The sequence below is a fragment of the Ochotona curzoniae genome, unplaced genomic scaffold (genome assembly GCF_017591425.1).
Source record: "Ochotona curzoniae isolate NIBS_2020 unplaced genomic scaffold, NIBS_Ocur_1.0 contig_1, whole genome shotgun sequence".
Taxonomy (NCBI): Eukaryota; Metazoa; Chordata; class Mammalia; order Lagomorpha; family Ochotonidae; genus Ochotona; species Ochotona curzoniae.
Window position 1 is genome coordinate 1,350,966 of NW_024464918.1, and position 111,708 is coordinate 1,462,673.

Consider the following 111,708-nt stretch of genomic DNA (forward strand, 5'->3'; position numbering starts at 1 on the left):
TGAACCCAGATTGTCAAAAATATAATTTTAAGAAATGAAAAAAAGAATTGCCTTCCTTTGCTTTTGAATCATTAATATTTTTTCATTGACATACAAAATTGCGTGTATTATTCATGAGCAACAAATTATTTTGAAGTATATATACACTGTATAATAACTAAATGTGGCTAATGAGTATATGCACTACTTCACATGGTTATCCTTTCATGGCAAGAACAGTTAATATCCACTCAGCAGTTTTCAAAAGTGCAAAATATTGCAACAGCCATCTTTAAGGAGCACCAGCTTAAGCCACTGCTTATGACACTGATTTCCCATGGTGAAGTGCTGATTGGAGTCTTGGCTACTTTGTTTGCTTCCCTTTTCATCCTCTTCTGGTTCAAAGCGTTCAACACAGAGCTGTACTTTGGGGCATCATTATCTGATAGCCCCAAGATTACAAGGCAAATTGTTTTAACCGTGTTCTGCCATGTTTATAAAAGTAGAATAAAATATTTAACTTTTATATTAAAATTTAAATTATTTCATTTGCTTACTTTTAAATCAAATATTGAAATGTTTCTAAGATTGTTCTGCTAAAAATTTTGTTATGATTTCCAACCAACTTTTTTTCCAACTAACTTCTTTCAGAAAATAATGCTCTAACTAGAATAATGACAGCCTGTCCTAATTTGTTGTTTCTATTATTTTTCCAAACTTTAAGTAGTCATGGAGCTTTAATATTGGTGATATTTATTACCAGAGCCATTTTGTAAATACATTAATATCTAGGATTCCTTCTCATATGAAGATACACCTATTAAGCCTAACAAATCTGTCTGTTTTTAGAGGCAGGTGGAGGTCACACCCATAGTTTTACTTTTTTTTTTTCTACTGGTTTAGCATACTATTCTTACATTGCGTCCTTCCATGAATTTGAGGTTTCTCATTTATTGTGACAGCAACACAACACATTGGGGGAACAAAGTCTTTCTTAGGCAGGTGAGTTCATAGCAGCTGCTTTTAATCTGCCACCTGTTGCTTTGAATGACAAAATCTCTAATTGTGCAGCACGTGCATATGCGTGTAATGTTTCCTCCTTCCACAGTAACATAAGAAGCTATGAGATAAAGCACTAGCACTTACAGGTCAGCTTTATATTACACTCTGATTTTTAGCAGGTGGCATTCACCACCTGCTCATGTTTGTTTTACAGGCTCAGTGTTTTTCTGCAAAATTTGAAATGTTCAAAACTTTCCAATTTAAATGGAGATTAGAGTGATAATTCTTCCCTTTATTAAACTCGGATCTATTTCCTCATCTCATAATTGCTAATTTCATTAAAAACTCCAAATCCAGGAACTAAACTTTCATTTAAATTATTTTTTCTTAACACGAATTGCCTTAAATCATAAAACAAGAATGACAAGTTATTTTCTGTGTTACCATCTATAGAAGAGTAACAGAAAATGTAAGTATACAAATAATGAACTGAGTTGACTGACAAATAAAGCCAGTGTACCTCCTGGATAGATCTAGTTCTGTTCTGAGAGATGTAAATTTGTTTGAAAATGAAAGATTAATTTTGCTGTCAAGTTTCTAGGATTGTTTTCTCATTGTGTCCCCATACACACGAGCACATTGTAAGATTCTGGCTATATACCCCTGTTTCAAAAGCTAGAAACAGGGGTACTAAGCTACTGGGAAAGCAGATGTTGGCAAGGAAGACACATAAGTTAAATGATCAGGTGCAATCCTGACTTGATTCCCTCTAAAAATATATACTCAGCTGTCCATGGCATTTAATTAAAATGGCATTTATATGAGGCATGCTATTACCTCTTATTGTTTTTAAAACTCATTAGTTAGTCTCTACCTACAAAGCAGCTTGAGGATTCCTTACCTGAAGTTGGTTATGCATATTTCACAGCGCTTAATCGTCACTGCGTAAAATAGAGCAAAAACACATAGACCAAATGTATGCCTTACCGTTTTTATATTTTAAATCTCCTGATAATTTATATTGCAGGCCTGAAAGAAAAGGAAAAGAAACTAGGCTTTTCTTCCAAGAATTCCTCTTATCTCTTACCATTTCCTAACTCTAATCATACTTCTTATCTTCTGAAAAGAACAGAGGAGTCTCTGAAAGAAGCTTCTTCCAGTGTGCTTAGCTAACAAGACAGAGTTCCCTTAACACTCCTTTTAGTAAAGCACTTTCTCTAAATGCTTAAAAAATATTCCTAAATGTCTACACTTATATATTTTTGAAATACCAGCTTGATCAGAAGATGGTTTTGAAGCCATGCATGAAGAAATCCAAGCATATTTGCAAACTATTTTCTTGAGGACTAGACAGATCTCTATCCCCATTATCCTGTACCTCTCTACTTATTTTGGGAATAGGCAAGTGTCCCCCAAAACCATCTTCTGAAGGTTAAAGTCCCAATTTGTGCTTTTTTTTTTCAATCTCAAATACTTTTTGAACTTGTTCAGCAGCATCTTCCTGATCCAACCACCAGGTGGCAGATGGAACCACCTCTCGGATGGCGACCCCAGTCCCGCCCTACCGGAAGTAGTCATGAACAGACGCTCTCTGGCCACGCCTAGACTTCAGCACCCGGGAGGCGGACAGCGGCACCGCCCCACTCAGTCCCATGACTCGCTGCAGATTCTCACCTGACAAAGAAACCGACCAATCCCAACTTGTCCAAGGGCTGTGTGACTGGCTCACCCGAAGTGCCAGAGATGGAGGGGGTGCAAGGAGGAGCCTTGTTTCAGACATGTAGAAGGACAGGGGAAGCAATAGATATTAAATAATACCCACTACTGTGAAGTCTTGGTGATTTTTTTGTTTTTTTGACTCACTGCTCACCAGGATCAAAATGCCTGGTAAACGCCGTTTTGTTGCGGAGCAAGCCTCTGATAATCCCATCTGCGTGTGTTGGTTTATTCCGACCAAATGCGTCAGAGAGAGGAGAGAGGCGGCCCTAACCCTGAATTATGGCAGCTGATACCTGTCAGTTTTCCTAAGAAACCGGCGTGGGAGACGGACGGCTTTTTTTCCCCTCATTTTCCATTTAATGAGTCTCCCAAACAAAAGCAGTAGCTGTCCTTTTGTTGGCATCTAATGGCTGTCTTACGCAAGGAGTCCGCCAGAGGTGGCGGTTTAGGTGTCAGGTTTCCCGTTGCCTAGCGACTGCCCGGACAAAAGACGCACATCTGGGGTGTGGAGGGGCGTTCCCTAGCCAATAATAATAATAATAAAAGAAAATGGATTGGGAATAGCCTAAAATAGGAGCGTGGTGCTTAAAATTCGAGCCTCTTAAAAGCTCAGCGCTAGATAAGTAGGTAGAGGTCGAGAGAAGCAAGCAACTATTTAGAATGGACAATAGGCTCCATAAGCTGAGTCTGTGTGCTAGGCATACGCGGGCCAGGGATGACTGGCTTGCTTTCCCACGGCAATGACAGAATTGAGGTCTTCATCCAGCAGAGGGCGAGGTGACTGCATGTTTCGTCTCAGACACTCCCTCTTCCTCCCTCCCTGTCCCTGGGAAATCAATTGAGCATAACCCAGAGCAACAAGGTCTGGTGCAAAGTGGGAACAGCGCTGGGAAATGAATTGAGCATAACACAGAGCAAGGTGTGGTGCAGAGTGCGAGCAGTGCCAAGGACTTAGCACAATGTCAGCCCTGCCAGGCACCTCTGACTTCCACCTCCTGGCTTGGGGCTGCTGGGCACACTGCAGAGGTGGCTGCAAGAAAAGAGGCAGGGGGAAAAAGCAGCCCACAACCCCACCCACCACCACACCCCCAGAAGCTATAGAGTCAGGGCTACCAGCTTAGAGAACTGTAAGATCCAGAGGTTACCCAGTGGGACAATGAGTGTGCATTTCACTTCTTGGGCCATTAATTCTGTGCAGGAATTATTAACCGCAACACCAATTGGACTGGGTTCTGGCTTTGCCAGTCAAGGAGCAAAAATCGGAGGGAGTGTGAAGGGTAACCAAGGAGATGAAAGCAAAGACTAAGAGGTCAGGCTGTGATTTGAGCAAGTCAGCTCAAAGAGAGAGACAATGAAAGAAAGCCTGCCAGGGCACAGGGCAGAGCAATAAAGCATGCCATACAGTTAATTTATTGATGGGCTCAGCCAGCCTTCCTCTAGATGAGCGTAGGACTTGCTCCAGGAAGTGGTCTGCTTTGCAGTGCAAAATTTTTTGCAAAATCTCTCCAGGGCAGGTGGCCAGAAATCCCATTAATTGAACATGCCCTTTATCCTCCACACATTTATGTCTTAAGATTCATTTAACATACTTTCAAATTAGGTAGGAAAATTAATTTTTCTGGATGCCATTAAAGTTTATTATAATGCAGCATTGCATTTCCCTCACTCCTACTTTAATCACTAAATTTTGGTTGAGTTTGTGTTTAAAGGACATCATTTCATTAAAAAAAAACTCAGTTCAAAAATTCATTGTTCAAAGTCATCATTGAGTAAGAGTACAATGTCTTAACCAGAGGGACACTTTTCAGAAAGTGCAAGCTGACTCCAGTTTCATTCATTGTACAGATAGATTGGACCTTTGATGCTGTTTCTGTATCATTGCTTCTGCCAAACAGCACCTGGAAACTCTGTCTGCCAAACTTCATTCATGTTGTACCAAGATCTAAATAAAATTAAAAATTTGCTAATAGTATCTCCTTACAGAAACTAGAAAAGAGTTATCTTTTTAAAAACTAAGCACAGGGTCTGATATGATGGCTCAGTGGCTAAACCCTCACCTTGCATGCACCAGGATCCCATATGGGCACCAGCTCATGTCCCCGCTGCTCACTTCCCACCTAGCTCCCTACTTATGGCCTGGGAAAGCAGTAGAGAATGACCCAAAGCCTTGGGACCCTGCACTACATGCAAGACCTGGAAGAAGATCCTGGATCCTGCTTTCAAATTGGCTCAGTTCTGGCTATTGTGGCCATTTGGGAATTTGGGAAGTGAATCAGTAGATAGAAGATCTTTTCACTCTGTCTCCCCTTAACTCTGTAAATCTGGCTTTCCAATGAAAATAAGATAAAATCATTCCAAAAAAGTCAAGCACAAAAGAGAAAACCGAAGTAGTCAATAAGCATGTGGATTTTCCAATATCCTTTCATGAATGGAAATTTAAGCCTCAATAAAATACCTTTACTCATCCAAGAGGATAACTTAGTTAATTAATTAATTATTAAACACCAACTTTTTTTCTTTTTTTTCTTCATACACCAACATTTTCAGTGTTGGAAAGGATGGAGCAATGCCGATAATCACATACTACTGGTGAAGTATAAGTTAGTATAACAATTCTGGAAAACTGAATTGATAGATCTACCTCAATAGAAATGTACTCACAGGGCCCAGCACGGTGGCCTAGCAGCTAGAGTCCTTGCTTTGAACACTCCGGGATACCATATGGGCACCGGTTCTAATCCCAGAATCCCCACTTCCCATCCAGCTCCCTGCTTGTGGCCTGGGAAAGCAGTCAAGGACGGCCCAAAGACTTGGGACCCTGCACCTGTGTGGGAGACCTGGAGGAGGTTCTTGGCTCCTGGCTTCGGACTGGCACAGCTCCAGCTGTTGTGGTTACCTGGTGAGTGAATCATCGGATGGAAGATCTTCCTCTCTGTCTCTCCTCCTCTCTTTATATCTGACTTTGCAATAAAAACAAATAAATCTTACAGAATTAGAAAATTAAGTGAAATCATGTCAGGGTGCATGATAATCACATTCTTGAACACTTCACAAATTATCAATTAATTTCTAGTTAAAATGTATCTCTACAAAGAAGGGCTTCCTTAAACAAGTGATCAGATTTAATGTCACCAACAGTGAGAAAACTAAACACATCACCCTCTGATAAGATACAAATGTATTCTTTTAAAAAATATTTATTTTTATTGGAAATGCAGACACACAGTGAAAAGGAGATATAAAGAGGAAGATCTACCTGCTGGCTCACTCCCCAAGTGGCTGCAACTGCTAGAGCTGAGCCAATCTGAAGCCAGGATCCAGGTGCTTCTTCCAGGTCTCCCACATGGGTGCTGGGTCTCAAGGCTTTGGGCTATTCTCGACTGCCTAACCAGGCCACTAGCAGGGAGCTAGATGGGAAGTGGAGCAGCTGGGACACGAACTGGTGCCCATATGGGATCCCAGCATATGCAAGGCGAAGATCTAACCACTTGGCCATTGCACTGGGCCCATAAATGGCATTCTTACAAAAATAAATTTAAACTCTCTATAATCATGAGGGGGAAGAATCAGATAAGTTCAGAACGTGTAGCAACCCTTAAGATAATTTACCAGGACTTCTCTTTTAAGTTCATGCTATGAGAAGTAAGGGAAAAAGACAACGCTGATGGGAAAGAAACTGAAGGACACTAATAGCTCAATGCAATGAAGGAAACAATTGGGTCAGGAATTCGAACAAAACTTTACATGTTGGAGACAACTGATGACATTTGAATATGGGCTACATATGAAATAGCAGTGTAGAAGTAACATTCATTTCCTTACTGTGAAAATATCATGGTTATGTAGGATAATGTCCTTATTCACAGGAGATGCATGCTGCTTCATTTAGCAGTGATGAGTCATGATCCACCGAATGATCCACCAAAAATCATGTTGAGAGAGAGGGAGTTAGGGAGCGAAGAAGGAAGGGCCAACGTTTACAGAGAGTCCTGGTCAAAGGATTATGTATGCTCATTTTTCTGTTCTATCTTCTACAGGCTTACATTTGAAAAAAAAATGTGAGCCATTCTAGCTATTTCTTCAGTCAAGGCACAAATTTCTGAAATTAATGCAACAGAGGTTTCAAATGAAGTCATTTGACCTTATGACAAAGTAGCTGCAAGGACCACTTGTTTAAATTATTTTTTAAAAAATTAAGAGAAAATAGGATAATTGTAAGTAGAGAGAACCCTTTCAAGATTTTTTTTTTAAAGAAGAAAAAAGCAGCATTAGCTAGCAGGAAAAATGAGGTCAACAGCTGGTTATTTTAAGATGCGAGAAATAACATGCTTGTATGCTGATGGGAAAAATTCAACAGAATGGAGAAAATCAATAATGCAGAAGTGGGAGAAAGTGATGTCCTTGTGGATAGGACATGCAGGGTATTTGAGCTCATAAAGCAAAATAGCCTTAACAGAGGTGCAGGCTAATCCTACACCTGCTGCGCTGCTGTCTATTTGGGCACCAGTTTGTATCCTAGCTGCTCCACTTTTGATCCAGCTCCACTTCTGATTCTGTTTGTAGACAGGGGAAGCCGCAGTGGAAGGCTGGAGCAGTTGGGCCCTTACACTCTCATGGGAGACCTGGAGGAAGCTCCTGGCTTCGGATCAGTTCAGGATTCAGTCTGGCCAAACCCCGCCCAGAGTGTTGGCCACTGGATGAGTGAATCAGCAAATGGAAGATCTCTGTCTCTACTGTCTATAAATCTCATTTAAAATAAAATAAATAAGAACTAAATAAAGCTGGGGCTGGGAGAAGTGGCTTTAGCAAAGAGCACAGACTTTTTTAAGATTTACTTATTTATTTGAAAGGCAAAGTTACAGACACAGAGGGAAAGAGACAGATCTTCCATTCATTGGTTTAATCTCCAAATGCCCACAATAGCCAGGGCCAGGGTTTGGCCACACTAAAGCCAGGAACCTGGGACTATATCCAGGTCTCCCATACTACTGGCAGGAACCCAAGCACTTGGGCTGACTTCTGCTGCTTTTCCAGGCCCATTAACAAGGATCTAGATGGAAAGTGAAGCAGCCAGGACCCCCACCAGTGACCATATGGAATGCTGGTGTTTGAGGCACCAGCTTAAGCTGCTACACCACAGTATTGACCCTAAGCACAGACTTCCAATAGCCACATAACACAAGGAAATGCATAAGCCATGTGTTAGAAGATCAACCTGGTTAGAACTTAGAGACACCCATATGCTCACTTCTCCCTGAATGAAAAACTAAGATGTTCTACTGATGGAGAGGATGGGGGTTGTGCTGAGGGTTCATAGTCGAGGTAGAATGAGTAGGGTGAAGGGGGAAAATGGGCCAGCAAATGCTGTATGGTCACCCAACAGCATTAACAACCATTTGAGATTTGTAATCAAAGAAAGCAGGAACAGTTTACAGTACAGTGGTGTTTTCTCCCACCGCATTAATCTATGTGAATATAATCCTGCTATAGGCTGTTTTAGGGTTTACGGAATTTTGGTTTATAAATCCAAAGTGTACAATTTATGAAGCTTTGAATTTTATAAGTATAATATAGTAATAAAGGGCCAAGAAGTTGAGGGTTTATTAAATGGAGTTAAGGGTGAATTAATGAGTAACCATGAACTTTTAGCTGGGTAAAGTAAGGACTGAGGACAGGAGAGATGAAAGGAAGGTGGTAGGTAAGGCAAATAGATTTTCTATATTGGAATGATTGAGATTATCTGATTTTTTAAAAAGATTTACTTCATTTTTATTTGAAAGGCAGAGTTACAGAGAGGAAAGACAGATCTTCCAATCTCTCGTCCATTCCTTAAATGGCCACAATAGCCAGAGCTGAGCCAATCCAGAGTCAGGGAACTGGAACTTCTTCTGGGTCTCCCACATGGGAGTAGGGGTCTGAGCATGTGGACCATCCTCTGGTGTCTTCCAAGGAAATTAGCAGGGAGTGACACCAGAAGTGGAGCCACTCGGACTCGAAACAGCATCCAAATGGAATACTGGTACTGCATGCAGAGGCTTAGCTTGCTATGCCACAGTGCTGGCCACAATTGATAGAAATTATTTTTGAAGTTAGGATCCTAGAGGAAATGAGTTGAAAAAATTGGCGGGAGTAGCCAGCTTGATGCTTGAAGCTGGTAACAGAAAAATACCACAGAAGCTCATCACCTGAAGTGTGTATCTGATTTTGGTTAGGAAGAGGTGGGTGAGCTTAGAAAAGCACTGGAAGCAACAAGGACAAGAAATGACCACACTAGACTATTAGAAGAAACACTTGTGTGGACAGCTGGAGAGGCTAATGAAGAGTTAGCAGTTAAAATTCTCAGGAAGTGAAAGCAGATGGCATATGGTCTGTGGATGGTTGCTACAAGGAGAGGCAGTGGGCACTGAAATTTGATGACAAAGGCAGTAAGCTGCATGTTGTTAGGTGGAAGAGACAGAGGGTCCCGGGAGTGGCAAAGAGGAACAAAAAAGAGAATTTAGTCCCAGGCCTAGTGATGATAAAGCATAAGGAGAAACTGCAGATATGTTGTGAGACAAATAAACAGGAGTACTCTCCTCAGGGAGAACCAGTTGTCTATAAACAAACAAATAAATAAATGTCAATGCTCACTAAAGAGACTGAGTGGACTGGCACTGTTGTGCTTGGGGACCAAGCCACCACCTGTGAGGCCAGCACCCCATACCAGAGTGCTGGTGTGAGTCCCAGCTACTCAGTTTCCAAAACAGCTCCCTGCTAATGCATCTGGAAAGGCAGCAAAAAATGGTCCAAGTGCTTGGGCCCTTGCCACTCACATGGGAAACTTGGATTGAATTCCTGGCTTCAGGCTGACCCTGCCCTGGCTGTTGAGACCTTTAGGTGGGTATAGACCAGCAGATGTAAGACTGTCTCCCTCTCTCTCTCTTTCTCTGTGTGTGTGTCACCCTGCCTTTTTTTTTTTTTTTTTAAGAAAAAAGGCTGAGGATATCGAGAATTTTACCAGTAATTGACTAGGCAGCATGGTGGAAAACTGTTAGGAATTGAGGAGGCATGGAAATGGTGCATGAATAATAAATGTACCAAGCAATAAGGGAGTCACTCTGAGTGGTGAGAGCCAACAAGGAAGGTTTGAGGTTTTGGAAACTGACGCAATGAGGCTCTCACTGTAGGCATTGGATGTGAGGCTGTGACTTGAGGATGAGGAACAAAGGTCTCGTCAGAAAGATTCAGAATTGTGGCATGCTCACTCACCTGAGCCAGTCAATGCCTTCCTCAACCGTCCTTTGGGTTGTGTGTCAGTGCCGACAGGTATCTAGGCCAGAGACAAGGAGCTGCTGCTGCCTGGCGTGAGTGTTGCTTTCCACCACCTTCAACAAATCATAGCAAGAGGGATTGAGGCGCTGCCTTCCTAGCCTGTCTGAATTCCAACCACTCCAGAGGCATATGAGACGATCATTGCAGCTGCTGGTTCATGCAATGGGTTCTCATCTGGGCTGTAGGGGAACCCAAGGGCCACGGGATGAGCAGAAGCATGTTAACACTTTCCTGCAGCAGACAAAGGTACTCTTGAAGCATGGAGAGTTCAGTTACAGCCTCCCAGCTGAATTTGTGTTTCACTTGAAAAGTTAGCTACTTTCTATCACCAAGATCAGACACCCAATGTCCTCATCTGTAGCTGTGGACATTTTGAAATATCCTAATATTCAAGAGGAAATTAAAAGTAAGTCTAGCTTGCTATCGATGTTCAAAATCACAAATAGACACGCACATTGTGAGTCACTGTAATAACTCTCCAGTTTTAATTCACTGAATCACTGGAGATTCAATTTGGCATCAAATAACGGCCATTCTTCTCTGCCACCATGGTCTCTGGGAGCTGATGAACAGACAGATAGCAGCTGGGCTGCAGAAAATCAGACAGAAGTTCCCTCAGGTGACACTGTGCTGGGGAGGCAGCCTGGAAATGTAGGCTGGCTCTGCTTTTCTGAGCAACACTAACCAAAACCGGGGACTCAATCTGATGTCTTCTCTTAAACCCGTGTAATTCATTAGGAGCTACAACGAATGCCTGTTTCATTACACCTCTAGCACTTATAAGTAACCAGCTTGTTCTTACCTGCAGTTTCTCCTATGCAAGTGAAACATAAAACTTCCTGAGAATGTCAAAGGGGGGTTCTGAGTCACCATTGCAGACTGGGAAATGCGCGCTTCAACCCCGACCCACCAAAGTGGGAGAGTGTGTTCACATCTTTTGTTTCAGGTGTTAGTAGATAGGCAAGCAAAGAAAACTTCTCCTCTCAAGGGAGACCTCACCTGTGTGAAGGTTGGTGCCCAAGACACCAAGATGCCAAGTTCAAGGTGGGATCCTGCAGATGATGTCTACAAAATGAATAAAGTTCTTTGAAGGAAAAGATATACCAGGAGGGATGAACGATGACCTTTTGTAAACAGCACAAGAAGCCTGTGATGAGGATTTAGTTCACCTAGATGCCAATTCACCTTAAGTCATTTCTCCTGATGCCAATTTACCTAATTAATTCATCTAAAATTAGTATTTTCTGGCTCATTGGTTCTCAGTCTTGAGGGGGACTTCACGGTTCTAAACTGGGTTTTTGTTTTATGGTGTTGTTTTGAGAAACTAAGAGACAGGAGACAAAGAGAGAAATAAACAGCTCCCAAGTGCTGGTTCACTCCTCTCCCTCCAACATCCACAAGGCAGGAACTGGGCAGGGATAAAGCATGAGCTGGGAACTCCAAATTACTTAAGCTATCACTGGCTGCCTCCCAGGATGTACATAAACAGGAAGATAGAATTAGGAGCCATACAGCAAAGCCAGGTTCTCTGCTATAGGACATGAGCGTCTTAACTGCTAGACCAAAGGCCTAACGAGAGAACCTTGATTCTTAATTAGTCACATTCTGCATTCAGTTATAACCATGTGACCATGTGACTTGGGGTAGTGCAGGGTGTAGGAAGAGGTAAACAGGAATGTCAAATGAGACACTTCTGAAAACCTGGAGAGGCTTCCCTAGATGTCTGCCTCCCATAGCTGAGCACGTGAATTAACTTTCCAGCTCTACCTCCCAACTCCTGCTTTCTCCGATGCAGAACCAGGAGGCAGTGGTGATGGCTCAGTTGGGTTCCTAGGAGACCTACATTGCGTTCTGGCTCAGTTTCACCCCTTCATTCCTCCAGGGCAATGGCATGTCCCCCACTGCAAGCATTTAGGGAGTGAGTCAGCAGAAAGAAGCTCTTCTCTTCTCTTACCTCTCCAAAAAAAAATTATATCTATCTAGCTACCTAGCTTTATTAAACTTCCCACCTTCCTTCCTGAAGTAGCTGGAAATCTAGCAGTAATTCTGCACTCTTGGAGACCTTGACAATGGGGAAGTCCCAAATTAAGGATGCCAGAACCAATCTGCCTTTAAGTCCCTAATGATAAGTCAAATTGCCTGGCCCACTTTGACATTCTACCACCAGACTTCTTTTTATGATCGGGAGCTAACTTCCACCATGTCTAAAACACTTGTATATTGAATCTTCCAAACTAATCCTAAATGATACATTAGATTTGTTCTATTATTCCTCTCTCTATGGACATGATGCATGTGACTGCGTCTTGAGTTTATTTTGATGTTTTTCATTTTCTATTGTAATAAAATATGCACGAAATTTTACATCTTAACTGTATTCATGTTTATAATGTTCAACAATCATCCATCTCTATGACTCTTACCATTGTGTAAAATTGAAACCCTCTGCCCAATAATAGTCCACCTCCCACCCAGACCGTGCCTGCTACCATGCTGTTTTCTTCTCAATGACTTGGACTACTCTAATCACTTCACTGAAGTGGAATCAGTGTTTCTAGCAGCTAACTCATTTGACTTTGTATATTGTCCTCAAGATTCATCTATATTGCAGCCTATGTCAAAAATTCTTACCTTTTTAAGGTCCAATATTCTGTCTGTACGTATACATGAATAATCTTCCATTTGCGTATCTAACGTTTCATCTGCATCTGGGGTAGGCCCTGGATTTTTCTTGCCTGTTCAACTGTTGATGAACACTTGGCTTGCTTCCACATCTGAGCTTCTGTGAACACCGTCACTATGAATGTGGCTATAAAAATATTTCTTCAGGTCCCTACTTTCTGTTGTTTTTTTTTTTTTTGAGGGGGTGGGGTGGAAACTAGGGCTGGAGTTGCAGAGTCATTATAAATTAGTTTTTGGAAGAATAGTCACTATTTTCCACATTCTCCCCAACAATGTCCAAGGATCCTGTTTTCTCAACGGCCTCACCCACATGTACTATTTTTTGTTTGTTCTCATATCACTCATCCTGATGGGTGTGAGGAGGCATCTCATTGCACTGTTGAGTTAAATCTCCATATGATTGAGTGATGGTGACCATCTTTACTTGTACTCACTGATCATTTTGAACATCTTCTCTGAAATGTCTACTCAAGACCATGGTTCATTTTTTAGTTGAGTATTTTAGATTTTTGATGTTGAATTTTAGGTGTTCTCTATATTCTGAACTCTAATGTAAAAAAATGTAAAATGCATAAAGTACATAATTATAGAGTATCAGGTTTGTCCCACTTTATGATAAATATTGACTTTCAGTATATTTCCTTCCAATATTTTTGTACTTGGCACTTACTTTATACAGTATGGTACTTGGCTCATAGTATGTGCTAAAATTATTACTTGGAAAAATATTATTAGTGATTGAGGTATGTATGCAGGTACTTCATGGAAACTAGAATGAAAATGTAAGTGTATTTGGGACTTAAATTGTTTTCATAACATATTTTTCAAGAATTTTGTAAAGACTCTTCATATACTCTTACTTCTTGATTTTTCCCTTCTAAAGACAACTTTGTCAGTGATTGCAATATGGGTTCAGTAGCCATTATTATAACATTAATAATAAATATGTAATGAAGATCTTAGTGCACAAAGCCTTGTCTAAATGTAGTTTCCAGAAATGGATAAAATTCTTTGAACTTCTTTAAAGCTTTGGGTACACTGTGATAAAAGGCTGGGTTTTGACAGGCCATAATAAATAGCAACTCTCTTTGTGGCTAATATCTAAAATAATGGAGCCATGAAATGAAGGCAGGTGGATATTGAAATTTCACCATTAGAGGCCAGCATTGTAGCATAGTGCATTAGGCCTCAACCTGCAATGCTAGCATCTCATAGAGGTGCCAGTTCAATTCCTGGCTGCTCCACTTCCCATCCTACTCCCCGCAAATATGCCTGAGAAAGCAGTAGAGGATGGGCCAAGACCTTGGGCCCCTGTCCCCATGTAGGAGACCCAGAAGAAGCTTCTGGTTCCTGGTTTCACATACCCAAGTTCTGGCTATGACAGTCATTTAAGCAGTGATGGGCAGATGGAAGAACTCTACTCTTTCCCTCCCAGAAAACTATGCCTTTCAAATAAGTCTTTTTATTTTTTGAAGATGGCTAACAAAATGGAATCTAATAATTTTTTTACTTTTGGTTACCAGTATGATTAGAGAGTGGAACCTTTCCCACTACACTTACAAATTCTCTGATGAATCATCTGCTCATATGTCAATTTGAATGATTTCTTTATAAAATAAAAATGCCCAGTTATTATATTTTTGTTAATACTTTTTTGGCTCATTTGTCTTTTAAGTTCAGGTTGCAACAGAAACTGTTGTAATCAGAAGTATTCAGCTTTTTGTGCTTTTACTTACTGACTCCAAGCTTCAAAAGCTCTCCCTTCTGCAGCAAGTTAAGCAGCTATCTGCAACTCAGGCATCTCTTTTGGGCACAGGTTTCTGTCCCAGCTGCTCCCTTGTCAATCCAGCTACCTGCTAATGAGCCTGGGAAGAAAGCAGAGGATGGCCTAAGTGCTCAGGTCCCTGCTACCTATATGGGAGAACTGGATGAAGTTCCAGGATACTAGCCCAGTCCCGGACATTTGCAATCATGTAGGGAGTGAACTTGCAGATGAAGATATCTCTCTCCCCCCTCTCTCTGTAACTCTGCTTTTCAAATAATCTTCTAAAGAAAAAAAAAGACTCATTTATTAAAAGACTCTGTGTCTGATCCTGTTTTAAGCCCTTTGCAGACACTAATTCCTTTAACTTAGTTTTATTACTTAATATGTAGTGAGATGTTAATGTCAAACTGACTTTGTTGGCACTGTGAATAAACATTACCAGGTCTTGCAATGAATCTAACATTTATAAGGTGCAGGCACCAATTCTGCTAACTTAGAGCGTTAACACTATATGAATGTACCCAGAGAACCAGCAGCATGATGTGTGGATTCCTGTGGAAAGGGGAAGAGTAGCCTTTGCATCATCTGCCACGGTCATTGTGAGTACTGAAAACTGGAGTTCCAGAGCCACAGCAGCCAACCACCAGTGTTTGATGTTTTCAAGCTCCTACCCCTGCAAGTCCCCTGGGACACAGGCCTAATGCACTGTGTTTCTTCTAGGCTATGTCAAGTCTGCAATTATTACAGAAATGATGCATCACACAAATATATGGTCTGAGCATTGATTCTGAAATCACACACTCATCCACTTAATACATTCACTGGGCCAAACAGCACCATCAATTTTTCACAGTGTTTCAAAGCCAAATTTGCTGCTGTAATATTTAAAAGCATCTTGTATTCTGGTGAGTAGTTGACACCCTAAGATAGATTTCACCCCATGAAATCATAATCTTCTGATAAAAAATAGATGGGAAAATGTGCAACTTTGTGATAACTAAGGGAAGGCAAACTAACCAAAATCCTTAGAGCGTTTTTAAAGATGAGAAAAGCTGATGATACCCAAAGTGAGCCAAACATGGGAATTGTTATAAACCATTGATGAGAGTGTATCACACTTCTAGGGGCCATTTTTTTAAACACATATCAAAAGCTGAATGTAGAATTTCCTTCTAATTATCCCACTTCTGGGGACTTGCCCTGAAGGCATAATATGTAAAACATGACTCGTGTTCACTATAGCACTGTGTATGGTGGGAGAAATTTGGAAAATCTTTAATATCTATTAATAAGCGACTGATTATAACATGTACATACTATGAAATACAATGCGAGTAAATTTAAAGATTTATATTTAGATAGAAAAAGGAGCAAGTTATGAAAAGTATGACTACTATGATCCTTTGAAAAACATACCTTTTTTTACAGAAAATTGCTTCTTCCTCCTGACGCTTCCTTCTGTGTAGAAAGTGCTTCATCTTTCATTCTCAGCTTTTCCCTATCTCATGGGGTCAACACAAGGTATCTGACTGGCAACTTGGGGGATAATCAACAGTTCATAGTTGCCTCCTCTTTGTATCTTTTCTTCCTGGCATTGAGCTGCCTGATGGGAATAAGAGTTCTTTTCTGCTCCTGCCTGCTGCCTTTCTTGACTCTGAGTAGGATGGCAAATCTGACTGATCGGAGAGTTCATTTCACACTAATTTATGTCCTATCATTCATCTTCATTATTAACAAGAGGAATAATTTCAATTCTTTTTTTGCCATCCTTTTATGGTGTTTATTAATTCAGTTTTATGAATAAAGTTGTCATATATTGACTCCTTTCAATGATACCTCTATCCAAAAGGAATGCAAAAATACAAACTCCAAATGCTTTCTGGTGCTTGTCTGTAGATATTTCCCTTGATTTCTAAATTCTGGACTTCTGTATATTTTATCTATATAAAATAAAAGCTGACATTGTGTTTACAACTAAAAATAGCCCAGCACTGTGGTAGAGCAAGTTAAGCTGATGCTTGCAACGCAGGCAGCCCACCTCTGAGTGGCAGGCTTTGGTGGAGTCAACTAGTGAATGGAAGACTCTCTCTCTCTCTCTTTTTGTTTTTCCCTCTGTATGTAACTCTGTCTTTCAAATAAAAAACTCCATAAAAAGACTCAATAGAGAAAGCAATATTGATATTTTAAACTGAACAAAAAGGAATTAAATATAACCATGAAAATACCACTCTACATAAACTTCATATGGCATTTCTAAATGATATTACTTACAGCTCTCGAGAACCTAATGAAATGGATATTTGCTTTGTCACCAACTGAGGGGGGGGGCACATAGAATGAGTCCTTCCCCTTCCTCTGAATCGCAATTTTCCCAGTTGTCAAGTAAGTTTCTCTTAGGTCTTAACTTTCAAAGACACTTCTCTCAAGTATCCTAACTTTAGCTAACTTAAGCTCAGCCTGTAGCAGACCTCCTCCCTGCCCTGTGAGTATCCCCGAGGGAACTCTAGCCACTACCTGTCCCAGCTGCTTCCAAACATGTGCATCACCCATCTGTGTGCTAGCACTAGCTTACCAGATAGCAGACATGTACTCCCCATCAGCTGTATCATTATAGAAGCTGTAAAAGGATGGCACTTCCAGATTCCAAGATCCTTGGATGACTCGTCCTGAGTTCGAATAGGACAAAGAGGAAAGTGATCTGGAAAAACCACTGTAGTGACAGAAATGTCCACTTTGTGTGACTATGTATGTCGTAGCCATGGTGCATGGAATGAACTTAAGGATGCACTTGGGAATGCAATTCTTTCTTGAGAGACTGGTTTAGAGAAAAAATATAACAATATAGTGAAGAACATTATATGGAATTTATAAATTTACTAGAGTTAGCCTATAGAAATTTTCATATTTATTATACATTTTAAAAGTCTGGGGTGTGGGGTGCGGCTTGATGGTGTATTACGCTAATCCTCTACCTGTTGTACAATATCCCATATGGGCTCTACTTCTGATCCAATTCCACTCTTAATGGCCTGGGAAAGCAGCAGTCTTGTCTGTGGGCCCCTATACCTACGTAGGAGAACTGGAAGAAGCTCCTGCTCCTGTCTTCAGATTGGCTCTGCTCCTGCCACTGCAGCCATTTGGTGAATTGAGCCGGCAGATGGAAGACCTTTCTCTGTCTCTCCTTCAGTCAATCTGCCCTTTAAATAAAAATAATCTTTAAAACAAAGAAGAAAAAATCTCCATTTCTCCCCCATACCACCCCATCACTCTGCCTTTCAAATAAGAAATAAATGTTTTTATAAAACATAAAATATAGGGGGAGAGGGAATCAGTGCAATGGCTAAGCCTCGGCCTGTGGTGGCCAGAATCCCAAGTGGGCACAAGTTCGTGTCCTACCTGTTTTACTTCCAATCCAGCTCCCTGTCTGTGGTCTGGGAAGGCACTGGAGAATGGCTCAAGTTCTTAGGCCCTTCACACACATGGGAGACATGAAGGAAGCTCCTGGCTCCTGGTTATTTCTAGTTCTAGCCATTGCAACCATCTGGGGAGTGAGCTGGCAGGTAGAAGATCTCTCTCTGTCTCTCCTTCTCTCTGTAAATCTTCATTTCAAATAAAATAAAAGGAATCTTATAAAACAAAGTATATAGGGAATCAGTCATATTGTTTTTGCCTTTTTTTTTTTTAGAATTCATTTATTTTTATCGGAAAGTCATATTTACAGACAGGAGGAAAGACAGAGAAGATCTTCTGTCCACTGGTTCACACCCCAAGTGGCTGCAGCAACTGGAGTTGAGCACCATGTGGGTGCCAGTTTGTGTCCCAGCCGCTCTACTTACCATTCAGATCCCTGCCTGTGGCCTGGGGAGGCAGTGGAGCATGGCCCAAGGCCTTGGAACTCTGAACCCATGTGGGAAACCTGGAGGAGGATCTGGCTCCTTGGGAAGGGAACCCGTGGACAGAAGCTATTTCTCTCTGTCACTCCTTCTCTCTATAAAATCTGACTTTCCAATATAAATAAGTAATCTTTTTTTTTAAAGTGTGTGCATAGAAAAAAACAGAAAAACAGATAAAATTGTTAACACTGGATATTACATGACAAAAATTTAAAACAGTCTGGTGAGATTAATAGTTTTCTTAACACATCTCTGGATTCTTCTATTTGAAATAACATAGGGATTACTTTAATAATAAAAATTCAATGTGATATAAAATTAGATAAAGTTCGAAATAACATCACAGCCTAAAATAAAAGATATTGAGTCAGTCCTATATGTTTATGTATCAATCATCAATATTTTTTATTGGAGAGAGAGAGAGTTAACATCCACTGGTTCCTTCCCCCAAATTCCTCCAATGGCCTAAATGAAGCTTAGAGATGGAAATTTAGTTCAGGTCTCCCACAAGTGTAGCTGGGACTCAACTATCTGAGCCATCACCTGCTACATCCCCTGGTGTAACCAAACAGGACACTGGAATCAGACTTCAGAGTCCAGTTACTCCAAAATGGGATGCAGGCATCTAACCCCTAGGCCAAATATCTGCCCCTCAGTTTCCAATGTTTTTAAATCTGTGCTCTAAGATCAGCTTCTGGCTGAGTGGTTGTCTGAACTGTTCATGTTATTTGTGGGTTGAAGATGCCCAAGTCTCATGGTAATTGTGTAACCTAACAGATTGTTGGCCTTTATGTTTTCCATGACCTCTTCAAAAAAATTTTTTAAAGATAAAAGCAGAAAGACAGAGAGAAGCAAAAAGACCTTCCAGATGCTGAGTCACTCCCCAAACACCAGCAACAGCTGGAGTTGAGATAAAGTGAAACCAAGAGTCAGGAATTCAGTGAGTCTCCCACGTGGATGACTGATTTCCAAGTGCTTGGGCCATCTTCCACTGCCTTTCTAGGCACATTAGCAGGGAGCTGCACTGGAAGCAGAGCAGTCAGGATTCAAACCAGGAAATACTGGCTCCTCTCATTCATATTTTGAATCAATTAGGAAAACAGGATTTAACAGTTTCGACTCTGCAAAGGGGGCAAATTGAAGGAAATGATGAATATTAGCAACTATTTAAAGAGCACTACAAAATGCTAGGCATTATTCTAAAACTTTTTGGGATTATCATGCCAAATTTCCACAAATCTAGAATGTCTGTGTCTGGAAAATGAGGCAATTGAGACTGAGAAACTAAAAGAAGTAGTAGCCAAAAAAGTAGTGGCTTAAGCAAGGTTCCTTGCCAACTCAATGACAGAGCTACACCAGCTCATTTACAAGTAGAGTCATAAATCCGAGCTAACCTGAGACAGTCCAAGTTTATACCTTGAATCTAGAAGTTACCATGAATGATGTTTGCTTTCTATTTCAAAAATAGACTAAAAAATTGCATAGTTTTTTTTTTTTCTCTCAATCTTAGGTATTACTGGCATCTGGGGCTGGAAAATTCTTGGCTGTGAGGTGCTTTCCTATGTACTGTAGGGCAGTCAGGAGCATCACCAGCCTTTTCCCATGAGATGCCAGCTGCACTTCTCATTCCAAGTAATGGGGGAAAAAATGTCTCCAAACACTGCCAAGTGTCCCTTGGAGGACAATTGCTCCAAAACCTATGCTCATAAAAATTTAGCCACAAAGGGATAATATAATCTATTTTTAGCGAACATGTACTATAAACTGAACCTACCCAGTAAAGTGGCTAGCATATAAATTTACTCAATACAAGTTAACCTCTTAGTGACATTATTTTGCTTCCCAACTGCAGAGAGTTACAAAGGCTAAACAAGTAATGAACAAGAAGTCTGGAGGGGTTCTAACGATTAAATTGGTTTGTTGCAATTTTTACTTGACAAAACTGAAATAGTCTAGCGGGAAGGGACCTGACAATCTCCTGAATACCCATATTGTAGTGTTTGATGTTTGATTCTGTTTGGATGCTTTGTGGAATAATGAACATAAAAGCCAAGGTGATATCCCAAAAGTGACAGAGCAAAATCCATAGTGCAGCAATCTTCTTTAGCCATAACAGCTCATGGTAATTAGTGTTCTATTTTATCCTATTCTTATACTTAGAAATGACCACCATTTCTTTCATACCACCATGTTCCATTTATTAGCAATAACAGAGGAAATACCAATAGCACCAATTAAAAATGAATCCACATGACTTGTTTTATACTTACAGCTGTAATAACTAGTAACTAACATGGATGGGAAAGCACTTTGCAAATTTAAAAAGTGCTGTACAGGTACATTATACTTATCATCATTCATAAATTAGCCCGATTCTCCTAGTTCAAAAGGCACGTAAGGTCAGATACATGGGCTTCGATGGGGCAAAATGATCACAACCTACAATGTAGCAATGGTTCACATGTGTTGCAAACAAGTTTACCCCATGCAATCCTGCAGAGCTGAAGTTACACACCCTTCAAAGTATGGGAGAATGAAGCTAAAAATAGACAAGACAGGTTTTTGAGACCTAATGCCTATTTTTAAATAACAGACTCCTACCTCCTGTCTATGAACTTTTTAATATATAATATAATCAAACATCTAAACTGTATATACCAAAATTAAAAAGTCTTACTTAAGGTGACTGCAAATTTTATTATTTTCTATGAACTAACATTCCAGATCACATTAAAATTTCAAAGCATTCTGCAACTTCAAAGAGGTCAGATTGGTAAAATTTGTGCTTGCATACCCTCCAGGAATATTCTCAGTATTCATTCCAAAATTGTTACTAGGAAAAAACAGCTTTATCCATTCCCTTGCCAGCAGGAGACTTGGCAAGACATGACTTTTGGCTGACCATAAATAAAATTCCTCGAATCACCAGTATCTTGATTTAAGAGAAATTTTACTGTGTCTTTCATACACAAAAGCTGATAAACAATGATTAAAAAAACACTACTTCACTTTTTTCACAGGTGTACAAAAGGAAATATAATGGAATTACATTCAACAATAAAGCTTAAAGTTCACTCTAGGTAATAGTTGCATTAACATTCACATACACAAGCACAGAGTAAGAATATTTCAGGAGTCTTATATTAGCATACAGCATACATATGGGAGATTGATTTCAGGTAACATCAGAGGTGTTAGTAGGATTAGCAATTCAGAGTGTTATAGAAAAGGGAAACTAAACCAAAGAGAAGGTATAAGGCTAGCACACCAAGACAAGTCACAGGATTAGAGGACTGAAAAATCTGCTCACTGTATGAGAAAACAACATTTTTATTCAGTTTCTGGGTCTCAATACAGTTGGTTAAGAGAAGGTTGTGTATTCAAAGTGCACATAATTGTTTCTTAGAAAAGAGAGAAAGATCCTTGTATTTAGGAATCAGTACATGCAAGAGGCAGCCCCAGAGTGACCTGAAAGAGTAAAGCTGTGACTGGCAGGTGGCTGATATTTTACAGATGTTTCAGGCAATTCTCTTAAAGCACTTCTGTAGCAGCAATGATCATTTCAATGGCTGAATTCTCTTTCGAGGGGAGTAGAGGCAGGGGATTGTATTCATCATATTTCTCTTTAAAGACTTATAGTAATAGACTTTCTCTCTCTTTTTTTTTTAAATAAATCTATCAAACAACAAACAGCATAAAGTGAGGTGTTGGGGTTTTCTTTCTTCTTTTGCTTTTGCATATGTGTTGTTGGAAAAGGACCAAGCCTTTTCACAAACATTGTGTGCAAAAGAATTCATAGTAAAGTGAGCACAAGGACAGATACAGGAAACACATCAGGTCTGCTTCTGTTGCCCTGGCTAGCCCTCTGTTAGACACGGAGCTACTGGCTTGTAGTAGAATGCAGGCATCATGAATAATGACCCACAGCCCACAGACTTCAGGATCTCCTAAAGCCTTGTCAGCAAGGGTAGTTTTGTCTGCAAGATGGTGGCCACCACCTCTTGGATTAAAAGGTTTAGAAAGTCTGGTCCTTTTCCCTTTCACAGTTCCCCTCCGAATTGGTAACTCCTGTTGTTCGTCTGCCTTAGTTTCCCAGCCTTTTTTGTGCCAACTAGGCTACTCTGGCCCATCCCAGCCAGTGCCTGGCACACACATGCCCATGAGGTGAGGGGAGGTCACACATACCCAGTGCCATAAACACCCAAGCTGCTCAAACTCAAAAGGCTTTCTGCCTGCCCTGTGTTATCAAGACAGGATCCCCGGAGCACAGGGTAGAGAGTCGAACCTCTCACTGGCGGGACTGGGAAGCCTCTCCTTTGCGGCGGAGGAGAAAGGAAACTTGGGTCTGCTTTTTAGGTTCTGCAAATAAGCCAGAGTGGAGAAAAAAAGAGTTAACACCAGACTTAATAAAGCTTTTTTTTTTTTAAGACAAAACTTGTTTAAATGTGATCTAGACAGACACAGGGAACTTTGTGCAGATTTCTGAGGTCTCTAAGAGGGCTCATGGAAATGGGAGATAAGAGTGGGGGGTCGCTACCCAGGAGAGATTTGCCATGATTACAAAAATGGGCTAAGTGGCTTGTTTCCATCCAGGGACCTCACTGGTCGCTGTTGTCAGTCGTGCTGTGCCCCTTCTCCTTTTTCTCCTGGGACTTGTTACCCTTCTTCTTTTTCTTCTTTTTCTTGGTCTCCTCCTTTTTGCCGAAGGTTATGAAGTCACTTTTGTCAATTTGGTTGTTAGCAGGCTCCTGCCGGATGGAGATGATTGCAGGAGATCCTGGGATAATGAATTTGTCTGGCAACTCACCGGGACCGGGTTGCTTGGGGTTGCCTGGTCCATACTTAAAAGTCCAGCTGTTGCTGTTGACACCAGCGCCGACTGGAGGGGACACCTCTCCCGCCTCTGGTTCTGGAAGACAAAACAAAACAAATGGGCAGCAGAGTCCAAGTGCACCCTCAATGCCATTCTACTACTCTAGGGAAGCTACACACAGCAGCTCCCCAAGGAAGTGCCTTTAGCAGGAAGGCAAACTTTCTCATTAGAGTGTCCAGGAATCCAGCTTTCTAGTAATATTTTCCTCATTCTTTGTGAAGGATTTCCTAACCAATATGGCTGTGGTTATTCTGCCTGGAAAACGGGACGAAAAGTATATCTAATTAAAGCGGAAAACTGGTGCAGATAATGCCTAAGATTAGAGAAAACTTTGGCTACAGACTATTTGGACTCCTACTGCATCCAAAGAAAAGGCAAATCAATTGATTCAATCAGTCAATCCCAATTCTATTATAGCCATCCTGCAGAGTAGTGGGACAGAGCAAGGAAGAGTTGGGAAAGAAGAAGGGTGTCAGAGACCCCAGACAGCACAGGAAGCCACAGCCTGTTCTAAGTTGGATCGGTTTGCTTGCATAAGGCAGTGGAAGCCAATTTGACATTCTAAACTGAATCCTCTCCCTTCGTGTGCTCACAGTCATTTTGGGACACACATTCCAGCAATTATAATCCAAGTTAATGCTTCCAAAAATCAAGATGCCTATAAACCAGGAGTAGAGAATTTTTTTTCTGCCAAGGTCCTTGTGAATAGTTATATTATCATTCATAGGCCATGCAAAGCTATGCACTTAGAAATTAGCCTGCTTCAGATTGATTGAATTTCGATTCCCACCTGCGGTTGCCTTGGCAAAGCCAAGACCAAATGATTCTGTGGGTCTTATATGGCCCACAAGCCAGACATTCCCCATCCCTGCTATAAAGCATCATGGGACTCCAGGGGAAAAAATGTGTTCATTATACTCAAGAAAGACAAGAGGGTTTCAGAGAAGTGAAGTTTGTACCAAGTCTTGGAGAAATAATAATGCATTAACAGGGGTGTTCAATGCAAGTCTTTCCCATGAATCTCACTGGAAGAGCACAATAAATGACTTCTGGACACTGGAATCCCACTGACCTCCCAGTAGTGCTTTAGGGCTCTGACCGTCTTCCTTTTTGTGGGGATGTGAAAACATCCACCAAACAAACCATTTGTGATCAGTTGTAGTTTGGGATTGTCTGCATCTACTTTTTCCATTTCCACACCCCCTGTTTCTCTTTAGTTTCTCAAATGTAAGGTCCCTGAGCACTATTTTTCTAACACTGCTCATGTCAGGCTAACTACACTACTTCCATAATAAGTGGTCACATTTTGCATTTTCTTAGTGAACCTCCCAGCAGCATTTGTCATCTCCTTCTTGAAACTCTTAAAGATTTTCATTTGTTTGTTTGTTTGTTTGTTTGTTTTGGTCATATAGGAGAAGAATAACCCTCGTGGGTTCTGAATTGGACTGAAATCTTGCTACAAAAAGCAGAATAACAGGGGTAAAACAAATAGAAGTACATTAACATGTAGATTTCATATAAACATGAGACACATCCAAGGAATGAATAGGTCTGAAAGAGGTAGTTTTCAAGTCCAGTTCATACATCATCTTCAACAAAGAACAGTAAATTTTAAAAGAAGGAACAAGACAAGAGAAAAAGACTTTGAATCTTTGAGGCAGCAACTTGGGTGATGGAGATGGCAAATAAATGATAAAGGCTAGCTAGTAAAGCTTGTTCATGTTGTCTCCTTTGGTGCCGTTTCCAAGTTTCTGACAGCCCAAAACTATCTTCAGTCCTCCTTGATAGAGAGCAGTGGGTAGGATATCTTTTGTCTTCATAAATGTATGTCCTGCTTTTAGGTAAGGAGAAGGAGGGCAGAGAGTTGTCCTCAAAACCCCCCCCACATTTTAGGGTCAGGCAGCACACTCTGGTCCCCCTACAGTCAAAATGTCCTCATGCCACTCGGCTCTGGCTGTTCATCAGCTTCCTTTACAGGAGCCGGCTCCCCCAGGTCACCTATGAGTTGGAGCTCCCTTGAGTTTGGCCCTGTTCTCTCCACCACTTTCTCTCCTTTCTCTCCTGTTAGGATCCCAGTCATATACTTATAAATACCACCTCAGAAAATTGATTAGGCGCAGGTTTGTTAATAGCCTGTATCTCTCTGTGTGCTTCACTTGCAGATTTCATGGGCATCTCAAACTGAAGGAATCTGAAAAGTAAGCTCTTGACTACTTTCACCTAAGCCTTTGCAACTGCCTCAGTAAATGATAGCCATTTAGCTCACTGCTCAAGCCAGGAAATTCAGCACTACCCTTCATTTCCCCATTTTCCTCACTCTCTATGTATAAGACATCATCAAGCCCTGTCCTTTCTTCCTTTTAAATATATCTTGAGTCTGTCTTCTTCCCACTTTCATAGGAACTCACTATATCTTATCTGAATTACAGCAACAGTCTGTCCCTTGTTGAACCTGTTTCTAATTTGCCTCTCTCTAATCCGCTGCACAGCAGCCAGAGTCGTCTTTATTCATTAAAGCCTTTATCCCATCCTAAAAATTGCAACATCATATGTATATATATACATATACATATATATGTATATAGTAAAATACTTTAAAATTAAAAATCAGATTATATCATTCTCCTGCTTAAAATTATTCAAACTTTCTACTGTCTTGAAGGAAAATATATCAAACTCTTTACCACATTACACAAAACCCTTTAATAATTTGATAGCTTTTCCTCCAATTTATTCTAAATATTTCCTTCCTACCACTATAATTCATTTACATAGGTCTTGCAGTTCCTCAAACAGCTTTTGGAGCTGCTTTTGGCTAAAGATCCATGTTCTTATTTCCTCTTGGTCTCAAATGACGACACTGTGCTTCATATCATTCCTCATTAAGGTTTCTACTCAAATGCAACCTCCTCAAATTGGCCTTTTATGACCAACCTAGCCAGGCAGCACCTCTTCACCTTGCAGTTACTCATCATCAAGTCACAGAGGCAGGAAATACATGTGCTTGTTCACCAACTTACAATCAATGACTAATACAACTTCTAACCCCTTACATGTTTTTAATAAATCTTGCAGGGGGTTGGTGTGGTGGCCCAATAAGACTGTACTGCTTCCAATTCAGTTCCCTGCTAATATGCTTAAGAAAGCAGTGAAAGCTCAAGTGCTTAGGTCCCTGTCACCCATGTTAGAGACCTAGATGGAGCTCCAGACTTCCTGACTCAGCCCTGGCTTCTGCAGCCAGTGGAGGAGTGAATCAGTGGATGGAAATTCTCTCTGTCTCTCCCTCTCTCTGTGTCACTCTGCCTTCCAAACAAATAAAATAAATCCTTAAATAAATAAATAACCACTGGATGAATGGGCTAGTGTGAGAGGTGGAAGTGGCAGGTACTCTAGCAGAAGAAAATACTGCTGACAATACTCTCAAGGACCATAAACACAATGTGGCAAGGCATGTAAAATGCCAAGTCTCACCCTCAGCACGGTGTAAGGTCTCTGTATGTGGTATCACATACAGCTAAGGAAATGCTGTACAACTCTTGGGACTGGGAGGGCAGCATGAGGGTTCTTCAAATTTACCACAAGCAGTGGGGAGACCAAGAAGCTTTCTTCCCCAGACCTTTGTCCTGACACCATGCTTCCCCAGCAGAACAAACACTGCAACATTGAATCCGAACCCTCAAAATGTAAAAGCAGGACCCAGTCTCCCTTTGGCTGTCTTGCTTAGCATTAGATGTCCTTGCCCACCCTTTATCAAAAGGAATCCACTGAATTAAAGGTGATCCAGCTAACCTTACAAAGGTTCTAATATAAATATGAATATCAGTGGCCAGTATTGTCCTGAAGTGATTTGTGTAGGGGAACTCTAGATCAGGAAAAAATGTAATTGCTGCATTCAGGTAAATGCCAGACCAACTGAAGCCCATCTGGCCACAATAAATTCCCAAAAGAGCACAGCAAGTCACAGGGCCTAGCACAGTAGCCTAGTGGCTAAAGTCCTCACCTTGCACACACTGGGATCCCATATGGGCACTGGTTCTAATCCCAGTGGTCCTGTTTCCCATCCAGCTCCCTGATTATGGCCTGGGATAGCAGCAGAAGAACCAAAGCCTTGGGATGCTGTGGCCACATGGGAGACTCATGGGAAGAAATTCCTGGTCTCTGGCTTCAATCAGCTCAGCTCTGGCCATTGTGGATATTTGGGGAATGAACCAGTAGATGAAAGACCATCTCCTTCTGTCTTTCCTTCTCTCTTAGTAAAAACCACCTTTTAAAAAAACAAAAATAAACCTAAGAAATACAAAACAATTTTCTGAGACTTTTGATTTTTTAAAAATTTTTTATTGGAAAGAGATTTTAAAGACAAAAGGAGAGACTAAGAGAAAGATCTTCCATCTACTGGTTCACTCTCCAAATGGCCACACAACTGAAGCTGAGTTGATCCAAAGCCAGGAGCCAGGGGCCTCCTTCAGGTCTCCCATGCAGGTGCAGGGTCCCAGGGCTTTAGACTATCCTCCAGTGCTTTCCCAGGTCACAGGCAATGAGCTGGATTGGAAATAGTATTGCCAGGACACGAACTGGCACCTATACAGGATGCCAGAATTTGCAGGAGAGGATTAGCCAAATGAGTCATCAAGCCAGCCCCTGGATTGATTATTTTTAAAATATTTTATTTGAAGTTGAAAGACAGAAACAGAGACAGAAAAAGAGGGAACCCACTCACTCCTACAAATGTCCTGAATGGGCAGGCCCAGGCAGGGATCAAACTGTGAGCTGGAATATAATGCAGGCCACCCACAACAGTGGCAAAAGCTTGAGGCTTGCAGCATCTGTGTCAGCTGGAAGCTGAAATCAGGAGCCTGAGCTGGACACTGAACCGAGGCATTCTGATGTGAGACCTTGGTGTCCTAACAGGTGCATTAACTACCCGAAATTGTACCCGCCAGAACCTGCCTGTTTGCATTTCAAAAACAGGCTCTGTCTGAATCTTGGGCAAACATAAGAAATATATTTTAAAACCTCTAATTGAAAGCAGGTTTAGGCACTGAGATTCAGATAAGATACAGCCTAGGGAGGGTGACACAGTGGTGGAGAACCACTGGAGACTCCAGTGATGGAAGACTCTCCCTCCCTCTCTCTTTCTATCTCCCTCATCCCCATTCCCATCCCCCAGTCTTTGCCTTTCAAATATCTACATGTTACTAAAATATTTTTTCTTTTAAAATTCTTATTTATATAAAGTGAACACACAAATTTAGGTGCAGAGTGACATTTGCCACCCTAACCTCCCTCCTATCCATGTTCAAAATATATACACATTAACCATAAGCAGAGCTTTAAAAAAAAGTGTCCTCCAATTTGGCACCTAGAACTGGGTTCAGCACCATAAGGATTATCATCCAGAGATGCAGGACTAGATTATCCAGGTTGCAGAGGTCAAGGATGTTACTGACCATGTCCCTAGGCCTGGGAGGGCCTCACAGCAGGACCAAATCCTGTTTTGTTTTGTTTACAGGTCACTGAGCATCTGGGCCTAAGTCTAGCTTCAGACTCCACCTAAATGCTCAGGGGCTATCAGAGATCTTTTTAGGTGTGTCATTCACACGCTTACCTTCTGCAGCATCGAATTCAGTGAAGTTTCTTCTCGCTTAAGACTGCAAGCCAGCTTGCTCTGGGGATGGTGTAACCAGACACCTGTGAGGGTCAGCAGCCCCTACGTGGAGGCTCACTGGGGTTAGGATTCACCTAGGATGGAGGCTAGCCTAAGGCTCTGACAAACGACATTTATTGACCTGATCTGAGATTCTGGCTTTGCCTACCACATGCCTACCTTTGGACAGAATCAAAGATGTACTGCCTTTGGAAGAAGATGAAAAGGTAAAAGCAACCTTTCTGCTCCTATGTTCAGCTGGGGTGGATCCCAAGGGATGATCAATACAGGAAATGCTGCTTCTCTGAGGACTGCTTCCTCTCCCAACTCCAGGGATAAGTCCCATCCCGTCTGTTCCCCAGGACCTAGCTCAGATAAAGACAAATCTCAGATTCATTCAGGATCTTAGTATGGGATTCTCTGAGGCTCCAGAAAGGGATTCCAGCACACAATAAGTAGGCTAGGACCTGAGAGGATTTTTAAAAGTTTTAATATAATTCTAATTATTTTAAAAAAAGGTGGTTCTGACTTTTTTTTAATATTGGCAAATTTCTTAACAAAGGCAAGACATCTAAAAATCACAACAATATGCATTTAAGAAATCATAACATCTTCATCTCTGATTGCTTTTAAGTCCTCAGTAATTTACCCCTTTATGTAATTCTACGACCCACTGTAAGCACTACCCAGGGGGCCTTTTGGTCAAGGTTCCTAATTCGCTTTTTTCATGCTAAATGCACTCTGACTTGCCTGAGTTTATGGAGCTGGGCCTGGAGGGATTAAGAACAACTGGTTTCTTAACAACAAGGCTTTGCTAACACAACTGCAAAGGGACAGCCCTGAAGACAGTGAAGCAAATGACATGCAAACCCAGCCTGAACTCCGGTTCTTAACTGCTCTGGATAATCACCAAGACCAGGACAGGGTTTCTGATTTAAAACTCATTTCTCCCAATGAAAGAATGCAGTCATCTTGACCAAAACATACTATTTTCGGAACATTCTCTGAGGAGCATGGCCTGGGGACGGCAGACAAGAATTTAATTCTGTTCTTCATTCACCTTGCTTTTTCTCCTTTGGGCCAGGATTGCTGAACCTCAGTGGACTCAACCTCAAGAAAAGGATGGAGACCATCCTTTTCTTGCCTGTATCACAGGGCTCTCTATCTAGTTACCCCTTGGTGCCTCCCTCCTTAGTGCCTGGCACAGAGCTAAGTGGAGCTGTGCACCACTGAAGTTGGTTCTTACAAGGACAGTACAGAGTAGATATCGCTAAGGCTGTGCCTATTTAATAGATAAATGGGCTAAGGAACCATTATAAAGACTCATAACTTAAACTGTACATCAGTCCCCTGAAAACCCAAAGGCGCTATGCAAATGCAGCAATTACTTCAGTTTTTATCTGTTTTTGCTACCGTTGGGATGACAGAGATGCAAGCAAAGGCTCTCTCTCAGCTAGACTCGGTGGAAAGAAGCGGCCGCGGGGGTGGGGGGTGGACGTGGGAGTGACGAGTCAGGAAAATCACACCCGGGCCTGCAGGTCTCAGCCCCGCCCCTCCGCTCCCCATTCATCCCTTTGTTAGCATCTGCGGGATTGCAGTGTTAAGGTTAATACAGAGCTTCCAGAAAACCCATCATTCTGATTAAAGCCAGGGACTATCTCGCCAGACAGCACCCCGGAGCCTGCCTACCGCCCACTCCGAGAAGTCAGAGCAGCCTGCAAAGGCTATTAAACGATTACAGCCGCTTCCGGCCCAGCCAGACGTTCAGCCACAGCGCTTGCTCCCTGGTGCTGGCCGCTGTTTTCCCCGCCCCCTCCCCTCGCACTTGCCCAGGGCACCTACGCAGGGACCCCTCGACTCTCCTCTGCCCCCACCTCACCCCAAGCCTCCCCTACAGTCTTTCAAGCGGCTCTGCCTTCGTTTGCACCTTCTGGACTGTGAACAACCATTCCATCTCGGTCTCTGCCCCTGTCAGAATTTGGCTAGGTGAAGTGTGTGTAAATGCCAAAAGTCTAAGCCCATCACCCATCAAGCCACCAAAGGACCAGTGTGTAAAACATCTCAACCTCCTTACCCATCCCCTCTCTTCCTTTTGTAAGGATGGTGGACAATTGGACAAGCTGCCTCCCCCTTCCCTCCAATCCTTTGTGAATTGGGCTGAGCCAATCTGAGTCATCACAGCCCACAAAACACGGGAGAATCTTGACCTGAAACACAAATCCTATCCAGGATCAGAGGGAAGGGAGGGTGGAACTCAAACCACCTGGGCCAGCATTGCCCTGCTGCTTCTTAGTCCTTCAACTGACAGTGGAAGGCATCTGCCATGGAAACAAGGGGCTGCAAAGCAACATTCCCTGTTCTCTGGGAGACTGCAGGCTGTGTACTCAGAGCCTGGCTAGAGTCAAACCTGGCTGCATCATGTCAACTGTGTGATGTTCTACAATGACTTCCTGCCTCTCCACCTCAGTTTTCATCTGTAAAGGAGATAATAATAGCCCCCAACTCGATGAAGCTATTATAGGATTAGATGGAATTATCCTTCCAGAGCATTTAGCAGTGCCTAGCATAAAAACCCATTAGATTCTATTTGTGAGATCAGAGCTACAGAGATTCATTCATTTGTTTAAGGATTTGATTGATTGCTTATTATGGGTGAGGCAGCTTATTAATCTCTTGCATTCTTATATAAATCCAGCCTTGACTTACCACAATTAATTTAATTACCTTTGTTTATTCATTCCCTTAAAGCAGCTACTAGATGCCTGTTCATTTGTTCTCAACTACCTGAAAGGCAGAGTGACAAAGAGACAGAACTTTCATCTTTTAGTTCACTCCTTCAAAGGCCCACAAAAGCCAGGGTTGGGCCTGGTGTCCTGCACTCCATCCAGGTCTCCCATGTAGGTAGCAGAGGCCTAAGTACTTGAGAGCCATCATTTACTGCTTCCCACATGCACTAGCAGGAGGCTAGCTCAGAAGCAGAGGAGCTAGGATGCAGGCCTCGTAAGGAGGTGTAGGTGTCCCAAGTGGCAGCTTAACTGTCTGCACCATTATGCCCTCCCAGTGTGAAAATGGTCTTGTTCTTTAGATAATAAATCTGAAGACTTAAATTACAGCAAGATAATTTTTCCTGAATCACATGGAAATTTGATAATGAAGCTCAAAAAATTATGCTTATACTGATTTCTCATTTTTTTTTTCCCATTCATTGCGGAGTCTTGGGGATAGGAAAGAGGACAGAGCTGAATCTGACTTCCAGGCCCATTATTCTGATCCCCAAAGCAGCTGGGAAAGGGTGTTACCCAGAGGCTGCTGGCACTACTGCTTCTGTGTGTTTCTCGTTGTTCGGTTGGAAAGTATCTATCTGGAAGATTGTGCGGCTGTTTGGTGCCTTGCACTGCAGCTGGGCTAATTTTCAGTCATCTTGGAGCGGAAGAGATAAACACACTTGGCATATTTTTAAAGCCACAGCTCTTGTTTTGTGCCCAGAATAACTCTGCCATTTCTAGGTTAAGAGTATAAAGATATCTGTGCTGCAAGCTCAGATGCAAACACTGGAATGGCTGCTTTCAAACCTTCCTAGCTCTCCAAAAGTCAGCTTTAGGGGAATTTTTTGTTTGTTTGTTTGTTTGTTTTGTTACCCCTGCTACTCAACAGGGCTAGGGCTGTCTGGTTGGTGGTTTCTACCTTATTTCCCCAGCTACCAAAGTTCCCCCAGATCTAGCCAGGATAGCTTCCCTTTATAGTCCTTCTTGGAATCTTCCTTGTCCTACCAGGTATTATATCCTAAAGGGTTACAGGATGCTTAATACGCAGGTTCTGGGCCACACAGACTTGAGTTGGAGTCACAACTTCACCCCGTTTATTATACACCCTTTAAGCAAGGGGCGCCCACTCTTTCATACGGAAAGCAAAACTGCCAGTGTTCCTCTAATGGGACTTTGACTGCTCCCACAAGTTTCCCTTTTCCAGAGACCATTTCTTGGCCAGAAATTCTGTTCCTCTCCCCAGAGCCAGGGAAGATTTCTAGCCAGAGATTTGCCAGGTTAGTAATGGTTGCTAGGTAGGGAGCTGTTCCCCAGGGCCCTGCAAAGGAGGCAGTTCACCCAGCCCAGACCCTGCTCCATACCATCAGTCTATGGCCTTTATCCACCCCTCCCCACCGAAGTTTTCTTCTCAGAGAAGAAGAAGAAGAAGAAGAAGAAGAAGAAGAAGAACTTGTTTAATCACATTAACCTTACTAGGTCTCTGATCACAGGAGCTCTGAGGTCATTTACCTCCTCAATAAAGAAAGAAGAGTGGGATTGTGAGAAATCAATTTTTATATATGAATCATGCTGTGTTATTTCATATGCACACAGGCAAGGTGATTATATTTTCAGTAAATTAAACAGTATAATATATATTTCAATACATTACTTTAAAATGTATACTTATAAAAATGTGAGGAGACATACACTAACTATTGGTACTGGTTATTTCTGGGGAGCATGACTGAAGCAGGAAGTGAGGCACTACTCGTTTTATTTTAGCTCTATGAAAATTTAATTTGTCATGATTTTTTGTTTCTGTTATAATTAAATCAGAGAGAAAGAGAAATTAAAAAGAACACGGATTCTCTATGGCTCCAAAATGAGCTTCAGTAAAATATCACTGTCCCAGACAGCCTGGACCCAGAAACTGCTACTTAATTTGCAGGACTTAGTGCCAAATGAAAACAGGGATCCCTCATTAATAAATTATGGAGCACCTCAAGACAGTGACAGCATCATAGGAAGGCAAGCAGGACCCCATGAAACCAGCCTTGCCTGTACCACAGACCCCTTCTGCACAACCATTTCTTCCCAGTGAGTCTTCCCAAGGGCTCCTACTGTCTGCCCCACCACAAAGGTGTGAGGTATAATCATTTTGCCTAACAATAAAACGGCTTCTGGCTTCGGTTGGGTTGTCAAATTTTCCTTCCCTCCCCTCCCCCCTCACGCTACAATCTGTGCTGCTGACAATCTGGCAGCAATCCCAGGCTCTGTGTTGCTGTGTCACTTCTCAGCCTTCGGCAACCATTTCTAGACAACTCGCTCCATCCCTGCGCTGAGGGCATAAAATGGAGATGCTGTCAGGAAGAACACTGCAGCAGCAGGAGTGAAAGATATCCAGAGAACCCTCTGCACCACCAGGATCCCCTGGCTCTGGGCACTTCAGTACCATTCCCTTTGATCTGTGAAACCATTTTGAATACCCTTGACTATGAGGCAGGCATTGTGCTAAGTACCAGAGTATTAGATAGAGCAACCGTAGTTGTGCTGGCATTTCTGAGTGTTTACCATAGCTGGGGACTGTGCTAAGCTTTTGCATACATCATCTCATTTAATCCTTATAACGGCCTACAGGTTTTCCTCTCTTATTCATTAATAACTGAGGTTACATAATTATGTACTGGTTAGACGAGATTTGAAGTACTATACGATGCCACAATCCCTTACTTAAGGCAAAATCAAAATTTAATCAAAATCACCCTTCACTCACCACATTTTGAGATCAAGTCCACCAGAGTTACCTACAGCTATTTCCAAGGTCAGTGTCTTGTCTTAAATCTTTTTTCAAAAGTTGCATTCAGGGACTAGCATAGCAGAGCTGGCACAGTCAAGGCTGTGGCATAGGATATAAAGCTGCCACCTGCAGTGTTGGCATCTGCTTTGCCTCTGATCCAGTTCCTTGCTAATAGCCTGGGGAAAGAAGCAGAATATGACCAAGTGCTTGGGGCCCTGCTAGTCTTGTGTGAGAGGATAGAGTTTCTGGTTCCTTGCTTCTGCCCAGCCTATTGAGGAGTGAACCAGCAGATGGAAGATTCTCTCTCCTCTCTCTAACTCTGTCTCTCCATCTCTCTTTCTAACTCTTTCAAAAAGAAATCTTAAAACAAACAAAAGGGCCCCAGCGCGATAGCCTAGTGGCTAAAGTCCTCGCCTTGAATGTGCTGGAATCCTATTTGGGCACCAGTTCCTATCCAGCTCCCTGCCTGCAGTCTGGGAAAGCAGTCACGGACAGCCCAAAGCCTTGGGATCCTGTACCCAAGTGGGAGACCCAGAAGAAGCTCCTGGTTCCTGGCTTCAGATTGGCCCAGCTCCAGCCATTGCAGCCACTTGGGGAGTGAGTCAATGGCCGGAAGATCTTCCTCTCTGTCTTTGCTCCTCTCTGTATATCTGCCTTTCCAATAAGAATAAATATATCTTTTTTAAAAAGTTATATTCACCCTCCTTGATTCCTCATTTGTATACACTGAAATTTTCAGTCCTTGCTGGGAAACCAAAAAATCATTAAGCTGAAAGCTCATCTTGACATAGTATAGGCAGATTCCTGAAGGTTCCCTGATCAAACTAAGGCAGCTTAAAATACTCTCATTTGCAAATAAATATATATAAATAGATAAATAAATCCAGTGGCTCTCTATTAGCATAAGATGAAACTTTGAATTTTTCAAGAAATTTAAGGAATTATGAAACCTAACTTAAGCCTCCCTTTCCTCTCTCTGGATCTGCCTGTGTGTAACACTGTTACGGTCTTCATCACACCATACTGTATGTAGTATTTACTTCTTCACATCTTCCTTCTCTACGAGATGGTGAGGACAGGACTGGGTCATATTTAATATTCTATTCACATGACCTAGAACAGGGCCTATCCTGATGGAAATACTCAGTAAGTGATTGATGACCATACAAACACAGATGTTTCTAACATAATTCTGTGTTGAAGTCAAGCCAAGGAAAGCATCTTTGAGGGAGAGAGAAAGAGAGAAGAGAAAGGGCTTTAAAAAGTGAATGGTGGAGTTCTAGGCACCTGCCTGGGAGGGTTTTCTGAGGATCAACTTAGTGCCCTTCAAATCACACCCCTTTAGAGGGCTATTACCCTGGAAGCAAGGTTGCAGCCCAGGGTGAGAAAAGATCAAAGAGGCTAATTTACATTTCTAAATCCCTAGGAAAGCTCATCTTCTGTAAAGAAATTTCCCAAAGGCAAGTATTTAGAATCAATAGAAGCTGGGTTTAAGAGAAGGCAATCAATGTGACAAGGAGCACTGATTAAACACAGCACCACTGACTGCAGGGATAACAGGCCAACGTATTGGTGACACAAGGAGCTGATACGGCTCCCTGTTAATGGCCTAGGGAAAGCAACAGAACAGGGGAAAAGCCCCTGCAACCACATGGGAGAACTCGATGAAGCTACTGGTTCCGAATCCTGGACAATGCAGCCATTTGGGGAGTGAGCCAACGGATGGAAGATCTTTTTATTTTTGCCTCTCCCTCTTTCGCTATCACTTTGCCTTTCAAATAAATTAATTCCTTTAAGAGGGTCAACCCTCACCCATTGGCAGGCAGGCAGGCATTAAAAAAAAAAAAGATCTCCATGGCCCTTTTTTATGCTAACAGGCTTTAGCTAAGAGAAAAGAACTTCTGGGCCAAGCATGGTGGCCTTGAACATGCCAGGATCCCATGTAGGCACTGCTTCTAATCCCAGTGGTCCTGCTTCCCATCCAGCTCCCTGCCTGTGGCCTAGGGAAAGTGACAGAGGATGGCCCAAAGCCTCAGGACCCTGCGCCTGCGTGGGAGATCTGGAGGAAGCTCCTGGCTCCTGGCTTCGGATCAGTGCAGCTCTGGCTGTGGAGGTCACTTGGGGAGTGAATTATCAGACAGAAGATCTTCCTCTCTCTTTCTCTTTCTCTCTCTCTCTACATATATGACTTTGCAATAAAAAGAAATAAATCTTTAAAAAAAGAAAAGAAAAGAAAAGAACATCTGTATCCCATGGTTCATCATGGAATACAGAACTAATCACACAGGCACGGACTTGAAGGTGTCTGTCTCAGGACACACCTCGTGATGCTCTTATCCCCCAGATCTAGACTCTGGCTTGCAGTTTGATGTGCAGCTAAAGTAAACACTCTCATTATGGAGCCTTCAAGGGTGTTCACTGGACTCTAGGTAACTATAGCACAGAAATGTAATAAGTTGTTCTTGGATAAAGCAGTGTGGATGATGCAAAGTCAAGAAGACAAAAAAGAAAACTTAGGAAACATCACACCACTGCTCAGTGTAGTCCCTGATGCTGCCTCGAGTAACGGCTGCTGTCTGATGTCAGAAGTCAGTCCCAGCTATGGATTTTCTTGGACTACCAACAATAAGCTTGCTTATGTAGGGTTTCTGTAAAGCATGATTTATTTATTTCTAAAGTTTGTTTGCTTTACAGTTTTACGTTCAATGGCAGTATAATCTAGAGGTTTGCACATACTGTTTTGGGACTCAGCAGATAAAGGGTACAGCTTTACCAATTGTAAACTTATTCCTGTTTTCTTGCAGATTCAAATTTAGTTCTTTTTTTTTTTAAGATTTATTTATTTATTGGAAAGTCAGGTATACAGAGAGGAGGAGAGACAGAGAGGAAGATCTTCCATCCGATGATTCACTCCCCAAGTGAGCACAACGGCCGATGCTATGCCGATCTGAAGCCACGATCTAGGAACTTCTTTCGGGTATCCCACACAGGTGCAGGGTCCCAAAGCTTTTGGGTCATCCTCGACTGCTTTCCCAGGCCACAAGCAGGGAGTTGGATGGGAAGTGGAGCTGCCGGAATTAGAACTGGTGCCCATATGGGATCCTGGCGCGTTCAAGGTGAGGACTTTAGCCGCTAGGCCATGCTGCCGGGCCCCCCAAACTTAGTTCTTAAAAGTTACATTCCATACCATAATCTTCAACAGTTACGATTTTGCATATGTGTGAAAAACAGAGTTACAAAGACAGTATGAGAGGTACAGAAGCTTCCATCCTCTGGTTCACTCCCTAAATGACCAAATGGCAGAGCTGAGCCAGGCTGAAGTCAGGAACCAGGAGCTTCCTCCTGGTTTCATACATGGGTGCAGAGGCCCAAGCACCTGGACCATTCTCTGTTGCTTTCCCAGGTACATTAACAAAGACCTGGATCAGAAATGCAGCAGCTGGAACTTGAACTGGCGCCGATATGGGATATAGCATTGCGGGCAAAGACTTAGCCTACTGTACCACCATACCAGCCCCCATATAGTTATGATTCATGAATCTGACTTCCAGAGACATCTCAGTGTCCTGTTTTAATAGTAACATAACTATTCTCTCCCACCTTATCCCCCCCCCCCGCCACTACACACCTTATTTCCTTTGATAATACCATCTTCAGAACTGACTTCTCCCAGTTGCCAGCCCATTCCCTGAGATGGACTACTGCAGGCAGGGTTGCTTATTGAGGCCCAGAAAGTTTTTTCTCCAATCCATACACACATTGCCAGGTTTTCTGGCAATGAACAATCATCTGATCCTTCCCTGGAGGCCCTTGTCTCCAACCAGGGCTTGACCTGAATATGTTTCTCTAGATTAGCCAATGACCTTCTCAACTGTGAAGTTAAAATTGTCTCAGTGAAGATAAATTTTTCAAGTTCCTTGGGAATCTGGGATGCATGCCTCTAAAAGAGATTGCCAGGAAAGACTCTTGCTGTCACTGGAATGGGTTTTTAATTTCTAGTTTACTAATACCAGTAGGGCTAAAGACAAGGACTGCTGGAGCTAGGGACCTTGAAGCAATGACAAACCGTCACCACTTCTCTGCTGTCAACCCAGGGTCGTGAGCTGATTCTTCTTGCTCAATCACTTCCAGGGGAAGGGTTCCAAGACCTCTGATTCTCAACAATTCCAGCAAATCTTCCACAGAACACTCGCCATTTTCGCCTTTTCCACAAAGCCCTCAAAACACATCACAGCCTGTGAGCTTTGAGCTGAACAGGTGACAAAGCTGACCTTCCTGCCTTCTCCATTATCCCTTTGGGACACTAGACCCTCCATCAGAGGAAATTTGAATTTCTTTTTGGATGAAGGGATTAAAAATTCAGTTAAAAGGAGAGGTATAGGGCTTAGCGCTGTAGCCTAATGGCTAAAGTTCTTGCCTTGCAGGCACTAGGATCCCACATGGGCACCGGTTCTAATCCTGGAGGCCCCGCTTCCCATCCAGCTCCCTGCTTGTGGCATGGGAAAGTAGTCGAGGATGGCCCAAAGCCTTGGAATCCGGTACCAGTGTGGGAGACCTGGAAGAGGTTCCAAGTTCCTGGCTGCAGATCAGCAGAACTCTGACTGTTGAAGCCGCTTGGGGAATGAATCAATGGCTGGAAGATCTACCTCTTTGTCTCTCCTCCTCTCTGTATATCTGACTTTCCAATGAAAATAAAATAAATCTTTAAAAAACACACACACACAAGAAAACAAGGTGTGTGGAGAACTCAGGAAGGGTGTGGGGGGGGAGGGTAATTCAGACACACCCCTGTTTCATGCCACATCCTGAAACAAAAGGATCAAATGTGTGGTTTTCTCATGCAAGCTCAAAAGTTGTTTCCTACAAAAGACTAACTTTTCTGAGGTCTAGACCACATTGCTCCAGGGTAACAGACACAAGGATGGGATCAATGAAAACACAAGGAACTCCAAGGCACCTTTATTTACCAACCCTACGTTAACCTGCCTCCTCCTCCCTCTCTACCTCTGCCTCTGGGGGATTTAAAGGAAACTGAATCCAGTATGTGCTGTCTGTTGTTCCTCCCCACACCCTCCAAAATGTGTGTCCAGAGCCTACATCCGAGTGTCCATTTCTCTTTGGGGCTACCATCATAGGAGAAATTCTTTTATTATGTATCATGACTCCAGCCTTGACTGTATTCTGTCCAGGGATACAGTTCTGCAAAACTGGTAGGGAAAAAAACTATTCTGGAGGTTATCTGATTGACTTCAGAAAACCAAGAAATCATTCCAGTCTTATGTACACGGCCACTAAAAATGGAAAATTTGGAGTACTCTAAGAAGCAGACTGAGAGGGACTGGAATTGTGGCTTGAGTGGGTAAGCCACTGCCTGGGAAACCAGGATCCCATATGGGTGTCAATTTATGTCCTGGATCCTCTTTTTTCATATCCAGCTCTCTGCTAATGGTCTAGCAGAAACAAATACCTGGGTCCTGACATACACTTGGAAAATCTGGACAAAGCTCTTAGCTCCTGATTTTGGCCAGCCTAGCCCTGATCACTGTGTCCAGCCATCAGGGCAGTAAACCAGCTAATGGAAGATAGCTCTCTGTCTCTCCTTCTCTTTCTGTAATTCTTTCAAATAAATGAATAATATAGCTTCAAAAATGAGATGAAGAAAGTCATACACAGATGGAACCATTAAACTCTTTAAACTTCATGGCTTTCTCTGTCAGGAATGGGGAGTCTTTTTCCTGCCAAGCAGCATGTGGATATTAATAGCATCATTCATGGGCCATACACAGTTATCAACTTAAAAATTAGCCTGTTCTAGATTTATTGAATTTTGAGACCTGCCTATAGTTAGTTGGCCATGGCAGGGCCAGACCAAATGATTTCATGGTTCTTATAGGTCCCAGCCCACGGTCTGGACATTCCTTACCCTGCTAGGTCAAGAATGCTCATTGCCCTTTTCACAGCATCTTGCTCCTTCCCTTTAGTCCGGGCCAGAAAAAAACTCCTTTTCATCCTGACCTACCTGGAGAGCTTCAACAAACATGATGAGCTACAGACCCCCAGAAAGTCACAGTACATTTTCCAAGGACTTACTTTCCCAGCAAGAGGTTGCTAAGCAGAGTAGAGCTGGTGCTCCTGGGCTATCAGGCAGAAGGTGAGTGTGGAGGATATAGACAGGAGGGAGCTGCCCCACTCACAAAGATTCCCTGCTCTCATTTTTTTTTCCTAATATGGATATGCACACACCTCCCAGGACTGCCATTGCCATGGCAACAGCAGAAGTTAAGGGTGAACAGGTTAGTAGAACAGCATGCTTTCTAAATTCTCCAACAAGGCCCTAGGCTGCGCTTACTCATGTAACAGAAAAATTTATGTTGACAGTGCTCCTAAATGGATTCCACAAAACTTAAGGAGCCTGGTTTCTTGGCCGGGGTGGGAGGTGGGGAGGAAAAGGGGGAGGTAGAATCAGGGATGGAGTGGGCAAAGAGTCTCCCCTGAGGAGCTGATTTTGTTAGAAAAATTGGGATTCCCCTATAAAACTAGGGCACACAAAATCTGTCCATTTTTTACAGAATAAAGAGATCTGGAAAATCAGGGAAAAAACAATGCCCAAGGGGACAAAGAGATAGGAATGTTTTTCAAAATCTTCCCTATATAAGCCAGCATTGTGGCATAGCAGGCAAAGCTGCAGCTTATGATAACACTGCCATCTCATACAAGCACAGTTCAAGTCTTGCCCATTTCACTTCCATTCTAGCTCCCTGCTAAAAGCCTGGGAAAACAGTAGAAAACAACCTAAGTATTTGGGCCCCTGCCACCCATGTGGGAGATCTGGATGAAACCCCTGCCTATAGCCTAGCCCAGTGCTCGCCATTGTGGCTAATTGGAAAATGAATCAGAAGATATTGCTCCCTCTCTTCTTGTCTCTCACTTTCAAATCAAGAAAGAAATCTTTTTTAAAAAAATCTTTTAAAAATCTTCTCTGTAATAGTCTTCCCACAGAGAGTTCTCAGAAGAACTTGTGACCAAATTTGAAAATTGAAGAATTTATTTATTCCTTATAAAATTATAAACAAAATGGCTGCCACTTAAACATTTATTTCTATCAGGTTTGCAATATAAGGATATTTCCAAAAGTTAATGGAAATAGAATTTAAAAAATAAATTTACTGGAGACAGTACAGTGGCATATCATGCTAATCCTCAGCCAGTGGTGTCAGCACCACAAATGGGTATTGGTTTGCATCCCAGTTGTTCCGCTTCTAATCCAGCTCCCTGTCAATGGCCTAGGAAGGCACTGAAGAATGGCTCAAGTACTTGGGCCCCTGCAAAGCTCCTGGCTCCTAGCTTCAGACCAGCCCAGCTGTGGCAACATCATCCATTTGAGGAATAAAATAGTGGATGGAAAATTTCTCTCACTATCTCTCCCATCCTCCTCTATACTTCTGACTTTCAAGTAAAATAAATAAATCCTTACAAAAAAAGTATTTCAATGCAAAACATTTTGAAATCCCTTCGTATTTTTTTTTCATAATAAACATTTCCACAACTTTTCCTAAGGTCCTTCAATCTATATGTATTATCGCATTTAATCCCTGTAATAACAGACAACATCATTATCTCTATTTTACAGAGAATGAAACTGCGAATTGGAAAACTGAAGAAACGGTCCCAGTAGCACCTGCATACTTAGTGGCAGAGCCAAAATTCAAGGGGAGTCACTGTGACTCCACGGCTCCAACCTGCAGCCATGATCTCTCTGGGTTTGAGGAGAGATTGTTAAATGTGTCTTCCTTGTACAGTTCCTAAGCCTCCAGAAATATCAGACAGTATCAAAAGCATTTTCTCTAGACTGATGCTTAAATTTTAGGGTATACCAGGATCACCTACAAGACTTGCCACCACAGACTGGGGCGCCCCACTCATAATTTCTGACTTGTTCCTAAAACTCACTAGGGAAGGTGCTGAAACTGTATTTCTAGGCAGGGTGGGAGGAGCTGCTCCTTGGAGGAGCCATGCTCTGAGAACCATTGCCTCCTCCCTGCAAACTAAGGTTGGTTCTCTAATTGTCTTAGTGGCCTCCCCTATCTAATTAATCTTCCACTTTTCTGTCCCAGATCTCCTGGGGTGTTGCTCAACAAGCAAATGTTATCTTTGGCGATTGTTGTGTGTTTTCAAATTCCCCAAGCTTTCTTGGAAATAGATAGTACATTCATCCCTAAGTATCTGTGGAGGATTGGTTCCAGGGCCCCCAGGATACCAAAAATTTGCTGATGCTCAAGCCTCTTTGGTTCAATATTTGCATGTTACATAGACACATCTGTCAAGCACTTTAAATCACCTCTAGATTACTTGTAATATTTAACACAATGTGAGTGATATGTAGATACAGTACAATGTTTAGGGAATAATAGCAAGAAAAAGTCTGTATAAGTTTAGAGCAGATATAACTCTCACCCCTCCTCATCTTTGTTCTATCAACTATCAAATGAATTCACAGGTACACAATTGATAGATATAGAAGGCCAACTGCACTGTTGCCTTCAGCAAGCCCTGAAATCCCATAAATTGCAGAGAGAGAACCCTAGAAGAGCCAATAGCAGGTAGCACAGCAGCCTGGACCACAGAAGCCCCACCAATTCTCTGGGTGAGCAGGCAGGCAGGCCAGGGCAGTCTTTATCAGCTCCCTGGATTCCCTTGGGGGACAGATCACAAGAGAGCATTCATTAAAATCACAGGGCATTCACACAAAAAAGTTGTAATGTGAGTGCCTCGTCCTTTAATGCCCCTCCCCCCAACACATTCCTGCATCTGAAGACAGCCACGTAGCTGTAGTCCCAGCCCTCCCTGTTTAACTAATTTGCTCCCTCTGCTCCGTCTCACGGAAAGCGGGGAAGGGGGGGATGGGGGGGAAAGTCCCTGATTCAAGTCTGCAAACAAAAGACATGATGCTGCATGGGGAGCAAGGCCAGTAATCAGGATTATCCACAGTAATGCCTGGCTTGTTTATCCTGCAGAAGATCTCCCCTTGGTGATGCCCTCACCGATCCCTTCAGAGTGTGGCATGTTCTAGCCCGTGAAAATCAATGAGTAGTTTAGTAATGAAGGAACAGCATTCATCAATGGAGGAGGTGGGGGGAAAATGCATGGGTGTGGGTGGGGATCAGAGCAAAGCAAGCCCCCATTCTTTCCTACCCCGGCTGCAGCTGTTGCAGGTGCTGCTGATATGAGATGAGTGGGAAACAGCTGGTCCACAGGAAGAGCTCAGACACACAATAAGGAGACATGGACACCAGAAAGAGGCCTTTGGGAAGCTCCTGCATCTTCACAGAGAGATACCAAGGGCCACAGAAGCAGTGAAAAGCAGGCTCCACTGCCAAGTACAAACAGCCAATGTGTTAAGTGGAAGCATTTGCCTTTTCTTCAGGCAGAAACTAAGAAGTCCTTGACACTCCAGTTCTAAGAGCACAGCTGGATGGGGGGGAGGATTGGTCACATGACCCAGAGTCTGTATCTGGGTCTAGATATGAGAACTATGGAACTCTAGCCACCAGATTATCAGCCATGGCCATATCACAAAAACAGAACCATTCCAAACAGAAGGAATAAGATAACTAGGTATTTACTAATATCATATGCCAAGTCTTACGTTTGGGCCCTTTTGTCCCTCCTTTAGCTTTCATTGTAACTGAGTAAGATTTTAATTGCATCCAACTTACAAGCAGGGTAAACAAGAAAATAGGAATCTAAACTGCTTATCTACACTCACCCATCAAGTAAGTTTGGGATTGGAATTCAACTGAGATGTGACTCCAAATCATAATCTGAATCTTTATAATCAGACATAGAACTTATTTTGAGTCCTAAAGCTGAAAAGTTAAAAAAAAATCTTAAAAATTAAAAAATAAGTGGAGAATTCTTTGAACTTCCTATTACTAGTACAGAGGGAGGGTGAAAAGCATGGTTGGTTCAGGGGCTCAGGTTTGGGGACAGCTGGGACATATATGTTCTGTCCAGTATAGTCCAAGAAGGTTGTACTGTCACCATCAGCAGCCAGGCATAGTCCTGGACAGAAGGTGTTTTACAAGGTAAGTAGCACAGGGGAGCAGTAGTGACCCTTTCCCTAAATAGGTTTTTAACTTCCTTTTCTTCATTTGAAAATGGGGGGGGGGGGCGGCGGGTAAGGGAAAGACAGCGGAAAGGCTGCTTATTGGTTGGGTTACTTCCCAGAATCCCTGCCACTCAACATACCCACAGGGTGGCTGGGACCCGGGTACTTGAGCTATCTCCAGCTGCCTCTCAGGATGTGCTGGAATTGGGAGCAAAACCAGAACTTGAATCCGGGCACTCTAATAGGGGATGTGGGTGTTCCAGGTGGAATCCTAGCTGCTACACACCAAATATCTGTCCTCTAACATCCTTTGGAATCTAAAAGAGAGACCTGGGCCAATCAATAGATATTTCTAAGTTTACCTTTGCCTAAGGATTATACATCACCCAGCATTATAAATGAGAAGGAAAATGTATCAGAGTTAGCTCTTGTCTTGCCAAACTGATAAACAATTTCTCCATGTGAACAAGAAAACACTTGTCATGAATACAAGCATGTAAGGCATGATTGCATGTAACTGCTTTGACTGATCGCTCTCAATTTTTTCAGATACCTCCTCATCTGGCAACACTGGGCAACCTGAAACTACTTCCTCCTCCAGTCGTCCATCACTTCACACTACCATTGGCAACGGGCTTGCAGATTTGTCAATGAACTTATTTTATGTTCTTCCCCTTGCCATCTGGCAGTATTAGCTCTCTAATGAATGGCTTCAATTTGTGCAACTCTTTTTTTGACAAATGTGACTTATAGTTGAATTGTGCAACATTTGAAAATAGCAAATACTGGCTGACTATAATCAACAAAGCCCCAAAAGCTGCCAACAAATATGAGCCCTTAGCTGTATTACTTGGGCAGTCTAATCATTTAAAAAGCACCTGACTATTCTTAGAAAGACTTATTTACATCCACATTCTTTTGTCATCTGTTATGTGCATATTTGAACTTGGTTGGATTTTTACAAGTCAGCTGTACTGTGAAGGTAAGTGCTAGATACACTTGGATTTGGAGCTAGAAACACAAAGGTTTGAATCCTACCTCTGCCATTTGCACACTATGTGAACTTACATGCATTGCTTAACCTTCCAGATCTTCAATATCTCATGTGTAAAACCTATATAATAAACCAACAAGTTTGTTGTACGGAATAAATAAGCCCGCATATGTGATAATTTGGCACAGTGAACAGGTATATCACGGCTGGAGAATTAGTAAATACTACCATTACCACAGTGTTCTATTAACTGAGGTAGACATCTTTGTGGTTCATGTCAACCTATAATCTTCTCTTCCTGAAAACCTACATAAAGATAGGCTTCCAAAGCCATGTTTTTTAGTTAAACTGCATCATTTAATGATTGAGCAAGAACAAAAGAGCTAAGGATGTATGAATTTCAGTAATTTTCCTTTGCTCACCTAGCTGTTGGGTTTTGGCCCAGCTTTGCAGATTGTCTTTCTTGAAACTATAGATTAGGAATTGGTCCCCATTGACCCTTCAAACTAAGAAAGTGAAGTGATCATGTTTGGCAATGTCCATATCAAAACAGTAAAAGTCTGCAGAATATTAATGTGCAGAGATCAGTGGACCCAACTTTGATTTGAACTCAGAGTAATGCATTGGTTCTAATCATTATTTACTTTCAGAGCTGGCATTGTGGTGAAGAACCTAGGCGTTTTCTGCCTTTTGTGATTCTGCCTTAATGGCTTGGCTGCAGGCTGTGTGAACTTCAGGCCTGATAGTCTACGTGACACCTGGCAGGTCACGTAGGCAGACCACTCCTCAGGAAGGAGGTACCTGGTGTTTGATAAGATTCACAGCCCAATAGCTCATCGATTTGTACTTTTTGAAAATTGCTGGTTTCAAACCCACCAATAGAAGCCTGCTAACTCATGACTGTATAATTAATAGCCTAAGATGTATAAGAACTGGGGGGCTTGGGCTCTCGGCCCTTCCCTTGGCTCTTCTGGCTCGCGCTTCTTTTGTCCTCCTTGTGGATCCTTGCAGCCTCGGCTGCGGCTGCCCCTCCCCCGCCCAGCCATGCTGGGCTGGGGGAGGTGGCTGGGAGACCTAGGCTAACCTGAATAAACCACCTTTTTGCCTCAGCACCGACTTCAGACTTGATGATTATCTGGGGGTTTCAAAAACCGGCACAACAGTGGCACAACAGATTAAGCTGCCACCTGTGATGCCAGCATCCCATAAGTGTCAATTTAAATCCTGGCTGCTGTACTTCTAGTCCAACTCTCTGGTAATACAGCTGGAAAGGAGCAGAAGATGGCCCGATTGCCTAGACCCATGCAACCCTGCCACCCTTGTGGGAGACCCAAATGGAATTCTAGCTCCTAGCTTTGGCCTGGCCCAGACCCAGCCACTACAGCCATTTAAGGAGTGAACCAGCAGATGGAAGATCTCTCTTGCTCTCTTTCTCTCATTGTTTCTCTTATGTCTCTGTAACTCCGCCTTTCAAATAAATAAATAAATCTTCAATTTCACTTCCATGAGAAAATCGATTTGTTCATTCCCATTCTCTAACTTCCCACATACACTTCTACTTATTTATCTACCTACCTACCTACTACCCTTCTTCCCTTTGCTTACTCTTTTCATCACGTGGGCTTCTATTGCTTTCAATTGAAAGATCTTTGGAAACAGTGTCATTTCTGTATGAGGCCATCAGTTCATTTTATCTGTGTGGCTTGGGTGACATAAGTATTTGAGAGGCTGATTATTTTTACACAGACTAAATACACACACCTACTCTTATGTTTTCTGTTTTCAACTCTTGAAGAACATTAAATATAAAATAAAAATAATAGTGCACATAAGAAAATCATATATGTATGGGAAAAATAAGGAAGACAATCAACATTCTTGGTTTTAGAAAAACAAGTCATTTGATTGTCTTCCAGAACCCAAATGAGAATGGAAAGACCCAGCTCTTTACCTGGTGTCGCACTGGATACCGTTGGCCACTGCTGATCAGGCACTCCTGGACCAGCCCGTAGAATGCCAGCTTCCTCCAGGTGCACAGAGCTGAGTAAACAGATCGGCCCAGAGAACAGTTAGACCACAAACGCCAACTCCAGCTCTCCTTTTACCCTCAGAAACTGCTGGCATTTGGGGTGGCAGAACTGCGGCTAACACACTGAGCTCCTGCTTGAATCTAAGCAATTATAACTGAGTAGTCACCTAGCATAAACAGCAGAAGCATCACCGATTACCTGCTATATCATTCTGGCAACAAACACATTCCATCTTTATAACAATTTTGATTTTCATGAGTGTCATGTGATGCTCGCAAAATCTAGCAGAATGCCCACCAGATGGCTAAGACCACTTTAGCAACCTAGGGCTGAAGCAGATAAGAGTTTGTTCTCAAAAGTCCCTTTTGTAGCTTCCCCTGCTTCCAAGTAGCCTACCAAAAAAAAAAAAAAAACAAAAAACAAGAAAACTCATCAAAATGATGTGCTAATAAAGGGTACTTCAAAAATTCAAGGGAACTTACGAAAAAAACTCATTATCTTTTCATTCTGCTTTTTCCTGTACTTCTAAATGAACCCTTACATTGTTCCAGTTTTATACTTAATTCTTAATCTCAATTTCTGTTTTTCTCTTCCCCATCATTTATGCATGAATGACCCACTCAGCATTTGCTGGGACTACAGCAGCCTGAGCGCTACAGTTTACACATCCCAGTTCAGAAGAGAGAGATTCATTCAGCATGAAATACTGCAGGGCACAACACATGGAATGGCAAGTCCTCAGAAACAAAGCAGATAGAACTAACTGCTCAAGGTAGAGGAATGACTATATTTATTTATGGGTGATTACTGTTAACACATAGTAGATTGCCAGTTAATTTTAGATGAAAAAATGGCATTTAAAGGTCAATATCCAATAACAGTCGATAGCTTTATCAAAATGAGAGGACCCTTTTAAATTAGATGTTCATCATGCAAACAAAATTCTTAAATAGACTAAATTTAAAGGGTAATGTGAGGCAATAGAGCAGGCAAACCTGCTCTAGTGGGTAGAGGACAAGGTGATCTATCAGATCAATATTCTCATATTCTTTGATTTCAAAGCCTGTTCTAATAGACATTTTCTCACTATGTTCTAATCTGTTGTTATTTTTTACACTACCCCAGAATTTCCCTTTTCCCCTGAATAGTAATATCCTTAAGCTAGTCCTAGATCTTACCAAAAAATTATTTAAGCGGTCTTCAACAAAAACTATGTATGGATTTAAAAAGGGTTTTTTTTTTCACCAAATAAAATTTATATTTTAATTTCATTTTCCCCAGACTTTTTGAGATACCTTCATAGAAGCTCAATTGGATTCATAAAGATGTAACTATCTTGGCGCCAGTTTAGCTTAAGCTGATTTTCAAAAGGATGCCTACATGATGGCTGAGTTAACCATATTTGTGAAAGAGGAATATTATTTAGCTTCTTCATTCCAGCATAAGTTCAATGTGCTACATTTAAAAGAAGAAACAGCATTTTACTTCTGATTTTTATGCTATTTAAAACCCCATAATACACAGGTATCAAAAACTTCATGTAAATATGGAATAAAAAGATTTTTATTTTTGGTACAAAAATTTGAAATTAATCTATATCATTTGCATCATGCACATTTTCTACCAACTTTTTGAAGATGCCTTATATACATGGATTTCAAAATATTTTTGCACCAAAATAAACTTCTTACTTAATTCTACTTTTAAGCCTTTTTGACATACCCTCACAATCTTAACTGAAACCCATTGAATAGGAGCACATTTTTTTTCATTTGAAAAGATGACAAGGAAGTGATATACCTAATATTTTAATCTAATGCATTTTAATGGGCTAAAATTAATCTTTTTCATTAATCCTACACATACTGTGTGAGTGCTCTTTTTAGCATCTGATCTAGCATCTGAAGATTCACTTAACAGTTGCCTCAGTATTTTGAGAGAAATTAAGTTTGGAGTTTATCTCTTATTTTAAATAAAATCTTTTTGGTGGCAGTGATCATCAGTTTCTTGGCTCTCTCCAGTTACTAACAGACACTCACAAATAATGAATCTTTCATGTGGCCCCACGGCCTGGATACTGGATCAGCTCTAGGAGTAATGGTAGTTAATCAATTACTGTCAAAGAGACAAAGTAGAGAAAGCAAAATTATATTTAATCTCAGTCTTGCAGTAATGCTATTGCTTTAGATTAATTGAAAATAGGCTAGATTTGGGCTCTAGATAGATGACAATAAGATAGTAATGGTGTAGGGAAGACAAGGGGACTCTAATAGGGGCAAATATAAACAAGAATAGCAATCAATTATTGGTTAATGGGATGGCACAGTCAATGAGAAAAAGTAAAGCAAGGCAGACAATGCACTATGTAGCATACAATGTATCCAAATCCAAAAACATCAGTGTTAGTTACAGTTTTTAAGGGAAGGATAAAAAATACAGCTGGACAAGGATGAAGGTAATTTGGAACCAGTTCCTTCTAGAAATTCTGATGAGAGGAAATGCACAGCAGCCCAGCTCTGTGATTTAACTGTCACCTCTTCCTTGCCAGGATTTGATAGGCACTTGGCACTAAGCTCTCTCAGCGTTTCAAGGAATAGTCACGGAGACAAAGGTAATTGCACCCCTCCTGGCAGAGACCCTCCCTAACGCTTCTCGGTTTTGATAGCAGCTTCCGGCCACAGCTGATCTGAACCAGGACAAGTTACTGCTGAGTGAGGGAAAGAAGGAACACATACCTGTGCATGCCTGCTCGCAGGGAGGCCGAGTAACGCCAGTCAGGGTTGGGCTGCCGTGGCTGCAAAATCACAAAGGGAATTTCCGGTTAAAAAGGCAAAAGGAGGAAAAACAAGCAAACAAAAAAAATGGCAAAAGGATGTTCCCTGGGACTACTGTGCATAAATGAGCTGCTCCCTAGATATTTTCAGGTATTCAACTAGCCTACCAAATAAGCCATTTCCTGTACAGCTTTAAGATGATCTCTGCCTCTCCATAACATTTGAGGAGAAAACTAGATCAGCTCTCTAGGGTTGCATGAGATTGCACGATGTCGCAGGGGCCAGCTTTGGGTTTGCCTTGCCTATTACAGACCAGTGTTCTCCAAACACTAGAGGAAGGGCAGATGGGAAAAACTTTCACTGCTTTGCCCTCAAACACCCCATGAAGAGAACATCCTCTATTCAGCACTCTAGCTCTCATGGGGCACACACAACTGCCTACACAGGTCCTGCTAGCCTGGCTGGACTGCAGTGGGCTGCAATCTGCTGCCAGCTTTGCAGACTGCACCACGCTTAACTCAGGATGAACGCCAGCTCCTGATGACAGCTCGACTTCCCACTGAAGACGAACACTAGAGAGAGAAAAACAAACCACTACAGGGTTTGACCTTGTTTTGCTACCTAATCCTTCTCATGAAATGGTGCTTGCTCCTTGTTCCTCCCTCAGTGCTTGGCCTTCTCATTCAATGACTGTTCACTAAGCTCTGATTGCTGAACAGGAATAGCTGATATTCGAGAGGACTGAGTCATTCGGTGCCACCTGTGTACTGGAAAGCTCTATTGCTCTCTCACTACAAACTGTCAGTTCAAGGTGGAGGGGACGAAGAGGAAAATATAGGCAACTAAAGACTATCTAAGGAATTATACGTTGGTTAGAAGTTATTCAGAGCCACCAGAGACAAATCAGCCACCATCACTTTCTAGTACCAATGAGCAAATTCTACCACGAAAAACTTACCACAGACTTCCTCCAGAGGTGTTTTCATGGGTGAGGATTAAAGTGGTCCTGTCACTGAATACTGAAATTCAGTTGAGTGGTAAGATGAGTGAGGGAGGGTGGGAGATACAGGTTGTATATGCCTCTGAGTTATAGTTATCATATTTGATAAAGTAAATCCACTGGACCACCAATAAGCTATTTCAAACTGTCAATAGTTATTGATTCTATTACAATTACGGTTCATTCAGGGATGCAAAATATTTCACACACAGATTTCCTCCTAACGCCCTTGGAGAAGGGAATGAACACCTCAACTTTCGCACAGATGTGGGGATAGCTGGGCGGCACTCAGAGATTCAGCCAAAAGCAAGGCTCAGGAAAAGGCCCAATTCTGGATCCTTGATCTCAAAGGGGCCATAGATCCCTACCAACTGCCTCTCTGGTCCTCTCCCATTCTGCTGGCGTGACAGGAGTATGCTAGCTGCTTCATCCTTGGTTTTCAAGTTCACAAAAGGCAAAGTAGCATAAAGCTCTCTACAAACCAAATAGAAGTTTCCATTGATCGGCTGTGGTTTTAGAGGCAATAAAAGACAAAATGCTTCTAAATCATCCTTAGAATCCCCGAAGTACAGCTGAAGTACTTTTCATCAGCCATCATTACCACCATCTCTCCCTTACCACCAGCAGCATGCGGGTTGGCTGAAAGAACTTTCCTTCAAGAAAGACAGGGACATCTGTTGGGTAAAGGTTGCCAATTTTTCTATGATTGAGTAACATTCATGATGAAAATTGCTGAAAGTTGATCTCTGGGATGAAATCACCAGTCTTATTTTACTGAAAGGCCCAATTCTGGCGGGACTAACCAGGAGACTCAGTACATACACAACCTCCCTTCCTTAGCAACAAATTTCATGTGACATGCTGCTATTTTCTGGAATAAGCCATTGGCAGCAACATGCTTCTCAGTTTCACTTACCTTAGGAGATTTCTTATGGCAGTAAGATCACATAAGGAAAAGCAAAAGAAGACAGTAATTAACAGGTTTTAAATAGCTACACAACACTAGACAAAGGGATAAGTTCTTTACACACACTGGTGTGTGTCTTTGTTGGGCCATAAACTCTACAAAAGGATTATATCTATATTGCTCACAAGACGTGAATATCATCAGATACTTATAAATGTTTCAAACCCAGCAGGGGTTTGGCATTTGAAATTTTAAAAATGTTGGCATTCTGGCATTTAAAAAATATTTTCAAAAAACTATCACACAATATTAATGGTAATGTATTTAAATTACAAAAATGAGAAATCCGATTTTCACAGAAACTAAGCCTTTCGCCTGATTGATGAGTTTGGCTGATCTTTATATTAGAGCTTTTTGACAGAAAAGACTGTTTTAAATGTTTACATGCAATGACACATTTTTTTCTTCTTTCTCTTTTTTATGTCTGTTTCCAGGTATTGGGTTTTTTTTATGACTTGAATTCTTTAAATTTTTTAAGATTTTCTTTTGAAAGGCAGAACTTACAGAGAGAGAAGGGGAGACACACACACACAGATCTTCTACCCACTGGTTCACTCCCCATTGGCTACAACAGCTGAAGTTGAGCCCATCTGAAGCCAAAAACCAGGAGCTTCTTCCAAGTCTCCCACGTGGGCCATCCTTCACTGCTTTCCCAGGCCATAAGCAAGGAGCTGGATTGGAAGCAGAGGAGCCAGGACACAAACTGGTTCCTATAAGTGATACCAGCACCACAGGCTAAGGTTTAGCCTACTATGCCACAGTGCTAGTCCCTAAAGTCTTTATTTATTTTATTTGAATAGGAGAAAACAGGAGAAAGAAAGGAAACAAATACATACACAGATCTACTACTTGTTGGCTCACTATCCAGATGTCCACAACAGCCAGGGCTGGGTCAGGCCAAAACCAAGAAACCGGAGGTAAATCTGAATCTCCAATATGGATGGCAATGACTCAAGCATAGAACTATTACAATTTTAATAGGACTATATAAAAGATATATGTACTGCAGTTTTTTCTAAAGTGATGAAATACACTATAATGATGAATACACTATATGATGTGGCTCAGCTGGCTTTAAGAAAGGGAGATTATTGAGTTAGGACTGATCCAATCACATGAACTCTTTGAAGCTGAATCTCGAGTTTAGGGGCAGAAGTCAGAGAGCTGTGAGGCAAAGCAGGATTCCACATGGGAGAAGATTCTCCACTACCAACCCTGAAGAAAGAGCAGGCACAGGACCTCAAAGTGACCTCTCATAGCAGCACAAAGTGATCTCTAGCCAACAGCAAGAAAATGGACATCTCAGTCCCCAAGGAATTCAATACTGTGAATAACCTGTGGGAGTACATTTTTACCCAGAACCTCAAAGAACTCAGCTTAGCCCAGCTAAGATGTTGATTTCAGCCTTAGAAACGCCTGAGCAGAAAACTCGATCATAAAATTAATTAATTACTTAAAAATAAAATAAAATAATGAAAACAAAAGGAAAAGAAACCTCAGCTACATGGTGTGGAACTATGAGATGCTAAATTGTTGGGGTTTCAACCATGAATGTGTAACTACTTGTTATCCAACAATGGGAAAGGAATGCATGGACCATTTCATTGGTCATTAGGACAGAGGAATGTCACACTGAAAATAGCTATTGTTATGTCGCATAACGGTATCCTAGTATATCAAAACAAAAAAAAAGTAAATCTGAGATTTCTTGGTGGAATATTTGTCTCTGAAAAGTCAGCTATAACCCAATCTACAGAGCAGGAAAGTAAAACAAACTTGGTTTTGGAACATTTGTAATAAATTCCAGTACAACAGAAACAGCCTTATCTGCTTAATTCTGGAGGCACAGCCTGTTGGTACAGTAGCTGCATCTCACAGCTGCACCACCCTAAAGCCCAGAGCTCTGACCCTACCAGGCCCCAAAGGATCTGATGGTGCTTATAGGCCCAAGGAACTAACATTTCTCTTATCAGATATGTCTCTGCATCTGTCAAGTTCAAACACTTGAAAGAAAAAAAGCCTGTATAATTTTTAGGTTACTGGGTTTAAAACACAGCTAAGGAATACTGTTGATTTTTTATTTTTGAAATTTTCATTATAGATGACACAGCTCAAAATATTACCATGTGAATCTGCCAAATATACATTCAACTTCAGGAGGCATAGAAACATGGGTCCAGGTCAAGTCCTATAAAAGTCAACTTGAGACATCTGTAAAACTCCATCAAATTCAGCTAAACTTCTAGACATGGTGATGGCAAATTTCCCCCCAAACATTTGCAAACTGACATCATTCTGACCTGTCATGGAAAGCAAAAGTGGTAGATACCTAAGGCAAGGTTCCAGAAGTGCCTGCTACTCCATTAGGGAGACAGCATGCCAAGAGATAACATGTCACATGCCAGGCTGGGTCCCTGCAGAGTGCCCTGAGTGAGACCAGATGCCCTTGTGATGGCTTACTCCTGGGTCAGATGGAAGGGCATGCCAATGTCATCCATGCCACAACAAATGGATCTCTTCATCAGTTAAAAATATCTCCAAGATACGTAGTCAGGGAGGAGCCCAGCATAATTCCATCTTGCTCAGCAGTCTGAAGAAAAAGCAATGAAGGAGGTAATTTGAAATAATGATGGCATTACCCAACTGAAGAAAACAAACCTGTTCTCAGAATCAGCCTCTAAGTAAATGAAAATGTCAGAGACAGAAGAGCCCTACAGACTAAAGTGGGGCCCTCCCAGGATCACACACTGGAATGGAAAATCACAGATAGTTTCTTTGTCTCTTCCCACCACTACATAATTCTTGCATCATCATGTCACTTTACGCAAACTGTAAAGATTCAGTTTCAGGACAGAGTTACCACACACATAAAAGTCAGTCCTGGGAAAAGTAAATCACGTGCCACTGAAGAGAGAGTTAACTCCTTCAGGTCTCTGCATCTGGAATTAGGGTGACAATGTACAGGAGGTGACAGAGGTATAAGTGAAGATTAAGTGGCAGTAGGTGCTTTGAAATAGGGGAAAATGGAAAGCAAACTAAGGTCCTCTCTGTGGCCTTCTCCACATGTTGTGCTGACTTGTCCCACGGGCATGGCTGGACGAATCAGCTCAGAGTACTCCGTTATTCATTAGCAATCAACACATGAATGTCACAAATGAACAGAATCCACCTTAAGATTTGGTTTCTTTTCACAGGTACTCTGAAGGGAGTGCCAGCTGCCTTAGCTATCAGGTGTCCCAAAACCTGCACAGAGAAGTTCTGCCCTATTGTCAAGTAGTTATTTTAAAAACCTCACTGCACATGTGACTCATGAAAGGAGCTCCGTGGGGGTGAAAATCTACCAAAAGATCAGTCTACTGTTGAATGCTGATGTTTAATAAGCAACATCATTAGAACAGATAAGAGAATAGTAACAGGTTTTGCCAATAAGAAAGCAAATAACAAATAAAAATATATTAGCTTGATAGGGCTTCACACAGTATTCCTAATGGATAAAGTCCTTGCCTTCATGAGCTTGGATCGAGTATGGGCACCAGTTCGTTTCCTGGCTGCTCCACTTCCCCTCCAGTTCCCTGCTTGTATCCTGGGAAAGCATTAGAAAATGACTCAAAGCCTTGGGACACTGCACCCAGGTGGGAGACCTGGAAGAAGCTCCTGGCTTCTGGCTTAAGAGCGGCTCAACCCCAACAATGTTCCATTTGTTATTTGTTTCTACATTAGGAATTAAGTTTTCCAAAAGAGGTTAATTTATGCTATCAGATGGACTGAGGGTAGCTGAGATGCCTGAATATTTTGTATCAAAAGAAGTATAAACATTGGCATTCTGTCCATTCATGATATGAAAAAAGTAGCTTTGCAGGCAGCTAGGCATGACTTTTAGAAACACAACACCACACTTTCCAGTGTGACTGTGTATATTATCTCATCTCTCTAGGCCTATTTCCTCATATGCTAGACATTGACCCATGGCTTCTAGAGAGTGTACTCCTATTAAATGTTTCTCCTATGGCAGGATGGTCAATGAGGACAAAACCCCCTATTTTTCCTTTCCAATCCCCACCTAATTTTATTGTAGGTACATGGCAATAACTGCACCCCAGAGCCCCCTGACCATCTGTAGGAACTGGGAAGGAAAAAAGAAAGCCCAAGATGGGAACTCAATAGATTGGTCTGGTTTCAGTGACCATCAGAATCCAGTGACACTTCTGTTCTGTGATACTCGCCACAGAGTAGCAGACGGGCTCCCCTTCTCCTGATAACCTGCGATAATTTAAGGAGCAGCAGATTTGGGGTTGGGGAAGGGCACTCCACTGAATTCCTTAAAACATCCAGCAGCCATGTTCCTTTATTAAAATCGCCTCCTGGCAAAATCCCACAAGAGCAAAGACTTTTTGACACCATTTTCATCCTTGATTAAAGGTTTGTGTACCAAAGTAACATTTAACACACAGGTCAGTGTAAGACAGAAATAGTTCATCTATCAAATTGTCCCAAGCTTTGTGTTAGGAGAGGGGAGGGGATTGTGACAGTGTCATCCTCTGAGCTGCTGGCTCCCAGCAGGGGACAAAGCTGAGCCTTGCCTGCCTCACTCCCCAAGCCTCTTCACAACCTTAATATAACCCCAATCCCAGGGACTTCCCAAAAATCTGTTAAGCAAATATCTGCAACATCCTCCTTTACAGGTAAGTCTTGCTACATGTTTCCAAAAGGAATGGTCTGGAAAATTCCAGAAACTTTGCTTCCCCCGCTACTCCTCTATTCTTACTCAGTAATCTGCCTCCAGTGGCTACTAAACTGACTACCATCAGGCTCTTCTGATAATTGGATAAATTCATCTACAATATCTACAGGAAAAATCTATTCTCTATCAGAAATAAGAAACCCTGCCTTTGCATAATTTCCCTCAAGATCATCATGAGCTCAGAATGTGACAATATGGATATTCATAAAGGCAGCAGCAAGACAATGAAAAAAAATCACAAAAAGTGGCACAGACAGATATTAGAAGCTCACAAAGTCCTACCTACATGGTAGCTGTTCCAAAAGACAGTTCATCCATTGAGCAGCTGTCCCACATCTTCAGATACTGGAGCAGTTAGACCATTGGGAGCAGCCCTCTCCCCCTCTCTCCCTCCTACCCCCAGATACAGGAAGAATGAAAAGGAAGATTGAAAGCAATTGTCTCATCTACTTTCCCCCATTCCTTGACCCTTCTCACCCTAATTGGTGGTCCACATGGGCATGCATCCCACTCAACTATGCAAACATCATCAAAAATAAAATAAATCTACTACAAAAAAGAGACAGTCATCACTACTTATAGGACAACATTTTAGTGCTTAAAATTAAGTTTAAAGCATCACACAGCAGGGATTTATCATGTCAAGCATGTATCAGGAGACAGCATACTACACAAACATATCTAGACACCCATACACTTTCCAATACTTCATGTATTTCCTTTACAATAAGAAATACACAAGCTTTACGCCTTGTTAAAAATTCAAAACTAGTGCATAAACTAACACCTGTCTTCACATGCAGTAAAACATTTACTTTCCGAGCCCTTTGTGGCTGTTGTCAAACCAAATTTTAGATTTAGTAAATGACCGTGTGCTTTGAAGTATTCTCATTTAAAGAACCAGCAGCTTGAAAAGTCTACATTTCATACAAACCAGAGGAACTGCCTTTGGGAAATCAGAACACTACGGACTGCATTCAAGATAACACAAGGATATCCTCTTACTATGAATTCTGAGTATGTCAAGATCAGTGGCTACAGGGACAGTTCTTGTCCCTTTCTCTTCCTCCTCAATCCCAGCTTGTCCTGGTCCATCCCTAGTCCACTCATTCTAAATCTCCCTGGCCCAACCAGTCAAGTTAATAACTAATTAATTAATACTTAATTAATAATCTGCATTGTACCATCACTCATTTCTTCTAGTCCCTTCCAGACATTATATAGCCTGAGCAAGCTTTGGCTTCAGGACCAGGTCTGCTTTCTCTTACTGTGCCCACATGTATTTCCCAAGGATCTTATGTTATTTCTGGGCACTTACAGGAAACATATACTGGACAATATGAGCCATAGACAACCAAGGTATAAACAGGGACAGCTTCTAAAGGTTTTGGAGCTTTAACACACACACACACACACACACACACACATCACACACATCACACAAACACTCCTACAAGAGGAAAGAAAACCAACTTTTCCTATAGATGATAGAGCAGAGGCCCCCAGTTCCTTGAATCTTATCATGTTATTTCCTAAGACAAAATCTTCAGTCCTAGATCTATTCAATTTCTCTACAGTCCTCTGTTCTAACCTGAAATCTTTAAGACTAATTCTCACTTCTCAAAGAACTTTATGTATAAGTACTCATATATCCAAGGCAAAAATGGGAAGTAAATCAAGGTCCACGGGCCACACAGCTGATTAGCAACAAGTGACAGGCACTATTTATATTCAGGTTACCAGATAATCCTTGTCCCTGCTAATACGTCAGTAAGAACAGCCACAGTATGGTTACAAGGGGGTGGGGAGGAAAACGTGGGAAATACGGCTTTATGGACGACCCCTGGATCACTCATTCTCTCACCTCATTTTGAGAAACAGCCTCGTTTTTAAGAACAATCAGGTTCCCAGCACTCTGCCCACTTTGGCCTGTGAGGTGCCTGCTGTCCGACACAGCTGCTTGGGCCCCCCCAGGCCCTGGTCCTGGCTGGGCGCCTGTGTTGTAAAACATGAAAGTGTCACTCCCTGAGCCTGCTGTTAGACAGGCCTTGTAACAGTAAGTCTTGGTGAGGGAGCCATTCCCCCGCACCTCGATGAAGTGAGGCTGCACTTTGAGGCCGTGGGGCAGCCTGGCATCAATGTTGTTGTTGGCCTGTTTATACAGTTCCGCAGGACACCGTTCCCTCACTCCACAGAATCCTCCGCAGCAAGCAGTGCCATAGGCAGTGTAGCGATAGCACTTGATGATACTTAAAACAACGATTGTCAAAAGAAATATAAAAGATACTGTGCTTAATGCTATTATTAGATAAAGTGTGATTTCAGAGGGTGTCCGGGGATTCTTCACATGTCTGTGTGTGTCTGGGAGGATTCTGGACACCCTGTCCACCACAGCGACTGTAATGGCCACAGAGGATGACAGCGACGGCTCGCCGTTGTCTCGGACCACCACAGTCAGGTTAAAAGTGGTCCCACTCTCGTCGCCCACCTTTCTGGTAGTCCTGAGTTCTCCCGTGTGCAGCTCGACCATAAAGAGGTCCAGGTCAGAAGCCTGGACTAGATGATAAAAGAGCCAGGCATTCTGCCCAGAGTCAGAGTCCATGGCTATGACTTTGGTGACCAGGTAGCCTACAGGGGCCGTTCGAGGCACCAACTCCATGGCTGCAGAAGTGTTGGTTGAGGTAGGGTACAGGATGCGAGGGGCATGGTCGTTCACATCTATCACATAGACGTTGGCGATCACAGTGCTGCTCAATGGCGGGATCCCCTTGTCCTGGGCCTCCACAGTCACAAAGAATTCTCGGAACTTCTCATAGTCAAAGGAGTTGACGGCATAAAGGCTGCCACTGGCACTGTTGATGGAGACATAAGAGGTGACTGGCAGCCCTTGAATCTCCCTGTCCAGGAGAGAGTAGGTCACCTCTGCATTCTCCTTCTCATCGGGGTCAGTAGCCTGCACTGTACACAGCAACACTCCTGGCAGATTGTTCTCCTGGACATAGATGGAATAGGAGTCTTCCAGGAAGCGTGGGGGGTTGTCATTGACATCCGAGATCTCCACCTGCAGGGTCCGCTGGGACGTCAGCTGTGGCACTCCACCATCAGTGGCTGTCACTGTGATGTTGTAGGCGGCCACACGCTCCCGGTCCAGGGGGCCACTCACCAGCAGGGTATAGGGGTTCCCAAAACCTTTTAGGCGGAAAGGCAGCGTGGCGTCCACGGTCAGGCTCACTTGCTGATTCAGGCCTGAGTCTTGGTCATTGACACTGAGAACAGCCACGATGGTTTCTGGGGTGGCACTTTCAGACACGGGGCTGTACAGATCCCTGAGCACTACTTCTGGCGTGTTGTCATTCACATCCACGATGTCCACCAGCACCTTGCAGTGTCCTGCCATGGGCACTGGACCCAGGTCGGTGGCCTGCACATAGATCTGGTAGGAGGAGGCCTCCTCGTAATCTAACGCCCCACTAACCCGCACTTCCCCAGTGCTAGCGTCTATACTGAAGAGCTGTCTCTCCCGGTCTGACGTGTAACTACTCAGCGAGTACCTGAGCTCGCCATTGGAGCCCTCATCCGGGTCAGAGGCATTCAGCTTCACCACCAGAGTGCCTGGGGGCGCATCCTCCCGCAGCTGCACACGGTAAGTGGTCTGGTCGAAGGCGGGAGAGTTGTCGTTGGTGTCCAGTACCCGCACGGAGATCTGGGCTGTGCCCGAGCGAGCAGGGACGCCCCCGTCCACGGCAGTAAGAACTAAGCGGTGCAGGGCTGCCTGTTCGCGATCTAGGCCCTTTCGCAGCACCAGCTCCAGCACCTTGCTGTTCTCCTGCAGGGGTTTAAGGTCCAGCTCGAAGTGCTCGCTGGGGCTGAGCTCGTAGGTCTGTACTGAGTTGGCTCCCACGTCGGGGTCCTGCGCGCTCTCTATGTGAAAGCGCGCCCCGGGAGCCACCGATTCGCTTACCTGAAGCTGGTAGTCTGCCCGCGGGAATCGCGGTGAGTTGTCGTTGATGTCCAGGACCTCCACTTCCACAGAGCTCACCGCCACAGGGTTGTGCGCCAGCACTTCCAGGCTGAGCAGACAGCGAGGTCGCTGCTCACACAGCGCCTCCCGATCTATGCGTTCGTTAACGAAAAGCGCTCCACTTGTCAGGTCCAGCTCCAGGTAGCGCGGGCTGGGTGCTCCCAAATGGTTGATGCGCAGGCAGCCAGGTCCCAGACGCCGCAGCTCCAGCCCCAGCGCGTTGGCCACGTTGCCCACGAGCGCACCGGGAGCCTGTTCCTCCGGCACCGAGTACCGTAGCTGAGAGGCCGCTGGGCCCGGCAGCGGCAGCAGCAGCAGGAAAGGCAACAGCAACAGCCAGGGAATGGGCCGCTGGACTCGCAGATGCTGGGTGGCCCAAGGTCTGGTGCCCGCCGGCTCCATAGCCACCCACCGCGCCGCCGGAGGCTGCGGGGCAGGGCCGGAGGCAGCAGCCGCCCCAGCCGCGCTTGCCGCCCGGGCCCCGCCTCCGCCTCGGCTCGCGCCACCCTGCGCCGTTCCCCTACAGATCGCGCGCTAGCAAACGCCGGGGACCGCTCCCCTCCTAGATCCTCTCAAGGGCTCCGGGCCCGGCCGCCCCCGCTGGACTCTCCACATCTCCGCTCCTCCGCTGGCTTCGGAGTCGTTCAGCAGCGTTCCGCTTCCTGCGGCTGCAGCGGCGGCTGCTCCAGGGGGAGGGAAAAGGAAGCGGGAGCGGAGGGGGAGGAGGTGGAAGGGGAGGGGGAATTCTCCGCGAGTCCCGCACCAATTCCGCACCCAGGTGACGGACGGACAGCGACCCCGGCCCGCACAGCCAGCTCCAGCCCGCCGCTCGCCCCTGGACCCGCCGGCTCCCAGCAGACCGCAGACACTCGGCCACTCCCTTCCTCCCTGCCCCCACCACACTGCTCATCCAGGCTCTACGGTCTCGCGCCTGCTTAGCGGGTCTTCCAAAGAGATTAGCCTGGGAAAAGCTGTAAAAGTCCCTAGAACTCCAGTTCTCAGCTTCCCAGGGAAGGGGGAAAAAAAAAATCAAGTTGAACCCAGGAAACGAAGGAGAACTAGCATACATACTCTCACCCGGGTGGCGGGTCCAATATTCCAAGGAAATGTACGCAGGCACAAAAAATTGGAATTATTTACTACACCTGCCCTGGAATTTAGATGTTGCAGAAAGTGTTCAACTCCCAGGGCCCAGGGGTGGGGTGGCCAGCGCTGTCCTCTTAGGACTAAATGTGGGATCTCAAATAGTAAGCCTGGGATTCCACATTCAGCCCAGCTCCCCTCCCGGCCAAGTGGCCTTTACTATCAGCGTGTGCCTTGGCAAATAACCAGCGAGTTAGTGTCTGCATTGCTCTTTTTCAAAACTGGTTCCATAAAACTGACGGCAAAGGAACCTTAACTTGACCCTTTTTAATCACGGGGTGCAGGGCAGGGACATGGCAGAAGGAGGAGGGGAGAATCAGGTAAAGAGTTAAAAAGTATCTAAATTTTCACTCATTTCAAATCTGCATCATCTAATACCCGAGACATTTTATTTCGAGTGATTTAAGTTTTCGTCTCTAATGGATGACAATGTATTCAAGAGCTTGGAGGGGAAAAAAAAAACCACTTTTAAATCAAGGGAGTTGTCTTGCTCTCCCAAGCCAGACTGCAATTCCAACTCCATTAATGCTTTGCAATAATAATAATAATGATAACAATAATAACCTGCTGTTATTAAACATAATGTGAGAGACTGGGATTGCCTTGACAGTGGCCAGCTATTTCAGTGTCTGCAGCTCATCTTGTGAAATATGAGGCTCCTCCAGACCTCCGAGTCTCATCAGGACTTCCATTGTACTGCTGCAGAGGCAGAGGGGTGCCTTCCCATGCTGGGGCACCGCCTCTTCCCAGACCCTCTCAGCTCTCCCGCAGAAGCTCCACCTGGCAAAAACACTCAACAAAATGTCCTTTCTCTACCCTCATCTCCCAGCCTCCTCTTTTGTAGACCTTCCTCTGTGGGTCACTTTCTGCGTGCTGGAACAAAGCCAGACTGACACCTGACTTGCCACCTCCCACCTCCCTCGAGGGAACTGGGGAAGCCAAGGTCTCGATCCTAATACCTTTGATTTCAAAGGCCTGAATGAGCATCTCCTTTCCCTCCACCCACTAAGTCCTCCTGACCTCAACTGATTTAATTCCAGAGAAATTCCCAGTTTCCTCTTGTCATTGCTGCTGCCTATTTGTCTTCTTTGTTCCTTCAATAATGCAGAGTAGGATGCAATTTCCATCAAAACCTACCCTTGCCTCCTTTCTCAGGGCTCAGCTTCTGCCTGTCTGCACCCTCCCCACACATCCCTCAGCTCTGTCTCTGCTCACTGTGGTAATTGGATCTGACCGCGCCTTAATCTCTCCAGTGCACACATGTAGGCCTGGCCTGTGTCCTCACCCATTACTTATTTCTGAAAACAAATGGCTTATAAGTGGAATCAAATTTTAAGTTGTCAGGAAAAGTGACCTTCCCTTCTCACATCTCCTAGCCCTCCCTGTCACTGACACCTCTGCCCACAGCTCAGAAACCTGGCCATTGGGAACTGACCACGCATGGCCCTGTGCCCCTGAAAAAAAAAATCATAGGCACTTAAAGAAAAGACTAAAGTGACAGAGGCTGGATGATGTTTTTAATGGAAGCCCCAAGTGTCATGTCTCAGGGGAAAGTTAGGGCCTGTCTTTCAATAATCTTGCCATCTTCCAGCAAGGACATTTGCCAGGTTGTCCATTTTGACGTTTCAAGATCTTATGCTCCAATCAGCATTTAGTCTCAATGATTGAGACGGAAAACACAGAGCCAAAGCAATCAGCCTCCCTTGCACAGATACTGCACTAAAGAGATAGTGACTCTGTATTTGGCACAGCAATGATTCGGTTTCTCACTTCTACTCTACTGAGGCTCCTTTCAACCTTGCCAATTGTTGGAATATGAATGCTTCAACTGCTGGTAAGAGCCTGTTCCACAAATATTAAGCTAATGCCTCACCCACACCATTATGCATTCTATCCCTGGGTCCTTCAAGGACTAATAATTAAAAAGCAGAATTGAACAGTTACTAAGAACGAAGTCCATAGTCAGTCACACCTCTGCCAATGACTAGCTCTGGATGTGTTGCCTAAACTCAGTTTCAGTTAACTTACTTGGGGAAAACAAAATTAAGTGAAACTGATATGTTTATTCTGGTTATATAGATAATGTATGTGAAGTAATTTATGCAGTGACTGAAAAGTATATAATAATAGTAATAATAATAATAATGTTGTTAAATGTAACCATTTATTATTACCACAAAGCACCACACAGTCTTTATATAGCATAGCCCCTTACCTATCAAACACAAATACACACCTGTAACTAAGCCAGATAAGGAGTTGATGATGATGGGGAAGATGAGGGTGCACCCAAATTATGCTTCCTTAATTATCTCTAGAATTTATTATGTGTTTTGAAAATAAGGCCCATCAAGAAAAAGTGACTTCTATCATGAGATTTCCTTTAAAAGACTTATGTCTTCACAAGAAATTCACATGATTAGCACACAGAGAAACATTTTAGCAACAGAGTGAAGGGCAGTTCCTTTATATTCTGTAATCTCCACCATTCTGCTCAGAATTTGGTACAAGAGTGGTCAATTAATGTTTTTGAGGAGAACTAAATTTTACAGATTTATTTGTACAATTCTGAACAGAAATAACTTCTCTCCCATCCCTAAGTCTTCCATACTGGTACATTTCAGGGCCCAGAGCAGAACCTACCTAACCTATGAAACAGCATCCAATCTAAACACTGTCACAGTTTGCTCCACACTTCTGAATGCTAATAGGTATCATTCTTTACTTTGCCTAAATACTTTCACCTTCTCTCTTTCACTATGAGAACCTAACGCAGCACAGGAGCCGTGTCTCCTTCACAGTAGAGGAAACCTTATAGACTCTCAGTGTTACTTTTTTCTTGAGATGCTATTTTTAGCAAATTCATGAACAGCTGCTACAACTCAGGCATTCCTTCACTGCTGTACATAGACAAACCATATCTTACAGGAAAATGGATCACATGCTTGCAATGATTTCTCTATGGATTTTTCCCTTTACAACTGTCCAGTGAAGATCTGGGACAAAAGATTTTATACCTGGAGAACTGGAATGCCACTAAGAAAGTTACAGGACCTTAAGAAAGGCTGCATCCAAAAACAATATGTTACCACTCTATTCATACTAAAATTACAAGCTATAAAATACATTCCTTGCTCAAAACTAACCAGGGACCTGATTAAAAAACAGCCATGAAAAGATAGTATACTGTTTTACTCCTATGCAAGACAAGAACTTTGAAAATAGCATTCTTCAATTGTATTTCTTAATTGTATTTGTAAAACACATCCATGATGAGTTCACTGGGCATAAGAACAAAACCAATCACAAACAACAGAATTAAGCCTTCTGGAAACACTGCTGGCACTCATAAACTCTCCTGATTCACATACATTTTCCTTTCTTCATTATTAACTTTATTTCGCATCATTTTGCCTTGGGGAAAACACGGTCTTCTGGCCTTAGGGCCAAAGAAGACAATTACTGGTATGATCAAGTTTGGAGATGACTACCCTAACAGTATTTTCCAATACACAGAAATAATTTGTTTTTACATGGCTCCACCAAGCATAGCTTATCTAGTTTTTAAAAAGGAGGCAAATGAGTATCTTTAGGGCAGCTGTTTGGTCTGTTGGCTAAAACACTGTTTAATATACCCATATGTGGGCCTGGTACAATGGTTCAATCCTCCTCTTCCTACAAGCACCAGGATCCCCATGTGGGCACCAGTTCATGTCCCAGCTGCTCCACTTCCCATCCAGCTCCCTGCTTATGGTCTGAAAAAGCAGCAGAGGGTGGCCCAAAGCCTGGGACTTTGCACATGTTTGGAAGACTCAGAAGAAATCCCTGGTTCCTGGCATTGGGTCAGCTCAGTTCCAGCCATTGCAGCCTTTTGGGGGAATGAACCAGTGGATGAAAGATCTTTCACTCTGTTTCTCCTTCTCTCTGCACATCTGCCTTTCTAATAAAAATAAATAAATCTTAAAAAAAAAAACCCATATGGCATATGGTATCTGGATCTGAGTTCCAGTTGTGCTCTAGATTCCAACCCCTTGCTACTGTGCACCCTTGTAAGCAGCAAGTGACAGCTCAAACAGTTTGGTCCCTCAAACCCATGAGGGAGTCCTATTTTGGGTTCCTAATTCCTTGCTCTGGCATAACCCAGTCCTGGATCTGTGGGCATTTGGGGCATCAACCAGATGGAAGTTCCATTTGCTTCCCTCTGTGTGTCTCTCAAATACAGAAACAGTGAAATTTCAGAAATAAAAAAAAAAAGATATTCCCAGTATTTAATGTGGCCCAAAGTAGTTGTAAAGTTCCATCTTGTTAAACCAGAACAGGATTCTGATTTATATGCATCTCTGAGAAGAAAATACTTTTCAACATGGTCACAACACTCATTATTCACAGATAAAATGCCCAGTGATGGGGGAAATAAAAGAGTTTTATATAAAAATGACAGTAGAGTAATAAAAAGGTTAGAGATTTTGGACAGATCTTAAAATAGTAATAGGAAAAAAAAATCAAACTACTTATTTCAGGATTTTACTTTTCTAATGCATCCCCACTTAAAATGATCACAGGATATTACAGTTTGGTATTTATTTAGGAAGCATGTTAAAAATCTATAGTTTTAACTACACAGTAGGATTAATTTTTTCACAATTGACTGAATAATAGTGCCAAAGAGGGTTCATTCATGCAATACTTCAACCTAGAAGGAAACTCTAGTGGGAATTTGTAGGCATTCACTCTCAGTTTTACCCCATTCAACATTTTATCAATGACTCAAGACAAAGAGGGACCAAGTATTCAGGCCAATCCAACAGTCCATTGAGCTCTTCTGGAACAAGAATTACAACTTCCTAAATAAAACCATGTTTTTAATTCACTAAAATTGGTACCAGTACTCCATTTAAGATTCAATACATGCCCCAAATCCATAAGTTGGTATTAAGCCAACTTCTGGCTTTGAGTATTGCCATTAAAGCCTGTTCCAAGTTTCCATTCATTACTCAAGACCTCTTATTTTAATAGAAAACCTTGTTTGGCCATTTCTGCTCTGTAATTCTCGGGATTTTAGCCACAGAATAGAATAAAATAAGAAATTGGCACTGAAGAACATCCTTGTTCCCAGGCGGATTTTAGCCAAAGCATTTATTTAGATCCTGTTAAAGTACCTTGAATTTGAACTGTTTTCCAAGATGTGACCTCGAAGGCCCCATTTTTGCTTTCTATGTGTGCTGTGTTTGCTGCTTGGATACAGAGAAACATACATCTCTAACAGGGCCAATTCTCAAAAGCATTGTTTATATATTCAGAGTATCAAATAACTGCAGCCTTTTTGGGTTCTCTTTGCAATGTGACACATTAGCACTTGACTGTTTATATATTTTACTATATCTAATTTCATTTAATCCTGATAAGAGTCTTGTGAGGTTGGCATGATGAAGAAGCTGGATCCCCAAAAAAGTGAGGAATTTAGCAGAATCTCCAAGAAAGCTTCTTCTCCATGCCCCTGTTTCTTGAGATCCTGTTGTAACACTTGATCCCTGAACATGTATAACTATTTCACAATATTCTTGGAGGTTCAAATTATGGTGTTGTGTGTTATTCACCAACTTTGATACTGGCATCCACCAGCAATGTAGGCATCCCATATGGGTGCAAGTTAAAGTGCCAGCTGCTCCACTTCCAATTTAGCTCTTTGCTAATGTGCCTGGGAAAGTGTCAGGAGATGGCTCAAATTCTTGGACTCCTGCCGCCCACATGGGAGACCTAGGAGGAGTTCCAGACTATTGGCTTCTGCCTTATCAAGGCCTAACTGTTGCAGTCACTTCAGAAGTGAACCAACAGAGGAAATATTCTCCCTCCACCCCCTCTCTCATCTCTCCCTCTATCTCTTTGTATTTCTGCCTTCCAAGTAAATCAACTATTACAGACAAAAAGAATCTTATTGGCTTAGAGCTATTAGTTTTTAAGTGTTTCATAGTATATATTTTTAAGTTGAATAGAATCCTATTTAACTGTTTTTACAACTACAAAATTTTTTATTTCTTAGATACTTCAGCTGAATCTCCTATATATCTTTTAAGTGGCAAGACTTAGCAAAATCAGGATACAGAAAAAGAAAAAAAATGCATATCATATCCAAACCTTTATTTTTAAAAGATTTCTATCTTTTTATTGGAAAGTCAGAGATACAGAGAGAAGAGACAGAGAGGAAGATCTTCTGTCCGATGATTCACTCCCCAAGTGGCCACAATGGCTGGATCTGAGCCATTCTGAAGCCAGGAGCCAGGACCCTCCTCCAGGAATCTCACGCAGGCGCAGGGTCCCAAGGCTTTGGACTATTCTCTATTGCTTTCCCAGGCTACAAGCAGGGAGCTGGATGAGAAGTGGGGCCACTAGGACATGAACCAAATCAACACCCATATGGGATCCCAGCACATGCAAGGTGAGAACATTAGCTCCTAGGTTGCCACATTGGGACCTCTCAACCTCTTTTTTAAAGTACCATCTTCCCATCCACAATATTCTGCCTAAGCAACTGAGTTTTACAAATTTGAATTTTCATGGAAATTTTGTGGAAGGTTTTATTATAATGCCTCAAACAGACATGTGTACAACACATTAAAAAAGGCATATAAAATGAATTTTAATAAGGTAAAATTTTAATGTATCTTATCTGTTTAAATGTGTCTTTTATGAACATAAAAAACATACCTTAAGAAAATTTTGATGAGATAATTAGTGACATCTAAAGGCTCCCCTTATTGGAGTTCACCTTATGCAAACTATTTGTAAAAGACTTTTAGATTCTTCAGTTTTGTTTCAGTGTTTTCTTTCTTTCTCCTTTCTATCTCAGGCAAAGAAGCTATACTTGGCTGACAGAATAGAGAAGAAAAATCTGGTACAGTTTCTATTTATATAGTATCTCTGAGCTAATGGTCTCAAAGACCTTAAATTTTTTTTTTAATTTGCACCTACAATATGCCTTATTAATGCCAGCTTCAGCTCTTCAGCACAGAATAGAAAAAAAAATGCATAAAACTCCAAAATCAATTAACACTTTGTCTTAATGTGACTTTCCTTTAACTAATTCTATCAGACAATTCTCTAATAAATGTAGTGAACCAAAGAAAATGCAGTGGTAACTTTAAGATATAAAAATTGAAACAGAATGGTTCAATAACTTACTATATAGAGTTGGTTTCAAGAAAAACTGAGTAAAAAATCTCACTTTTCCCCCTTTACAATTCAGTATGACATCTATTACAACCCAGTTGTCACACTAGACATTCAATATCCTTTATAATTAAAATTTCATCACAGTTTCCTACAATATTCTCAAGCTGAACCAGCATTCTTTTTATCTAATTATCATAAGCTCATTTAAAATTTCAACTGTATATAAAAAATTTATCAGTTCATAAGTCAATGTACATATAGGATACACTGGACAGCCATCGTCATAGGAGATCTGGGTTTAATACTCCTTAAACTAGCAGGGATTTGGGGCTGGTGCAGTGGTGCAGCAAGCTAGCCCTCTGTCTGTGATGCCAGCATCCCCTATGGGTGCTGGTTCGTGTCCTGGCTGCCTCACTTTTCATCCAGCTTCTGGCTTGTGACCTGGGAAAGCAGAAGAGGATGGCTCAAGTGCTTGGGCCCCTGCACAAACATGAAAGACCCAGAAAAAGCTTCTGGCTCCTGGTTTCAAATCGGCTCACCTCTAGCCATTGTGGCCATTTGAGAATGAACCAGCAGATGGAAGATCTCTCTCCCTCTGTGTCTCTCCTTCTCTCTGTAAATCCGCCATTCAAATAAAAATAATGAATTTTTTTTAGCTAGCAGGAATTGAGGATTGAAGAGGATTTTGATGTTAAAAAATTATTTCCAAGGATCATAAATGATTGATCAGTAATCAATAATCTATTAAGGAACAACAACCCCTGATAAAGTTAGGCTGTGGCTTTCCTGTGATTAATATTTTTTAAAATGCTCATTGTGCCAGATTTAATCCATTCAAAATGCTAAAAGCAATGAAAGTGAAAGTCCTTTAAAATCTTTCTTCTGTAAACTAGACCATTAATAGATATTCCTTTAATAGTATATATTTCATTAATAGTATATTCCTCCAGATTTTACCTACAAATAAATAAATACACACATTTAGGTATTTCACCAAAATGAAACTATTCCCTACACACTTCTATACAACTCCACCTTTTCACTTTTACTTAACATATATGATGGACATTCTTTCATACAAGCACCTGTAAGTTCCACTTCCTTCTAAGTAAAGGCTACATAATATTCATTATATGGATTTCATAATTTCTTTACTCTGTCATTAAATATTTAGGTGCATTTTCAAAAATATATGCATGCACATGCCTACTTACTTATCTTTAGTTAGAGATGCATATTCAAATTTTAATTGAACACACCAAAATGCTTCCTCAAATTTTTAAAAATATTTATTTATTTATTTGTTTGTTTGAAAATCAGATATACAAAGAGGAGGAGAGACAGAGAGGAAGATCTTCTATCTGCTGATTCACTCCCCAAGTGGCCACAATGGCCAGAGCTGAGATAATCCGAAGCCAGCTTCTTCCAGGTCTCCCACGCAGGTCCAGAGCCCAAAGGCTTTGGGCTGTTTTTCCCAAATTTCTGTGCTTACTTATACTCTCAGTACTAAATAGAAACCAAGGGCATGTTGCTGGCTTCCCATAAAAGTTCTGATTCAAGTTCCAGCTGCTCTATTTGTGATAATACACCTGGGAAAGTAGCAAAAGATGTCCCAAGTGCTTGGACTCCTACCACCTATTTGGGCTACTTTTGGGTCTGCCATGTGAGTGCAAGGCCCCAAACAGTTGGGCCATCCTCGCTGCTTTCCCAGGCACATTAGCAGGAGAGCAGGATCAGAAGTGTGGTTTCCAAGACTTGAACCAGCATCCATATGGGATAATGGCACTGCAGGCAGAGGTTTAACCACTACACCACAATGTCAGCACCTAAAACAAAAATTCTAAAACATATAAAGCAAGTATCCGAGGATTCTTGTGAACACAGCAGTTTGCTTTTCATTCTGTATTCCTTTCTATGGTTTCAGATGCCCATAATCAACCATAGTACAACAAGATATTCTGAGAGATTTAGCAAATTGGTACAACTTTTATTACAGTATATTGTTACAATTGCTCTACTTTGTTCTTTGTTATTGCTGTTAATATCCTACTGTGCTTAATTATAAGTTAAACTTTTGCATATGCATGTAATACCTACATTAGGCAGATCCACAGAAACAGAAAGTAGACTCATGGTTGATTAGGACTAAGGACTAGGGTTTATGACACAGAGAAGGACAGGTGGCAAAAGCTGGGAATAGAACCAGACTTGCAGATACAAGATACCTGCAACCCAAGTAATGCCTTAACTCACTACTTCACAATGTTCTTCAAGACAGAGTATCCTAAAAAAAAAAATTGTTTATTTGAGGGCCCGGCATGGTAGCCTAGCAGCTGAAGTTCTCACTTTGCATGTGCCGGGATCCCATATGGGTGTCAATTCTAATAGCAGTGCCCCTGCTTCCAATCCAACTCCTTGCTTGTGGCCTGGGAAAGCAGTCAAGGATGGCCCAAGGCCTTGGGATCCTGCACCCACATGGGAGACCTGGAGGAGGGTCCTGGCTCCTGGCTTCAGATCAGCACAGCTCCGGCCGTTACTGTCACTTGGGGAGTGAATTAGCGAATGGAAAATCTTCCTCCCTGTCTCTCCTCCTCTCTGTATATCTGACTTTGCAACAAAAATTAATAAAATCTTGAAAAGATTGTTTATTTGAAAAGAAGAGCTATAAAGAGAAGAGGAGGGACAAACACACACACATAGAGTAAAGAGAGAAAGAGAAACAGAAACAGAGAGACAGAAAGTTCTCCCATCTTTTGGTTCACTCTCCAGTGGCTACAAAGGTCGGGGGTAGGTCAAACCAAAGCTATCAGTCAAGTGCTTCTTCCAGATCTCCCAGTGGATGGCAGGGTCCCAAGTGCTTGGCTCATCCTCTGCTGATTTCTCAGGCATATTAGCAGGGATGTGGATCAGCAGTGGACAATTGGGCTCGAACTGGTATTTATATGATATGTTCAACCCACTGCAATGCAATGCCAGCCCCAAGACATTGTATCTTTGAGAAGAGGCAAATTTAATGATAAGATTTTCACCATGGTGCTCTGCTCACATAAACATGTGAAATAATGCATGTAACACTTGCAAGTAAGGGGCCAGATACTATGGCTCAATGGCTAAGTCCTTACCTTGCAAGTGCCAGGATCTCATATGGGCACTTGTTCATGTCCTGGCTACTCCACTTTTCCCATTCAGCTCCCTGCTTATGGCCTGGAAAAGCAGTAGAGGATGGTCCAAAGCCTTGGGACCCTGCACTTGCAAGGGAGACCTCGAAGAACTCCCTGGCTCCTGGGTGGGGATCAGCTTACCTCTGGCCATTGCAGCCATTTGGGGAGTGAACCTGTGGATGGAAGATCTTTCTCTCTGTCTCTCCTTCTCTCCAGAAAACCTGATCTGCCTTTCCAACAAAAATCATTTTAAAAAGTAGCAAGGACGGGCCTGGCGCGATAGCGTAGTGGTTAAAGTCCTCACCTTGCATATGCCAGAATCCCATACGGGCACCGGTTCTAATCTTGCCGGTCTCACTTCCCATCCAGCTCCCTGCTTGTGGCCTGGGAAAGCAGTCGAGGATGGCCCAAAGCCTTGGGACCCTGCACCCACATGGGAGACCTGGAAGAGCTCCTGGCTCCTGGCTTCAGATTGGCTCAGCTTCAGCTGTTGCAGCCACTTGGGGAGTGAACCATCAGATGGAAGATCTTCTCTATCTCTCCTCCTCTCTGTATATCCACCTTTCCAATAAAAATAAATAAATCTTTAAAAAAAAAAGTTGCAAGGACACCAACTACTTTGAACCCCTTATTTATCACATAGAAGGAAAATCTTGTTTTGGGGTAAAATCAGTGTGAATAAAGTATCTGGGAGCCCAACGGGCACAGACTATGAAGAATACAATCTTAGACGCAGGAGCTATTGTTTATGTTCTCCAGGCTCCTGGAAGCACTACAGCAATTCATATCTACTTAATTTTTAGCTGAATGAAAATTTGAGGTCACACACTCTAATTCACAAAGCACTGGTATGCCTACAGCAGTTACAATCTTTTGAATACTTAAATTAATTCTTGAGGGTTGAGGACAAGTACTCAGGAGATGTATTTTAAAACTGTAAAAAGCAGCTGTCTCAGGCTGTCATCAACCTTTAGAAGATATCCTTTAGAGGCTTTGATGGGCACATAGACTATGCCTTTCTTGGTAACAGAAGAAACAAAAAGTGAAAACCTCTACCTCTTGCATGACAGTTTTCAAATACCAACAGAGTAAGAGTGGAAATGGAATCTCTTACTAACTTTCTGGGGACCTTCATTACTTCTAGGTAGTGTGCAGGGAACTTGAGATCATCTGGGTAACTTCCACTTAACTGTTAAAACTGCACCAAAAAGTGGTTTAAGGTGGACATTTGACATACTGTTTAAGATACTGTTTGTGGCACCAAGAGAATCAAACCAAACAGCTGCTTCTAATTCCAGCTTCCTGTTAATGCATAATGGAGGCAGCAGGTGACAGCTCAAGAAGGGAGATCCAGATGTTCTCAGCTCTTGACTTCCGCCTGGCCCAGCCACAATTTTGTGAGCATTCAAGGAGTGACATAAGCGCTCTCTCTCTCTTTCTCTCTCTCTCTCTTTTTTTCTATCCCCTCTCTTCCCCCTCCCAACCTCCTCATCTCTCTCTCCCCTCTCCCTCTATATCAATTTAATACATTTTTTGAATTTTTATACAAATTGTTTTTAGATTTTCCAAAAATTTCCCCAGTGCAACTATATATAAGCAACTGAAAACAATCATGTCTGAGAAATAATAATTCATGACCTACAACTACTATAGAACTAGACCTTACAGAGAAGTTAACAGAATTCTCCAGTTATAGTTACCTACGGACGGAATAAGCGGCATTAGAAGCTGAGAGCGAGATGGGAATTGTACAAAGGGATAGGAGGTTAAGAGAAATGAGGCCAGCTTTAATGTTTCATTTTACAAGTATGAGCATCTAGGTAAAGATCAGTGCAGAGTTTCAGCAGACCTGTGAAATCTAAAAATAGCTCGAAGGAAAACCCAGCACTCTCCAAACAAAAGCTCATACTTGCTAAAGTATTCCAGGCAAAATAATCTGGTAACGCATGGAATACAGGAACAACAGGGATTGGATTTCTACTCAAGAAAATTCAGAAATGATGCTGGAGTTGCATGGAAAATTACAATCTTTGAAAACTTACAGCCACTGACTAAATGATAAGGTCATTCCTTCCCACCATCCCATGTGGGATGACAGCGCCACAGGTGAGGATTAGCGTGAGATGCCGCCACATCTGCCCCTTTCTTGGGCTTTTACCCCACATTTCCTGCTACTCTTTCCCCCTTAGATTGTAAATTTTATTCTGTAAAACCTCAAAATGTGCTCCATAAAATTTGGACATTGCTTTTCTTTCTCCCCCCACTTCATTCATTGTCCATAATAGTTAATAGCACATTCCAGCTTCAGTCTTCACCTTTCGCAGATAACTAAAAAAATCTATTTAGAATACTTACGATAAATAAAAATTAATTTTATAATAAACACCATATCATACAAATGATTGCAAATATTTTTAAACATGCCTAGAAAATGTTTTCTAAATGATCTACAGAGGTATACAACTGTTAATTGGTGTTTGCTTACAGGTGATTTCTTTTTCCAAAATGTATACCCAAACTAGGTTCACTTATTCTTCAGCTTAGATTAAGCCATTTGAGTTGGTATCATCCAAAATCAAAGTAAAACAGGAAAGGAAAAGGAAATCCTGTAAACTTACGGCTAGATATTGGAAAGCCCACATACATTCAGCTGGAAATACATGATTTAAGCAACCAGGGACTTTCAAGACTTGAATTTGTCTTGAAGAGTTTTACAGGCAATAGTATTCACACACGAGCAGAAATAACATAAAAATCTATCCTGACAACAGAAACTTTCTTCTAAGGTCTGAAGATATCCTAGAAAAAAAAAAAGGTATTTCCAAAGTAGAGACTATTATAAGTCAAATAAAAACTGGTAACAGAAAAACAGATGTGAGAAAAAAGTTATTTGAAATTGCACACAGAACACACTTGAAGACTTTAGACTCTGTAACTGTCAGATGGAGATTTAATATATTGAAAAACAAAGCAAAACAAAATGTAATCCTAAAAAAAAAAAACTTATTTTGGTGGGAGTAGCTTTGTGGAATAGAGGATAAAGCCACTACCTTCCAAGCCAGCATCCCATAAGGGCGCTAGATCAAGTCCCTGCTATTCCACTCCCCATCCAGTTCCCTGCTAATGCCCTTGGAAAATAGTAGAAGGTGGCCCAAGTCACTAGGTCCCTGCATCCACATGGGAGACCTTGATGATGCTTCTGGCTCTTTGCCTTGCCCTGTCCCAACCCCAAAGATTGTGGCCATTTGGGGGAATAAACCAGCAGATGGATGGACCCTCTCTATATAACTCTTCCTCTTTCTGTAACTCTGCCTTTCAAATAAACGAAATAAAACTTTGAAAAGAAAAACCACCAGAAATTTTCAGGGAACAAAAGCTATTAAAAAATGATGTGTTTGGATAACTAGGATTCTTAACTTTGGACATTTACTTGTAAGACAGAATGTCCATGCTCCCAGTGCTTGCAGTGGTGAGGGCTGGGTCTGTGCCAAAGCCAGGAGCCAACAATCCCATTCAGATCTCCCACACGAGAAGCAGGGGCACAATTAGTTGAGCCATCTTTACTTCCTCCAGGGTCTATTAGCAGGAAATTGAAATCAGGAGCAGAGCCAGGAATTAAACATATGTACTTCAACATAGGATACAGGAATCTTAATCACTAGGGAAAACATCTCTTCCTAACTAGGACTTTCAAAATAAAAAGCTTAACAGCCAGAATGAGCATTGTGGCTCATAGTATTAGACACTGTCATCCTATACGGCTATTGTTCCAGCCCCAGCTGCTCTACCTCCAATCCAGCTGCCTGCTATTGGCCTGGGAAAAACAATAGAAGATGGCTCAGGTGTTTGGGCCACTGCCATCCACATGAGACCCAGATAAAGCTTCTGGCTTCAGTCTCACCCAACCCAGCATGTTGTGGCCATCTCCAGAGATAAGCAGTGGATGGGAGATCTCTCTCTCTCTTTCTGTCTCCTTCTCTGCTGCTCTTTCAAATAAACATACCTTTTTTTTTAAAAAAAAAAAACACATAATGATAAAAATTAAAACTTAACCTTCTGTGCCAAAGATTGGCCCTTCAAGACTGATTGAAATCTCAACCAATGCAAGATTTCAAGGTTAGCTTATCATTAATAAATCAATAGATATGATTCATTATATTAATAAAAGGACAAAAAATAAACAGAGAAAAAGCTTAGTAAAATAGAAAAGGAAGGGAATTTCTTCCATCTGATAAAGGGTCACCTCAAAAAATCTGAACAAATAGTATATTAAACACCAAAAATTCTGCCTCCAACATCAGAAATAAGACTATACATTATCATCACTGCTATTCACAGTTGTTTTGGATTTCACAGGCAGACACTTAAAGCAAAAATAACCAAAAAACAGAAACAAAGATTGTAGAACAAAATTATGTGGAAATGGCGTGCAGTATATGTAGCAATATGAAGTAATATAAAAATCTCAGTTTATTTAAAAAGCAAGCTCTATCTCTGTACACTGTGATAAAAATTATAAAATTAAATTTCAAAACTATTGCTGTGGTTCCACAGCATAGAGACTGAGATGCCAATGTACCCTGTCAGAGTACCTGGGCTCACATCCTGATTATGCTTCCAATCCCAAGTTTCTGCAACCCTGGGCGACATCGGGCGATGTCTCAACTATCTGGGTTTCTACCACCCAACTGGGAGACTGATTTACAATTTAGGCTTTTGGTTTTGGTCTGACCCAACCTCAGGTATTACAGGCATTTGGGAAGTAAACCAGTGGGTGGAAAATATATCTCTCTGCCACATAAATAAAGAAAGAGAAATATTTTTTGAAAACACCACTTAGGTACTGGCACAGTGGCTCAACTGGCTAATCCTCCATCTAGCCCTGGCTGCTCCACTTCCAACCCAGCTCCCTCCTTGTGGCCTGGGAAAGCAGAGGATGACACAAGCCCTTGAGACCCTGCACCCATGTAAGAGACCCAGAAGAGCTCCTGGCTCCCAGTTTCAGATCAGATCAGCTCTGGTTGTTGTGGTCATTTGGGAAGTGAATCAGCAGATGGAAGATTTCTATCTCTCTGTCTCTCTTTTTCTCTACAAATCTGCCTTTAAATTAAAATGAGTCAATCTTTTAGACAATTTTAACTTAAAAAAAATACCAGTTAATGAACCAGCACTGTAGTGTAACAGGAAAAGCTGCCACCTGTGGCACCTGCATCACATATCGGTGCCAAAATAATTCCCAGTTGATCCATTTCCTAGCCAGTTCCTCGCTAACGTACTGGTGCAGCATCAGCGGATGATCCACGCGCTTGGGCCTTTGTACTCACAAGGGAGATCCAGAGGAAGTTCCTGACTCCTAGTTTTGGACTGGCCCCAAATGTCATTGTGGTCATTTGGCGAGTGAACCAGTGGATACAAGATTTTGTTCTCTCTGTCTCTTTCTCTAATTCTTTCAAATAAATAAATCTTTTTTAAAAACCACTCAGAATAGCATAACAATACAAGACAGTCAATGAAGGTGTATACTATCTACACAAACAATCTTGCTCTATACATAAACTTTGAGAAAAGTAATAAGTTAATTAAGTGGGAGACTATAATCTATGAATTGATCAATAAATGTATTTTTATAGATTCATTGAATTTTATAGATTCAATGAAATGTAAATAAAATATTTTCAATTTACTCCATATCCTCTACCGGTACCAATTAAAATCACAGCCAGATTTTTTTTTAACTGACAGGTTTAGTAAAAGATTTATGCAATCACAAGTACAGTATAGCTAAATTAATTTGGGAGCAGATCCACAAAGCCAGGAAACTTAGGAAAATGCCTATTAACACACACTAAAAGCAACTACATTCAACATAGAATAGATTGGCACTAGCACTGACACACAGACTTAGGAAGCGAAGCAGGGAGTCCAGAAATAGAGCAAAAGTACACAGAACTTGGTTTATAACCAGGATGGCGCAGCAGAGTACATAGTATAAAAAAAAGATCTTTTTACTAAACAGAGCTGTGTCTATGGAAAACCCAACTAGATTTATAAATGCAAAAAATAATACTGACTCTTTTAAAAAGATTTATTTATTTATTTGAAAGTCAGAGAGAGGGAGACAGAGCTGCTTCTGCTAGTTCACTGCCCAAATGGTCATAAAGGTCAAAGCTGAGCCAGGCTGAAGGCAGGAGCCAAGAGTTTCTTCCGGGTCTCCCACATGGGTGCAAGGACTTGGACCAGTTTCTGCTGCTTTTCCAAATGAACTGGTGCCCACATGGGATGCCCATACCACAGGTGGAAAGTTAAACCCACTTTGCCGCAACGCTGGTGCCAATCTTGGCTCTTACATTATAACATGCTCAGAAAGCAATTTCAGGTGATTTAAGATCTAAATATGAAAGTTTCAAAATGATAGCTTTTGAAACTACAGCAAGCACTAACCAGATATCAGTATTTACATTCAAGCTTTAATTAAAATTACTAATATTAAGATTTCAGTACCTCCATCTCACTAGTCATATTTCAAGTGCTCCATAGCCACATGGCTTATTTATTCAGGTATAGAATCTTCCCAAAAAGTGAGACGGTTCTATTGGACATCAAATTTCTAGGAGATAACATAGAACTATATCTTCATGACCCTAAAGTAGGTCACACTTTCATTAAGAAGATATAAACAGGGCCCAGCACAGTAGCGTAGTGGCTAACGTCCTTGCCTTGAGAGTGCCAGGATCCCATATGAGCTCCAGTTCTAATTCTGATAGCCCCACTTCCCATCCAGCTCCCTGCTTGTGGCCTGGGAAAGCAGTCAAGGATGGCTCAAAGTCTTGGGATCCTGCACCCGCATGGGAGACCTGGAGGAAGCTCCTGGCTTCTGGCTCCTGGCTTCGGATCGGCTTAGCCCCAGCCATTGTGGCCACTTGGGGAGTGAAGTGTCAGACATAAGATCTTCCTCTCTGCATATGACTTTGCAATAAAAAAAAAACAAATAAATCTTTTTTCAAAAGATATAAAGAATAGTAATAAAAAGAAATGCTAACAAATTGAATCTCATTAAAAAAAATTTTTAAGATTTATCTTATTTTCATTACAAAGTCAGATATACAGAGAGGAGGAGAGATAGAGAGGAAGATCTTCCGTCTGATGATTCACTCCCCAAGTAACCGCAATGGCTGGTGCTGCACTGATCTGAAGCCAGAAGCCAGGAGCTTCTTTCTGGGTCTCCCACACAGGTGCAGTGTCCCAAGGTCTTGGGCCGTCCTCGACTGGTTAACAAAGTAAGGGTAGCTATCTTGCCCAGCAGTTAAGCCACCACTCAAGACACCCAAGTTCCACACTGTAGTATCTGAGTTAGAATCCTGACTCCGCTTCTGAGTCCAGCTTCCAGCAGGTGAGGGATTATGTAGTTGTATCCCTGACACTCATGTAGCAGACCCAGAGTGAGTTCTTGGCTCCTGGCTTTGGCCTGGTCCCGCCCCACCTGTTGTGGGTTTTTGGGAAGTGAACCAGCAGGTTTCTGTCTCTCTGCCATTCAAATAAATGAGAAGACATGAGGAATAAAAAAGAATGTGGTCTGTGGAGTGGGTGAGTGTCCATGAGGTCAAAATAATTTTCAGGATAACAAAATCTAAAGAAATCAGAAGCATCAAAATGTGAATAATTCTATTAACAATAAAAGCTGATTTGTAATTTAAGCCTTCCCACCATGTAAACTTTATCCCCCAGGGCTTCACCTACAAATTGCAGAAAGCTACCTTTCTTAGCAAAGGCATCCAGAGAACAGAAGGAAAGTGTTAGAGAGGGGGACAGAGATAATTACAGATGGATGGATGGAGAGAGGGAGAGACAGAGAGAAGAACGGAAGGAAGGAAAGAAGGAAGAGAAGGAGGGAAGGAGGGGGAAAGAAAGGAAGGAAATCTCTACTAGTTCATTGCCCAAATGGCCACAACAACGGAGGCTGAGCCAGACTGAGGTCAGGAATGTGAAATTCATTCAGGTCTCCCATGTGGGAACAGGGTCCCAAATACTTGAGACATCACCTGCTGCTTTCCCAGGTGCAGTAGAAGGGAACTGGATAGGAAATAGAGCAGTAGACAAAATTAGAACTGACACTCCAACTGGAATCACAGATGGAGGATGAACCTGCTGCAAGACAATGCAGGTCTCCATTGGCTGTTTTTATTTAGTATAAACATCATTTTGAGTCTATGCAAAACAGCCATATTCTTTGCCTAAAGATTCTAAAGAATAACCCTTATGTGCCTGAATTAGAAAGTATATTTCTGAGGACACATAATCAGAATTCCACTACAAAAATCAGAATATACATAGATTGCAACCAGATGGTTGTAGGCACAGCCAAGAATTTGGGATGGGAAAAAAAGTTTTTCTCTTTAACTGCTGCATGGAATATATGATTACATATTCATTCCTAGATTCCAAACCAAGTTCCAAATATATTTAATGACTTTCTGTTTGAAGAGGAATTCTTTTTTATTTGAAAGGCAGAATAACAGAAATAGCTCCCACATAGATAGCTGAGCCCAAACAATTGGGCATCATCTGCTGCCTCCCAGGGATATTAGCAGGAAGTTTGATGGGAGGCAGTGATAACACTTGATCCCAGACAGTCTGATATTAATCCTGCGCAGCAGCTTAATCCATTGCATTCACCACAACACTCATCAAGGAGGAACCTTTTCTTTCTTTCTTTCTTTCTTTCTTTCTTTCTTGCTTTCTTGCTTTCTTGCTTTCTTTCTAAAATACAGTATTAAAAAGGCATGCTATTTATTTATATCCTGAAATATTTTCTTATCCTATCAATTAAAAATGGGAACAAAATACATGGACACCTTTACCATTTAGCCTTTTTTTTTTTTTTTAAGAAAACTAACTTTTAAAATCAAATCCCTCACTTCCATTAGTACTTTAGCCAGTCAGAATTCTGGAGTGAGAACTGTAATACTCATTTGATGTTCTGCCAAATGTTGATGTTTCTGATATTCATATGACATGCATTTCGGCAATTGTAAAAACTTCTTAGTAAACCTTCATCCCAACTCAGCTAAGAGTATTTAGTCTCCAGAATAGTATCATTCCCCGTTAACTGCAAATATTGGAGACAGTGAAAATCAATGGGACGTTTACGTTATCAGACATGTTGTCAGTTCTTTCCCACACTTTCCTACAGGCATCATGACTTTCTTCTGTTCACTAAAATTATAATGTTCTTTTTCTTTCCCTTTACCAGTTTGAGGTTCTCTGTTATATAACAAACTCTGTAATACTGTCTACTTTTCTTGACTTGAGTATGTTTCAGATGTTATACAAGCTTCCTTAGTCACAACACTGTAATCAGTTTTTAGTTACCAACTTCAAAGTAAAAAATCAACATAAGGAAAAATTTCAATAACCTACAGGAGAATTTACTTACGGAATACATGTTTACAAACACAAAACATGCAGAATGCCAAAAATACTCTGTCACTCTGTTAACAGGTGACACTGCATAGGGGAAAATGCCCTATATCCTATATTCCATATAAAATCTGCAAAAGAATACATTACTATAATATTGGAAAGTTTAAACTGTAACTTTTATGTGAATTATTTAATAAGTTATATAGTAAGTATTGCATTCATTCTTGCTACTTTCTTGTACACTGTGTAAAACATCTTTCCAGTGATATCCATTGCAGATGGCAAGCCAGAATTTATCTCAGAGGTATAATTTTGTTTATAGTTGCTAAATATTAGCAGGGCTGCTAAGAAAGCATGTTCAATTCAATTGACTAAGCACTACCAAAAGTTCATTTAAGGAATTTTTCAGAACTTAGCTGGTGGTCATCTCCTGATACAAGGAGTTTTAAAAATCCCATAAAAGTTGCTTACCATGACATTGATACTTGCATGATCCCCCTTTCTATTCCGTATCTGAATACAGGGTATTGGCAATTTCAGTCCTAGACCTGTGGCCAAATTGCTCATGTCAGCAGCTGTGTATTTCCCACGCAGCAGTAAGCTTTCATTTCCACAGCCGAGCCCCAGAGAGGTGCGGTAGAGGTAAGTGTGAGAAAGTCTCTCAATTGTAGTGACATCTACCATAGCAGATGCCATGCAAGACGTCGGAGCCATCTTCCCTCCATACCTCAGATCAGCTGGCGAGCGACCACACCTCCAAGAGCAACAACCTGGGCTCTGACTCCACCTGACACACACGAAGGAAAGTACACACCCCAGAAACAAAAGGGAAATGCAGGCCAGCACGATGATTAGATACAAATTCAGGGCAGACAGCCTTCCTCCTGGTTCCCAGACATTCTCAAAGTCTGGAAGCACCGGAGGAACAGAGTCACTCAATAGCACCCCCAGGATGACAGAGGACGACAGCGGTGGGTCTCCATGGTCCTGAACCACCACCACCACTCTCTGCTGAACCGCATCGGTGGGAAGCACCAGGCGCGCAGTGCACAGTTCTCCAGCGTGGGCTGAAATTCTGAAAAGACTTGAGTCAGAAGCCTGGGAGATATGGTAGGAAAGCCAGGCATTGAAACCACTGTCTGCGTCCTCGGCCACCACTTTGGTGACCAGGTGTCCGACTCTGGCGGAGCGGGACACAACTTCCACTGGGATTGAGCCATCTCTGGGCGAGGGAAACAAGATAACGGGAGCATTGTCGTTCCTGTCGACCACGAATATGCGGACAGTCGCGGTGGCACTTCGCTGGGGAATGCCACCATCCCGGCCCTCAACGTGGAATTGAAACCCCCTGAGCTGCTCGAAGTCAAAAGATGTTTTGGCAGTGATCATCCCACTGGATGACCCCACTGCCACCAGACTAGAGGCCGCTGTCCCTTCAAAGACAAAATCCAACAGCTCATAAAAGATGAGGCCATTCTCCCCTTGATCCGGGTCCTGGGCGAACACCCGACCTATAGAGACCCCTGGGCTGTTGTTCTCAGCCACAAAAATTTCCTGTTGCGGTTCGGGAAAGCTCGGGGTGTTGTCATTCACGTCAGCCACGGACACGGTGAGTACCCTTTCTGTACTGAGCGGGGGTGAGCCCTCATCCCAGGCGGTGATGACGACCTGGTACTCGCTCCTCTGCTCCCGGTCCAGGGCCCCGTCTGTCAGCAGGCTGTAGTAGCTGCCAAAGGAAGACTTCAGCTGGAAGGGGCCCCCACTAGACATGCTGCAAGTGACCCTGCCATTGGGGCCCAAGTCCTCGTCCCCTACACTAAGAAGGGCAATCACTGTACCAGGGGTGGCGTCCTCAGGGACCTGGCTGTAGAGAGTCATGAAGTTCACCTGGGGGGTGTGATCGTTCACGTCGGTCACCTCCACCAGCAGCTTCGCTGTGCTGGCCAGACCGAAGGCGCCTTTGTCCCTCGCCTCGATGTAAGCCTCCAAGAGCGCCGCGGGGGGGCCTAGTGGGGCTGCCACTCGCACCTCCCCGCTTTTAGGGTGCACGTGAAAGCAATGCCGCAGCTCTGCACGCGTGCTGTTGCTTAAGGAGTACCACACTTCCCCGTTGGAGCCTTCGTCGGGATCTGAGGCATCAACTTGCAACAGCAGGGTCCCGTTGGGCGCCTTCTCTGCAACCTTGGTGCGGTACACAGAGTGCTCAAACACTGGAGCGTTGTCGTTTGTGTCCACCACCACGACGGTGACTTGGGCGTCTCCGGAGCGCGCAGGAAGCCCGCCATCCCGAGCCGTGAGCACCAGTAGGTGGGTGGCGCGCTGCTCACGATCCAGAGCCATCTCTAGCACCAGCTCCGGGTAGTGGCTGCCGTCGACCCGCGACCCCATGGCCAGGCGAAAGTACTGGCTTGGGCTGAGGCTGTAGCTGAGCGCCCCATTGCTACCCTCGTCCGCATCCTGGGCATTGGGGAGACTAAAGTGAGCTCCTGGCGCCAGGACCTCGGGGATGTGGAGTAGGACGTCGCCAGCGGGGAAGACAGGGGAGTTGTCATTGGTGTCCAGGACGCGAACATGCATCTTGTGCAGCTCCAGCGGATCCTCCAACAGGAGTTCATAGCTCAGGACGCACGCATCGCTCACCCCACACAGCAACTCGCGGTCCGCCGGCTCCCGCACCACCAAGCTGCCACTGGCCATGTCCACCCCAAAGTAGTGCTCACCCTGGCCGGAAAGGAGGCGAAAGTTTCTCAGGGACAAAGCAGCTGCCGACAATCCCAAGTCCGTGGCGACATTGCCCACTATCAAACCGCGCTCCGCCTCCTCCAACACTTTGTACTCGAGCTGTCCTGCAGCAGCCCCGCAGGAGACCCACAACCAGAGAACTGCCGACCCCCAGCCCGCCATCCTCCGTCTTGGCGTCCGTGCTGCACTAGCGGTGACCCGACCCCATGCTCCGCGGCGCCCGGGACGTCCCAGCCGCAGGGAAGAGAAAGCTCAGTCGGCCGCCTCCGCCGCTGTTTCGAATACTGGAATGACGCGGGGGCGAGCGGGCTGGGAGGTCCGCTAGGTTGGTCGGAGCTCGGCAGCCGTCTGGGAAACCAAAGCGGTGCGGAGGGGCGCAGCGCCGCCTAGGGGTTCCAAGTCGAGGCTTCCCCGGCTGGGGAAGCGCCGTCTCCAGTCTCGCAGGCTCGGGTGTCGCCCCGCAGCTCCGGCAGCGGCTACCGGGTGGGTCCTGGCAAGACGCACGGAGAAACTGAACTCGTTTCTCTTTCAACCGCGTTTCCTAGAACAACGCCCTGAGACCGCCACGGTCTCAACGTCCACAACCATCTACCCAAGGACTTCAGATCACCGGGACTGAGCACCGACAGTTCCTCCCTCCAACGGCTGGAGAGCCCAGCCCCAGGTCCCTGGGGTGCTCCGACCTACGGATTCACACGCCGGACTCAGCAAAGATCTCTAGGGCGGAGGCAGGGAGAGGCGGAACCATGAATGTGACCGAACACGCCTTCCACGCTTAAGGAAACAGCAACCTCCGGATCAAGCGCAACGGTGCGCCCCGTGCCGGATTTCCAGCCTCTCGCGCCCTGTTGTACCCGGGGGCCGCCCGAGTCCAACAGAGGTGACGAGAGGGCACACAAGGGGGCAGTGTCCGCCTCAAACTTTCTGCCGATCCTGGCTTTTCCAGGTCCCATGCTCTACATCCCACCCCTCTCCCTGCCCCGTTCATAGCTTCTTTCCCCCCGAAAAAAGATTTACTGGAAGCCCTTTGCAAGTAGCCCTTGACATTTCCCAAAACAAGGCATTAAAATGGCTAAGAGATATATTAAAATGCTCAAAATCACTGATCATCAAAGAAATACAAATTGAAAACTGCAGGAGACATTTCCTCACACCTACCAGAATGTGTTAGGAAGGATGTGGATGCAAAGGAACGCTCCCACACCACTACAGGAAGGTAAATCACAACAGCTTTATGGAAAACATTATGGGAGGTTTCTAACAAAATAAAATAAAATACACTTCACCTGATTCTTCCTTAGTAACAGAGTGGCTGTTCCCCACCCTCGCCCAAACACACACTTTTCTTGACTCTAGAAACACTTTTCATACATTCATGGCTACTCCTTCTATTTTGTGGCAATCACTTTTCACCAATTCTGGCTTTGGGAGGAAAAAGCACAAAGTCAAGACGGTTTCACTGATGAATACCACCAAAACCTTAAGAAAGAATACTAATACTCTGTAGTACTTTCCAGAAAAAAAGCAGAGGGAACCATTCCTAACTTATTCTCTGACGCAAGCACTGCTCCAAACATCAAAATCACTTGAAAACATTACAAGAAAAACAAGTGGGCCCAGCATGGTAGCCTAGCAGCTAAAGTCCTAGCCTTGCATGTGCTGGAATCCCATACAGGTGCTGGTTCATATCCTGGTGGCACCACTTCCTATCCAGCTCCCTGCTTGTGGCCTGAGAAAGCAGTAGAGAATGGACCAAAGCCTTGGGGTCCTGCACCCGCATGGGAGATCCTGACTTCGGAGTGACTCAGTACTGGCTGTTGCAGTCACTTGGGGAGTGAATCAACGATGGAAGATCTTCCTCTCTGTCTCTCCTCTCTGTATATCTGCCTTTCCAATAAAAAAAAATTAAATACACTAGATCTTTAAAAACAAAAAGAAAAGAAAACCAAGCAACGGACCAGATTCTCATCAAGCTTTTGGTAAGCTGAGTGATGAGCGCTTGATGTCTCTGTCCTAATCTCAGACACTGAATGAAATGCTCTGTGTGGTTAAAGAAAGAAGTTTTGTGGGTAAGATTAAAGATTTTCAGATGGATGCATTATCTTGGTTTATTGGAGTGCAACCAATACAATCACAAACGTCTTTATAACAAGAAAGCAGCAGGATCAGAGCAAGAGAATGGGTTCTGTAAGCAAGAGGTTGTAGTGATACAAGGAAGCAGTAACAAACAAGGAATGCAGGCTAATTCCAGAAGCGGAAGAATGCAATAGTAACCTAGTAGCTAAAGTCCCCTCCTTGCATGTGCCACTGGGATCCCATATGAGTGCCAGTTCATCTTCCAGTGGTCCTGTTTCCCATCCAGCTCCCTGCTTGTGGCCTAGGAAAGCAGTAGAAGATGGTCCAATGCCTTGGAACCCTGCACCCATGAAGAAGACCTGGAAGAAGCTCCTGATTCCTGGCTTCAGATTGGCGCAGCTCTGGCTGCTGTGGCCACTTGGGGAGTGAACCAGCAGACGGAAGATCTTTCTCTCTAGCTTTCCTTCTGTTTGTAAATCTCACTTTCCTATTAAAAAATAAATCTTTAAAATAATTTGTAGTTTCAAGAAAGAATGCAGCCCATTCACAGCTTGATTTTAGACTTCAGATACCCAGAGGTAGAAGAGAAAATATTCTCATTGCTCTGTGCCATTAAATTTGTAGTCATTTGTGTGGTTTGTAGCAATATGCATCAGCAGCAATGAGAAAAATTAAACAAATACAAATGCAAAACTCTTCAAGAAAATACTAGCAAATTAAATCTTTCGATGTAGTTAAAAAGCAGACATCACATTTATTTCAGGTGTGCAAGGTTAGCTTAACATCTAAAAAGCAGTCAATGTAACACAAATTAGCAGAATGAGGAGAAAAAAAATCACAGGAGCATGTCAGTTGGTGAAGACCAAGAGTCTAGCAGATATCCACGATAAGCTCTCAACCTGAAGCTAGCACTTCACCTGGTTGTTGAGACACCTACATCAGATACTAGGTTGTTGCATTTAACTTGTTCCTGTGGCTCCTGAGTCCGGCTTTCTGCCAGTACAGGCACAGGGAAGTACCAGTGATGGCTTGAGTGACTAGCTTCCTCCCATACACATAGGAGACCTGGACTGTATTCTCAGTTCTTCATTTTAGCCCTGGACCAGCAGTGGCAAGATCACAAGGGTCTCAGACATTTTACAAGTAAATCAGCAGAAAGGAACTTTGTCTTGTTCTCTCATTCTCTCATACAGTTTTTGCATTCTCAGCAATTAGGAATATAAAGGAACAATTTCAATTTAATATAGAACATCTAAAGAAATTAGAACTAACATCACATAGGTGAAAAGCTGAACAATTTCTCCTCAATATTGGGAGCAACCAAAAAATGTCCCCTCTCACTATTCCTATTCAATATTGTTCTGGAAGTCCTAAACAAAGCATTAATGGAAAGAAAGGAAAACAAAAGGTATCAGGACTACACTTAAATATTTATAGAAGTTTTACTGTAAACCACTAAAAATCACATACACACAGTGGAATATTATTCATCAGTTTAAAAAAAAAAGCCTAATGACACAAAAACAATGGGAGCATACTACTAAAGAAAAGAACAAAGTCTGGAAAAAAACCACATACTTTAAGATTCTAAATTATATTACACCCAGGAAATGCAACATTATAGACATAACTGACAATCAATTGTTGCCAAGGGTAGGTTGGAGATGTGGGAGATTGAACAGGTGAAATTGCTGTTCTGTATGAGACCTTAATGATGAACACAAAGCATCAGGAATTTGTAAAATTAACAGTACTTTATATCAGAAAGAATAAACCTTAATGCTTATCCCATCCTACAGTGATATACAGAATGTGAAAAATGAATTTAAAATACTATAAATGTGTGAAATAGCTACAGTGAAAGAGATGTGGTAATAAGATGCTGACTCTTGCAACTTTGGAAATGAGAGGCATTGGTTAGACCAAAGCCAAATGAAACTACAGAAGTAGCATACTCCAGGTTAATAAGACTGTTTCCCCAGAGATGCAGGCTAACAATTCTGAAGCCACTAAACATATATACAATAACTGAACAACTAAATTCAAAGAAGTGACAAATGGCAAGTGGAGGAGACTAGGATGATCCAGGTAACAGGTTAGAGATAGAAATATCAGATACAGTTCTAATGTTGTATCTATGTAGAGAAAAAATCAGCGGATTTTCTCTCTCTAACACTGCCTTTCAAACAAATACATCAATAATTTTTCAAAAATAATATTGCATCAATATTGGTTCATAAATTGTACCAAATGTGCCAGACAAATGCAATATGTTAATAACAGAGAAAATCACAGAGGGGTAGGAAGGAGAACTGGAGAACATATGGGAACTCTCTACACTGCCGGCTCAACGTTTTGTAAATCTATAACTTTTCTAAAAATATTAATCCATCAATTAAAATTTTTTTCAAATGTATTTTTGGGGGGGTCGAGAGAAGGGTCCAGCGCAGTAGGCTAATGGCAAAAGTTCTCACTTTGCATGCTCCAGGATCCCAAATAGGCACTGGTTCGTGTCCCAGATACTCCACTTTCCTTCCAGTTCCCTGCTTGTGGCCTAGGAAAGAATTAGACAATGGCCCAAAAACCTTCGGAACCCGTACCTGCTTGGGAGACCCAGAAAAAGCTTTCTCTGGCTTTCCTCTCTTTAAAAAAATGTTCACATGCTGTAAAAACATTCATTTTTTAATTTTTATTTATTTTTATTAGAAAGGCAGATTTACAGACAGAAAGAGATGCAGAAAGATCTTCCATCTGCTGCTTTACTGCCCCAAAGTGACCGTAACAGCCAGAGATGAGCTAACCCAAAGCCAGGAGCCAGGAACCTCCTCCAGGTCTCCCTTGTGGGTTCAGGGTCCCAAGGCTTTGGGCCATCCTCCACTGCCTTCCCAGTTCACAAGCGGGGAGCTGGATGGGAAGCGGGACAGCTGGGACACGAACTCGCACCCATATGGGATCCTGGCACATGCAAGGTGAGTATCTAGCCACTAGACTATCACACCAGGCCTCCAATTAAAAAATTTTACAGCAACTACATACAAAGATCTGCATATGCATGATCACAGAAGTCTGTTCAAGGAAGCCAAAAACAAAACAACCAAAAAGGCCATCGACAGGTAAATGAATTACATCTATACAACGGAGTACTTCTCAAAAAAAAGTAATGTACTATTGACATATGTGATTCAGAAGAAACTTAAGATAGCAGTGCTGAGTGGAAAAATCAAACAAAAAAAATAAAATTTTGGTAAATGAACACTTGATAGTGACAGAAAGTAGGTCAGTGCTTGCCTGGGGACAGGATGTTGGGAAATGACGTGGGACAAGATGGGTGGACTACCAAGAGGCATAAGGAAATCCTGGTGAAGAATATGTTCACAACCTTTGTAAAGATGGTATCACCAGTGCACATACCCAAACTTACTAAACTTGAAATTTGTTTAGTATAGAAACATGATACAAGGCAATATAAAAATTGCAAAGGAAAGAAAACTACTATTATTTGATGACGATATAACTTCACACCTAAAACTTAGATCATTAACTGAAAAGCTGAGTGCTAAGTCAACATCTGCCTAAATGCAAAATTCCTCTGGTTAGAAAATGCACAATAAAATCTTTTAATAAATCAACAAAAGAAGCATACGTACAAAACTTAAAGCAAAGAGGAATTAAAATACACATTTCTACATGTAAAGACAGTGTCTGCTATTAACTAATGTGTTAATATTATACAGGCACCACTTTTGTCTAAAATAATCTTTAAAAAATGAGGTGAGATCCAAATCTATGCATCAATGTATAATTTTTAACCTAGAAAAGTTGATACTCAATATTATATTTAAAATATACACACACTCAGCTATAGAACTTTTGAAAAAAAAAAGAGTAATGAGGTAACCAGCCCTACTATCTATAATTATTACAGTAGTTAAAATATTGGTAGTGAATGCATGAATACATGCAGGGCTCAATGGAAGAGAACAGGGCTAAAAATTTATTCAAGGATATATGAAAAAATTATAGTAGCAGTAGAACATATAACAAAAATAGTATTTTTTCAGTCAATATGTGGCAAAGTCAAAACTAACTGCATTTCCCATTTACTTCACATCAAAATAAGTTCCAAAAAAGGAGTAGGCATCTGACATAGTAGTTACGATGCTGGTTAGGATTTCATATCCTGTTATCGAAGTGCCTGCTTTATGATACCAGCTCTGCTTCCAGCATAGCTTCCTGCTGATGCACACTCTGAAGGCAATATGTGATGACTCAAGTACTTGGGTCCCTGCCACCCACATGGAAGATCTGGGATGAATTCTAGGCTCTTGCCTTTGCCCTGATCTAAGTGTTGCAGACATTTGGGGAGTGAACCAGCAAATAGAAGCTCTCCTTCTGTCTCTATTTCTTTCTTTCTCTTCTTCTTAGTCTTCAAATAGCTAATTTTTTTTAATTCCACAAACAAAACATTTAAACATAAACATAAATTATAAAAGTACAAAATGAAAACATGGAATAAATTCTGTACGATCTCAGATTTTGGAAGGCTTTTTGTTCATAATCTAAAATATAGAAGCCATACACGCATTACTCTATGAAAATGTTTACTTCTTCATCAACAAAAAATTCAAACAAGGTTTAAAAATACTAATAGAAAAATATATGTTAAAGTATAAAGCTAATTTTCTAATTATATAAAGGCTGTGATCAACAATCTAGCGGAATTTAATCTGCAACATATATGAGCAAATGTTCACAGAAAGAACAGTTTTGTAACAATAATCTAAATTAACTCACAATAAGTTGAATAAATATAACACCATAATAACATTGTTTTAAATTCAAGATTATGGAAATAAAAACTCTGCTAACAGGCTGGTGAGGAAAAAGCTTTAAAAACCATACTTTCAGGCCAGGCAGGCGTGGCCTAGAGGCTAAAGTCCTCGCCTTGAACGCGCCGGGATCCCATATGGTCGCCGGTTCTAATCCCGGCAGCTCCACTTCCCATCCAGCTCCCTGCTTGTGGCCTGGGAAAGCAGTCGAGGATGGCCCAAAGCTTTGGGACCCTGCACCTGTCTGGGAGACCTGGAAGAAGTTCCTGGATCCTGGCTTTGGATCGGCATAGCATCAGCCATTGCGCTCACTTGGGGAGTGAATCATTGAATGGAAGATCTTCCTCTCTGTCTCTCCTCCTCTCTGTATAAATGACTTTCCAATAAATAAATAAATCTTTTTTTAAAAAAAACCATACTTTCACATTTGATAATTTTAGCTGTCATTTAGTGCTGCTGTATATAGAAAAATTGGTAGAGAACAACATGACAGTTCTGCACATTTTTAACTAAAGGCAAAAAGTAAAGCTAATTAGGCTAGTTAAGAATCTGCCCTATTAAAAATACCTAACAATGACTTAATAACACTTAACTGAGTAATTTTAATATATGGATGAGCCTGTAAATGAACAAAAAGAAATTTTTAGGTTTCAGACACAAGAAGGAGTTGGGATTCAGCAGCCTTGAAGAGGAATTTTTAGACCTGGATTTGGCTATGAGTTAAAACCTTAATGCTTGCCCAGAGAAAGGAGACAAACCTTGGATTTTAGCTTAACAATATGGGCCATACACTCAAAACACTGGAATTGCAGTTCATGAGGGGGGCAAAAAACCAGAGATATGACCAGAATGCTTATTACTGACCCAGATGAGTGTGGAAAAGTGATTTTTATGAAAAAACAAACATCATTGCAATGTTTGGGGTTGATATCCTAATTACACTACAACAAGTTACAAAGGGACAACATTGCAGTAAGTTGACATAAAAATGTTGTGCATAATAAATCACTCCTACAGAGCCCTTATCAAAACAAATGAATCATAACTTTCATCCTTAGGCTGCACGGTATTGGTACAAAAATGAATGTAAGAGAACAAAAACAAAAGTACATACTTTGCTTAGAATGAATACAAAATGAAGACATTGAAAACAAACAATGGAATTAAGCTGGAAATGAAAAACCTAGGAAATTGTGGAATATATACACATACATGGAAATGACAATATGCTCCTAAATGAACAGCAAGTCACAGAAGTAACACACACAAAATCCTGTGTCCAGCGCCATAGCCCAAGTGGCTAAAATCCTCACCTTGCACACACCAGGATCTCATTAGGTGTCCCAGGATCACAGGTTCGTGTCCTGGCTGCTCCATTTCCCATCCAGCTCCCTGATTGTGGCCTGGGAAAGCAGTCCAGGACAACCCAAAGCCTTGGGACCTGCACCCTCATGAGAGACCTGCGAGAGGTTTCTGGCTCCTGGTTTTATATTGGCTCAGCACAGCCTTTTGATCATCAAGGGAGTGAACCATTTTACATAAGATCTTTCTCTGTGTCTCTCCTTCCCTCTGTATATCTATCTGCCTTTCCAATAAAAACAAATAGATCTTTTAAAAAATCATAGAAAAGAGGGACACACACAACACAATATATCAACATTTATGTGAAGCATGGTAAGAGAAGTTTATAGCAATTAGCTCCTATAAGAAATTTTTTTTAAAAATCAAACAAAGAGAGAGAGGAGGTTCATATTAATAAAATCAGAAATGAAAAAAGGAAATATTACAACAGATGCTACAGATACAGAAAAATTATCAAGAATGACTACAAATACCAACACACCAACAACTTGCAAAATCCAGAAGAAATAGATAGATTTCTGGACACATAAAATCTACAAAAATTGAGTCATGCAGACTTAGAAAACCTAGATAGACTAAAAACCAGACAGAGATTGAATCATTAATAAAGACCTTGCCTACAGAAACAACAACAAAAATTCCAGGACTGGATGTTTTCACTACAAACTTAAGTAAGAACTAATCCTGATCTTTCTCAAACTATTCAAAACAAATGGAAAGGAGGGAATCCATCCAAAATCCTTTTATGAGACAGCATCACCTTAGTTCCAAAACCAGAAAAACATACAACAAAGAGAATTTCAGACCAATATCTCTGATGAACATAGATACAAAAAGCCTTCAATAAAATACTAGCTAATCAAATCCAACAACACATCAGAAAGACCATTCACCTGGACCAAGTGCGAGTTATCCCTAGTATGCAGGAATGGATCAACACATGCAAATCAATAAATGTGACATATCATATTAACAAATTGAAAAATAAAGCCCAGATATTATCCCACAGATGCACTTGATAAAATACAGCATGCTTTTGTGAAGGAAAAAAAAAAGAAAAGAAAAGAAAAATAGTCCAGGACCAAGGTCAAGCCTGAGGGTGACAATGGTTGGACAATGGTCCAACACTACAGAACTTAAATGCTTTCAGAATATCCTTAAGACAGTCATATACTGACTTCTGCACTTGGGTTATGTTGTTGCTTTCCAGTTATCAACCACTGGCTGGTTCACATGAATATGGGCGTGGCTAATAAGTTTGTGCCAAATCAATTCCTATAGTTTGACACCCTGATCAGTTTAATAAAAAAGTAGATGCAGTGAGCTTATAGAATCATTTCTCCTCCTTAATCAGAGAAGGAGGCTTTCCACTGGCCATACACTTTAGTATTTTGCCTTATGTCTCTCTCCTTATTTCTAATTGCATACCACCTCCCTCTCCAATCTAGTTCATGCTATGCAGGCTGCAATAACACCTAAACACAATCAAGGCAATATATAAGAAACCAACAGCCAGCAACATGTTGAATGGGGAAAAACTGGAATTGTTTCCACTGAGATCTAGAACCCAACAAGAAGCCCTCTCATTATTGCTACTCAGTACAGTGATACAAATTTTATCCAGAACCATTAGACATTAAAAAGAGAACAAAGGTACATAGGAAGAAGTCAAATTATCACTATTTGCAGATGATATAATCTCATACAGAGGGGAAGCAAAAGATACCCCTAAGAGAATATTAGAATTCATAAGAGAGCTTGACAAAATTACCCGATAAAAAATCAACTCAAAAATTAATAACTTTTGTATACAAACAATGTCATCACTGAGGAAGAACTTATAAGAGCCATACCATTTACAATAGCTACCAAAAAAATTAAATACTTCAGAATAAAATTAGTCAAAGATGTGAAAGATCTCATAAAGAAAGTTACATTGGAAGATTTAATATAAAAATCTACTCACAGCTATCTACAGGTTCAATTTGATCCAAGTTAAAATAATGAAGATATTCTTATCTTCTCAAATCTGGAAAAAATGACCCTAAAATTCATATGGAATGACAAGAGACCCCAAATAGCGAAAGCAATTCTAATTAATAACAATAAAGTGGGAGACCTCACAACACTTGATTTCAAGGCCTATTATAGGGCAGTTATAATCAAAACACCTTGGTACTGGCACAAAATAGACAGTCAATTAATAAAACAGACTAGAAACACCAAAATTAATTCAAACACTTACAACCAATAATCTGTGGCAAACAAGCTAAAACTATTCCCTAGAGAAAGAACAAAATGACAGAGGGACAATCAGATCTTTGCATGTAGAAGTATGAAAAAAGACCTTTACCTTATATCTTACATTTTTTGAATAATTAGCTCACAATGGATCAGATCTAAATCTATGACCTGAAACCATCAAATTACTAAAGAAAAACATATGGGAAACACTGCAAGACACTCACACAGGCAAAGACTTCCTAGATAAGAAGCAGCACAGGCAATAAAAGCAAAAATAGACTAATGGGACTACATCAAGCTAAGACATTTCTGCATGGCAAAGGAAACACTTAACAAGGTGAAGAGGCAACCAACAGAATGAAAACTGCGAATCAAAGTATTAATATCCAAAATACATAAGGAGCTCAAGAAAACAATAGCAACAAAATAAGCAACCTAGTTAAGAAATGAGCTAAGAATATAAACCGGCCATCTTTTTTCAAAGGATGAAAGACAGTCAACAGGCACATGAAAATATACTCAGGATCACTAGCCAACAGGGAAATGCAAGTAAAACCTATAATGAGGTTTCATCTCACTTCAATTAGAATGGCTATCATCCAAAAATTAGAAAACAACAAATAGTAAGGATGTGGGGGGAAAGGTACCCTAATCCACTGATGGTAGGAATGTAAAATAGTGTGAGTACATCATTCCAAGTGTTCTTCCTGTGTGGGTCTAGCTTGGGCTTTGACATAGTGCAGCAGTCTCAAAGTAGTTGGATCTCTTATGCGGCAGCTGATTTCCCCTACATAAAGTGTTCTAAGACACCAGGTGCAAGTCTTATGTTCTGACATTGTGAGTCATGCAACAATCACTTTCACTCACTCTACTTGATAAGAGCACACAGCGCCAGCCCCTAGAATCAAGTTCAAATTATTCACAAACACAAATATAAAGATCTATAATTCCTGTAGAGATGTCTTTGAACATTAGCTACCATACTATCTAACATTCTTTAATGTGTCCTGGTTTGGATGAGAAATTATATGGTCAGCCTATACTACACACTTAAAATGCAAATCTTGGTATCTGTTAAGCATAGGAAACATGTTTGGAAAACCATGTCCACTTTAGGACACACACATACTTTATACAGTGTGTAACAGTCCATTGTGACTAATCTAAATGAATACCCTTTTATTTCACATTATCAAAATCCTTCTAGGCAGAAGTTAGGTCAAACTTCTACCTCTACTTCTGTTCAACAAAATATAAGTATAATGTGTAACTTTTAAGCCAAAAAATAGAAATTTAAAAATACTTTAAAGAAATATGTTTTTGAAGAAGAAAACTAAATTTAATGGAAAATATGAAAAGATGGTGATGATGCCAGTATGGCTTTAATATCTAAAAACTCACAACACAAAATAATTAAGAATCTAAGACAGAAAAAAAAAACTACTGAGTGTTTTTGCAACAAAATTAGGTATGATGGTTCTGCCCAAGATCCATCAAATTCAAGGAGGTAGGAAAAGCCACTGGCACGACAAGACATGTGTAATTTCAGTTACAACACAGGAAGAAGCAGAGGAAGATGATGGGGCTTTGGACAGCGTTGAAAATTGGAGAAACCCAATGGTACCAATGAGGGCCTACTTAGAAATAAGAAAGGACAATCTGAAAACATTAATCAAGATTGTAAAGACAGTGAACTGAACATGCTAATTCAAAATCTGATGGATGAGAACTACAGAAGGACTGGATTGAGCTAAAGCTGTCTTGGCTCTGTGAATGGAGAATCATTTTTCTAGGATGAACAGGAAGGAATGAAGCCCAAATCAGGCAGAGAAAGAATGATTCAATGAAGAAAGCAGATTAAAATGGGCAGCAAAGATTAAAAAAAAAAAAAAAAAACTACGTGTTTTTCTTTTTTCCTAGAATAACTTAATAAATCCACATCAAAAGCAATAAAGCTAGAAAGACTATCCCAATCTGTTTCTTCTAAAATTGTAGAAAAAAAATCTATATGATATTTACATGAAAATATAGCACAAAAAATAGCACAAAATTGCTTTTCTAAATGAGAGGCAGAAATTACACTAGAGAGAATGAAGCCACACAAAAATAAAGTTTCATAAAATCTTTCCATAGTTTGGAAACAACCTAAAAATTTTGAGAGAACAATTAAAAAAACTATGCAAAAATACACATATCAGAATTACAAAGTCTCAGTAAAATGATGGCTAAAGAAAAGGACTTTAAAAAAAAAAGGAGAGGGCCCGGCGCGGTGGCGCAAGTGGTTAAAGGTCCTCGCCTTGCACGCCCGGGATCCCATATGGGCGCCGGTTCTAATCCCGGAAGCCCCGCTTCCCTTCCAGCTCCCTGCCTGTGGCCTGGGAAAGCAGTTGAGGATGGCCCAAAGCTTTGGGACCCTGCACCCGCGTGTGGGAGACCCAGAAGAGGCTCCTGGCTTCGGACCGGCATAGTATCGGCCCGTTGCGCTCACTTGGGGAGTGAATCATCGGACGGAAGATCTTCCTCTCTGTCTCTCCTCTCTGTATATCCGCCTTTCCAATAAAAAAAAATAATAATAAAAATAAATCTTTAAAAAAAAAAAAAGGAGAGAACACAGTCAATAATTAGAAATAAAAGTACAAGTTTTTTTTTTTTTTTTTCACAAATGAAAACTAAACGGGAAGGAATGTAACACCAAACAAACACTAAGACAATACAAGATGATGGTGGGCATTCGGTCCAGCAGTCAGATGCTGACTAGGACACTTATATCACTCTTACTCCTGACCAGCTTCCTGCCAATAAAGACCATGCGTCAGCAATGAAGGCTCCACTGGCTGGGTCCCTGTCACCACATGAAAGACTTGGATTGGCTGGTTTTGGCACCTGCAACCACTGTAGGAAAGTCAAGGATTTACAGTGAGTCAAAGTGATAGGCCCTCCTAACATATTTTCTAAACAAAATCACTTAAAAATGTTCGTAACAGGGCTTGCCATGATCACTCAATGGCTAAATCCTCACCTTGCAAGAGCCAGCATTCCATATGGATGTCAGTTTGTGTCCTGGCTCTTCCACTTCCTACCCAAATCCCTGCTTGTGGGCTAGAAAAGCACTAGTCAAGACAGCCCAAAGCCTTGGGACCTGTATCCACGTGGGAGACTCTGAAGAAGCTCCTGGCTCCTGGGAGAACCCAGGGCTGGTTGGCTGCTGCACTGTTAAATTCTACTAAACTATCAAAGAATTAATTCTGATTCTTCTCAAACTAATCAAAACAACTGAAAGGGATGGAATCTTCCTAAAAATCCTTCTAGGAGATACACATCACCTTAATTCCAAAACCAGAAAAACATACAACATACAAAGAGAACTACAGGCCAATATCACTGATGAATATAGATGCAAAAATCTTCAACAGGGTCCAGCATGGTAGCCTGGTGGCTAAAGTTCTTGCCTTGCATCCTCTGAGATCCCATCAAAGTTCTTATTCCAACTGTTCTACTTCCCTTCCAGCTCCCTGCTTGTGGCCTGGGAAAGCACCAGAGGATGGCCCAAAGCCTTGGGACCCTGCACCCTTGTGGGAGACTCGGCTTCAGATAAGCTCAGCCCTGGCCATTGCAGCTGCTTGGGGAATGAAACAATGGATGGAATATTTTTCTGTCTCTCTTCTCTATGAAATCTGACTTTTCAATAAAACAACATTTAAAAAATCTTCAAGAAAATACTAGCAAATCAAAGCCAACAATACATCATAAAAAAATCAAAAAGATCATTCACCTGTATCAAGTGAAATTTACCTCTGATATGCATGGATGGTTCAACGTACATAAAACAATGAATATAACACATCTGATTAGCAAATTAAACAGAAAAATCACATGAATTATATCAATGAAGCAGAGAAAGTAGTTGATAAAATAAATGTGCTGTCACGATAAAAAAAATCTTAAGCAAATTGGCTATGGTAGGAATATTTCTCAATAGAATTGAGGCAATTTATGACAAACCCATAGACAGCATCATACTGAATGAGGAAAATGTTGTAAATATTCCCACTAACATTCAAAAGCAGAAAAAGATTTTCACTTTTACCAATGTTTTCAAAACACTTGTGGAAGTTTTAGCCAGAGCTATTAGGCAAGAAAAATAAATCAAAAGCACATACAATGGAAAGGAAGAAGTCAAATTATTCCTGTTTGCAGATGACATGATCCTATATAGAGAGGAACCAAAGACTCTACTAAGAGATTATTAAACTTACAAGAAGTTCAATAGTTTCAGGATACAAAATCAGCATGCAAAAATCAACAGCCTTTGTATATACAAACAGTGCCAGGACTGGGAAAGAACTTATAACATCTGTACCCTTCATAGTAGAAACAAAAACTTAAATATCTTGAAATAAATTTAACCATGAATATGAAAGATTTCTATAATGAAAACTTAAAAACATTAAGGAAAGAAATAGACAAAGACACAAAAAAAGTCTTTTTTCCTGTCTTCCACATTCATGGATTGGAAGAATTAATATAATCAAAATGTCTATACTACCCACTTCAATGTACAGATTCAATGTGATACCAGTCAAAATACCAAGGATGCTCTTCTCAGATCGAGAAAACATAATGGTAAAATTCATGTGGAAACACAAGGGAACCCCAAATAGCTAAACCAATCATAAACAATAAAAAACAAGAGGCATCACAACACCAGCTCAGTGAACATTAGCTGAGATAATGGAATCAACCCAGAAGGCCATCATCTGTATGTTCATATATATGTATACACACACATACAGATATGCATGTATGTATATATACACCCTAACATGTATATGTATACACACACACATTGCAGAGTGTTACCCATAAAAAAGAACAAAATCTTCCTTTTCAAGCAAAATAGATGTAACAGGAAGCCATTATGCTTACAGAAATAAGCCAGTCCAGAAAAGTAAAGATTTGTTTCTCTGATATGTGGAGGTTAACATGAAATACTAAAATGTAGGAGAATTAAATAGCCATCTTTTGATTTCATTACTGTTTTTAACATTTGTTCATAATGTGTAGAACTTCAGGGTTTCTACTTTTTACTTGTTGAATTTTATGGTTAGTAGTAACTCAAGAAGCCTATGATGATAAAATGGACTGAAGTTACATTTTTACAAAAGATTTAAAAATAGCAAAGGAAAGAAAGGAGGGGAATGAAGGTGGAGAGGTAGGAGAGAAAGAAGGAAGGAAATATAGTGATCTTAAAATTTTACCTATGAAATACATCAAATTTGTTGTCTTTATATTAAAAAAGATTAATTTTTTAATTAAAAGTAAATAAAATTCTTTTTAAAACAAAACCAAAGCGATGCATACCAGTAAATATTAAATCTTTCCTTGAACTTCATATCTACTCATTTTTTTTTATTGTTGCTTACATTGTATTATGTAGTACAGTTTTATAGGCGCTGGGGAATTCCCCCCACCCCTCCCATACCCCTCCCCCCATGGTGGATTCCTCCACCTTGTTGCATAACCACAGTTCATATCTACTCATTTTTAAAGGCAAACTGATAGAGAAAGACATTAAGGCAGGACAAGAGAAATTTTGGGAGCCAGTATTGTGGTGTAAGAGGAAAGACTGTGGCCTACAACACGGGCACATAAACGAGATTCCATTGGGCGTCAGTTCAAGTCCAGGCTGCTTCATTCCTGATCCAGGTCCCTGCTAATGCATCTAGGAAGCTGGTCCAAGTGCCAGGTGCCACCACAGCAGAGACCCAGAAGAAGCTCGTGGCTCCAGGCTTGAGAACAGCTTATCTCTCTCCATTATAGTCATCTGGAGAGTGTAAGAACTGATGGAATAATTGTATACAGACACATTCATTCTTCCAGAGTATCAGATTTAAAATATCATATTTTAAAAAACCTACTACTTGCATAAATGTAACTTGTATCATATCAAACGTGGAGCAGATTGCAAAATACAGAGATGAGGGAAATCAAAACTAACCTGAAACATTATATTAAAAATGAGATGAAAGCGACTTCAAACAAACAAGGAAGAAAGCGCACATCGATTTTAAGTACAAGGTTACCTCTTTCAAAACTTCTGAATCCTCTTCTCCTTTTTCATTTTCACCTGCAGAGTCCAGATAAGGAGCAAGGCTGGGGCTGAAGGCCATGAGGTCGGCCTTGGGCGGGCCCTCCCCAGAGCACACCCGCTGCCGCCTCCGCTGCGAGCACGACCAGCTCCCCACCGCGCTCGAGCACACCAGCGCCGCCGCCGCAGCCGCCGCCGGACCCGACACGCACGCGCCCTCCGACGCCGCACCCGACGACCACCGCGCCGCCGCCCACACCAACAGCGTCAGCACCAGCAGGCTCGACACCGCGCAGATCGCCACCACCAGGTACACGTTCACGTCCACCAGCGACGACGCACCACCCAGCGCGCCCGCCGAGGCCGAGGCCGAGGCGGCCCGGCCGCCACCGATGCCCGCGACCACGACGGCGACGCCTGACCGCCGTCCACCAGCGACACCAGCACCGTGGCCGTGGCCGTGAGCGCCGGCTCGCCGTGGTCCCGCACCAGCACCACCAGCCGCTGCCGCGGAGCGTCCAGCTCGTCCAGGGCGCGCGTCGTGCTGATCTCGCCCGTGTACAGGCCCACGCGGAACGGGCAGCGCGCGCCGCCCGCAGGCGCCGCCTGCAGCTCGAACCACAGCCACGCGTTGTAGCCCGCGTCCAAGTCCACCGCGCGCACCTTGGTCACCACGTGGCCCGCGCCCGCCGACCGCGGCACCAGCTCGCTCGCAGCCACCGCCGCCCCCGCAGGCCCGCCCGAGCCGCGCGCCAGCAGCCAGGGCGCGTTGTCGTTCTCGTCCAGCACGAACACCTGCAGCGTCACGTTGCTGCCCAGCGGCGGCGCGCCCGCGTCGCGCGCGCTCACCTCCACGCGCAGCACCTCCAGCTCCTCGTGGTCCAGCGGCTGCAGCGCGTACACGCGGCCGCTCTCGCCGTGCACAGACACGTAGCTCGACAGCGCGCGCCCGCCCACGCGACGCTCCACCAGCGAGTACGACACGCGCGCGTTCTCCTGCGCGTCCGCGTCGTGCGCCGTCACCGTGAAGATGTGGCAGCCCGGCGCGTTGTTCTCCTTCACGAACACCGTGTACTCGGCCTGCGCGAACTGTGGCGCGTTGTCGTTCACGTCGGCCACCTCCACCCGCACGCTGGCGCTGGCCCAGCGCGGGGGCGAGCCCGCGTCGCGCGCTCTCACCACCACGTCGTAGCCAGACACGCTCTCGCGGTCCAGGCCGCTGTCCAGCACCAGCGAGTAGTGGTTCTTGTAGGTGGACACCAGCTTGAAGGGCACGTGGGGCTCGAGGGAGCAGGTGACCTGTCCGTTTGGGCCGGAGTCGCGGTCGGACACGCTGATGAGGGCGATGACTGTGCCCAGTGGGGCGTCCTCTCTGATGGGCAGTGACAGAGATGTAATTATAATTTCCGGTGCATTATCATTTATATCTAGGATAGCCACCAAAAGGGTACAATGACCCGTCCTTGGAATATGACCTTTGTCGATTGCTTCCACGTAAATTTCATACAATTGATTTTGTTCAAAATCCAGTTTCCCTGTTGTCCTTACTTCACCCCTGCTGGGATGTATGGTAAATGCATTGGCCACAGCTGGAGACAGAGGCTTTCTGAATGCGTACTCGACAGCTCCGTTTGTACCATCATCAGGATCTGTCGCATTGAGTCTGATCACCAGTGTTCCGTTAGGGGCATTCTCTAACACTCTCACTTCGTACACAGATTGGTCAAATGCTGGTGCGTTGTCATTCACATCCAGAATCGTGATCAGCAGTTGAACGGTACCTGTCAGCTCGGGCTTTCCTCCATCGCTGGCTGTCAGTAATAAACTATGTTCCCGGATTTCCTCTCTGTCCAAGGTTTTCCTCAACACGAGTGACAGGGAAGACGTTTGCTCACGATTGCTTTGCGGGTCCAAAGAGAAATAATCGCTGGGGTCTAGTCGGTAGGTTAAGGCAGAATTTACTCCAATATCTGCATCAGATGCGCCATCTAGTGGAAACCGGGTTTCCGGTGGTATGGATTCGTCGATGGTGATTTTTTTCTTACTTTCAGGGAATACGGGCGCATTGTCATTGATGTCCCTCACCTCCACCTCCACGTGGAACACCTGCAGAGGACGCTCCACCAGCACCTCCAGGTGCACGCTGCACTCCGCGCTGCGCCCGCACAGCTCCTCACGGTCCATCCGAGAATTCACGAACAAGATGCCATTCTGCAGATTCACCTCCAGCAGGTCCGCGCCGCCCCTGGACGCCACCCGGAACAGGCGCGGCACCAGCTCGGCCAGCTGCAGCCCCAGGTCCTGCGCGATGCGGCCCACGAACGTGCCGTGTTTGGCCTCCTCGGGGACCGAGTAGCGCAGCTGGCCGCTCCCTGCCCGCCAGGCTGCAAAGAGCAGCAGAAGCCAGAGCAGCAGGCGCTGTGTTCTCACGTTTCTTCGCCAGGAAAACAGCATCGCAGATAAACTGGCCCTCTGGGGTAAGACTTAGAGAGATTTAAGCGAGCGGTTGCCTCAGGTCTTTATGTGCTGCCTCCCAGTTCCAGAAACACATACTAGATTGTATCCAGCTCTGGCCAATATGGAATCCACCCTACTCTAAAAGGCTGGAATCTGAATGCGGAGTTATTCTTCTTCACCTTTTGAGTATACAGCGACATCATGTGACTGGTTATGTTAGTACAAGCGCAATCCTTGAGTCTCTTTTGGTCTGGCCACTTCCTGGATCATTATAAGTCGGTTTCAACTTTTGAATATTCTCGTGGATGTTTGTACATGTACTTTTAGTCCATGTGCATGCGTATGATATTAGGAACACAGCACGAATGCTTTTTCATGTCTTAGTTACTGTTCCAAAGTGTCACAGATTAAGCAGAAGCCCCTCTATCCGCCATGAAGAATTACACACAGATTAGTACACATCACCCTTTGCCTGACAGCAGGCAACTCACATTTTGCTGTCGTGATTTTCCACCTTAACAAACACTTCATTGTACACTTCAGAAGAAAGCCAAGAATTTCATCAACTAGTAAAACAAACTAAAATATTTCAATTAATTAAAAAAATATTCCATTTATTTTATCAACTGTTTCACTCATAGACTCTAGATGAAAATTCTAATTCCTCATAAATATTGAGAATGTCTTGATGCTTTAAAAAAATGATAGCTTTTCATACAACCATTCCTATTCCCATAACAAGTTAAAACAAAGTTCAGGTACACGTTCTTGAAAGTCTAACTCGAGAAAGAGTTTACTGTTTTCATGAAAGATGTTGATTCAAAGCATCCTAGTAATGAAATATCCCAAGATGGCAACAGAACATTAATGTAAAAGCGATCTCTTGAAGTGTTTTATATATTTTTTAAGCCACATCTCATTGTCTAAAGTCAAAAGAACATGAACTTTATGTTGTTGGTTTCCCACAAAATCCTTCCTCATGGAAAGATCTGAGCATTTGCTCAAAATGAGCTTCTCTTAAAAAACCCAGGATAGTGGCTAAGAAGCAAAGGAGAATCAAAAGAACCTGGCGATTGTAATCACTAATTCAAAAGCAGCTTTAGGGGAAAACAGAATGCAGATAAAGATCCCACTGATCATCATGAGAAAATATAGTTTGTAAGCTTATTATTAAAGTCAAAATCTTTACATCAATACCTTATTGTCATTCTTTTTACATATAAAAATAATGAAGGTAACTGAAATGTGACGTCTTTACATAATCAGAAAATAAGAATGGCTACAAGTATAAGAAAACTGTGTAAGTGGCTCTTCATTAACCAAAAACATTTGAATTTTTATGCTGTCAAACTAATTCTTTAGGTTCTCATAATAACCACCGTGTTTCATTTCCTATTTTCCATTTTCAAAAAACAGCCCATGTCACATAGTTGCTAGAAAAAGTTCCATGAATAAAAAATACCATGTCATGTGGTTCCTATAGCATAGTCAATACGATTAAATAATTAAGCAGACAAGGCAATGTAAGATTAGTTTAGAATTTCACTGAACTAAAAGATAAATTAAGTTATAATTTTATATCAAAGAATGTACCCCTGACTTCAAGAACAAATACAAAACATACCTGTAGAAATAAGTGAAGTAATTTGGAATTATTAAGAGCATACATTGCTTTTTTACAGAATTTCACCCTATCCTGAAAACACTTCAATGTCTTTTTAAAGTAAATGTAAATGATCTTGAGTTATTACAGAAAGTTGATTTGTAATTGTGTAATCTTTTCTCTATCAAAAGTTCACATTTATTATGCTTGAAAATTCATAAAAATGATTTAATCAGTGGAGGCTGAAATATGTTATGCCTTGTTGCTTATGCTTTAATCCTGAAATAATGCTTTGGACCAATTAACATTCAGGTACAAAGCATTTTTAAAATTTTTACTGTTTTTAAAAAGGCAGACTCCAAGTCCACTAAAGTACATGTAGCTAGGAATCACTGAATTAGAAGAATGACCTAGAGAAAAGGGATTTTGCTAGAACCTGCAGATGTCATTACACGACAGGCAAAGGAAAGAGTACAAATATTACAGATAAAGCCTTTAAAGAGAGCAGATAAAGCAGGAAATGAATGAAGGTAATCAATCTCAGCGGGCACTCAGTAAGCGTTTTCCATTCTAGCTGAATTAAATCAATAAAAGAATATAATTTACCATATAAATCAGGTTTTATGTGCACGTCTTTTCCAAGTTTCCATGCTATGATTGAATATTTGATTTTAAAATGTACCAGGTTTCCTTTAGAGGTCTAAATATGAGTACCTAGCCACTGACAAATGTCTCAATAATTAATGGGGAAAAAAGACAAAGAACAGACAGTGTCTTACACTATTATTTCAGTAAAATGCTCACATCAGAATCCAAAGCTGATCAGGAGCTTTTTAACACTACAGAAAAAGAAACCTTGATGCGGTGCTAAGGGAGACAGTGTATTCTAATGTTGAGATATACCTGCAAATCAGAGTGTTTATTAACACAAAACTATCAACACAAACGAAGGAACTGGATCCGTAGGGATTGCTGACAATGAGCAAGAAGCAAAATATGTAGATTACTGAAAATTAGTAGGTATTTATCCAACTAATTAAGACCTACTCTTCAATATTTTAATATTTAATAAATGTAAGTGAAAAAAAACTTGCATTTTTATTATCTAAAAATTATTCATAAAATTAAAAGAGGATACACAGGGCAAAGCACCATAGCCTAGTGGCTAAATTCCTCCCTTTGCACAAGCCAACATTCCGTATGGGCACAGGATCCAATCTTGGTGGTCCTGCGTCCCATCCAATTCCCTGCTTCTGGCATGGGAAAGCAGTCGAGGACAGCCTAACACCTTGGGACTGTGCACCCACGTGGGAGACCTGGAGGAGATTCCTGGCTGTTGGCTTCGGACTGGCTACATCACGGCCACTATAGACACTTGGGGAGTGAATTAACGGACAGATCTTCCTCTCTAGCACTACTCTCACTACATCTGATTTTACAATAAAAATAAAGAATAACAAAAATAAATAAAATAATCAAAATATACTCTTACAAAAGTTTAAGTGAGAAATGTTATTTTGAAAAAAACCTAACACCCTCACAATACGAGGAATTTTAGAAAACTTACCGGTCCAAGATGATTGGGACTTCCCTTCTGCTCTTCCCCATCATCTTCTCTATTAAAATCAGGGGGAAGGCTGGGGCTGAAGGCCATGAGGTCGGCCTTGGGCGGGCCCTCCCCAGAGCACACCCGCTGCCGCCTCCGCTGCGAGCACGACCAGCTCCCCACCGCGCTCGAGCACACCAGCGCCGCCGCCGCAGCCGCCGCCGGACCCGACACGCACGCGCCCTCCGACGCCGCACCCGACGACCACCGCGCCGCCGCCCACACCAACAGCGTCAGCACCAGCAGGCTCGACACCGCGCAGATCGCCACCACCAGGTACACGTTCACGTCCACCAGCGACGACGCACCACCCAGCGCGCCCGCCGAGGCCGAGGCCGAGGCCGAGGCGCCAGCCGCCACCGATGCCCGCGACCACGACGGCGACGCCTGACCGCCGTCCACCAGCGACACCAGCACCGTGGCCGTGGCCGTGAGCGCCGGCTCGCCGTGGTCCCGCACCAGCACCACCAGCCGCTGCCGCGGAGCGTCCAGCTCGTCCAGGGCGCGCGTCGTGCTGATCTCGCCCGTGTACAGGCCCACGCGGAACGGGCAGCGCGCGCCGCCCGCAGGCGCCGCCTGCAGCTCGAACCACAGCCACGCGTTGTAGCCCGCGTCCAAGTCCACCGCGCGCACCTTGGTCACCACGTGGCCCGCGCCCGCCGACCGCGGCACCAGCTCGCTCGCAGCCACCGCCGCCCCCGCAGGCCCGCCCGAGCCGCGCGCCAGCAGCCAGGGCGCGTTGTCGTTCTCGTCCAGCACGAACACCTGCAGCGTCACGTTGCTGCCCAGCGGCGGCGCGCCCGCGTCGCGCGCGCTCACCTCCACGCGCAGCACCTCCAGCTCCTCGTGGTCCAGCGGCTGCAGCGCGTACACGCGGCCGCTCTCGCCGTGCACAGACACGTAGCTCGACAGCGCGCGCCCGCCCACGCGACGCTCCACCAGCGAGTACGACACGCGCGCGTTCTCCTGCGCGTCCGCGTCGTGCGCCGTCACCGTGAAGATGTGGCAGCCCGGCGCGTTGTTCTCCTTCACGAACACCGTGTACTCGGCCTGCGCGAACTGTGGCGCGTTGTCGTTCACGTCGGCCACCTCCACCCGCACGCTGGCGCTGGCCCAGCGCGGGGGCGAGCCCGCGTCGCGCGCTCTCACCACCACGTCGTAGCCAGACACGCTCTCGCGGTCCAGGCCGCTGTCCAGCACCAGCGAGTAGTGGTTCTTGTAGGTGGACACCAGCTTGAAGGGCACGTGGGGCTCGAGGGAGCAGGTGACCTGTCCGTTTGGGCCGGAGTCGCGGTCGGACACGCTGATGAGGGCGATGACGGTGCCCAGTGGGGCGTCCTCTGGCACTGGGAGGGACAGCGTATTCACGGTGACCTCAGGAACATTATCGTTGGCGTCTAAAATTTCTACCCAGATTGTACAGTGTCCCGCCATCGGTGGAATCCCCTTATCTCTCGCCTGTATCTCAATTTCATAATGTTTGTTTTTTTCGTAATCCAGGGTTCCGTTTACCCTGACTTCCCCACTGTTTTCTTCTATGGTAAATAACGTTCCTCCCTCGGGTTTCACGGACATCAGGGAGTAAATTATTTCCCCGTTGATTCCCTCATCTCGGTCTGTGGCGTTTAACTGCATCACCAGCATTCCTCTGGCACTGTTTTCTGTTAGTCTCACCTTGTATTCCTGCTGATCGAACTCTGGCTCGTTGTCGTTAACGTCCAAGACGCAAATGTGAAGCTGAGTGGTGCCAGTTAGCTCGGGCTTCCCCCCGTCGGTGGCTGTCAGCAGCAGACTAAACTCTGGTGTTTTCTCTCTATCCAGAGGTTTCCTCAAGATCAAAGAGAGTCTTTTAGTTTGTTTACGACTCGTTGGAAACTCTAAAGAAAAATACTCATTTTGACTTAGTCTGTAGGTTAGGAGAGCATTCTCTTCTATATCAGCATCCGTAGCTCCCTCTAGCGGAAAATGCGAATCTGAGGGCTTAGATTCGTAAATCTGTAGCCTTTGTTCTTTGACCGAAAACACGGGCGCATTGTCATTGATGTCCCTCACCTCCACCTCCACGTGGAACACCTGCAGAGGACGCTCCACCAGCACCTCCAGGTGCACGCTGCACTCCGCGCTGCGCCCGCACAGCTCCTCACGGTCCATCCGAGAATTCACGAACAAGATGCCATTCTGCAGATTCACCTCCAGCAGGTCCGCGCCGCCCCTGGACGCCACCCGGAACAGGCGCGGCACCAGCTCGGCCAGCTGCAGCCCCAGGTCCTGCGCGATGCGGCCCACGAACGTGCCGTGTTTGGCCTCCTCGGGGACCGAGTAGCGCAGCTGGCCGCTCCCTGCCCGCCAGGCTGTGAGCAGCAGAAGCCAGAGCAGCAAGGGGGAAGCATCCATCTCCTCTTTCTGAGAACCAAATCTTGCAAACGATATTGGCTTTCAAGATTATATTCTTCACACTCACCTCGTTGAGTTCTTCTGCGTCACGTTATGTCACTGAATTTCCAACAGTAGTTCCTAAGGATCCGGTAACAGAATATCCGGCATGACTGAGTCCGTTTGTATTGATTGGGAATGTCGGAGCGTTCAGACCAACCCAGCAAGAAACTCTTTGCATCGAGTAAAGAGCGACACCTTGTGCCTGCAACTGTAAGTACACTTCCTCAACCACCCAAGTTGGCGTGCTTTAGGTTTTCTCTTCAACATGTTTACCACCAGCTTTGTTTAAAGGTCAATTTTAAGACTGAAAACAAGGAAGGAGAAATGGCATGTTCTATTTATTTATTTTGAAGATACTGTTTCCCCTTAAGACATATTACTAAACTTCAATTGAATTGAATATTATCAAACTGCTCTTTAATTTTGATTGCTAGGAAACTCAAAGAGGTTGTGAAGTTTAGTAACAACTTTTCAGTCTGCATCCTGCATGTTCTTATCACTTGAGCTTGCCTTCTCATAATTATTCTCAAGAAACTGATGGGTTCAACATGCTGTGTCAAGATATATTTAGATCGTCTCAAGATCAAATAAGGGTAATTATGTCTATCACCTCAATTACCCTTTTGTGATGGAATATTCAAAATGCACATTAAGATATTTGAAAAATTATTACTATTGATTATAACTCATCTTTTGTTCCTGATTCTTAACTGTAGTTACACCTAGCTGTCTTCTTGTTATGATTTTATATCTATTACAGAATAAGTTCATAATCATGAAATCAAACAACACACTTCCAAATTTGGTAGTTTTAAACATAACTCTCAAAGGAAAAGCTCATTGATCTAGATGAGTTTCATATCTGACATTCATGTGCATGATACCTCTGTGTAAGTCTCATGGCTAATAATATTAGATGACAAATGTCATTTTGTGTTGAGAGTCCATAATATGAAAGCACAATCTCCTCCTACTATTATTGAATTAATTTTATCATTCAATGAAATAAATAAAATCCCTCCTGATGGTTCCTGTTCCCTATCAGTATTTCAAGTAACCAAAATGTTTTCCATAATCCATTTTATGGGTAAAAAATTGTTTTTTTTTTAATTGAAAGAACTTTGAGCTTGAGATCCAAAACATGGGAAGCTGTACTTAATTATATTTCCTCTAAGAGTCTCATTTTATGCTTAAAATACAATATTCAAACAATTCAACTAAATGGAAAATAATCTTAGTGTTACACCAATGAAATTTAATAGAATACGAAGTAATGTGAATTGTCATTGCCTGATCTTGTAACTTTGGCCATAATTTACTTGTCTTTTCATATACCATCCTTAAGAGTTAAGAGGGAAAAAGTTACATAGAAAGTTTTAAGTAGAAAGTGATTCCATCGGAACGAAGAAGATGGTGGAGTGATGCACCCCGGGTCTGACTGCCTCCCGCCCCAGGGCTGCACCGCCCTTAGGAGGAGGCCCAGGGGAACCGTTGGACCGTGTGAGGTTCCTTACAGGAAGAACATCATTTCTTGAGATTTAGGTGCTTTTCATTCATCTCAAAAGCAAAATTCTGGGCTCAGGATTTGGCAAGTATTTCTGTGTTGAACTAATGGAGTGGGTAGTACTGCTTCTTTTATCCAGTCACTTTCCCTGTTCTTGAAATATGGGTATCTCTTCTGCACGTGTTACCTCCACGATTGGGGATGGAAAAGACTGCTTTGCTTTTGTTCCACCTTGCAAATTGAACAGAGAACCCCTCGGTGTGCTGCTATCCTGATGGCTTCCCCAGTAAGAGAGAAGCAACTGACTCAAGTCTTCTGCTGCAGTCTGCCTAATTTTGGGGAAATGATTTAACATGATAGAAGATATTTAATTTGAAACAGGGGGAAAAAAGAAAGTGATTCCAAATAAGTATCACTGTAGCTTTAATATTTTATAATACTTTTTAAAAAGATCTATTATTTATTTTGAAAGTTAGAGTTACAGAGAGAGGGAGAGGCAGGGAACAGTAGAGAATGTCTTCCATTCACTGGTTCAATCCACAGGTGACCACAGTGGGAAGCCAAGAGCTTCACCCTGGCCTCCCACTAAAGTGACCACTTCTAGGCCATCAGCAGGAATCTGGAGCAGAATTGGAGGACCCAATACGCAAATCAGTGCCAGTACAAATTTGGCACTGCAGCTGGTAACTTTACCTGCCATGCAACAACACCAGTCTTTATAGATTTTTTTAATTAAAACATGTTTTAGAGAGGGGATTAAAGACAGAATTCCTGTCAACTGGTTCACTCTCTTGCAACAGGCTACCAGGACTGGGCA

The 111,708-nt window shown here is 42.5% G+C and overlaps 4 protein-coding genes across 4 annotated transcripts; all 4 read right to left on the reverse strand.

Annotated features, from left to right (window-relative positions):
- Positions 1-20,532: 20,532 nt before the first annotated feature.
- On the reverse strand, positions 20,533-61,988 carry PCDHAC2 (protocadherin alpha subfamily C, 2). Its single transcript, XM_040975451.1, has 4 exons — positions 58,894-61,988; positions 50,283-50,341; positions 47,469-47,557; positions 20,533-23,260 (listed from the first exon to the last, which is right to left on the reverse strand). The coding sequence occupies exons 1-4, from the start codon at positions 61,450-61,452 to the stop codon at positions 22,950-22,952; spliced, it is 3,018 nt and encodes a 1,005-aa protein (XP_040831385.1). The 5' UTR covers positions 61,453-61,988; the 3' UTR covers positions 20,533-22,949.
- A 20,379-nt stretch (positions 61,989-82,367) lies between these two features.
- Positions 82,368-84,848, reverse strand: PCDHAC1 (protocadherin alpha subfamily C, 1). The gene has a single exon (XM_040974038.1). It carries the CDS (start codon positions 84,846-84,848, stop codon positions 82,368-82,370), a length of 2,481 nt encoding a protein of 826 aa, XP_040829972.1.
- Positions 84,849-84,873: 25 nt separating this feature from the next.
- PCDHA13 (protocadherin alpha 13) lies at positions 84,874-103,739 on the reverse strand. Its single transcript, XM_040974046.1, has 4 exons — positions 101,698-103,739; positions 101,242-101,665; positions 86,058-86,108; positions 84,874-85,176 (listed from the first exon to the last, which is right to left on the reverse strand). Exons 1-4 carry the CDS (start codon positions 103,737-103,739, stop codon positions 84,874-84,876), a joined length of 2,820 nt encoding a protein of 939 aa, XP_040829980.1.
- Positions 103,740-106,882: 3,143 nt separating this feature from the next.
- Positions 106,883-109,345, reverse strand: LOC121152170 (protocadherin alpha-11-like). Its single transcript, XM_040974058.1, has one exon. It carries the CDS (start codon positions 109,343-109,345, stop codon positions 106,883-106,885), a length of 2,463 nt encoding a protein of 820 aa, XP_040829992.1.
- Between the last annotated feature and the right edge of the window lie 2,363 nt (positions 109,346-111,708).

What these genes read in the sequence shown, in the direction of transcription:
- LOC121152170 (XM_040974058.1), bottom strand. Translation starts at nt 109,345, where the DNA reads ATGGATGCTTCCCCCTTGCTGCTCTGGCTTCTGCTGCTCACAGCCTGG.
- PCDHAC2 (XM_040975451.1), bottom strand. Translation starts at nt 61,452, where the DNA reads ATGGAGCCGGCGGGCACCAGACCTTGGGCCACCCAGCATCTGCGAGTC. An exon ending in AGGCTGTTTCTCAAAATGAG is followed by an intron (nt 50,342 to 58,893) that starts GTGAGAGAATGA and finishes GTGATTTTGCAG; the next exon opens with CCACGGCAGCCCAACCCTGA. An exon ending in CTGCGAGCAGGCATGCACAG is followed by an intron (nt 47,558 to 50,282) that starts GTATGTGTTCCT and finishes CTGTTTACTCAG; the next exon opens with CTCTGTGCACCTGGAGGAAG.
- PCDHAC1 (XM_040974038.1), bottom strand. Translation starts at nt 84,848, where the DNA reads ATGGCGGGCTGGGGGTCGGCAGTTCTCTGGTTGTGGGTCTCCTGCGGG.
- PCDHA13 (XM_040974046.1), bottom strand. Translation starts at nt 103,739, where the DNA reads ATGCTGTTTTCCTGGCGAAGAAACGTGAGAACACAGCGCCTGCTGCTC. An exon ending in GTGGACGGCGGTCAGGCGTC is followed by an intron (nt 101,666 to 101,697) that starts GCCGTCGTGGTC and finishes CGGTGGCGGCCG; the next exon opens with GGCCGCCTCGGCCTCGGCCT. An exon ending in CGATGTGCGCTTTCTTCCTT is followed by an intron (nt 86,109 to 101,241) that starts GTTTGTTTGAAG and finishes TTCCTCCCAAAG; the next exon opens with CCAGAATTGGTGAAAAGTGA.